Source organism: Ursus arctos, unplaced genomic scaffold (genome assembly GCF_023065955.2).
Source record: "Ursus arctos isolate Adak ecotype North America unplaced genomic scaffold, UrsArc2.0 scaffold_15, whole genome shotgun sequence".
NCBI lineage: Eukaryota > Metazoa > Chordata > Mammalia > Carnivora > Ursidae > Ursus > Ursus arctos.
In genome coordinates this window covers 33233847-33378025 of record NW_026622819.1, presented here as the reverse complement: position 1 = coordinate 33378025, position 144179 = coordinate 33233847, and the positions used below count along the sequence as shown (strand labels likewise).

General features: G+C 40.0%; 1 protein-coding gene across 4 annotated transcripts; it reads right to left on the bottom strand.

Annotated features, from left to right (window-relative positions):
* Positions 1 to 41526: 41526 nt before the first annotated feature.
* On the bottom strand, positions 41527 to 129870 carry NNT (nicotinamide nucleotide transhydrogenase). 4 transcript variants are annotated; one of them, XM_026506927.4, is made up of 22 exons: positions 129747 to 129870; positions 124731 to 124934; positions 119561 to 119790; positions 116675 to 116892; positions 112980 to 113067; positions 107810 to 107898; positions 102605 to 102792; positions 86434 to 86567; positions 85951 to 86142; positions 85117 to 85270; positions 82094 to 82255; positions 80997 to 81107; positions 79879 to 80024; positions 78442 to 78637; positions 75514 to 75747; positions 74250 to 74410; positions 71700 to 71879; positions 64335 to 64494; positions 62249 to 62330; positions 45334 to 45452; positions 43978 to 44093; positions 41527 to 42476 (listed from the first exon to the last, which is right to left on the bottom strand). In XM_026506927.4, the coding sequence occupies exons 2-22, from the start codon at positions 124885 to 124887 to the stop codon at positions 42327 to 42329; spliced, it is 3267 nt and encodes a 1088-aa protein (XP_026362712.3). In that variant the 5' UTR covers positions 124888 to 124934; positions 129747 to 129870; the 3' UTR covers positions 41527 to 42326. The 4 variants fall into 4 exon arrangements, with proteins under 4 accessions (XP_026362712.3, XP_026362714.3, XP_026362711.3 ...); XM_026506929.4 differs by having other exon boundaries at positions 129502 to 129825; XM_026506926.4 differs by lacking the exon at positions 129747 to 129870 and adding an exon at positions 129204 to 129339.
* Between the last annotated feature and the right edge of the window lie 14309 nt (positions 129871 to 144179).

Sequence of the window (144179 nt, the reverse complement as noted above, 5' to 3'; positions counted from 1 at the left end):
ATGACGAGAGGCCTAGAAATAGCTTCCATCCATTCCCACATCAAACAAAAAAAAAGTGGGGGGGGGGATCTCAGCTGATCATTTAAAATAAGAATTACAGTTAAAATGATTTGAGGAAAAAACTGAGAACTATATTTTTTGGCAAACAAATCTATCAATTTGTAAAGTCGGTTTTTTTTTTTTGTAATGATTCAAGGAAGATTCCCCAGCCTCATTTGTATGCGTGTGTGAGTCAGGTTTTAATTATTGCTGCATAATAAAGCAACACTTTCACAAGAAAAAAAAGTTCATTCTTTTAGGGAGCTGGCATTACATAACCATCACAGATTTCTCCCTCACAGATATTTTAAGACGGTTTTTCAATCTTGCTACATTCTTCCACACTTTTCTTCATTCCGATCTTAACATCAAAAGTGAAATTCCTGAATGTGTCATACTTAGGTCTTCACATCACGTTTTAGTAACCCCCTACACAACATCTCTAAATCATTTCTGCCTCAGGGTTCAACGCTGGTCATTTACTGTGTGAATAGTGAAACATGCAGTGTTTTTGCAAATGGTACAATATTCCAGTAGAAAACACAATGCCTGGGCCCCTCACTCTGTCTGCCTCTGGTTTGTGTCAGGCTGACACTCTGTAGGTCAGTTCACTCGTCCTTAATACATTGTTTAAATATACAGTAAAAGCAATATTCATAGAGTGGTATAAATATCATACCCCCAAATTACAACAGTTTTATTTAAATACTTCCATCTTCTACAGAACTCAAGAAGAGTTCAATGTTTCCACAGCTTGAGATTTAAACAGGTCAAAAGAAGGGCTCTGAGCTGGATGATACTGACGCAAAACCCAGTAAGCAATGTAGGGTTGTTGGAGTTGTTGTTGTTGTTGTTGTTGTTTTTAATCTCCTCTTCAAGCATCATTGCTTTGCAACTTTTGAGAAGAGTGCTAGGGAACATATGGATCGTGCCAACGGGTAAAGATCTGTTCTGTAAAAAGATTTATTTGCAAAAGCTTTTCTCCATCCCCATTGAGGGACTCGGGTGATAAAAAGAACAGATGCTGGTGTCAGCAACACCGGACTATATTCATCATTAAGGCGACAAGACTAAGAATTAAATCTCTCTATGTAGAATGAAACTCGTGACATCGTTCATTTGCTATACCCACTTTACACACAGGCGAGTCAGTATAACACACGACCAGAAAGGCGTCTATATCGTTCACCACCCGTCTTACTGATGACAAGGATTCCCTGTCTTGGTTCCCTACAGTCTGACTTTGCTGGTATTTAAACAGTATAAAGTTTACAGTGGGTCTAGACAGTGCCCTGAAAGGGGGAAAGATCTTCATCTTTTTCCAAAATAATTCCTTAATAAATGTGCGCCTTCACTCCAAAATTAGAGAGCAATGTAAGACTCTTCTTTTCAGTGTATCAAAAATCACCCCCCAAATCCAGAAAGAATAAAATATTTTCTTACACCATGAGAGTTGCTAAAGCCTAATATCTGTACTTCTGTTTCAAAAATTGTTACAACATTTATGAGTCTACATAAGAAAAGAGTAGAGTCACTTGGAGAGAAATATAAGAAAAACTAAAGGAAGTGTCTACCTCAGTATTTCATATATACCACATATACTACCCCGTCTCTTTATGATGTCTTCTAAGATGAATGTAAGTAAACACGTTTGGTTGAAGCAAGTCACATGAAAATAATTCTTTTCCTGAGAGGAATGCACGGCATATCGTAACAAATAGTTTCAGTCGATGAAGAGCTTCCTGACATGAAAGACAGCAACAGATAGTCAATAACATAAGGTAACACTGAGTCATAAACCAAAACTTTAGCTAAAAGCTTCAAAGACCCAAAGAATTACTAGTGAATAACATTTAAATCCATTGATATGAGAAGAATTTTAAGTATTTTTCAAATGCAGATGTCTTTAGAATAATGAATTCAGGGAAGACTTGACTTTTATTGAGAACTTTTTAAAAAGAAAACCCATCTCCTCATGTTGGTTCAATAGCAAAACTTCCTGAAATTCAATTGTTGTCAAGTGGGGCCCCCTTCCTCTGCTTTTTGTAATTGTGGGCAATCACTAGACACAACGTTTTCCTGAAGTGTGAGCCAAGCCCCAGATGCCTGCCCAGAGTCTATCCTTTCCAATTTACTTTGACATCCTCAGTTCCTTTCACAGGAAATGAACATTAGCCTCTTGTGCATCTTGCCTCCTCGGTGATGTCCCGTCCGAAAGACCATCGTCAGAAACCAGCCAGTTTTTACCTGACCCAGACACATAATTGAAACGCAATTCTACAGGTGTCTGGCAGATGAACTAAGAGAGAAGCCTCTGCAATTTCCATTTTCCTTCTACAACCCCAACCTCTGGTGCGTAAATCATTTTTTTTCCCCTTTCCTCTTCTTGAATTTAAGTGAATGTTAAAATAGTTAATAAAGTGAGACCACATTGTAATTTCTGCCATTTCCTGAAATCTGCCAAGTTAGTGTACTGTTTTCATCATTTTGCAACCCATTCCACATTCGGGCAACTGCCAGCTCCCAGCTTGACATGATGAGCTGTGGTATCATTCATGGAAGGATGGAGAACTTGTCCAACAGTCCGTTGCCTGAGCGATATAATACCTACTAAGGTTTGACCAAGTCCTCGGCCCGTAGGGCTTCAGAAAAGGTAGGAAAAGGGGGAAAAATACATTTTTGTTCCTTATATACAAGTTACCTCTGATATAATTTCCTTATAAACTTGCTGGCAATTCTAGAAGCAAATGGACTATTTGTTCCTCCATGGGAATTTTCAAAGCCACAGGATAATGGTTTCAAAGAAAGGAAGGGGGAATGATGAAATAAACAACAATGCTATTACCCTTTCAAGGAGAAAAACTACCAGCATATTTCAACTGGGTGGTCCAATTATTACAAATGAATATTTGTTTTTTATTTGTTTGTTGGTAGTGTGACTTATTCCAGAAAGGATTTAAAGCAGCTTCAGAAGAAACTTATAATAAAGCCAGATAAAATAACTTTAAAACACATATGGAAAAAAAATCAAAGAAAAACTAAGGGGATGGAAAATGAGAAGGAGAAAGGAGGTCAGTAAATAAAATTCATGTTGTGCCCTTTGTCTTGCTAGGGCCGTATCACAGATGATTACTATTACTATTAACTATAAATTAAGAAGTCCACAAGGAACAAAAGCACTGCTTGTAGAATAAGGATTTAAGTTTGGAGGGCTCTGACAGCTGTTCTTAAAATAAAGACTATAGACTTCTCTGAGGGGCAGGCTTCAGCGTCAATAACAGGTGGACTTCTTTCACACTGGAACAAACATACACATGCTTGACCAAGATGCTCTGTTGCGGTTTTCATCCCCAAGTTCCTAAATATTCAAGCTCACCTGAAAGAGTGGCTTAATTGGGAGTTTATATCTATCTGTTAGGGACCATGGCATGAAAATCTCCCCCACATTGAAATATTCAGGATTTGCCTCCTGGAAGCTGACATCCTCGTATTTCAGGACATTGACAGATGAGCAGTGGTACCACCGAATAACACTTATACTTTGGACCCAGCTCTCTGCTGGCTGGAGAGCAGTTTCTTACACACCTGTGGAAGAAAAATCACTGGATTAGGCCGGGGGGTGGGGGGATAGGGAGGAATTACTTCTTTTGCCAAAAGAACAGTCAATATTCCTCAACAGTTTGGATGATTTATTACTCTGCACTGTGAGGTTAGCACCTAGGATTCACTCTCCGTGGAAGTATTCTCTTCAAGAATCCTATGCATGGGGGGTGCCTGGGTGGCTCAGCGGGTTAAGCAGTTAAGCATCAGCCTCCTTTTTTTTTTAATGTTTTTTTATTATATTATGTTAGTCACCATACAGTACATCCCTGGTTTTTGATGTCAAGTTCGATGATTCATTAGTTGTGTATAACACCCAGTGCACCATGCAATACGTGCCCTCCTTACTACCCATCACCAGCCTATCCCATTCCCCTCCCCCCTCCCCTCTGAAGCCCTCAGTTTGTTTCTCAGAGTCCATAGTCTCTCATGCTTCATTCCCCTGCTCAGGTCAAGATCCCAGGGTCCTGGGATCGGGCTCCCTAATCAGTGGAGAGCCTGTTTCTCCCTCTGCCCCGCCCCCCTGCTCGTGCTCTCTCTTTCTCAAGTAAATAAATAGAATCTTAAAAAAAAAAAAAGAAAAAAGAATCCTATGCATGACACGTTCTGACACAGTAGTGTGATTTTCCAAAATCATGAGTGGCTGTCTTTCACTTTTCCCCTGAGTGGCAAAGAGTTGAGAATTGCACCGGCCCTTCCCCAATGGCTGCTTTCCCTATTACCAAACTGGACATTTAGAAAACTGGACCTGAAGAGAAGTTCAACAGCTTTACAATTCCTCTTGACATCTTTTATGCTCCTTTGTCTTTCAATGACATCATGGACCTTTCTACCCTGGCCAAAACACTGGCGACATTTTAGGCTAAAGTTCTCGTCCTGTGGCACAGGTGGTTTGCACCGGCCTTTTTCCTGGCCCCAGTGTGGTGCGGGGTGGTCGCGCTCCAGTGAACACCAGCATGTTGACTAGTGTTGTTGGAAACGTGATGCTTCATTTCACAGTGTGGAATCGAGATTTCCAAAACTTCCTCAAGATTGGTTCCAGCCCAAGCCAATATGTCACAGAAGATGGCCGAATTCTCCCCATTCTGAATAAAACCCTCTTTATGTTGGGAGGGTCAGAAGGGTTGAAGCACGCCTGCAGAACCCTCACTGCCATTTCCAGAGGCCTGCTTGGTGTACCGAGAACCAGAATAATAACCTACCTGCGTGCCCTTCGCTGGTAGAGATTCAGTCACCTGTCCCTGAATCCGCAGCAGCAGAAAGAACCCACGTCACCCTCACCAGACTGAATCCTAACAGCAATAATCATAGCAGCAGCTCTTACTTCCACAAGACCTGCTTGTGCGCCTGGCACCGTACTAGATGGTTTATGATCTAACTTCGTTTGGTCCTCGCAGTAGGTTGATGAAATTGGTTTTATAAACCCACATTTTACAGAGGAGGAAACCAAAAGTGACAGAAGTGAAGCAATTTGTCCAAGATCATGCAACGAGCAAGTGCCTAGGTTTCCAAAAATGTGAGTTATTGAAAATCTCTCACCCCCTTGAAGAAATACACCATATGAATTATAAATAATTTGAAACCTCAGAAAAATTTTTTCTTAGCCTACTTATAGACCAACCATGAAACTATTAAGAAATAAAATCAGTGGAGCATAGAAGGCCAAATGGACAGCACAGATCTCCAGTGCGGACAAGCCGAGTAGCCTGGTACCATGTTCATGAGTCTGTTGCAAGTTGCTGTTTGATAGGCTACACAAATTAAATAATGGCCAACAAAGTGTCAGTAAGCTCCATGTCCTCCCAAGAGGTGGGGCTCCAGGGGCACAGTCCACTGTCATTTTTTCACTCATGATTCACCCCGATATTAAAACTAGTTCAAGCTCCGTGAAAACATTCTATTTGTTTCAAGGAATCCAGCAAAACTCTATCCAACTGAGGGCTTAGCAAAATGCCTACAACTAATCCATGGCCTGTGGGTTCACTGGGAGCTAGTTCGGGAGGTCAAAGCTTACACACAAGGGAAAACAAAACATGCACAAATGTAGCTGAATCTTTCCTCCCAAAGCATGCTGGAAAACTCATGTAAATATATAAATATGCTGAGCTGTATTGTGAAAGGAGCCATTTGTTTTACTAAAACAAGTTGGTATGGTGCAAGATTTTTCTTGGCAAATAAACAGAACACAATGGAAAAATTTGTAAACAATGGGGTTTTCTGGCAATTTTTTAAAAAATGAATGAACAGCCTTTCCAAAAGGTAAAAAAAAAATCTCTTCCTTCTCCTCAATCTCCCATGAGATACTACTCACATATAATCATTTTAAAAGTCAAAGCAGATGAAGAAATACAGCTCAGTGATCAGCAACGCTTGTTACAAGGCCCATTTGGTTACTAGTGAACTAACCTGCCAAATGTTCAACTTGGGGAGCTATGTAGGCCAAGCCATACTAGCCAGAATGAGAAGTCTCTCCATGATGGTTACACACTAGAGTTCAGGAGGTGAAGAAATCACTCCTCTTCCCAGAATTCCTCTGAAGTGTAGTCATCGTCACAGTGACGGAGGTTCGAATAAAGGAATTGTTTTAATTACCAAATGTTACTACAGAGACCAAATGTTCTTGCTTAAACACAGGTTTCATTGGAAAAGTGTTGGTGGATGGTCAAAAATATAGAGGAGAAAAGTTCCCCACAGATAAGGTATAGGGTGTTTTGCTTTACGAAAACCCCGTCTAGTATGTTCACACCTCTTTCTTGAGCAGGTTCCAGACCAAGTGGAGGAAATCCGTCTTTAGCAACCTGTACATCTGTTTTTCTACTTGGCCGTTCAAGATGGTTGAACACAGACACACACACACACACACACACACACACACACACACACACACACCACTGTGAAGTCATTGACTCATTTCGTTAACATGCTCAGAAGTACATTTACATCGTGCATATACTAAAGATGCAAAGGACTGTGAATTCAATCTTTTCTTAGATTAATTTATGTCCAAAAAACTTTTTAAATGAGAATTTTATACACTTTACCATGCATAATTGTATAAAATTCCACATTAAAGATGTACATTGGGTTTTGCTATCTAATTTCAATTCCTTCTCCCGAAGGAACTGGTAATAACCCTTAATTATTGTGACTAAGGAACTCATGCAGGAACAATTCTAGATCCTCTACTCTGTACCCCAAGATAGGCTTATTCCATCTGGTTTGTACTCGGTTGTATCCTTACTTCAGGGTTTCCGCCATTAAAGTTCGTAGATGTTGCTTAAGTACTTAAAGCCTATCTGCTCTCAACCAAGTAACCACTGTTAACAATCTGTTAACAACCTGCATGTATATTTTATAATCTTCTGCATGCTCATATATTCGTATATAAACACATATATAAAATACATGTATGTATATATGTATGTATGTATATATGTATATATACATAATTTGATATAGATGTTGGGAATTCTCTTTGATTTTCAAGAATGAGGCTACATACATACGTATGTTTTTGTTTTTGTTTTCCTCACTTAAGAGTGTATCATGGAAGGGACAACCTGGGAGGCTCAGTTGGTTAAGCGTCTGCCTTTGGTTCAGGTCATGATCTCAGGGTCCTGGGATCGAACCCTATGTTGGGCTCTCTGCTCAGTGAGAAGTCTGCTTCTCCCTCTCCTTCTGTGTGCTCTCTCTCACTCTCGCTCTCTCACTTTCTCTCAAATAAAGAAAATCTTTAAAAAAAAAAAGAGTATATCATGGAAATCCCTCCAAATATCAATTTAGTTCATTCCTTTTAATGGTTGCTTAATAGGTCATAGTAAGTGTTTGCCAGAATTTAATCAACCATTTCTCTGTTGATGGGGATTCATTTTATTTTCTGGGGTTTTTTTCCCACTTAAAACAGTACTATCCAATTAAAAGGAAAGTACAATGGAGATATATAAAAACTTAATCCCTCCAAATATTAATTTAGCTCATGCCTTTTAAAGGTTGCTTAATAGTTTATAGTAAGTGTTTGCCAGAGTTTAATCAACCATTTCTCTGTTGATGGGGATTTATTTCATGTTCTGTCTTTGCCCAGTTACAACAATACTATCCAATTGGAAGGAAAGTACAAGTAAACTTTTAAACAAGTAAAAGTTTAATCTATAGAGCTAAGAGTACGCAAGGCCTACCCCACATAGGACACCAGTGAGGGATTATACACATGTGCTTCCTATTCCTTTGTTCCTCTCTTGATCCTTTGTCACCACCTATACCCGTGCAGTGGTCCCCAGCTGGTCTCTCTGCTTCCACTCCTGCCCTTTACATTCCACTTTTCACACAGCAGCCAATGAATTGTGAAAATAGTAAGTCATTTTATTTCATTCCCTTGTTCAGAACCTTCCATCAACTTCCATTCCTACAAAGAACGAAGTCCATGGCCAACCAAGTTCTACATAATCTGGTCCTTGGCCACCCTTCCAATCTCATTACCTGACACTCTCTATACACTCACCCCGCTAACCAAATTTTCTTTCTTGCTGTTCCTCAACTGTACCTAGAAGCCTCCAACTACGCGGTCCTTTGTTCTTAGTGTTCTTTATCCCTGAACCCTTCTCCAGAAGTCCTTGGTCCCCTCCTTTACTCTACTCAAGCCTCTGCTTAAACATCCTCTCTGTAGAGAAGCCTTCCTTAATTATCATACTTAAAATAGCCACCTACCTTCCTTTATTTCTCTTCAAATCCCTGATCGCTACCTGACATTACATAATTATATATTTTCCTCCCTTAGAATGTAAGCTTCATGCCTTGTCCTCCACAGTATCCCCAGGCCCTGGAAGAGTGCATAGTAAGTGCTAAATAAATATTTGTTGAATAGATGAATGAACAAATAAATAAAGAAAAAGGATTAAGAGGGGAACGCTATGAGACAGACACAATACATGTAGACTTCAAGTCTTTTAGGAGAGTCGTAGCAGGAGACATTTTGCTTGGATTGGCTTCAGCATTCACTTCATCTTATATTAGTACTTTATATTACTAAATCCTCTCCACAAGCATAGACAGTTAGAATTTTCTATGAAAGTAAACAGTTGTGTAATGGCCCTAAGGATTCATTATGCCACTTGTACTATTGCACACAGTTGCCTGAGTTTCCATTTAATTTCACTCTTTGTGGTCTCCCGAGCATGAACTGCAGAGCTATTAGTGGAGACCAAGGACTAGAGAGAAAAATATCTCTATATGTGAAGGGCGTTTTGTTTCTCTTTTGGGAGTTATATGAAAAGGAATAATGGAAAATGGATGCTGAGTTGTATTGTTTCTCATTTTCCTTTGAGTCCAATATAATTCAAAAGACAGACACTCCCATTATCTCCTATTTCCAAGTATTCATAGTTTGCATATGGATTTGAGTTTCAATAAAAAGAGCTAGTTAACTAGTATGGAACAAGCATTCTATGAAATGGGCAGTGGTTAAGGATTCCATTAAGCAGAGTATCAGAAGACAGGGTTAACTCTATTTTTAAAGGAACAGCCTATCTGCTGACTTGTCATGATTTTACTGTTGTTTTTGCTCCCAGGGCTTTCCTTTAGAGGCAGCAAGTTGAGTTGTCTCCACTGCAAGCTTTGCAAAATCCGATTTCTTATTACTGGGCAGACTCAGAAAACATCTCAGTGGATGGAAGGAGGTAGGTACACCAGATGGTGGGAAGACCTGGGATTCATATGAGAAAAATCAGCCTGTAAATCCCTTCACCATTACTATGGCAAGCATAGTAGATTGTGCGTTTCCTAGCTTGGGCTCTCTGCCTTCATCCCTACCCTTACCTGAAGACATCTTTTATGTTGATTTTGACTTAATTTCATCTGAACCAGGATGCCGAGAAAGACTGCAAAGTGAAGTACATAAACATCTTTTTTTATTTATCGAAGAGTTATATAGTTTACTATTTGTTAGACATTGCTCTAAGCATTTAAAAAGTTTTTTAATCTTTGTGTCAACCCCATTAAGTCAAAGCTATGATTAATTGGCTTATTGATTTGTCCAAGTCACGTAGCCAGAGACCAGCAGACTCAGGATTTGACCTTAGCAGCACGTCTCCAAGGTCCAAGCTTAAAATCATAACTGTGTTGCCCTACACCCCACTTCCTCTGACAATGTGGGGAGAGCAAAGTCATATTTGCAGTTTTTTCTTTTTAAAAAAGCTATTTGTAGAAATTGTCAGTGAAAAAATAAAATAGCAACAAAAAGCAACCATTATTTTCTGTTTTAAGGCATATCTACTGCTTTTGCAAAACCATCTTAAGGAGGAAGCTTTGTGTTTGCAGGGAAAAAAAATGGGTAAAATATTAATGCTTAATGTCCTGGATTCAGGTTACAACACAACTATTTGCCAGTGATAATTTCACTTGCATTGATAATTTTAAAACCTGCTCCAGAAATGGTTCTGTTTCACAGAAACACCCATTTATAAACCTTGTAATCTGTGGTTAATTCCTATAGGATTTCATTTACCCCAATTTTCACAAACAAAGTTAGGCTAGGTTTGTGCTCTTTATATACATTTGATTGTATGTAATTAAGAATATATGGTCTCAGTTTTCCTGTTATATCTCATATTATTTTCTAGCAATTTTTCAGAATGTTCTGTACTGTGGGGAATTTGTCTCATGCAATGTAATATGAGACAAGAATTGAAAAAGAGATTATGTGCTTTGAGAGAGGAAAATGTTAAGGAGAAACTGTTTATAAAATCTATAAACTAACAATGAGGAGCTGAAGAACAGCATCCCACTAGCTCACATTTTACAGTTCCTCTCATCCCTCAATCTGAAATCTCAAACAAAATCTGTTCTCTTTATTCCAAAAGGGAAAATTTGGTTACAGATTAATTGGTGGATAGTCTAGGGTGTTGTGGCCAGTTTGCAATAGAGTAAGGACTCAGATTTTCCACTAATTAAAAAGAATCAATAAGAAACTTTTCCTGCCTTTTCAAAATGGTAATAATCCAAGGCATTCTTTTATTTTATTTTATTTTATTTTATTTTATTTTATTTTATTTTATTTTATTTTCATTTCATTTCTTTTCGTTTCTTTTTTAAGGGTTGGGAGATATTTATTTTCTTTAAACAGGGTCATAAATAACAAAGAAACAAAATTAAGCCCCAGACTCTGGACCATGTAACAGGACAGGGATAGGAAGCTGTTGGGAGGCAAGGTGGAGGAAGCTACTTACCACCTCAGACAGTCACAGCAAAGATGGGCTGCAGGACACTGCCCCCTCCTGCCCTTGGAAATGGCGTGGCTGGGCAGCAGAGACGGGGCCACTGTGCTGCAACGAGGCTGCCAGAGAGGGCAAAGATTGATGATGCTGGGCTGTACTGTTTCTATGAACAGTGACATGGAAACCACAAATGGAGAAGATAAGCTATGGGTCTAAAAGAGGCAAGTGGGGACTCTGCCTACCTCTGGAGACCAATTATGAAAATGGTTAAATTTGATTGTTAAAAACAACTCCTCAGGCTTTAGCCTATGGCTTCGTAAATGGGCTGTCTTTTACCTGGGTTGCTCTGTGGCAGGTGAGGGCCCAGACATGTGGGAGAGGGACTGTGGGCTCTCCCCAGATGGGAGGCCATGATCTTGGCCTGGCTGGACCTGATTTCCAGGCTGCTTTCTTGTGATGCTATCTACCACCGATCCCTATTCCTAAGGATGGGATCCTGGCCTCTCTGGGTCTTCTAAGCCTGGAAGAGTAAGACTGGGATAAAAAGGTACCAGACTAGAGTTTTATTTTAAAGGGAAAAATAAGGACCACCCTGTGCATGGTCCATCCCATGAGGCAGGGCAAGACCATGTCCAAGGCATACTTTTAAAGCAGGTAAGAAGAAATGTTCAAAGCCTATATGACAAACTACCACAGCCACTCTGGAAAAAAGTATGGAGGTTCCTCAAAAAGTTAAAAATAGAGCTACCCTATGACCCAGTTATTACTCTACTAGGTGTTTATCTAAAAGATACAAACCTAATGCTTCATAGGGGCACCTGCACCCCAATATTTATAGCAGCAATGTCCACAATAGCCAAAATACAGAAAGAGCCCAGATGTTCTTCAACAGATGAATGGGTAAAGAAGATGAAATCAGAGAGGGAGACAAACCATAAGAGACTCTTACATAGGAAACAAACTGAGGGTTGCTGGAGGGGGGTTGGGAGGGGGTAACTGAGTGATGGGCATGAAGAAGGGCACCTGATGTGTTGAGCACTGGGTGTTACCGAGACAGAGAGAGAGAGAGAGAGAGAGAGAGAGAAGAAGGCATTGCATATATATATATTCATTGGAATATTATTCAGCCATAAAAAAGAATGAAATGTTGTCATTTGCGATGACATGGATGGAGCTCTTAGAGAGTATTATGCTAAGTGAAATAAGTCAGTCAGAGAAAGACAAATACCACATGATTTCACTCATATGTGGAATTTAAGAAACAAAACAAATGAACAAATGAAAAAGAGACAAACCAAAAAATAGACTCTTAACTATAGAAAACAAACTGATGGCTACCAGAGGGGAGGTGGGTGGGGGATGGGTTAGACAGGTAAAGGGTATTGAGGAAGGCACTTGTCATGATGAGCACTGGGTGTTGCATGGACGTGTCGAATCACTATATTGTACAACTGAAACTAATGTAATACTATATGTTAACTGTTGGAATTAAAATATAAAAAAATAAATAAAAATTAAAAAATAAATACAGCATCACAAATAATTGGAGGAAGTGAGTTTTTAATAAGTTGTTTAGAGACAACTGAAGAGTCATATGGGGAATGGGAATGTATCCAACTCTCACACCGAGTGAATTAGGGATCGAAATATAATAATAATAATAATAATAGCAATAATAATAACCATTACCAATAATAACCATAGCTATTATTATTATTATACCAGAAAAAAACATGACAACTTCTGAATAATCTGGGTTTGAGGAAAACGTCCTTAACCGTGCCTCAAAACCCAGACACAAGAAGGGAAAAGTTATATTTGACTACATTCCTTAGAAATTTAAAAATACCAAGTATTTAGGAGGCAAAAGACTCCATAAGCAAAGTAAAAACACACATGACAAACTGAGAAGAGTATTTGCAATTTGTATCACAAAAGGTTAATAATATCCTTAATACGAAATGATTATATCCACTAAAACAGATTAGATTTTGCTGTAGTAACAAACCACCTGAAAAATCTCGATGGCGTAAACCATTATTTCTCACGCACACTGCATGTCCGTTATTAGTCAGTGGGGAGCTCTGTAATCATCTTGCCTCAGAGACCCAGACTGATGGAGGCGCCAATTCCACCTATGCTTTCCCAGCCGCAGGAGCGAGGAAAAAAGGGCATGTCCAACCCTAGGCCAGTTCTTTAAAGCACCTAGTGGGAATGCGCCTCAGTTCCTGCCCTACTGACCAAAGCAAAGCCTCACGGGAGTGAGTTCAATAGGTGGGAGTATCAGTCTTTGTGAACAATGGCAACGAACCCCACAAAGCATTTCTAACAATGAGAAAAAAAACAAGAAATAAAATTTCCTCTGAGAAATAATCAATAGGTATGTTTACAATAGAGTTTTTCAACCTCGGCACTACTGAATTTTCAGGCAGATAATCCTTTGTCGTGAGAGGGCTGCCTTGTAAATTATAAGATCTATCTGTGATACCAGTAGTACTGCCCTCCAGTTGTGACAACAAAAAAATGTGTCTGGCTATTGCCAAATGTCCCCAGGGAGCAAAATCACCTGCAGTTGAGAACCAACGCTTTATACAAAATGAAATGCAAATGATCCTGTTTAAATGGATATCTGCTCCGTCTCACCCATAATGAGAGAAATGTAAATCAAAACTGCAACATAGCATTTACCACTCAGAACATGGGATAACATTTAAAAGCTGGTCAATGTAATCCCTTCTCAAGGCGATGAGAAAAGTCCAAAATATATTAAATGGGAAAACCAAGACACAGAAAAATTTTTAGAGTAGGGTACCCTTTATCCAGAATACACAAATGTATATTTGTATTTATTTGTATTTTTGGAAAGAAATAAACTAAAAAAAAAAAAAAAAGGTCATTTGGTGAGAGGAACAAACAGGAGGGAGCAGGGATGGAAGCCAGATTTACCTGAATATACCTTGTTTTAGAGGTTTGATTTTGGACATGTAAATGTTTCTCATAACCAGGAACAGAAATATTTTTTGAAAAGCAATTTCCGAATTTAAAAATAAATAAGCTTAAAAGTAAGTTAGAAATAAATAAAAGCCCGATCGAATATAAAGTTAATGGAATAACCGCAGAGAGAAGGATTGTTCAAATTATTTTAAAATATCGTATTTGTATTATACATCAAGAGTGGAATATGTCCTAAGGACACAAAGAAAAAAATTCTTAAACTACATTTAAATGTCTTAATGTTAGTAGTGATAATATCGTTGTTATTTTGAAACTGTTATATATAACTCCAATATTATATTTATTTGGATAAAGTAAATATGTAATATGTTAATGTGTTTAGAAATCAAGCTTCAGTAGAAAAGAGGTGTACTTGTAAAATCAAAGTGATTGGGGTACCTGGGTGGCTCAGGTGGTTAAGCGTCTGACTCTTGGTTTTGGCTCAGGTCTTAATCTCAGGGTCATGAGTTCAAGCCCCACACTGGGCTCATGCTGGACACGGACCCTACTTTAGAAAAAAAATTAATAATAATAATAATAATAATACAAAGTGATTAAATTAAAACCCTGTAATCTCACATTTGAATATGAAATACCACGATGAATTCATAATTTACTTTCTTTTTCTAAAAAACAAATATCTACTAAGTACCTCTGAAAGGGCCTGGGAAAAATGACAACTCAGTAGTAATGAGCATGCCTAACACCCAGGTCTCTAAACATCACTTTATAGGCTGGGCAAGTAATATATAAGATGAGCCTGGGAACTTGTCATGCCAGAGGGCAAGAAAGCTGTCAGAGGGCACGCCTGGGGGGCTCAAGCATCTGCCTTTGGCTCAGGTCATGATCCCAGGGTCCTGGGATCAAGTCCTGCCTCGGACTACCTGCCGTGCTTCTCCCTCTCCCACTACCCCTCCCCAGCACTTGTGTGCTCTCTCTCTTGCCTTCTCTCTCTCTCAAATAAACAAATAAATAAAATCTTGAATGAAAGAAAGCAAGTTGTCAGATAACACTGGGGTCATGCCATAAGGACATAGAAATGAACTCAAATGAACTGGCTGAAGAGGGCTCTCACAAAGCAAAGAAATTTTTAGCATCGAAAAAACAAAAACATAAGAAAAAACAAGTTGGGCAAGATGTGGAGAAAAAGGAACCCTCGTGCACTGTTGATGGGAATGCAAACTGGTGCGGCCACTGGGAAAAACAGTATGGAGGTTCCTCAAAAAATTAAAAATAGAATTATCATATAATTCAGTAATTCTACGACTGGCTATTTACCCAAAGAATACAAACAGGACTTCAAAAAGATATATGCATCCCTGCATTTATTATTGCCGCATTATTTACAATAGCCAAATTATAGAAGCAACTCAAGTATCCATCGATAGACGAATGGATAAAGAAGATGCGATGTACACACACACACACACACACACACACACACACACAGGAATATTACTCAGCCATAAAAAAAGAATGAAATCTTGTCATTTGTCACAACATGGATGGGGCTAGAGGGTATAACGGTAAGTGAAATAAGTCTGTCAGGGAAAGACAAATACATAGGATTTCACTCTTATGTGGATTGAAGAAACAAAACAGAGAAAAAAGGAGATTAAAAAAACCAGACTCAAATACAGAGAACAAACTGGTGGTTACCAGAGTGGAGGTGCGTGTAATAGGTGATGGGGATGAAGAGCACACTTATCATGATAAGCACTGAGTAATGTATAGAATTCTTGAATCACCTGGAACTAATTGTACACCTGAAACTAACATAACACTGTACCTTAATTATACTGTAATTTAAAAAAAACACATACACATCAAATATATACAAATCCATGAGAAAAAAAGAAAAAAAAAATCCGTGAGTTTATCAATACTGAAATCACAGTATTTCAGTACAACAATCACCTCTTCAGTCATCACTGAACTTCTAGGGCGCCAGCTCACTATTCTGGAATAATAAACCAATAATATAGGGAAATAATTAACTACTTTTCCAAACTCTACCTGAGGGCAATCAACTTGTTGATGAGGGCAAGAATACCAACTCTCTTGTAGAAGGAGTGACAGAACTCTGCAATCACTGATGGCTGCTAAGACCATTACGTAAAGGTCACTGGGAACCTCTAAGCCGGGGATCAGGCTAAAAATATCTGAACACACCCACCAGTGTTAGCATCGTTAAGAGTGAGGCAACTTGACATTATGGGCCTCCTCATGTGATGCAGTAAGTACACAGCACCCCCTATGAAGTCGTCTCAAAAATTTTTTAAATTTGAATATTATTGTCTCCCAATTTAACATGAAATGTACAGAAAGTGTGTGGGACGATGGAAGGAACTAAACAATGACATGAAGACACAGTCAGCGGAATCCAGAGTGAGGGCCACTCGATAGCACCCAGGACTTGTGTCTTCAACAAATTAATGGCATCGAGGAAAAAGGGGATGGAGAGGAAGAGAACCTGTTACAGATTGAAGAAAATTTAACAGACATTTCAACTAAATGTAAATTAGGCCTTATTTAAATGTTGCTTCTAATAAGCCAGCTAGAAAAGACATCTTTGAGAAAACTGGGAAATTTTTAAATGATTTTAGATTTTAGATTATATTAAGGAATTGATGTTATTTTTATTAGGTATGACAATAGTATTGTGATGATATTTTTAAGCCCTTATCTGTTAGCAATATATACTGAAGCATTTATAGATCAAATGATACGAAGTTTGGAATTTGCTCCCAGTCCTTGGTGGGAAAGGAAAGCAAGTCAAGGCATGGGGGCAGAAATAAAATAAAATTGGGAAATAGTTGACAATTGTTGAAGCTGAGTGATGGATATATTAGAGTTCAGTACTAATTATCTTTGCTTTTATGGATGTTTGAAAATTTCCCGAATAAAAAGAATTTTTAAAACTCTTGGTCAAGAGGCTCCCAGGTGACTCAGTCTGTTAAGGGCCGACCTTTGGTTTTGGCCCAGGTCATGATATCAGGATTGTGGGATGGAGCCCTACATGGATGGGCTCCACGCTCAGTGCAGAGTCTGCTTATCCCTCTCCCTCTGCTCCTCCCCCCGTTCATGTGCATTCTCTCCTTCTCTTTTTCTCTCTCTCAAATAAATAAAATCTTAAAAAAAAAAAAAAGAACTTTTGGTCAAGTTCAAGTGTGACACTGTCAATCCTCAACAGCTCTACCCAGAACCTGTCTACCTGATCTTCCCTGATATGTCTAAGAAGTATTTCTCTCCTGCACTTGACACACTCAAATGGTGCTCTGGTCATCTCCCATCCCTCTTACTCACTGAGTATCCCAATTCTACACTGCCTCCAGGCCGAGGAAATAAAGGATTGAATGCAGCCCTAAAAAGTAATAGGCAACGTGCGTCAGCTGGTTCCACAAGCTAGCAACATCATAAAAGCATTTGACTGAGCGCCAGCTTGGGGTAAGGTAATATTGAGTTAACTTATATCAGATTGAGAAGTGTGTTTGTCGGGACCCTTAATGAGGATGTTCCAGAACAATGACAATATTAGGTATCAAAACTGAATGAAAAATGAGACATTCCCAAGATTCGTAAACTGGATTTACAACCGCTCTCTGGCACCCCTGCTTTCTCTACGGACCACATCACAGAAGGATCTGATTAGAAATCGAATACACAGACAGTATGTGACGATTTTGCGATCCTCTGATGCTTCGGGGCTAGCAGGCTGGATGTGCAAACAACACCACTACCAAATGATCCCCAAACAATGTCTTAAATCCTGTTATGAAATGTTTGGTAATGGGGCGCCTGGGTGGCTCAGTCGTTAAGCGTCTGCCTTTGGCTCAGGGCGTGATCCCAGTGTTTTGGGATCGAGCACTGCATCAGGCTCCTCTGCTGGGAGCCTGCTTCTTCCTCTCCCACTCCCCCTGCCTGTGTTCCCTCTCTCACTGGCTGTCTCTCTCTCTGTCAAATAAATAAGTAAAATCTTTAAAAAAAAAAAAAAGAAAAGGAAGAAAGAAAGAAAGAAAAAAGAAAGAAAGAAAAATGTTTGGTACTACTGAGAAAGGAAAATGATGACACAAAGATCAGCTGGAAAGGTGCTGTTATGTCGTTTTAACTGATAAAAACTAACCTCGTGAAAAATGCTTCTGAGTCTTAGAATGCACACAGATCTTGGAGTCAGGCCAACATGTATTCAAATCCTGCTTTCATCCCGCCCCAGGTGTCCATCCCATGAGCAGGCAAGTGGATATGAAAATGCCCTTTTAACAAAGCTATCGTAAGGATTAAAGAAAACCTCACACACAAAAGCACACACATGCACACACACAAGTGCTTAGTAAAACACATAACGAGGACTAAATAAGTAATAACTATTACAGTTACAGGAGTTGGATTGATGAAATGTTCTAGCCATTTTAGAAGGGAGGCTCTAAAATGACTTTGCTACAATGCTAGGAAAAGAGAATTCAACAAGCCATGTTAAAGACTATTTCAGATGCATAACAAGACATGAACACTTTATGGATCATTTATCAATGCTGAGTACATGCCTCCTCTGATGTGGTGGAAACAGATCTCGAACTCAACTTACAAAAGCCGAAATTACATTACTGAAAATGCCTTGGGAGGAAAGAACAGTTGGTCAGTGGAAATTTCAGTTCTCTGTTTCCTACTATCACTCATGAAATTTCCATTGGTCCATTTGCCACATCATTTTGACTGCTTCTCAATTCCTGCCCAGCCTGTGTGCAGTTCCCATGGCTATGTCCACCTAGTGCTCATCTCTGATCTCACCCCGAAAATTTCTGTGTCATGCAAATATTTTTTATAATAGAGCTTCATAAACTTATTAGTAAGCTCATTTCTAATGCGTGATAATTTGAGTAGGCATATTGGTTTGCAAACCTACCATTTAAGGAATAAGCTCATTGGGTAACCATGCCTTCAGTTAGCTGCTGCTTCTTAGCCATTCACCAAACACTTTGCACACATTTGTAGTAATAATAACATAGTAGCTAATCTTTACTGAGCCCTCATCATGTGCTATTAACACTACTAAGTTTCTAAAATGCATTAAATAGCATAATCCTAGTAACACCTCTGTTATGCCCATTGTATAACACGGAACCTGAGACTTAGAAAAGTTCAATTCCTTTCTGGAGTTCACATAGCTACTACATACATGGAAGAACTGAAATAAGAGCTCAGTAAGTCAGATCTAGAATCCTTCCTATTATTCCTATCACCTCTTAGTATTTAGAATTCTGTCTTGCAGGTACTGTATAAACTCTGAATTTTATTTTTCAAATAAAAAAATACAAACCCCAAACCAGTAAAGATCATGTCTCATTCATCTGTGTGTCCCCAGTGCTTTAACATAGACCCTGGCACAGATACAGACAAACTCTGATGAAGGAATAAATCAATTGATTTCACACAAGACTGTAAAATTTTAGTAAAGTTGTTAGATTTTGCTTTGTTTTATTTTTACTGTAAGATCTAATCTCTCTCTTTTTTAAAAAAAATTTTATTTAAATTCCCGTTAACATACAGTGTAATATGAGTTTCACGTGTACAATATAGTGATTCAGCACTTCCATACATCACCCAGTGCTCATCACAAGTGCCCTCCTTCATCTCTGTCACCTATTTCACCCATCCCTCCACCCACCTCCTCCCTGGTAACCATCAGTTTGTTCTCTAGTTAAAAATCTGTTTACTGATTTGCCTCTCTCTCTCTTTCCCCCCCTTTGTTCATTTATTTTGGTTCTTAAACTCCACGTATGAGTGAAATCGTATGGTATTTGTCTCTCTCTGACTGGTCTATATATACAATGGAATATTACTCAGCTATTAAAAAACAACAAAATCTTGTCATTTGCAACAACACAGATAGAGCTAGAGAGTATTATGCTTTTAGCCAAATCTGAGAATGTTAGTATTTGCCAAAAGACTAACATGTTAATTTTAAAAAACATTCTGACCTATTAATTTAATACAAAACCCCTGGCTGTCTCAGTCAGAAGAGCATGTGACTCTTGATCTCGTGGTCATCAATTTGAGTCCCAAATTGGGTGTAGAGATTACTTAAATAAATAAAACTTTAAAAATTTTTTTTAAAAACCTGAGAACTTTACACGAGCAATATTCAGTAGCCTAGTATTTTTTAGGTTCTTCAAAGTCAACTCCCTTGCCCCTCTCACAGATCTCTATTCTACCAAAGTCCAACTCTCCACCTACTCTGTGCCTACGCTGAGTAACCCAACGTGGCTAGAGGAAAGCAAACCACCATACAATAGGTCTCACTTAGCACTTATTGCCGGTTACCTTCAAAGGTCCTCTGATACTGCCTGGAAATTCTCATTTCGCTGGTCCATTCACCGTTCTACCGTCCTAGAAATCTCTTTCACATGTCTCTCAGTGAACCGCAAACACCTCTACTGCCTCCTCTCTCGGTTCTGGGCCTTCACTCCAACTTCACTGAGAAAATAGAAGCCATCAGAAGAGTACCTTCCACATGTTCCCCCACCACTTCTACTACTCTCTCTCCCTTGTCTTCCTGCCTGTTGGAAACGGTGGACTGCCCATGGTCCTGTTGGGGGCCAACTCCTCCACTTGAACATGGTTCCCATCTGCTCTCATTTAAATCAAGGTCATGTCTTCTACCATTCTCCTACTCTCCTCTGAATCACCAGTTTTACTGTCTACTGGGTCAGCAGCATTGTTTTCTTCTTGAAACATTTTCTTCCCTTGGCTTATGAGACATCACTCCTTTTGGTTCTTTTCCTACTTTAGGGGCTGTTCTTATTTGGTCTCCTTTGGTGATTTTTTCCTTATCTCTCAAAACTTTAAATGTTGGAGTACTAAGTCCTCTTCTGTTCTCTAGCTGTACTCATTCCTAGGTGAGCTCAGGTCTATAAATTCCATATATTCCATCATGATCCCCAACCCCAATCTCTCCCCTGAACTCTTGTCTCTTATACATAATATTTCCACTTGGATGATTATAAGGATCTCAAATTTACTATGCCAAAATCTGAACTCTTGATTTCTAATCCCCAAACCTACTTCTAAGTAGTCCCCATTCTGATTAATTGTAACTTCATCTCTCTTCTTGTTTAGGACAAAAACCTTGGAGTGATCCTTGATTCTTTTCACCCCATGTCCACTCATTCTATCAACAAATCCTGTTGGCACTACATTGACAATAAATATAGAGTATGATGACTGCTCACCTCCACTACCCACATCCTAAGTAGAACAACTGACATTTTACCCAGAGATTATTAGCTTCCCACCTGGTATCCCTGCTTCAACCCTTGCTCAACTTTAGTCTGCTCTCAACAGAACAGAAGAGTGACCTCTTTAAAAATGTAAGTCATCACTTCTTCTTTCCTTTCTTTTTCCTTTCATTCCTTACCTCTCCTTCCCTAAAAACTGAGTTCTAAGACCATTAGGAGAAGCAGAGCAAGGTAGGCATCCCCCTGATCGGGGGAGTGGTGGTGGCCTAGAGGGCATCATAGCTCTGAGTGGACTAAGTAGAGTGTCCCCGTAAGAGGGCTTCCTGTCATAGGGAGTCAGAGTCTTCAGGGAGAGAAAAGTAGGGTGAGGAGGGCATCCATAGAGAATAGGGGCCCAGGATAGGGAGTCACAGCTCAAGCAGAGTACAGAGAGGACCAGCATGAAAGAAGAGTCCAGCAATGGATGTCAGAGCCCAAACGGGGTAATAAGGACATCTATGCAATTGGGTGGTCTGATGTGGGGTGTCCAACAGAGGGATATCCTGTGAAAAATGAAGGAGTCCACATGGGTGTGGGGAACCAACAGGTATGAGGCATTAAGCTCAAGAGCCCAAACAGGGAGAAGAGAACCTTCACACGGGCATGTGGCCGAGGAGTATCAGCATCCAAGTGAGGTAAGAAGGATATCCACACTACGATTACTGTCTGGACACTGGAGTGTGTCTGTACAAATAAGGGACCAGGTTGCAGAAGTCAAGACCTAAGAAAGACGAAGAGAACATCCACATATGGGGACAGCCCAGCAAGGGGAAGTAAGAATCTGAGCAGAAGTAGTTTCCAGGCAGAGAGACAGCTGGATGTGGGTGTCCAAGCCCAAGCAGAACGAGGATCTATGTGAGAGGGGCAGGCGGGCATGACATACTGGAGCTCCAGGGCAGTCATAAGAGCGACCACCAGGGAGGGCACGACAGCAGCATTAGGAATCTGGGTACCAACAGGGGGGCTGATCAAATAAGTAAATATATTTAGGGTAATGGGAACAAATGTTCTCACTTTTGAGTTACAAATATGGAAAGAGAAAAAATAGAATCAGATTGGAATTAATAAATATTTGTGTGAACTCATGGTTTACAATATAGACAGAGGAATACATCTAAATAGATATGTGTGTGGTTGTGTGTCTATGTGGGTATGTACGTAGCTAGGTTTTTAAAAATAAAATTAAACCACAAACTATTTACAAAGAACAGATCAAAAACATAAAGGTGTAGGAAAGTTGAAAGTGAAATTATCTAAAAAGATAAACCATGCAAAGCTAAACAAAGAGGAAATCAAGAGCCAAATTTCAAAGAACTTTATATGACACACTAAGGACTCCAGATGTAACCACCATCATGGATTGGGTAATAAGAGATACAATCTGGTTCACAAGTAAGACAGGTTTGCGGGTGAGAAATTCAGTACCACAGCAACTGGCTCACCCAAAGAGCACTACAGTTGCGGTAACTGTAACACTTCAACGAAAGGAGTAGAGCTCATCCAACGGTGAGGTAAGGGTGTATTTTTTGTCTGGGGGAGGCCAGTGGACTGTTCGTGCAATCTAGCACAAGGTGACATTTGCTTGGTAAATTCACCAGACGCAGAATCTATTTGTTTCTCAGAAACACTATTCCAACAGTATCCCAGAGTTCATCGGACTCAGGAAAAATTACTCTGACAAAGCTCACAAAAGTCTGGTTTATAAAACCGATATGCTGACTCATTAACATTTATTGAGAAAAAAAAAACCCAAAATACTTATGGGTCAGGCCAAGCAGCCCATTGTCTTCCTGTACCTATCTGACAAGCCATACCAGGAGATGATCTAATGAACTTGGACTTGTAGGTGGGTTTCCTCTGTTCCTTTCCTTCCCTCCCCCTTTGCAGCCCTTCTTTGCCTTGCCCGGGAGAGGCTGGCCCCAGGGGCCCGCATGCAGGCCCCTACCCTCCTTGCCCGAGGCTTCGGTTTGGGTTCAGCTGTTGAGAGGCACCAGCAGGAAATTAGAGGGTGGGAAAAGAGAAAAGTTGGGATGCTTCTTCCCTGGTCTCTCCTTGCTTGGTTCCACTTCTCTTGGCAGAACCCTCAACCCTCGAGACCCCTGAGAATCTCGTCATGTATGCTCCAGCTCTAGGGCCGGGGCCCTGAGCCTGGAGACACTACTTCCACCCCCTGGCATCTTCAGCCTCCAGATGAGTCATAGTTTCCAGCTGTTGCTAGTCTCTGCAGACTGCCTCAGTATCCAGTTTGTTCCCTCTACCTGCCCACGCCTCTGTACGTCTCTTCATTAGAATTATCTGGGCTGACTTGCTTTTCCCACAGTTTAAATGAGTAATACAGTGTGAAACACCAAACATTTTCATAATCTACTTAGGGTGACCAGCCATCTCAATTTCTGCACAGGACTGAAGTGAGATTCAGGACATTCTGTTTTCCTATCAGGAGTTGGTCACCCTAATCCCACCTGGCTTTGACATCTTCTTACCACAACTATCTGGCTATTTATTTCATTTTTTCTTGAAATTGATTCATTTCCCATTCAGTTTTCCCCCCTTCCCCTATGATCCTCTGCACTATATCTTATGTTCTACATATGAGTGAAACCACATGATAATTGTCTTTCTCCAATTGACTTATTTCACTTTGCATAATCCCCTCCAGTTCTATCTATGTCAATATAAATTGAATTTAAATTTTTAAAAAATGGATTTATTTCATTAACTTGTTACTTTTAAAAGAAACATTAAATCACTACTTTAAATGGAAAACTAATGACTTGCCTCTAATTGATTGAACAAAACATATTATAGAGGGGCGCCTGGGTGGCGCAGTCATTAAGCGTCTGCCTTCGGCTCAGGGCGTGATCCCGGCGCTATGGGATCGAGCCCCACATCAGGCTCCTCCGCTGTGAGCCTGCTTCTTCCTCTCCCACTCCCCCTGCTTGTGTTCTCTCTCTCTCTGGCTGTCTCTCTCTCTGTCAAATAAATAAATAAAATCTTTTTTTTAAAATGCAGGATATTTTTAAAAAACATATTATAGAAACAAGAATAAATGGAAACTAAGTAATAATATTAAATTTAAGTAGAAATTATTATTTGCAAAGGGACCTGAACACGAGTCCTGCTCTCTCTATGCTTAAAAGGGAGATTGGCATTAAAGGCATTCAAGACACACTGGCCCCAAAATGAAACTTTCTGCTTAATGTACCAGAATGTGATCGCATTTTCACCATATGAGTCTATGTTATCTAAGGACATGCATGTATTACCTCCATCATCTTGTCTATGCCCTAGGGTATGGGCTCCATCCTTCGGGAAACAATGGCGTAGTGGAGGGTCAAACACCTAACAACATCAGGCTCTACCACTCTGCTGTCCCAACATCCACAGTCAATGTAACCAGGAGACCGACTAGGTGCTTATGTTGGCTGACAGAACACACTTTACCCTGGACACTGGTGGGACAGACATCATCACCAGGTGCTTCTGACTTTATTTCTACGAGCCCAAGCCCTATTCTAATGGACAAACTTTTTCTTTGGATACAGCAATTCTTTTATCAAGATATAGCCAAAGCTTTTAAACCAGGGACAGTTTGGTCTCTTTAGAGTAACTTCATAAATCTCTAACCTGATAGAGTATGTGTTTATTACACATTTTAACTCTTAGAATACGATCTTATTTCTTTCCATTTTAAGTTTTTAGAAGGTCACTTAAAATTACATCCATGTTCTACCTGTAAATACAAAATACTCTGGCAATTTATTGGAGTGGGAGTGGGTAGGTCTATGTACAGTGGCCAGGTCTAGGGTCATACAAGAGATGACAGTAGAGCTCAGACTACAAGATGAATTTGCTTTCTTTAGATGGAGAGAGGAAGCAAAGTTAATCTAGGCAGAAGGAACAGCATGTGCAAAGGCACAGAGAAATGAAAAAATAAAATAGAGGCCGGGACTGAAAGTAGTTCAATATGATCTGGGAGTGGACTATCAGAGAACCCAAAATTCACATAATAGTAGTCAGCATGGCAGAGAGGTAAAAAACATCAGGATTTAAAGTCAGATTTGTGCTATTATCTCAGCTCCAGAAATTACTCTTTGTATGACACTCAGCAAATTCTTAACATTATAAGCCTCCATTTCCTGACCTATAAAATGGGAGATAATAATTCTACCTGTTTCATAGAATTATTACGAGGATTAAATTCAACACTATCCTTAGACCAGTGGTTCTCAACTACAGGCAACTATGCCCGCCTAGAGACATTTAATAGTGTCTGGAGATATTTTTGATTATCACGCTTGGGAGCGGAGGAGAGGCCGCTCCTGGCACGTAGTGGTTAAAGATCAGAGGTGCTGCCTCATATGCTACGATACATAGGACAGCCCCCCTCCCCAAAAAAAGGCTTACTCAGACTAATATACTAAAGATGCTGAGGTTGAGAAACCCCGGCTAATCTCATACCTAGCTTGCACTCTGCAGTCAGTAAATGTGGTCCAGAAAGAAGAGAAGGAGGAGGAGGAGAAGGGATGATATTGTGCAAAGGAGATGAGTTCACAGCCGCTGCCTTCTTGGCAGGTGAATGCCAAGCCATCCTGACCCACTGTCACCAAGGTCACCCCTAGTCCCAGCCACCAGCTGTCTTTCTACATGGACAGTTGGTCGTAGGGTGACTAGATAAGAATTATGGACTGGTGGGCCCTGCAAGAGGAGTCAAGCACCCGATCACACTGAAGTTTTCTAAAACACGGAGCGTGACCAAACCTCCCTTTAACTCTGACACATGGCCACCATCTCCTGTCCAATGAGCAAGTATCTCGGGCCTGAGAAAACAAACGGCAAGACTCAGTAACCAAGTTTGGCAGGTCATTCTGTCCATGAGCCTTGAAATAGTGAATCATCACAACTCAGGTCTAATGGACCACACATGTGTTTAAAAGGAACCTCAGTACACTATTTAAACAGGTTTGGCCTATAAAACCCAGGAAGCCAAAAGACGTCTGAGGATCCTTCAATCCAGACGACGGTGGGGCAAAGCCAGGAGTGGCCGGGGACCGGAACAGAGGATGCCCTGATGAGTATCTAGTTTCGGTGATAGCGAAGCCTTTTCAAACTAAGCTTCAGCTAACCACACTTTGGCAGAACAAAATCCAGAAGCAAGGCTCTGCCAACAGAGGCTTGAGCCACAAACCAGAGAGCAATCTGCATGTATACATGATGTGGAAAGAACTGCTTGTCAGATGTTGGTTTTTCTCAGCCACAACACACATGCAGCGGTATCATCTTCAAATTAGGAAGGACAGTTTAATACTTTGACTACCCAGGCATGCGGGGAACTAATGAAGGATAATGCCCTATGTTGACAAGTTAATGTCTCAGCAGGGAAGACCAATTAGGAAATGTGTCATTTAGGGTGCTGCCTATACTTCCAGAATCAATTCAAGCAATGTCTTTGTTTGAACTGACATCTCAGGATAATGGATAAAATCTGAAGCTCTGGAGTCCGACGGAATGGGGATTGAATACTAGCTCGCCACTCGCTGACTATGCAACCTAGGAAAAGTGACTGAATGTCTCCAAATACCCGTTTCCCTAATGGGAAGAATGGCAGTAACGGCAATGAGGACACTGGCACCTTAGTGGAGTCGTAGAAGGTGATGGCAGAGTAACTCCTTGGTGAATAGCAGCGGTCTTGTGGCCATCGTGGTCCGTCAAAGAAATCACTTACCTTTGCTTCACAGATCGTCTCATAGTTTCAGCACAAAGAACACAGATCCTATCAATCATATCACATGATGATAACCGTCAGTGGGGCACAGGGACCCACATACACTACACAGAAGTGTGAACAAAAACTGTGACTGATGTATTCGTTCTTGATTCTTCCTAGACGTGGACATAGCCTTTCTTCAGCTTTGGATGTATCCATTCAAATGTATGTCGTTTTCTTTTTCACATCTATCTTGTCCCCATTTGAGGAAGAATACATATTTCTTTTGAATAATTTCTTCCTCACACTCTTTTCTTTCTTTGCTGTGATACCTGCCATCTGCCGTAGCAACCTTCAGGGACTGTCAGCAACAGAAGCTCCTTGGAGAGAAGTTTGCTGTCAGTCACTGCGACATTCAATCTCAGGAACTGTAATGAGAAAACGAAACCATCTTTTCCTGAAGTTCAGAAGAAGCTAAGCTATCAGCCACCACACATTGGAACATAAATGCCTCGTGCTTGCTTCAACAGCATATATACTACAATTGGCACAACAGAAGATCAGCGTGGCCCCTGAGCAAGGACGTAAATGCCTCGACTGAGCTTGAAGGGACAGTTTGTCCCCTAAACAAATACTTGGTAAATATAAGTGAGTTTCATAGATAGAGGCAGAGTGGTGATAGGTTAGAATACTGGAATGAGAAAAAAGGGACAGAAATGCAAACTTAATTAAATTGACATTTTCACGATTGTTTTGTGACTCGGAATATACCAATCTTCATTGATAAGTGAAACATGATGAGAAATGTGAAGAATGTCAACATTTTTGAGGGCTTCCTATGTGCCAGACACCATTTTAAGTCTTCGATATGTATTGTCACAACAATTTGATAAGGTGGAAACGACGGCACCCTCATTTTCCAAGATGAGGGAAAGAAAGTTTAAAGAGGTGAGGTCCCAAGATTACACGCTAGGAAGGGGCAGATCTGGGGTAAAGTCAAGCAGTATGAATCCAGAGCCTTCTCTTTCAACTCCTATACTTTAATGCCTCTAAATGAAAACAAAGGAATATTGCCTATCACACCATTTAAAATCTAGACAATAACCCATTTCACAAAGTAACACTATGAAATAGAACGATTACTCTCCTCATATAACAATTTAAATGGTTTTGCTTCCAGCCAAAGATTAATGCTGCATTTTAAGGAGAAGGAGAATTTTTTAATTCACTAGGTTTGGATAGTTAGCCCGCAAAACATGCAAAATTTGGTGATTGTTCTTAATGAGTATTTTTTTTCTTTCAAGAGCTCAATATTTTTACCAAAAAGTAAGATGAGATTTTCTCCAAGTACTCTGACAACTCTAAAGGGCTGTCTTAAATTTTTCTAATTTTTCATAGCCGTATTCTATTTAATTCACAAATTTCCCCTTGGTTCCCTTTCAGTGAATAAACCGTAAACCCAGTCTTTTTCTAATTGGCTCACAAGCACCATCTAGTGAAGCAGCAGAATACTTACAGAATGGTTCCTGCTTAGAACCACGATTCCATCTGTACTAATTAAGCCTACATGAGCACCCTTCTGCTCTTCTAAAACAGAATGAGATTTGTGAAATGCAAACATTATGGCTAAGGTCAAAAACATGCATTTCAAGTTTTGTTGTTGTCTTGAATTTTTAGAAATTGAGAATCAGCTTGATTTCTATTTCCGATTCCCATAGGCCTTTCTACTACCAAAGACTATGGGTCCTCAGACAGCATAAAGCGGCACATTTCACTGTACCAAGATCCCATGGTAGTTTTGACATTTCATTTTCTATATCAGTCCATGCGCTGCTTTCTTCCTCCCCCTTTCGTTATCACACTAAAATGACTTTTTTAATATATTCACCTAATCATTTATCAAGGACAATCTTCTGCCCTCAAGAAGCTCACTGTCCAGCAGACGTAGACTTCAGGGAAATAAAGTATACAGGTGTTATGACAAAGGTAACGTGCTCATAAACTATGTTAATTACAGCGGTAGTATCCTAGAGAAGAGGCCGTTTCCATAGTGGTTGGTCAATGGTGTCAAATGTTACAGAGATGTCCAAGAAACGGAGTTCTGAGACTCACACTGGGTGATTAGGAGGTTGTTATTGACTTTCAAGAGGGTGATCTTAGCTAAGTAATTAGGGTAGGAGCCAACAGCACAGGTTTCTGAGGAGTGAAGAGGGTGTGGGCAAAAGTAAACTACCCATTGGAGGGCTTGGATTAGTAAAGAAAATAGCTTTTAAGTAGAGAAGATACACTAATGTCTGATTAATGTTAAGTTCTCTTGTTGTAGAAAACCTCGATAATGTTCCACAATTTAGTGCAAAAAACCAAAACTGTAATTAAAACTCAAGAGCTTATCGGTTAGTCTCCTAAGATTATTACACAGTTTCAGCTATGCTCTGCCTCTAATCATCAACACGTCTTCATCTTTCATCTTAATTTTACATTTATTATATAAACGAGTACAGAAAGACAGGTTTTGGGGGTAATATAGAGGAAGTAGATTGTGGTTTAGCAGAATTATTAGGCCAGTAAAGAAGAAGAAAAGAGTCTAAACTGCGAGCAACTGCTGAACGAAAGACAATCTTCTGCAAAAACTCCATCAGCTCTGCTCTAAAGAAGCAACCTCAGCAGGGAACATGGACCAGCAGAAGACACGGAAGATCTCAGATGACAGCAGAGAGGACCATAAATAGAGGCAGGATGGAGATAGTGTGTGGATATGGAGAGCCACACCATTAAAAAAGGAAAAAGGAAGAAAAGGAAAACTCAGGAGCAAGCTGCACGTAAAACCTAGTGGTCCCTCTGCTAGGAGCGAAGCACCGGAGCCGTCTGGTGGCATCACACCAGAGCACCGGATTCCGTATTTCAAAAAGGTGAAGACATCTTCTGGAACAATCAACTGCCAAACACGGGCAAGAAGTGAGCAACTGTCAAATTGGTACATGAAACTCTACTTCTTTGCTTCTTTGTTTAGCATCCCAAAGAGTTCACAAATTACAAGTAGTTCCCATCCTACTACTGTTCTCTAAAAGTTAGGTGGCAACTCAGTTCTATGACCGCATCATACTATGGTTCAGAGGAGAGCCAGCCTGCCCAGGCCCAAATCCCGACCCTGCCACCTACTAAATTCACTGGACTCTGAGCTTCTACAGCTGGAAATTGGGACACCTACTCAAAGGATTTCTCTGTTGTGATTAATGAGTTATCACATTGAAAGTTTTTACAGCCACGCCTGGCACATAGTATTCAACAAATGTTAGCTATTATCATAATTAGCATGCTGATAGGAATAGAAACACAGTAAGTAGTTTCTAGAACAGGAGGATCATAGAGCTGCGGTAAATATATAGACATACCTCTCTAAATGTACAAGGGAAGACTCCTCTCTGGGTGTTTAGCAGCTTCCAAAAAGCACATGAAGCAAAAAATAAATTAAAATGCTGAATTACATTTTAAAATTTAGTGACCCGATGACAGTGGGAAATGCTGTCGATTACATCCTTTCTTCCTGGAGCTTTACTATGAATGCTATCAGTCCCTGTAATTAAAAAAAGAAAAATCCCATTGAATTTTGTTTAATCCAACATTGCCTAAACCTTTGTGACCATAGAAACAATTTTTCTCTTACCTGTCATTAGCACCACATTTTGAGAAATGCTTCTTCAGGTCAATTACTTCCCAGATATTCTAAATTGAAGAATAAACAGCAGTTATCCCTAAGGAAATAAAAGTAGAAGCTTTTGATTTCGCAACCCTCAGAGGATTATAAAAACACTATTCATAAATTGAATATTGGCTAAATCATGATTGCCATTCTTGCTCAACCCATTCAAAGTCAGAATAGCAATGTTAAAATAAAACATACAGCTCCAACACTTCCTTTTTTCTGCTTATATTAGTAAACCCACTATAAATGATTTTCTGTTTAATTATTACATATTTTAATGAAGATAAATGTGAGAACTTGAAGTGCATTAAAGCATTATAGTTCTGACTTACTCTGGTGATTGTTTTGCAGTGTATACAAATATTAAATCCCTATGTTGTACACCTGAAAATAATATAATGTTATATGTCAGTTGTACCTCTTTTAAAATAAAGCATTACACTTCTTCCTTAATAATCCAAAATTGTTTAATTATAAAAGAAAGGGAAGCTTTTAACTCTTATTGCATGGAAAAACAGGAATATTCATGGCAGCCCAGTGACGTTTTTACAAGGCATGCTAGTACTCATGTGAACTCTTATTAGTTTTCCTACTTCTGAGAAGTAGGAAATTCAGGGTAAGAATCTAAACAGAGAAGGCATTGTAAGGGAGTCCAAAATGCTCTGGAAGACTTAGCTTCGCATAGCACTCTTAACCTTGACTTCCCCTCTTGAAACATCTCATAGAGCTTTTAGAATGCCATGGGACTGCTTTCTTGCCTGCAGGAGGACTCAAACACCCAGTCCAGGCACAAAAATGTCCGAAGTAAGAAGGTAAGAGAGAAGTCAATTGTTCAGAATATCAGTTCATCCATTCATTCATTCATTTCTCTAACACATATGTGTTGAGCACATTCCACGGGTCAGAGTATATTCTAAGTATTGAGAATACTCCAGTGAGCAAAAATCAACAGGATCTCTATCTCCTTGGAGCTTATGGTTCCAGGTGGTGTAAATACAATTACTTGTAAAAAAGGTTACATTGAAATTGCTCTGAAGAAGGCATTTGGCTCTATGAGCACCTCTAATAGGAGAATAGACTTAATCAGGGGCTTCTGGGACATTTCCCTACGAAGTATTAACGGAGCCAGGAACCGAAGGAAGAGAAGTAATTAACTGGATGACAAAATAAGGGGAAAGCCTTGCAGACGGACGTCAGTGTGTGTGCAAGGTCCTCCGGCAGGGCAGGGCCAGCTCCTCTCGGCCGCTTCCTAGGAGAGCAAACTAACAAACGAGCCCTGGCTCCACGCTGAATGACGGGGACTGAGGTTATGTGTCCACGGATAGCTGCGCATTCACCCCTGGAGATGGAAATTCTTAGCTTAGAAGAAAAAAAAATCGTTATTTAAATAATGTTGACATTTCAAGTACCAGGACAGACGGAGAAGGAAGATATTCTGGAGTAAACAGGGTTTCTAAGTGTCTCCCAACTCACGCCACCTGGAAAAATGACCACCCGTGCTCACACGAGGAAAGGGCAAGTGGAGACAATGAAACATAATAAGAAGGAATTTAAGGAAAGGGGAAAGCAGGCATAGTCAGAACTAAGTAAATGCATAGTTTTTTTTTTCTTGAAAAAAAAGAAGAAGGAACAAAGTCTGTTATTAAAACTTGGTTGTAGCTGTTTCAATCTTCCATTGCTGCGTAAAGAACCACCCCCAAACAACAAGCTGTTAGTGCACAGAATCCTGTTTATTAGGGATTCCGGCAGGGTTCAGCTGGTGATTCTCCTGTTACACGGACGTTGCTCACGCAGCTGCCTTCAGCTGCTAAGTCCAAGACAACCCCTCATCCTCCAAGACTCTCTCCAGATTGCCTCTTGTGATTCAGCCCAAGGTTCCTTACAGTATGACCACAAGCTCCCAAGAAGGACCCTTCCAAAAGGCCAAGCCCCAATGCACAAGCGCTTGTCCAGCCTCTCTCTGCATGCCACTTGTTAACGCCCGTTAGCCAAAACAAGTCATGTGGTGAAACCCACAGTCAAAGAAGGATTGATTCACATATGCAAAAACAAGAGCTCTTGGAATTTCTAAAAATGGTGTCCATCTTTCTCTGTATGCGTGCATATTCTAGAACCAAAACATTACTGAAATTTTTAGCCTCCTCCTTTTATCATACTTGCAAATGTTCTCTCCACACACCCTCACTCTATGCCAAAAAGAAGATAGATTTTACAAGTGTTTTAATCCCCCACGGCACTAGATTGTGTTCTTTGGGAAAAGCACTAATCTCTATGATAGAATCGTTCACTGAATTCAACATTCAATCCATTTGCAAAGGTGGTGAAATGTGAGACATTTGATTTTGATATTTGTTAGGAGAAATGGTTGAAATTATTAAATAAGACATTTGATCAACTGTAATTTCAATTACTTATGCCATCCCAATTCCTTCTCACCATTAATGATCACAGATCAGCTCCATTAGCATCATGACGTGTCGTGAGGGAACGGAACCAGTTAAGTTTCAGTCAGGGAAGCAGAACCACTACAAGTGATAGGAAAGAAGAGGTTTACTAGGAACGCAACTCGGCACAATTGTAGATGCTGGGGAAGAAGTGAAACCCTGTGAAATGCCATTGGCTCTGTTTCTGCTCAGGGGCCTAAAGAGACCATCAGTGAGCAGGGTTGACAACCCAACATGAGGTGGGAGAGAGTGAGGACAAACGAGCCCTTGTGTGTCTCACACTTGATAACACAGGTAGCCTGCAGAAGCTGGTGCCCTTCCCAAGTCCATGTGCATGGGCTTTGCCCTGAAAGGTGAGATGCTGAAGACAGGTATCCAACAGGAGTGAGAGGAGCTGGGGTCCCAACTTGCGCACAAGGTCAACACACGGGCCTGGAGGTGAGTCTCACAGAGCTGCAGCCGTACCCGGGGGCCCTGAACAAGCCTTCAGAGTGGTATGGCTACTGCTTTGCCTCATCTCCCACATTTCACACAATTTCTCTTGGGGATAACCTAGAATCAGACAAGGAAAGAAATTCCAGGAACCGTACTTGCAGATTAGCTAAATGGACACAAAACCACACTGACTACGGTCACCACCCATCAGAAACAGGCTTGCTTCTTGCCTGAGAGACTGATCTTTTGAGATCAACCCAGAAGTCAAAGAAAGTCCCAGACCCTCGGAAAAGGTAGAGAAACTAGTACTAGTGAGTTACCACGGTCCAGCCTCAAATGACTACTATTTCTTGATAATCTGAGCCTTCTGTAACACAAAGAATAGAGTCAGAGTCCCTCCTTCATGTGTGCTCTGACAAAGATGGGGTAAGGAACATATTGTGGAAAATACTAGCAATGTTATTTTTTATTTTACATTTGAGAGCAGTGTGAGCAAAGAGAGATTTATCAATACCAAGATTGATAAATGACTATTGAAAGGCAGTAGAAAAATAAAAAGTAATGGTGACTATTCCAAGAGTCATGACTCCGGGCCTCCTCCCCACAATAACCTGGAAAATGGCAGTCGTCTAGCACCAGAGTTTTAATTAAAACATTAATAACTATCAATTAAAACTCTGTGTTTTGTTACATATTTGAAGAGAATTATTTCCTTTGAAAAGTCTTGAATCAGTGTATTTTCACATGGTATCTCCTCCATTTAAAATGCTTGTTCCAGGGCACCTGGGTGGCTCAGTCGGTTAAGCGTCTGCCTTCAGCTCAGGTCATGGCCCCAGGGGTCCTGGGATCAAGCCCTGCATTGGTATCCCTGCTCAGTGGGGAGTCTGCTTCTCCCTCTGACTCTCCCCCCCGGGCTTGTGCTCTCTCTCTCACTTACTCTCTTTCTCTCAAATAAGATCTTTTAAAAAATAAAATAAATAAAATAAAATGCTTGTTCCTTATGTGCCTAATCATCTCTTACTTATCTTCCACAACACTTCTCTGCAAAAGCTCCCCAGAATTCCCTCCTCTTACCCAGGCAACAATAATCATTCCCTTCTATGAGCTACTTCCATAACTTGCAAATCATTTACTTTTCGCACTTCCACCAAATTATAATTTTGCATCCCATACTTCACTGCAAGGGAACATGCCGCATGTATCTGCTCCCCGGCACAGCACATGGCAAACAGTAAATAACAGCTAGGCTTGTCATTGCCTCTTGATCATGTATTTTACAGATAGGAGACCCAACTGAGTCAATGGTGGAGGGAACAGAATTCAAAACATTTCAAGAATAAGCAATTTCTTACATCACCTCATAGTCTAGAAAATGTCATTAGTGCTACCATTAACTCTTTCTATGGCTTCTTTCAGTTTAAATTGCAACTCCTTATTCCACATCCCTTCCAAAAATCTCATGCCAATGATCTCTGATTCTTCTTTCCTTTGTCATCCCCTCCCTCCACTTGGAATCTAGAAGAACTACCATAGTTTGGGTTTCACCCACCTCATGAATGCTCCCTTGGTCTCTCTTCTCCGGGGCTTTTCTTCCTCATCTCCCCCTGGCTGAGCAGTGGCCACTTCCCCTCTCACCCTCTGTTCCACCTGGACAAGCCCTCTAATCCCCCGGACTCTGGTACATTGGGAATACCTATTATGCTAAGCTTTCTACCTGATTGCCCCTTGTTGTCCCTTGCAGTCTAATTTCATACTCAAGTGGTGGCATGAAAATATTAAATCAGGGCACTTTTGAATATATCTATTATCTTCTTTGTTCTGTTTTGGCCAACTTCCTTTACTTCCAGTGGGCGGGGGGAGGAGAATATATTATTCCAGAGCAAAAAGCTTATGCATAAAATAGGAATCATGGTATTTACTGAAATGACCAACCACTTGTAATTTAAGAAGAAAAATATAGTTAATTGGCAGAAGATATAGTTCTTGCTGTTTCATCTGCCACAGGGTAATTAGGGGAACATTATGATGCTTTGTGCTCCAATTTCCCTAGTAAAAATTACAATTAATAACATACACAGAAATGATTTTTTTTTAATATTGCATCAGTACAAAAAAATTAGATGGGCTATAAATGCTAACTTGTGTTCTTAAAAAGACAATAATTATCAAAAAAGCTGTTTTTTGACCTCTTTGTCTTTGTTTCAGATGTGCTCCAACTCTGAATGAATGGTTCAACTTTGGCTATAGATTTAATACCAAAGTACTGCTGATAAGCTAATAGATTAGATGATAGAGCACTTGACCTGCCTCCCAGGGCAGAGGACCAAATGATAAACCTTCCCCCAAACAACTCAATGTCTAAATTTTTAAAAATAAAGGTCTCTGAAGCTCATATTCAGTTAGTCTCAGGAGAATAATTAAATGGCTCCTCAAAATTTCTTTTCTTGAACCATTCAAATCAATTCATTTATTAATTATTTAAACAGAGCACTTACGACTTTCTTTGTAGAAATAACATTAATATTCCGTTCTCATACAAAGGCTTTCCAAAGTTTCACCCCAAATATAAATCGTAGCAGAAATTTGCCAAAATACATTGAGACAATTATGTCTTCCACCTTGTATATTTCTTCCTTTTCTATATTGCTTTAAACAATCTTGTAACTTCTTTTATTTCATTTATTTTTATTTATTTCATTTAGACCAAAGAGGAAATTAGAGAATGTCAATGTATAAAGATATTAGTAACCAAGACTAGGTAAAAGGAATAACAACCTCAGAGGATCCCAGACTAGAAAGATGAAGACCAAGGACCCTCCCACTCCACTCAGACTTCGCTGTAACTCACCCTGCTCTCTACCCCACTTTGCCTCTGAATGAAGATGTGCCCCCAGGAGTAGGAGACAGAAACATCCTGAATTAAGGTCAAGTTTCCATCAATAGGAAAAATGGGAGTTAAAGAAAGGAATTCAGTTCTGTGATAGAAAATAAAGTCATATTTTGGTACATCTGAGTTTGTGGCCTGGGAGGGGACAATTCACAGCACAAAGCTGTGGCCTGACTGACTGGCTGTTGGGTGGGATGCTGTGAAAGGTCAAAGCAGGCATGGCGGTGCGGTAGGTAGGATTCCGGAAAGCTACAGTTTTGCAAAATCTGCTCCAAAGGCTCCTTGGTTTTGCTCCTAAGGAAGAAACCACCCCAGGATTTAAGCTATTGTGTATGAGGCAAATGGGGGAAAATGGGTGGAGAGACAAATCATGACGGGATAGGCAGCCACTTCTGTCGCGCTGTGTGTGGAAACAGCCATCACTTGTTTCCTCCCCAAAATTCACATTTCTTCATGTCATTTTGTAAGTAGTTGGCGTCTTCTGGCTGAAATTTCAACTGAGTTTTTTTTTTTTTAATATATTTAAATAGTTTAGTATGACATGGTTCCTCCCTTTCGTGCCATTTTTCCTTTAGCTATTTTTGCTTGACAAACATCAACAGAGTGGTGGAGCGGACCCTGCTGCCAGCCAGGTCCAGGGTGCCATTTTCTATCGTAGGAGGCCCTGAAAACTCACAAGATGTGGACAGGACGGGGCCTCGTGCAAAATGAGCACCCGTTAACTAGTAGCTACTGCTACTATTACCCACTGAGCTACTAAAATGAGTTAGAGGGCAGAGTCTATCTGGAATTAAAAAAAAAAAAAAAGAAAAAGGTTAAGATAAACTTTCAGATAATGAGTCCTAAACAGAAGTCCATATGGAATATACCAAAAAATGCACTTCCCTCCCTCCCTCCATGCCCATGGTAACATACTTATTTAAATGCCTTTAAGCTTAATTTAGCAAAACGTGAGACCCTCCAGAAATGTGTGCATTACCAAAAGAGATTATGTAGAAAACAGTAACACTTTTCATAGTGATGCCATCATCCAACTACTTGTCCTGTATTCATCATTAAAATCCACCCGTTTGTGATGCTTAGACAGACAGCATTCTGGGTGAGCTGCATGACAGCAAGGACCAAAGCAGTACGGGTACCCTGAAATTCTTACAAGTAGAATAAGATTTTCACAAGATTTTGTCATAGTCTTTGAATGTTCTATTGGTCTCATTTACAAAGATGATTCTAATCTTTATATGACCATGTTTCCAAGTTACCATAATTATACCCAACACTAATGAAGCAGTTATCCCCAATCAGACACAAGGGTGTGGACCTAAAGTATGTCTAAGCTTCCATGCTCATAGATACCCCAATGGGACAAAACCACAGAGCCAGCTGTAATTTGCAAGAATAAAATTTTCCATGAATCGGTAAAGCCCTGAAAGCTTTTAAAGGCCTTTCCTAGAAGGAGTGATTTCTGAAGCATAGTGTTCCAGTAAACTCAGAGAATAGTGACAAAGCATTCTAAGATAAAGCCATGGCATTCTGTCTCATCCCTCTGGGGAAGCAGTTATCTCCCTACTGACAAAACACAAGGCAGTTTCTCAGTCAGCCTTTCTCCCAGTTCTCTAGAGGTGTAGAGGTGACTTTTCAGTGTGAACCCAGCATCAGCGTGTGTGTGTGTGTGTGTGTGTGTAGTAGAGGACTAGAAGCACCAGCTCCGGATGCAGCTCACCAGGCACAGATCTGCGCCCTGGGGGTCAGCGTTGTACTCTTGCGGAAAGTGCGCTCCCTAAGCGGAACAAAGAAGAGGGAAAGCGAGGCTGGCTGACAGCGGTGCGCTGGCTTTTGGAAAATTGGCTCCAGAAAAGGGCTGATTTAGATAAAATTTCACGGGCTAAATCTGAAACTAAATCTAGTTCTACACCTTACTGGAGAAGTTTCCAAGCTTCGTTTTTCCTGTAGTAAGTCAAAAACTAAGTAGGTGGATGGGGGGGGAAATGGCCTTATTTGAATTTCTGAATGGTCCATTTCCTTGGGGCTTTACTCCTCCCTATACTTACACAAATCACATCGCTGCTGTGTTGTTCATCTTCCCAAATGCAACAGGAAGGAGGATGCGAAAGTTTAGATCTTCCTCTTCTGTCTTTATAATAAATAGGAACACCTCCAATCCCTTGCCCTAAGTTCTCAGTTCCTTTTTCACATCTCTCCATCGTTGGGGGAAGGAACTAGCTACCATCTTCCCATGTGTCATCTGCGTACCCCAAATCCACATCACCTCAATTCTTCTCAAAGTCTGTGACAAACACTTTTACTCCCCACCATTCTATCGCTGTCACGTGTACTTCCCCCAAACTCAGAGTCACCTGAGGTGAGCTGCATCCCTCTCTCCCCCTCTCCATCCAGTACCTTCATGCCGTTGTTATCCACAATGACTCACACAACACAGCCCAAGCACCCAGATCTCTCAAGGGCTGGTCTGGTCTCCGAGCAAAATTTGAAATACAGGGGCAAACTGGACTCCGTATCCTTTAGGCTATCTTTTCATTAGTATTAATCTTCAGAAATAGGCTTTTGGAAAGAATTGGAAAGCAGAGTTCAAAGTTGTGATCTTTGGCAAGAATATAAAGTACAAGTATTTTACATCGAATGAGGTAGTCATACGCTTTCACAATCACCATGACAGAGATACAGTATCTCCCTTTAGTTGAGGTCAAGGTTTTAAAGTTCTCCATAATCATAAACTGGCCTTTCTCTATCTATCTATCCAATACAGTTTTCCACTCTTCCCCCAAAAAATATCTACCAAGATCCAACTCTTTCTTTCTACCACTATCTGAATCATTATATGTCAGAGTTTCAAGTATTCACCATTCTAATTACTGCCTCGTCATCTACATCACTAGTTTATCCAAAAGGTTTCCTTCCAGAATTACAGTATACACCACGGTAAATGTCTGTATAACCACTTAAATAGTGAACAGTTCAATTCTTTAGCCCAATATATAACTTCTAAAAGTTTAAGAACAGCAATCTTAAGTGCTTCAAAATCCAAATGTTACCATTTCTGCTCCTTTACTAAACTAACACTTTAAGTTTCACTTAAAGTTTTTTTTTCCCCTCCTTGTTAATTAAACTAATCCTTCTTTCCTTTGAGAATCTAAAGAGCAGTGCGAATATACAAGTTGCTGCCACTGGAGTATAGAGTTTTGGTTGTTTTCTTTTTTTCTCTTACCATTCTGACCCAATAACATTTGTTGGCAAAGACTCTCAAAAACTGGCAAGAGCTATAAATTAGACATTTGAACTATTCTCCCCTCGCTATCCAAAAGAGCTGTCCAACTTTCCAGTACTAAAATGCTTTTACTCGTAAGACTTATGCCTTAAGGGACTTGAAAATTTGCCTCTCAGTCAGATGAACACATGGGTTATGAGTTATTAATTATACATAATAAGGCTTTGGGATAGGATAAATTGAACTAAACCTTAAAGCTGACTGATACGTAATACATCCCATATTTGTGTTGGATGACAAAACAGCAAAATCTCAAAGTTAAGGCCATGACTTGGATGGAATCAGAAAGGCCAAGGCCCACTATCCAGATTCATTACCAAATACCTAACTGTTATTCCCTGAGTCCATAAACGCCCGAAACGCCCACTGCAGAGAAAGATTAGTCCTCTTTCAGGCCTCTCTATTCCAATTCCTAGAAAAAAATGTAGAGAGAGAATGATAAAAAGATTTATATGCCAGAAAACTGTCCACAGTTAGACAGACAGAAACATACATATAATGTATTAAAATTTATACATTTACTTATATACATTCTTTACTTAGATGTGTAACTTTAAACACAAACTCTCAATTTAAGACAAACAAGAGAAAATAAACGGTTGTTAAAAAGGCATAAAAGACACATCAACATTAGCCTTTCACTGCCTATGTGGTTTTGTTTTTGTTTTTGTTTTGTTTTGTTTTTTTGGTAACAGACTACGGGGTACAATGGATTTTTTTTTAATTATTTCTAATTGAATATCAATATATACTGTGAGCAATACAAGAATAAAAAGAAATCAGATCTTCCAGTTGTATGACTTAGCAGAAAATAAAGAATTATAAAACAGGATGGATGAAGATTATTTTTGTTGATATTAGATTTTACCATAAATAACCCAAGGCCACCAACTTTTAGGAGTATTAATTTAAGAAATTATGTACCCAAAAATCATTTAAATACCCTCACCAATAAAGTAAAATAAAACCACCTGAACGTTCGTTCAATTCAGTTAACACAACTGGATGACCAAGGACTAATGGGCAGCAAAGAATGAAGTCCTATCTTTTAAAAATACAGAAAAGTGCTTACTATAAATAACAAAAATAAACAAATCCAAGTATAATTATTTTTAGTTTAAGCTGAATGCAGGAATTATCTCAAAAACAAAAACAAAAACAAAAAAACCACCACCAACAAAAACAATCCAAGTTGCTGTTTTCCAGACGTACCTACTACTTTGAGAAAGGGAAAAGGATATAAATAAAGATACTATTTATTTTCTAGTAGAATTTTCATGCTATAATTCAGACTTGAGGTTACTAATGACCTGAGATCCATTAGCAAATTGCATTTACCACTTAAAAATTAAAAAGGAGTCTTTCCTGCTTTAAAACATATGTACACACACACAAACACATACACACACGTAGATCTAATCTCAGGCACAGCAAAACGGAATTTGATTACCAAACCAACAGAGACTGTGAGTTGTAAACGGAATAAACACGAGCATTACAGTAAAAGAATTCACACCAGTTATTTCTGTTTCTGGTTTAGAGAGAGTTTTTATGTGTTTATAATTGTTTTGAGAAAAACTTAGTACCAAATTAGTTATATAGAGAGGAAGATATTGCAAGTATTCCTCACACATTCACCTATATAGAGCTTTTGGCATGATAGCAAAGTCACAAAGAAAATCTACACTTTTACTGCAAAATGACATGATCTTTACTGGTGCTTAAACAAAGAGGTAGCTAAAAAAAAAAAGTGCCACCATTTTTCTCATATGTCATCAATTACATAAGACCTCAAAACACACTCTGATTTGGGAGAAAAAAATAATTCTTGTCAACAGTTAAGAGACCGATTAATTTCATCTACTTCATAGTAGCAAGTCTTCCCCAAATGTTAGTAACAGGCAGAACTATTCACTTTAGCCCTTTGTTACCAGAGACAATTGCTACATCTCTACGCAATGATGAACTCATTTTATTAGTAAATACTTGAATTCCATTCAAGTGCACTTAAATACAGTAATACACTTTATAAATTGATTGAAATTTTAAAAAGAACTCTGATTGGAAATGGGATTTTTAAAAATACAATATTGATTACAAATTACATGTTTCATTGGTGTCCTGGTGAAAATACAAAGCAAATGATTTGTTTCCAGCATCTCTGAAAGCTTATCTAGTCCTTTAATGTATTAAAATAGAGGTCAGAAAATACATCCCTGAAACCTAGAATTGGAAGTACAGTTCCCAGAGTTGAAGCCAATTTGATATGGTTAATTCGGATTATGGTTAAATGGTAAGAGGATAGCTCAGGAGTTGACAAAAGTTTCAAATTAGTAACATTTGTCGAAAAAACATAAATGAAGGTTTACCGGGTCAGATTTTTCAGTACTAAGATCCTAAAGATTTAATTTCTTAAAACACTGCTGACTATTGAGGAAGAATAAAAAAAAAAAAAAAACCCAAATGGATTACAACTAAAATGAGGCTGTTTTTTCTCCCTTTATAAAATACTTTTGGAATTCATACCACAAAAAATATGCACAGAAAGACATGTGGAATTTTCAATCTTTTTTTTTAATCGAGGGATCACTGCTCCTGAAAAATCTCCCTGCTTGCTTTGCTTTCTTCAGTCTTCTTTTTCTTCCAAGAGCTTTGCTACAGATGTCTATCAGCTGGACATAGCGATACTTTATTTGCCGGTTCCCACAACGGAAGAGGTGGCTTTGTCAGACAACAGCTTGGTCTTCAAAAGTTACTTCTGGTAGGATTCTCTCACTTTTGCCTGCAGAGCGTCACACGTCTTCTTGGCATCGCCTAGAAGCATGGCCGTGTTGGGTTTGTAGAAGATGGGATTGTCCACTGCAGCGTAGCCAACACCCAAGGACCTCTTCATAACAATGACCTAAAGAGCAAAGATGAAGGGAGAGAGTGAGTGTATTGAACAGACTGGCCCAGGACGTGACAGACAGGCCAACAGCGCCCCGCCCCAGCTTTGAATGAAGCATGTCCCCCACTCCTGACTCCTGAGCACACAGACTTCTATGACACACAGGGAGCGTTTTCCAAATGCACGGTTACATTGTATTAACTTTCATCTGCCCGTGATAACAATCATGTTAACAATAGTTTATCTATGAATGATAAGATTACAAGAGATTTTCTTACTGCTTTTCTCCATAAAGACTATGTAACATTTTCTAGTCAAGAAAAATAAGCATCTTTCTGTGGTGGGCTTAAGAGAATGAATTTAGCACATAAACTTCTGCTACGAATCCTAAGATAAATGTAGCTGAGTGGGAAAATGGTATGATTCTTATTCTATCACTTTAAAGCACATCAGAAGTTTCCACGATGAAAGCCCAAAGAGCAATCCAGCCCATCGCAGGGCAGAGCTAATAACTAATATTATGCTCCTACAAAGCAAAATGGAAGAAGTAAGCCTATCTCTAATACTGATGTGTCACAGTCATTTACAATTACATGAATTATGGGCGATGCTATTCAGTTAAATATCAAGTCAGTTCTTAAGGAAATGGAAAGACCTTCTGTGGTAGTCTAGGACATGTAATCTATCTTGAAATAAGAGCAATATAAATTTACTCACACTTCACACAGCCTTGGTACAGTAATGCATTCTGCAAACTCTCAAATAGTGATGGCCAATGCAATAATTTTTCATCTCTACATGAGCAAGTGTGTATCTCACCCACCACAAATTTCAAGCTGACAAATTTTCCATAAAAAGAAACAAAATTAAACAGAAATGTACATTACATAATTATGACTGTTAAAATGCAGATCTGACCTGAGAGTGGGAAAGAGACCTGCCCTCCGCCGGGGCAGGGGAAACGTACAAGCCTTTGAGTTCTCTGTAACCCAGCAGCTAGCTTCCATAGAGGTGAGGTGCACAAGCAAGCCGCGCTTCCTCATGCCACGTTATAGTTTGGATTTCTAAATCACCTTTCTTCTGGACACTCCATAACAACAACAAATTCCCTTTCGAAAAAATTAAATGAAAAAATGTGCTCGTCTTCGTATATGAAGGCGATGATACTGACTCACTGTCCCAGAGGGAAGCCATCTGCTTCACTGGACTCTATCTGGAAGTCAGCCAGACTCATTCCAAAAGCTCACAGCTCTTTTTTCAGCCATGGTTACAGATTTTGTTAATCCATCCACATAATATCATCTAGTTCGAATGGTGACCAGGGCATTTATTTGGGTTCTCTGGTGACCACCGAATAGACAAAGCTGGATATAAAGAGCTGGGCCCTACACCCACCCTAGGTCCTGGGGCTCCCAGACGGTCTCAGCCCTCCTCACCAAGCAAACCAGGACAGCTCTGCGTGCGTGTTTCAGGAGACATTTGATTATTAGAATGAAACACAAGCCTGAAACCTTACCTGCTTGGATTTCCAGACCTCGAGGACTGGCATGCCTGCAATAATAGAGTTGGGGTCTTCTTGAGCTGCTGAATTCACAGTGTCATTAGCTCCAATCACAAGGACCAAATCGGTGTCTACATGATAAAGGAAAAAAAGAGAAAATAAAAACCTCAAATGGGTCGTTTTCATTTTTTTCAGGCAAATTACAGTGATCTGGACTTTACAATAACAATAACAGAAGCTACTATTTATAGGATGCACACTTGTGCCAGTCACTGTACAAAGAGTTTTATCAGAGAGGTTCAGTAAATTAGCCAATGTCACACAGCTAAAAAGCAGTAGGTCCTTCATCTCAACCTGAGCACCCTGACTGGAGCTTGCATTATTCTGCTTCCCCTCCCCCCAGTGGATCTACCTAATCTGACTTTTACAGTTTTTTTATTATCTCCCAATGATCTTGTCAGTTATATTATTTTATAAGATTTGCATCCCATTTTCATCTTTTAAAATGACCACATAAGATGCTATTTGATGCCCGAAAGAAAATGGTCTAAGGGTCTGTACCGTATTAAAGCTGTGTCCATAATTCCTGGAACTGGCAGGTTTCACACATAATTTAGCAACAGTGAAATCTGAAAGGGAGCATAAAATGGCCCAAATTCTCTCTTTAAGGACTATGATATAAATTACCTTAGAACTTTGCCAAAAATGCCATGTGAATGTAGATATACACACAACTTCATTATTTTTCTCTAATAAACAGTATTTTTTAAGTTTACAGTGGATACTTGCCAGAAGGAACCGGTTTAATTTTAACAAACATGATCTTGAGCCAAATGTCATTAACATTCAACATCTACCCAACGACAGCCATAAAGTACGGCACCTTATCTAGTGAAGTGCTCGTACTTTAAAAGAAAACGGAAGACTACTTTATTGATCATGAGTTGGCACAATTGGAAACCAGTAAAATCTCAGACGCTGACAAGAATTAGACATTAAATTATTAACAAGAGCAATTTCATAAATGAGGAACCTGGGGCTGAGTATCTAATTCCAGAAGTGAGAGTCAGAACCTAGATCCCAAAGCCAGGTCTCCGCAGAGTCCCTCTGCAATGAGGTCCACCGCCTCCCAAGATTTTCACCACCTTTCCGATCTCCTCATAGGCACCAAACTGCCCGTACCGCTCACAAGCCTGTCGTACCTTACTCAGTACCATCATTCATTTATTTCATTTCAACTGCACACCTACTAGGAGCAGGTTACTCTTCATCTGACTAGTAGGTCTTCAGTAATCCCACAGTGTCTGTCCTAAGACTGGCATCACTTTCTTCGGACTAAGAACAAGCTTCACCATCGCCCCCACCACTTACCTGGGAAATCATGGTTGATCTCGTCCATTTCCAGCACAATATCATATGGCACCCCAGCCTCAGCCAGCAGCACATTAAGCTGACCAGGCATCCGGCCTGCAACTGGGTGAATTCCAAACCTAGACATGAAACAAATGAACCGTTGGCCTTGCATGATGGGCCAAAATGTACAGAGACCCCAACATCACGTCCAAATCTGCACACTTTGTTCTCTATACCTCTGCTCTTCCAGGTACTATCTGATCTCTGCAAGAGGGGCTAGACCTAGTCCAGATACATGATCAATCTACAAATATTGAAGTTGGAAGTTTAATCTCTCAGTATACACACATGATAACTCCTCTCAAGAAATAAGTGTAACCTTAGAAACTGACTCTTCATATGTTTTAAGTACAATGAATTTCCAACAACATTAATAAATAATATCACCTTACATTTAATAACCATTATGTTCTCTCATGATACTTTCTGATAAATCTTGCATCTTTAAAAACTTACGTAAGTCAGCCTGGAATTAAACACTTGACACGCAAAATCAACATTATTCCATCAAAAGCTGACTCCACATTCAACTTTAACCTCTACGTTCAAAGCTGGAGAAATAAAATATTGTCATGTACAGGAGTTAAAGGCCTCCAATCTTTCCGAGAGTGATATGAAGCATAACTCTGCATCCCAGGAGAAATGGGATAGCAACATGCTGGAGTGTTTCAAAGAGAGAGTAAGACAAAAATCAGAGGTCCACACTTTTATTAGGGCAAAAGAAATCAAAGCATCAAGCAATTTCTTTCAACCACAACCATGATGGGATCTTTGGGGTTATTTAATCCAGCCTCTTGCCCACAGTACTGATCTCTGTCTCCTCAGCACTGGGCACCATGCTTGACACATAGGAGTGTCGATAAGGAGTGAGAGTGAGTGAGTGAGTGAGTGAGTGAATGAGTGAATGAATCCACGAAGAAATGCACTTTATAGTAGTTCTTGGCAGGGACCGATCCAACCTCAGCTTAAATACCTTCATTAACTAGAATCTTACTTCTTCCTGAGGTCTGTTCCATTACTAGACCATCCCAATAATTACATCACACACTTTCTCTCTCTCTCTCTCACACACACACACGTTCATATTCAGCCAGAGAACCCCCATCTCATTGCTTTCCAAGGTCTGTAGTTTTGCCAGCTGGAGCCTTAATGAGTCTACTCCCTCTTTCATGCGTGGACTCCTCTGAGCTATCCTAGGTGCCTACTAAGGCAAACATCCTCAGTTCCTTCAACTATTCACTGCCGACAGGACCCACTGCTGCCCTCGTCGCCTGTTTCTACATTGTCAGTATCCAGCTCAAACCTCAGGCCCCCAAAGTGAATACAGTATCCTGGATGTGACCTAGATGCAAACGGCACAGCAAGAAAATCACATCCTGAGACCTTTCACCGACAACGCCTGAGTCTGCACCGGCCTTTACCACGACGTGGTGCTGGCTCCTACAGAAGCTACGGTTGCTTAAGATGCCCTGTTACCTTTCATGGTGACTACTGCCAAGTAGTACTCCCCGCTTCTAACACAAGTCCTGCTAGGATCAGATTAAAGCAACAGAGGAATTAATGCCTCCCCCAAAAGTAGGCCTGAAAAGAGCTTTAAAATGGCCTTTTATATTGCCCAAATAGCTGATAAATGATACTCTACATCTTTAGAAGTGATAATGAAGAGCCTAAATTATCGGGGGTCTTGTAATTGGGGAGGAAAAAAGACATCAAGTGACAGGTATTCTTCTATCGAATTCACTTTTGTATCGTCTTCCTTCTGGGATCACTGAATGTTCCTTAAATAACAATTTATGTTAACAAAACAAAAACAAAACCAGAAACCCTGGGCTAAAAGGACACAAAACAGTTACCTCTAAGCAGTTATACAAGAGACAATCATTTTACTTCTCTTTTTTTAATATATGTTCCCAATTTTCTATGAGAATGTATACTTTTGTGGGGGGATCAAACCATGTCATTGAAGGTCTTCTGGGAAACTTTGAAGGGCTAGAAGGACAATGAGATCAATGTCCTTGGCCCAGCTGGTATCTTCCCAGTTTCACAGTTGCCAAAAGGAGGAAGATGTACAACTTTCTAGGGTGGAAAAAAATTACCTTCACTTAAAATAAGTTAACACTTCATGCTCTTCTATTGTAATACAATTTACAAATGATTTCTCATATATCGTTTCCTTCTATCCCTAATCATCTTTTAAAAATCTCCATCAAGAGTTAGAATGTAGAGCAAGTGATTCAAGCCCAGTCCTCAGTTAAACAAACAAGGCTGTAGAGCTGCGCTCCGCTAACAAAAAGAAGCAAGACCGTAGATCTGTTCTGGCCCAATGGCTAACGCTGCCTCTTCGTGAAGTGCTATGGAGTTTACACAACTTCCGCAGTATGTAGCTAGGCTGGGATTCAAACTCAGGTCCTTCTGCCTCAAGAGTCTGAACTTTTAACTACTACATAATATAGGAGAATAGTCAGGCAATTTGAGAGGGATTTCTGCTGAGTTAACAGCTCCGGTTTACTAGTTGTGTTGACGTTGGGCAGGTTCCTGAAGGACTCTCTCTGTCTCAGTTCTCCCACAGAGTAGTAACCAGCTGTTACTATAAGCCCACATCCTGCCAAGGGCTAGAGAAAACTCTGCATAGAACAGACTTGAGAAATACCTATTTATCTCTGCTTGAAGGAGTTCCAAATATCCAATTCACAGTGTTCTTTGAGAATAATTGAGAACCCAGAAAGTTTTCAACAACGCTATGAGCTACAAAACAAAATAAGTTAAATATTTGCATGAACAAAGAGACACAGGAGAAAAATATGTCTCAGTATATGAAGTAGCTACAACAACTTAAAACATTTACGAGCACCTGCTGAATGCTGGGGAAGTCGATTCCAAAAACAAGTACTCGGGGTGGGAGCTAGAAGTTACCTGGACAGAATGCACTATTTCAATCTCTTTCCACTACGTCATCATCTTTCCCTCAGTGGGCTAGCTGTAGTTTTATTCTAGTGAAAATAAAATTAAGGACAGTCATTAGTTCACTCCAGACCATGGTCACCCAAACTCATCACCTCGTAAGGTTTTAAAATCTTTAACCACAAAGTCTCCTGTCATTTTGGGGACTGTCACAGTTCGACGCTTGAGTATAATTTTAAAATGTTCTCTAAGGACAAGATTGCTTTCTTTTTAAACTGCACATTGCTATCCTAATGTCATAATCTATACCAAACCAGAGTTTTCAATCACTCCTGAAAACAAAAGAAGGCAAAATACTGACAATTGATGTTCCCATTCTTCATGTAGTAAACGCAAACTGTACTGTGGCTCTTTTCACGCTGTCTCAGAGCAAGCACTTCTGCAAAGTCAAACGGACTCTTAGGTTGGGGTACCTACTTTAAAATTTTAGTATTTTTTACAGTGGCAATAACAAAATATTTTTTAAAAAATTCTCCAGGAATCAAACCTGATGCTCAATAAATGGGGTTTATTATTACTAAACCTCAAATACGAATATAAATATCATTTTAATACTTTAATAATAATATAGTATTTTAGGGACTCCTGGCTGGCTCAGTTGGAAGAGCATGTAACTCTTGATCTCAGGGAACTGAGTTCGAGCCCCATGTTGGGTATGGAGCCTATTTTTAAAAATTTTTAAAAAGAAAGGAAGAAGGAAAAAATAATAGTATAGTACTTTAAGCATGAATATAAAAAAAAAAACAGACCTAGAGAAAGTGCATTATATTGAAATTACTAAAATTCACTCCAAAGCCTGCTGATTGCATGAATTTAGAAGAAGACAAGACATGATGAATGGAAGTTTCAAAGGTGCTTGATTTTGTGAACAACGGCAGGATGGTTCTCTCACATTCATGAAAAGGTACTCTTATTCTTATCATTGACTAGACTTAATGAAAAAAATAAACAACCAGATTTAGTTCTGGGAGCTATGGTTTAAAAGGATCAGAAGGTACTTGGCTAAGGTTCAAGAGAAACACAAAACATCTAATGACTTAGAAAACAACACACTCTAAGTGAAAAAAGATCAAATGGCTTGAAAAAAGGCAAAATGTCATTTTCGAGCAGACCAAATAAAACAGAAGTGGACCAAATCATCTCATTTTCATAAAACAGAAGAAAAGAAAATGGTCTTCAAATGCACAGGAAAGAATTGGAATAAAAAAATTTTAAAAAATTAAAAAAAAGAAAAAGAAAAAAAGACTTTCTGTTAACTATTTAAAAACAAATGCCCCAGTTAGGGAAAGTTTCCATCTTCTTTTCTGGGGTCAGGAAGAGAGAGGCTCAATGTCAGCTGATGTACCAACCACCAGTTCAGTGCAAAAAGGATTCAAGAGCATCTCCCATACAAAAACAAAGGATGGTTGGCTGGCAGTGGACATAATCAAGACAGGTGCGGCCCTGACACAGCCCTTCATTTAAGGGAGGATTGGGGAGGATTAAAAGCAATGGTCTTAACCACTAGTAAGAGACAGCAATGAAATTCAGGATTTCTAGAACTACAAGAACTCTTCTACCTCAATCCAATGGTACTATAATTGCCACGAATTACTCACTTGTGCTCTTTGGAAATGTGAATAACAAATCTTGAACACTGAAAATTTCTCCTAATCTCCCAGTCTTCCTGATCACCAATAAGCATTTCCCCCACCCCCCATGTCCAAACCTCTTCCCAAAACCTGATACATAACACTTAAGGAAGACTTTGAGTCACCGTATTACGTGCTATTTAAGGTCTGTATTAGTTTCCTATTGCTGCTGTAACAAATTACCACATATTTAGTAACTTAAAACAACACAAGTTGATTATCTTACAATTCTGAAGGTCAGCAGCAGAAAATCAGTTTCCCTGCACTAAAATCAAGATGTTGGCACAGCTGCATGTCTTCTAGAGGCTCTAGGGGAAAATCCATTCCCTGACTTCTCCTGCTTCTGGAGGCAGCCCCCATTCCTTAGCTTGTGGCTGCATCCCTCCGACTTCTGACGCCGCTGTCCTATCTCTTCCTCTGACTCTCTCTTACGACTTCTTCTAGGACTCTCTCCAACTCCTTCCTCTCTGAGGACCCTAGTCATGACACGGGCCTGCCTAAATAATCCAAGACAGTCTCCCCACCTCAAAATCCTCCCCTAAACTCTACAAAAGCCCCTTTTACCACATGAAGTAACATGTTCACAGGTTTGGGGGACTGTAGGTGGACTCTTCAGGGCCACTATTCAGCCTTCCACAAACTTCCTTTCCAGTCTTAAAATTCCATGAACTAGGGTTTCTATTTTAGCTGAAAAATCCAATATATACTATGCAAATTACTTATGGATTGCAATTCTGTATACCTCTTTTATTCCAGTAAGTTTTTCATCTTAATTAATTTATTTGTTTTTAATACTGCCCTTATCTTTAAATTAATCCATCTGGCCATCATCTTTATGCTTTAACTGACATTTCTTGAGCCAAATTAGAAATCAAAGACCTCTAAATGTACTTGTTGTTATTGTAATATTTGATCAGCTACAGACTACGTAAAGACATTATTTCTGCTGAGCTAGTTGTGAAGGGTAAATACTCACAATGCTCACCAATATGCTATGCTGAGCATCCCAAAGGACAGATCATTTTATATCTGTTGGCATAATAATTTATTATACTAAACCTTAAAACCCTAATGTTGGAGAAAAACACACACAAGGCTGTCACAAGAAAATGCCAGTGTTTTGAGAGAAATAACAGAACACACTGAATTTGTAGAAATATATATGTGTACGCTGATAAGTCAATGGGAGTTAATAACAATTTTGGCCCATGTAACTGGCTAATCTCCAAAGTATGTATTAAAGTTAATTATACCAGACATTGGTTTGGCCATGGCCAGCAATTTTCAGGCACTGATGGGCAAAGCTCATCAATGTTCCATCATCGTATGAAGAATATCCAGAATTTGAAAATGCAAAGCCTACTAGCCTTTTAGTTCTTCCCTCTGAGCCATGAAAATAATCTTTATTGTACACATGCTTAACAAAGAAGAATGAGCTGTCCCTGTCCACAAGATTCTGCAGAAGGAAAATAAATACTAAGATGAGATCACAGAAAGATCTTCAATGTTCCCAGAACTCTTTCCTGATGCCCCTCCTCCTTATGATGCCCTCGATCACAGTAACCGGCTGACAGGACTATGCTCTCCAAAATGGGAGCAATACGAATACAGGAACCGGGTCTTATTATCAGCTCGCACAGCACCTGGCACTCCTTCTAGGGACTCAATGGGAGGGAAGGAAGGAAAGCGTTTTAAGTAACACAGTGTGTCCAGTAAGGTACATTGACTCATAAACGTTCTACATCTCGTTTTAGAGAAAGGATTTAGAGAAGTAGTAAAGAGTAGCAGCGAACATTCTGGATACCACTGCCGGGATTCACAACATTTGGACAGTTTACTTCTGTATGCCTCCCTTTCCTCTGTGCGCAGTGGGACTGAGAATAAACCTCTTCAGAGGATTATTGCGAGATTTAAGTGAGACAGTTCATATAAAGAGGTTTTTATAACAAAGTGCTTTAGACCAATGCCGAGCATAATAAGCCTTTAATAAATTAACCTTCAATGATCATATTCTATTCAACTACATCTGTGTAATATAAATGCTCATGTGTATTTTTCAAGTAAATGCACCTTTTAATGATCATTTATATAAAAAGAAATACACATTTTTACATTAAAACAAATGTTGGTTTGATGTCAACATTTTCTGAGTTGGTTTTCTAATTTTTACCTTAAAATTCCAGTCAATATCAACATAGCCCAATAAAACCAGAAGTTCTTTGTATTCACAACTACATCAAAAGACTAAAGATATTATATAGTCAATATAGTCTGAGGCCAGTAACTGTGAATGCTGGACTCACTGGGACCTCGTTCATAATTAATATTCAGATACACACTTACGTGATAAAGTCAAATTTCAAAAGGCCATGTTTAACCGTTCCACAGATACTATTAGGCAAAGAAGTACTGTTTCCTCAACTGACAGATACAACAAATATCATCGTTAAGTCAGGATAATCTTTTCACTTATCTTGAAGCAAGAAAAATTTCAATACTTTTTGCTATTTTCCTCTCTCAAATATGAAAATGATAGTCTTTTGTGAAACATTATATAATAAAAACTAAGGCCTCAGTCCCTGATTAAAGATAGACCCAGGCATGGTTCAAAAAAAGTGGAATAATCTACTCCAATAAAACAACTGATCTTCAGAGCTTTTTAAATTACCCAAAAAGAACAAAACAAATAAGAGTGTATACAAGAGCTATTTGTAAATATCGCGTGAATTGGATAAAACTTGGTAAAGAGGCAATTCAAAAAACACATTTTCTAAGCCTCTTTTATAACACATGATGATATAAACCCCATTCTTACGCTTTTTCGCAACTTCACATTAGATTTCAGACACCACATGTTCTAAAGGGGACACAACAATGTGAGTTCCCATGATCGTGGACCATGGAGACAATATGTCCTGACCAGGGCGCGTTACAGCAGTTGTTCTAGGACATGTGGGACTAGTAGAGAGAATAAAACATTCACCACATGGATCCTACCACAACTGTTCAAATAAACTACATTTTCCTTCTTGCATTATGGAAATATCCAGATTTAGTTCAGTAATAAAAAATGAAGATGAGCCAAGTAACCCAATTCAACAATAAGACAGAGAAACTACAGAGACAACTGGGCCTCGTTCTACAGTATTTAGCATGTTTCCTCCATTTGCTGCCTCTTACTTTTATAAATACTGCAAAGGATCTTCAGATCCAAAAAAATATCTTTTTATAACCGTCAACCACTTGCTCATACGTTTTGCCAGTCACTGCACAAAATGTGTTTTGATACTAAAGATGTTCAAAGGGTTCATTTCCTTTCTTTTACTGTGTTTTATATTTTCAAATATACATTGACTACATTTGGGAATTCTGCCTTCCCAATACCATCATCCCACCATTTTCCTAAATATGTTATTTTAAGCTCCTAGGAAGTTGACAAATTAATGAGGAAAAAGACTTAACAAAGGGAAAATTTTTTAAAGTTTCACTTGTTGAAAGCCTATTTATTCTTCCTGTTTTTAACCATAAATATTTATAAACCAATAAAACCTTTGGAGGGCTGGGGTGCAGGATGTGGGTGGCTGGCACCGCTAGGCAGCTCGGGAGCCTGGCCTGGGGGACAGCTCTGGGCCTCCCCCAGCTGTCCTGGTGCTGCTGCTCCCTCTTGCGATTACACGCGAGGCAAGTCAGGCTCCCCCACTCAGAATGGGATTTTGGGAATCACTTCACCATTTCTCTCCTCATTCCCCTACCTCAGGATTTCTCAGGTTTTTGTCACTTACTATCCAAAGATCTCCAGGAAAAGAATTTTTTCAAGAGTGCTAATGACAATGATATTTCTTAGGGAGAATGACATTCAATTCCTCCAACAAGAACATCTTGGTCTGATCGGGCTGCTGAAACAGTGTATCATAAACTGGGTGGCTGAAACAACAAACGTGTCCATCTCAGAGTTCCGGAGGCTGGGAAATCTGAGATCAAGGCACTGAGAGATTTCTGCAGTGGTCTGGAACTGAACCTGTAATATCTCCAAGCAAGGGAAGCCAGAAGGCAGTGGAATAAAATCTTCAAAGAATGGCGAGAAAATAATTGTCATCATGGAATTGTAAGGTATATGAAAGAGAGGAAGAAAACTTATTATTAACTTCTCCCTAAAGAACCTTTGAAAGATATATTTCATATGGTATTTATTTGTCTTTCTTGGATTTATTTCGTTTAGCATAATACCTTCTAGATCCATCCATGTCATTGCAAATGGCAAGATCTCATTCTTTTTGATGGCTGAGTAATATTCCATTCCATATATACCACATTTTTTTATCCATTCATCAGTCAGTGGACACTTGGGCTGTTTCCGTAATCTGACTGTTGCCGATAATGCTGCTATGAACACCGGGGTGCATGTATCCCTTTGAATTAGTATTTTTGTGTTCTCTGGGTAACTGCCTAGTGGTGCAATTACTGGATCATAGGGTAGTTCTATTTTTAACTTTTTGTGGAGCCTCCATACTGTTCTCCAGAGTGGCTCCACCAGTTTGCATTCCCACCAACAGTGCAAGAGGGTTCTCCTTCTCTGCATCCTTGCCAACACCTGTTTTCTTGGGTTGCTTGATTTTAGCCATTCTGACAGGTGTGAGGTGGTATCTCATTGTACTTTTGATTTGCATTTCCCTGATGATGAGTGATGTTGAGCATCTTTTCATGTGTCTGCTAACCATCTGTATGTCTTCTTTGGAAAAATGTCTATTCATGTCTCTGCCCATTTCTTAACTGGATTATTTTTTGGATGCTGAATTTTATGAGTTCTTCATATATTTTGGATACTAACTGAAACAGACTCTTAACTATAGAGAACAAACTGATAGTTGCCAGAGGGGAGGTGAGTGGGGGGATGGGTGAAATAGGTGAGGGGGATGAAGGAGGGCACTTGTTGTAATGAGCACTGGGTGATGTATAGAATTGCTGAATCACTATATTGTACACCTGGAATTAATAACACACTGTAAGTTAACTAGAATTATACAGATAAAATACAGATAAAAACCTAAAAAATAAAAAATAAAGAGCTAAAATAGACCTTAAAGATTCTCCAACCCAACAACTTTCTAAGGCAGGACTCCTTTATATAGAATTACACCAAATATGTGTGCACTGTATTCCATCACAAAACAGGCTGGGAGCCCCACTGCAGATGCAATGAAGAGGCCCTGGTCTGCGCTACATACACCTGAAGGACTCCAGTATTCTATGTTTGCACATGGCAATGCTCCATTCCGAGGAGGGTCCATGAAGGTAATAAAAAGATCTGTTACTATATTCAATTATTTGTGCATTTCATCTGTGAAAAATATGGTGGGATTTGACAAGGCACGTTTCTTTGGTTTATCACGTTCTGATCAGAACTTCTGATTGACAGCAGCAAGTCATGGATTAAAAGCACAAGGAAGTTTTTTGTTTTTGTTTTTGTTTTTAATAAATAACTGTAGCAAATGCAGTTTAGAATAAAAACTTACAAAACACGAAGCAGGGCAAATGTTATGCAAATTATCCTTACTGATGGAAAGGCTGGGACCAGCTAGGTAGGGTTAGCTTAACCACCTGAAGAGAAACATGGTGATGCAGTAGGAAAAAACCCTCCTGACAAGGCCACTGCTGTCCACAAACACTGATTAACGAGAAAGGCTGTGGAATCAACTTTCTGGCGGGGATTTTTAGGCAAAAGAACAGACACCCACCTCTCTAAAATTGTGAACGTCCTTAGAAGCACAATTCTGAATAGGAAAAAAAAATGTTCATTTCATTTCCTAGAATGTTCCAATAGCCAGAATTAGAGAACATTATGTACCTTTCATTCTTTTTTTGAAGGCAAATCTGGGCTGACCTGCTACTCTGATCTGAAATCTGGTGTTTATCTATGGCCTCCCCTTCTTCAGGAAAAAAAAAAAAAAAACACTCTGAATGTGAAAGAGCTTACAAAAATGTCTCGGGCACAGTTTTTCTAATACAGAAGAAAAGAACCTGTTCTATGACTGTGAATGAGAAAATGTGTGACAAAAGGCTACAGTCCCATTTTCCCTTTGTGCATGTGGCCTGTGACACTGACGTCACCGGAAGAATGAGAAGTCATCTAAAGAGGACAGGCCAGACGACAGCACGAACACCGACGCAGCCCTCTGCAGAAGCACATCCCAGCACCGCCCGTTCCCTTCCGAGGACGTTTTTATAGATCGTGCCCAAATCTGGCTTTTCCACCACCGAACCAAATCCAGCAACCAAGCCCAGAATAGAAACTGTATGACGACTGACATGATTTTTATTTCAAAATAACCAACAAGACTATGAAGAATGATATCACAGGAAAAACTGAAATTCTATCTGCCACTCATTCTAAAATATTATATTCTGGAATACTGCAGAGACTTGGTAAAAAATTCTACAGAATTTCATCTTCCTGTCTGAATAACTTTCACGATGTGTTAGAAAGTAATGACCAGTGAGCACCAGAAGATGAAACTGTAAGCAAAGTATTGAAGAACTGGAACATGAAGTGAGAAACGGCTTTTATTTATTTATACTCCGCCATGTTTACATGCACCTCGTTGAAGAACCTCAGCTCAGGGTTTATTATGACTCAGGCTAGAACAAGATGCCAGAAAACACCCTGATGGTCAGAGCCACCAGTTTCACCTGTAGTGACAGTCTCTCCCTCAGACCGCCAGAACGCCTGTGACAAGACAGACCGAGAACGGAGTTCTAGAATGAACGGTAAGGCAGAGGCTGTAAAAGCATCTAAATCACAGGCTTTCTTTTCACCACACCAATATGCTGTGAATAGTATAAACAGAAAGCCAAAGGCAGTCTGGCCAACAGTCAGAACGTGGGAGCAGCAGGGTTGCTTTTAAGAGCACAAGAGACACCTTTGAACTAAGAAACTACTGGCAATTCTATACAATAGGCTGAACACAGATGTGAGTGAACGCACATACTTTCTTTGGTTTTCCTCTCTTCCACCGAAAGTTTCATTCATGTGACTAATTATACAAATAACTCCCGGGGCGCCTGGGTGGGTCAGTCGTTAAGCGTCTGCCTTCAGCTCAGGGCGTGATCCCGGGATCCTGGGATCGAGCCCCACATCAGGCTCCCTGCTCCGCTGGGAAGCCTGCTTCTTCCTCTCCCACTCCCCCTGCTGGTGTTCCCTCTCTCGCTGTGTCTCTCTCTGTCCAATAAATAAATAAAATCTTAAAAAAAAAAAACACTATGTAATGAGTTGTTCAGTGAAAGGTCATTAACATGAATAGTCACACCTAAAAAGAACATACTGCAAAGCTGTCATAAAAATGCTAAGGGCACCTGGGTGGCTCAGTCAGTTGGGTGTCTGCCTTCAGCTGGGGTCATGATCCCAGGGTCCTGGGATCGAGTCCCTCATCGGGCTCAAGCAGGAAGCCTGCTCCTCCCTCTGCCTCTGCCTCCCCCTTTCTCTGTCTCTCATGAATAAAGAAAGAAAATCTTTTTTTTTTTTAATGCTAAATAATGTCTTGTTTCTTTACTCAAACACAAAATATTTTATCTGGCCTAATATCTATTCTCTTCAGAAGCATGTGCCTTTATTACTTTACAAATTTGAATGTCCTATCTCTTCCTGCACCCCAATAAATAACAAATCCATGAAGACTGAACTCTATTTATTTGAATTACATTTAGCCCATGAAAAAAAAAATCCAGTTAGATGGACAAAATATCTCATCTTGAAATATCTTCAAAGAGTAGATTCCTTAGCAAAACTAACATATATTTAAACCTATAGCCGTGTCACACGAGACTGTAAAACACTATTAAACCACAAATGCCCCTGGTGGCTAGATGTGTTTAGACAGAAAATGAAAAAAAAAATTAAATGTTTCTAAAAACCTGCAAAGAGAAATTCATATTACAAGTGTCATAAAAGGTTTAAAATGTCCCCTGGACAACTAACTACTCTTCTTTGCATTCGGACCCCTCCTACCCTACTTTTCCTAGCATACTATCACATTAAATGGAATTCGTTCACTGATTCATTTGTTTATAGGTTTGTTTTCTTCATAACTATACACTGCTGAGAGTGGCAACTGGGCTTATTCCTCCTTTTTTTTTTAAGATTTTATTTATTTATTTGACAGAGAGAGACAGCCAGAGAGAGAGGGAACACAAGCAGGGGGAGTGGGAGAGGAAGAAGCAGGCTTCCAGCAGAGGAGCCTGTTGTGGGATTTGATCCCAGGACTCTGGGATCACGCCCTGAGCCGAAGGCAGACGCTTAACAGCGGAGCCACCCAGGCGCCCCTATTCCTACTTTTATCTCAACGCTTTTACCTCAATACCTGACAGCAATAAATTTCTATCAACAAATTATTAATAGAAAGATATAGTTGAACATTAACAGGAAAGCAACATATAACATCAGCTAGCCAATCAAAGAAATTGAAAGGTGGTGTCATAAATTCAAAAGACTTCTGTGATAATCCGAGCAATAATGCTTTCTGAAAAGAAAATCGAACTGTGATTAATTGCAAAAAGAAAAAAATTACACCTCTTTCTGAAAATTACTGGGAACACTATTTCTGCTTTATAATGAAAAGCCCATCATATGGACCCAAAGGTGGGGCAATAAAGAGAAAAAACATCTACACTCTTGTAGTGTAAGATTTTTGTAATAAAATGCTTTTAGAGATCAAGCATAAGTTAGGTAAGTTACAGAGGTGTTCTGGGCAACTGGGAAGCAACAATATACTGGCCACTAAAGAAAGTCTAGGTCAGTGAACACTCATGAGCTGCTGTCATGAAATGTCATGTGCTTCATTATGTAATCACAGCTCCCGGTGAGCATGTTATGACTATAGCCGAAGTGAAGGAAAACGAGTGTCTCTAGATCAATCATTGGCCATGAAGCCAGACAGACTGTATGACAGATGCAATTTTTCTTGGCACCACTTGGGCATAACTAATTGATGACAATCGTATGTCCACACTGGCACATTTCCACAGGGGATGTGTGTAAGTATGTCACCACATCTGGATGCTAGGCATGCTGGGTCCTGAGGCACAAAGATCTACTAAAACCAGAGCCCCAGCAGCTGTGCTCAATGAACACCGTGGGAGCTCCACAGGGTGATGAAAGGACTAAATTACTGCAAACTGTAAATACAGATTTATTTCATTAAAATACGAGGTAACACTGCAGCCATTGCTTGTGAAAACAGACATTTGTCTCCTAAAAAAAAAAAAAAAAAAAAAAGCTAGCATCTATGGATACACGTATTCCTAACTTCGTCAAGAAAATCTATACTTCTCCTAGAAGATGACAATGCATGTAAGACTAAATCGACAGTTTCTATGACTCCCTTTAAATTAAAAAAAACCCTACTCAGAAACTAGAAAGGAAAAATAGGATCATTTACTGTCACTGCGTTAGCAAGAATAGTTCCAGACTCTTCCATTTAATTCAAACATGAAATCTGCATAACTTGTTACAAAGCCCATGTTGAAAATTCAACAGATCACAGTAAAAAAACAAACGGATATATTAAAATTTAATTTCATCTTTATTATGAAATTGATCAATATAAGTGGCTAACTTTTCCTAACTCACAAATAGAGAAATTAGACTGAACAATTTTATTCTGATCCTACATAATAATTAAGTTTATTATTTAAAAAATTATTTGAACTACGACAATTACGTGAAATGACAGAACGCTCTCTCCCGTCAAGTCTGACATCCTGTTCACAAAATTATTTCAATAAAACACAAATTATAATTGAGATACTATTCATATATGTTTAATTAAATATCTCCCATATATCTTAAATAATTATTATTCCCACTCAGGGTGACAGAAATCATCCTGAAACAGCAATTTATCTTATGTCTTCAGGGATCAAAATCAAACTTTAATCAGCTCAGAAACTGAGATTTCATTTGTCTCATCCCTTTTCTTTCCAGATCATTTTCTCCATCCCTCTTATTCCTTTCCCCTCACATCCTGCTTTCGTCAAGCTACCCTACAGTCATGATGCTCCCCAACTTTGCATCCACCTCACCCTGGACTGATTTTCCAAGATGTCTGGCTAACATAGGCTGGTCAATGGGTAATAAGAGAGGGATGTCAGATCAATCATTCCCTTCCCAGAGGATAACTAAGATGGGAAAGCCATCTTTCTCTACTTCATTAAGACTGCCACTCATGTCCTAAATATGTGTGGTGATAGAAGGCATTACTAATACTTCAGACTTCTCACATGTGGACTGAAAAAAGAAAAACAACTTCTTTTTAGGAAAATCATAAAAGATTCTTTAACACATCCTTTCCTTATGTAGGTCTGCAATGCTTTAAGTGGCAAGCCTACGATTAAAAGGGCAGCCCCGTACAATACCGGGTAAGAAAATGGGCAATGGTGACCAAAATGAGACTTCATATGTGAATCAAAAAACAAAGTCAGGGGGGCACCTGGGTGGCTGTTGGTTAAGCATCTGCCTTCAGCTCAGCTCATGATCTCAGGGTCCTGGGATTGAGCCCCCCATCAGGCTCCCTGCTCAGCAGGGAGCCTGCTTCTCCCTCTCCCCCTGCTCATGCTCTCGCACTCTTTCTCATGCACTTGCTCTCTCTTAAATAAGTAAATAAAATCTTTAAAAAAAAAAAAAACAAGTCAGTGAAGTCGATGATTTTTCTCATCCTCTATCTTGTTTTCTAAGATTATACTAAACATGGAAACATCTACATCACAGAAAAGCTGGTCCTACCACAAAACAGTATTTTGACTTTCTATGAAAACCACTAACTATGGATCACAGGAAGGCAGAGTGGGGAAGGAGTGAGAGAGGGAAGGAAGGAAGAGAGAAAAGTGCAGCTGATACTAAAATGTTAAATCCACTTGAGGCACCTGGGCGGCTCAGTCAGTTAAGTGCCAGACTCCTGGTTTTGGCTCAGGTCATAATCTCAGGGCCCTGATCTCAGAGCCATGATCTCGGGGTCGTGAGATCGAGCCCCGTGTCAGGCTCTGCACTCAGTGGGGAGTCTGCTTGAGATTCTCTCTCCCTCCCCTCTGCCCCTCCCACTCGTGCTCTCTCTCTCTCAAATAAATAAAGAAGTAAATCTTTAAAAAATTAAATGTCAGATCCACTTATTTCATCATGTAAGTCTCTTCACCACTATTAATAGCTGGAACATTCAGGATTCTGCACCCAGTCTTGCACAGACACTCTGACTAGTTCTGGGCACATGGTTGAGCTTATTTTCTTATCATCTGCCCTAGAAAAAGTGTAAGATAGACGTCTAAAAGGAATTTTCATTAATAGACATTAACAGTTTTGTCAACATACATTAACATTCTGGTGAACAAACGAATTTTATTTAATAATAGAGTTATCCTGTCTCTCTGACTTATGGTACCCTGTCAGTGAAACTGCAAGAGAACCAGCTTTTCTGGCAAAGAGTCAGCAGGTATCTACTCCCAGGGACAACTCCAGATGGTCCCGTCACTGACTCCTGAAAGCAGAGTTCCAGAGCAGGGATCCAAAGGTGCATGGGACGGATGCAAGTACTGCAGGGGTCTGTCACCCACTGATGCCATCTTTACATCCCTCAAACCCTTTATCCAAGGTCAGGGGGAATAATCCGGAAATGCAGAGTCCTCCACTTCTCCGCTGTGCTCAAGGTCCTCCCAAGAGCAGAGTCTAGTGCCCCAACGCCAAGGAGCAGGCACAGCTACTGCCCTGATTCTTATTTCAAAAAGTGTACGGCGTTAGGAAAAGGACATCTGCACCCGTCTTTTCCATGGGAGAACAGGAGAGCCAACCCAGTCAGACGTTAACCAGGCCCCAGCGTCACCACCGGGCCTCATTCACTCTTCATCAGAGATCTCTCATTTGAGGTACTTTTCTTTAGTCAGTGTGAACACCAGAAACCAAAAAGCGACAACTTGATATGGTTCTAATGCTTTATCCGACCTCCTTCCCCAAATCCAACCAAAACAGGACTTCTGTTTTTCCCCATTAATAAAAATCCTGGAATTCAGGGTAATACAGTTTTCCTTTCTAAAATGAGCCTGTATTTAGGTTCTGTGATTATGAGAGACAGCGGAACAAGATAGCCAGACTAAGGCTAGAACAGGGTTTTTTACAACTCAGTTTCTTTACCTGTGATTACATAGGTAAAACTCCACTGCAGGAAAATCATCTAAACGCAAGTCATCGCTTTTCCTTTTCTGTCACACACACCACCCGCAAACCCTGCGCTGCACGCACTGACCTGACTTTCTTGCCCTGTTCCGAGAGCATCTTCACCAAGTCGGCGATGGGGTACTGCGCTTTGGCGGCACAGAGCCCGTAGCCTGCAAAGAACGCGAAGCACACAGAAGAGCATGATTTTTATTGTGAAATCTTATGAACAATAATTTCTCCCTTGATCAAAACAGATTTTTATGCCAAAACAAGGCAATCCGTTAACAGGACGAGAAATGAAAGCAAACTTCTGGACTTTCTAAAATATTGGCCTAAATTTCAAATTCAAAATCAAATGGTCCCTCCTCAATCTTCTGCATTGCCTGATACTGCTGGGCACTCCCTCCCCACACACCACACCACACACACACTTGTATATGCACACATGGCTTGTGTAAACGTTGCCAAACTGTCTTCATACTTGGTTTTGAGAAGACTGCAGTTCCCTGGTTCCCCTCCTCACTTTGTTACTATTCTTCCTTGATATCCTTGAATAGATCTCCTTCTGTTCCCCTTTAACAATGAAACTCCCCAGGGCCTTGGCTTTGCCCCTCACACTTTCCTTGGAAAGTCTCAGCCTGTCCCTATGGCTTCGACAACCATCTGATGACTCCCAATCTGTGTCCAGGCTCAGCCTGTCCTTTGACCTCCAGATGGCATGTCCATTGTACTATCTCCACCTCAAATCTAGCGTCTCCTAAAAAGAACTCAAAAATTTCCTCCCCTGCCAAAAAAACCCAAAAGTGCTCCCTATTTCTGATGTTATTACAGGTATGACCACAAATTGCAGTCCTCTTCCTTCTCCTTTGACCCTACATTCTGTCCACTAACGCTGTACAATCAATCACGCTGTCCCCGATTTTCTACCCCCAGATTTCTAAAAACCAAGTCTCTCTTCAGGCTGTTCCCTCTCCTTTCCCCACTCCCAACACCATCTATCCTCAAGGCCCAAAACAATCCCTCACTTCCTGACAATCCATCTTGGGTTCCTCATGATTAACAAGAAAGTGTTTCTACACAGTCCAGTTTAGCCCTTATCATAACCTACCTTGCATAATTTATTGATCTGACTTCTTCCCTAGATGGAAAATGTCTAAAGGGAAAAGAGTGTGTCCTTTACATCTTTCCACCTCTACATTCCAGGTGTGTTTCTCACCAGGTAACACTAATGCCACCTTGGGTGAGACCATTCATGATGCAGGAATGTCCCAAGCAATACAACATATTTAGTGTGTCTGCTCCCACACACGAGTGGACAGTGAGACAAAAACCCAAATCCACATGTTTCAAATGCCTCTAGAAAACGACACTGCCCCAACTGAGAAGGGTTGCACCTGAACATTCAATTCTGCTAGTGTTTGTTATTTTCATCTTAGCATATAACGAACCAGCAAACCACCCACATGTCAAATCAATAGATTTCCTTTATAGAAAACTCTTATGATAACATGATAGAGTTAAAATCTTAATCTGAACCCAATATATTACCTGTAATATCACAGCATTCTGTGGTATGATTAAAGAAAAATGGAGCTAACCCTCAGAAAATTAGGGAATTGAGTCTGGGAGATGAAATGACTTGATCAATGTCATGTCAATAGAGCAAAATTAAGAACAAAAGTGAGGTGGTGTCACTGCCAGACCATGTTAGTATTAGGCCATGTTACCTCATCTTATTGGAAACTACATGATTCTTATTGGTTTTTTAAATATTCTGAAAAGAAAGAGATTAACACTAGCATTCACTAAGTCTAGATACTTTCATATACTATATCTAATTTAATATTGACAATAATTCCAAAAACTATCAATGAGGAAAAAAATCACCAAAACTCAAAGATGACTAAAATATGTGTACAGAATCACAGAAAGACATGGTGAGAAGGTACCACATCAATTTGTAAAATCACTATGTTATCCCTGAAATAGTAACCTAAGCTGAGGATTCTCAACATTTTTGGTAATCATGGGATTGCTTCTATGTTTCGATTACATTTTCAAAAATGAGTACATTCCAATTCAATTTTTTCCTACTATAAGAAACTGTATTAACATAATCAATTCCAACAGCTATTATAGGTTGTTTGCTTTTTTCTTTCTTTTTTTTTTTTTACCTGGAGTAATAATAATGTTATTAGCTTCTCGAATCATGTCAATTGCATTGTCAAGGTTGATTTCTGTATGTGTGCCAGAAATTTCCATGGGTTTTCCACCAGCTGTTGAAGTGGTACCATAGCCTCCAAGAATCACGTTAGCCAGGGAACGATTCATTGCCTGGAGAGAAAAATTATAGCTGTGAGAGTTTAATCCACGTAACTTTTTGAAAGAGGTATGAATCCTGTGTTATATGATATTCATAATGATTTTAAGAGGTTTACTTGATCATCTAAAAAATCTACAGGATCTATGTCATCACACAGATCACATCTATAAAGTCAACTGTACATAGATTATTTTCAGTAAAAGTTAATTTTAAAAAAGAATTTAATGGAAAAATACCAATCACATTAAGAAATTAATGAAAAATTCAAGTCCGATTATTACTGTCCGTGTACTGATTAAGCAAGTTCTACTTCCATATTCACATGTATTTCACCAGAATAAAAGAGAATGGGATCTATGAGAGCTTACAAGGTGACTACAAATGTGTTAGGCGAATCCTGCAACCAGCTGCAAGCTGTCAAGAAGCAACAAGGAGAAATTAAAGGAGAGCAATCCACAGCATTTAGAAGTCTGCTGCCCTCTGTCTTCAAGAAAAAAAGAAATGTGGGAGTTGATACGGTCTCATTTTCCAAATCAACTGCACAGAGCTCCAGGAAGCTGTAACAGAAGTGACTGGATTCATCATTAGGCTCCTAAAATATTTACTTCCAAAAAGGCAGATGAGTAAGTTCATACACTGTTTCATTAAAACTTACACCTGCCCTTTTAACTGGAAAAATAATCTCGGGAAAAAAATCAGAGGAATTCATGCTCATTTAGAATCATCCAATAATGTGCCACACAAACTCGACAACTGAAACGTGACAGTGGCGTGTGTGGTTTCTAAAACAGTTCCTCTGTAGACCTCTGGAGCTGGGGTGGTAAAAGACAAGACAAGAAGCTAGATGATTTGGGTAACCAAATGCCTTTTAAGATTTCAAATCACTGTACGTGAAGAAAGCAGTCATTTTACAGGATCACAACTGGATTTCTCACTTCAGAAAAAATTACGAAAAATTATTAAACACAATTTTAAGGACTATAAAAAACATGTCATTGATCCATTGTTTATACCGTGTAAAAGCTATATACGTGTCAATCTATCACTTTAAAAATTAAAAAAGACAATACTTTATTACTAAAGAACAAAAAGCACCTGAAGATTTTCAGTGACAACACACTGGGAGAAGAAAAATCATGACCATCCATCCAAAGACAGCCCAGCCTGCTACCATCTTAGTGGAGACACGGACATACACTGCGGAAGTGGGACAGAGGTGGAGTCAGGGAGGGAAAAGGAGCAGAGAAGATGAACAAAGAGCCATACCTGATGAAAGGCAGCATATCAGTAACATAAAGATGATGGATCAAAATACTGTCAGAATTTAAGTTGTCCTTTCGGCTGAAGTTCATTTCTCAGACACAACATTCACACTCTACAGAGCCCAAACTCCAGTAAACTGGTCTAAGATTATTACATACAAAATTAATACCTTTAGAATACTTTTATGTATTTATGAACAGATAAGAGGATCAGAGAAAAATCAATAAGGCTTTTAATTAGGTATATAGTCCCAATCTGACATGAAGATTCAAATTCTTAACCCAACCTCCTATACTTAAATCCAAGTTCTACTACAAATCCAAATAGCCATACCTGAGACTTCCAAACATTCAACATTTGTTGATTCTGATAAATCCTTTCTAGTTTTGAATTAGGAGATTCTAAAATTAAATTACCAGAAATATGTTCTACCAAATGTTTGCCTTAAAAACTGATTCAAAGGACTATTTCAGACATTCACATATTTCTGTTATAGATAACTTCTTTTAAAAACCCACAATGTGGCTCCATCACCTGCATCACACAGTCCTGCAGAGGGACAGATGACAGAGGGACATGATGTAGAGGGACAGATGTACAAGGATATGACCACTTTATTCTAACTTGGCTTAAAAGGAACCATTCTATACAAGAAATACAGATTCGAAGGGACATTACCACCTCCAGCAGCAATGTCTACAATAGCCAAACTATGGAGAGAGCCCAAGTGTCCATCAACTGATGAATGGATAAAAAAGTTGTGGTACATATATACAATGGAATATTACTCAGCCATCAAAAAGAATGAAATCTTGTCATTTGCAACAACATGGATGGATCTACAGGGCATACTGCTAAACGAAATAAGTCAGAGAAAGACAAATATCATATAATTTCACTCATATGTGGAATTTAAGAAACAAAACAGATGAACATAGGGGAAGGAGAAAAAGAAAAAAAAGAGAGAAGGAAACAAGCCATAAAAGACTCTTAACGATAGAGAACAAATTGAGGGTTGATGGAGGGAGGTGGGTGGGAAATGGGCCAGATGGGTGATGGGGATTAAGGAGGGCACTTGTGATGAGCACTGGGTGTTGTCCATAAATAATGACTCACTGAATTCTACTCCCGAAACCAATATTGCACTGTATGTTAACTAACTAGGTTTTAAAAAAAGCTTTTAAATAAGTAAATAAATAAATAAAAATAAAAGGAACCATTCTTCTCTCCCTATAAAACTGAATGGAGAAGAAAAGAATTTCTGAGGACATTTAATTAATGTTTACCCACTATTCTAAAGGCATCTTTGGGAGAAAAAAAGGGAACCACACAGTAGTTTAACAATCAAAGTCAACTTGTTGAACACATATCCACAATTATATCAGCATTAAGCTGATTCCATGTGGTCTCTTAAAAACTAAATTATTTTTCATCTCTGAATTTACCATTGCAAAATCATATTTTCAACAAATGTTTAGGGTTTAGGACTTTGTTCTGGGTTTTTTTTTTTTTTTTTTTTTTTGCTTGCTTAAGTGATTAATGAGACTATCCTGTGACCACTGATCCACAGATTGAGGAGTTCCCAGCTTCCAAGACAAAGTACTCGCAACACTGTCCAAGACTGTTTCTTTTAAGTTAGTAAGCCCTATAATGAAAATTGTATGCTACATTAAAGAGACCCTTAATTCACATAATTCCAAGCAAACTCTAAGAAAAAAATCTTAAAACAAAGGAAAGGTCATAAAATAAGACAAAACCAAAGCAATAATAACATATACTCTATTTACTATCATCTCTCATCTCAATGCTTTGTGGGTGCTGAATAATTGACTGCAAAGCAAAAAAAAAAAAAATTATTATTGGTTTGGCTTTGATCCACTTCGTTCTGTTCTATTTTCATTTGGAAACAAGTAACAAAGTGCAAAAATCAGAAAATTCAGTTTGAGGGGTGCCTGGGCAGCGCAGTCGTTGGGCGTCTGCCTTCGGCTCAGGGTGTGATCCCAGCATTCCGGGATCGAGTCCCACATGGGGCTCCTCTGCTGGGAGACTGCTTCTTCCTCTCCCACTTCCCTGCTGTGTTCCCTCTCTTGCTGGCTGTCTCTCTGTCACATAAATAAATAAAATCTTTAAAAAAAAAAAGAAAAAGAAAAAAGAAAATTCAGTTTGAAAATGCTGTCCCACTTTTGCAAGCCCTCTATTTCCCAGGCAATTTGGACATTATCTCAAGTAAATGGACAGTAAAATCATGAAGAGGTTAATGTCTATATGACACCTAGGCATAAAGTAAATTATTCATTTGAGCTAGTTGTCTGGACACTATTGACATTTTTCAGTTTCATACTGGATATTGTATAACCACAGCATGCGGCTAAGAAGACACCCAAAAGAATTTTTTGTCAGAACAAAAATTCAATTTTAGGGATTACTGATTAGCCACTCGGGGAGCATTCCATTCCATCTCACATAATAAAACCACTCTGTTCTGGTTTGGACTTGCGTGTTTCTTCAATAAATAATAAAATAACGAAGCTAAACATACTAGTATTATCAACAGATACTGATATATGGCAGTACATCTGTTGTCATAACGTATCCAGAGAAGATTCCAAAATATGAAATGAGCAAACAAATAAGATATTCATCTAATGTTCGTGTAATAATTATTATACTCATATGAGTGTGCCAGGTGCTCGGTCAGCCTCCATAAACACAAAGGCAAATAATCGACGGCATCTTAAAATACCTTCCTTGTAAAATGAGAATAATATTTCCTACCTCCAGAATTAGTGTGGGGATCAAATGAGCTAATATTTGTAAAGCGCCCAGCATTAATGCCTACAGTATGTTAATGTCTACTTCTATGCCCAATTACACGTGGCTATTTCATTTTTATTATTATTATGAACCACTCTGAGCTGCTAAAGCAACAGCTATGAAGAAACAATTTCTTATAATAAAGAAGCACAAGCCAAGAATCAATGAAGATTAATGTGAAAAGTCAGAAATCAGGGCAACTTAGAAGGAAAGAAAATTTCTATCTTCAAAATTGAAAAATACAGCAGGCCAGAGTTTGCTGTTGCCTTGTTTGTTTTGTAATAAGATGAAGGAAGGGAGAGTGTGCAGGAAAACAAGCACCCCACGCATCACTGGTGAGAGCTCAGACTGGAGAGTCCTTTGTGGAAATCAATTCATCGATATCGAAAGCCAACCAAAAGCCCCTACTCCATTCCTACAAAAATAATCAAAATGCACAAACTAATTATTAGTGTGAGAATTAAACAACGCAGGATATGTTTGAACATATGCTTACGAAAAAAGACTGGAGTTAGAATATTAAATTTTAAGAGTTAAGTGGTAATGGCATTACAAATGATTTATTTATCCTCTTCCACTTTCTTCCAAATTTCCCCACATTAAACACCTTTTATGATTGAATAGCATTTTTTTAAAAAAATTAAAGCTTCAACTGTCTTTGAATCCAAATTAATACAAGTTGCTATTATAAACAGAACATCCATCTGATCCAGTGTGACACGTATGGTCACAGACAGCTACAAGAATCCTTTACTACAGAGTACAGGAATAAAAAATAGCCATGCTATGTTGCCAGTAAACAGCATGCCTGAAGCGGTAGAAATAGAAAAAAAAAGAAAAAGAAAAGAAAAGAAATACAGAAAACAGATCGAGAAATATGAAAGGAAAGAATAAGAGAAAGATGATATAATTATAGAGGTACACACAGAAAAAAGTATTTTCAACAAGTGCCTCTTACTACCTTATTCTAGTTACTGTCATAGAACTGCTACTGTAAGTTTCTGTAGTTACTATAACCAAGAATAATAAAAGAAACTAGATGAAGAGGAAGGCGGGAGGAACTAAAAAAGGCACACACGAATTTGGGATATACTATTGATATATCTGAGAACCTTAGTAAAACCAAGAAAAAAACACTACGGGCAAGAAGGCACCTGTGATGACACTCCAAGAACTAGACACCGGTCCTCACCTCTCCCCATATCAGGATGCCACTGGCTTTGTTAAAATTCAAATCCTCTCATTTAATTTTAAAATCAGAATTTTGACTAACCACAAATTTAAGTAATAATGAGACTCTGCTGCCCCCTGCTGGTCATTCAAATTCACCAACTGAAGAAAAGTCTAAGGGTCTAAAAGTTCATTTTTAGACGCTAAGTGAAATAAGTCAGAAAAAGACAAACACATACGATTCCATTCATATGTGGAATTTAAGTAACAAAACAAACGAACAAAGGAAGAAGGAGACACGAACCAAGAAACAGACTTACAAGGAGCTGATGGTTACCAGAGTGGAGATGCATTGGGGGGATGGGTGAAATAGGTGATGGGGATTAAAGAGAGCACTTACCATGATGAGCACTGAGTAATGTATAGAATTGTTGAATCACTATATTATACACCCAAACCTAATATAACACTGTATGTTAACTACACTGGAATTAAAACAAAAAACTTTTTTTTTTAAAGTCCATTTTTAGAGAAAACTATTTCTTTTTTTTTTTTAATAATTTTTATTTTGTTATATACAGCCACTCTGGAAAACAGTGTGGAGGTCCCTTAAAAAGTTAAAAATTGAGCTACCCTATGATCCAGCAATTGCACTAGGGAAAACGATTTCTAATGCAACTGAATAAATTTTTCCTTCTTTATAAACATTTATTTTTTAGAACCCCAAAGCCTGAAACTTTTCAAATAGGAGACACAAACCTGCTCCTTTCCAAATTCCCTGAACGACTTGGGAGATTTCATTTTAAAACCTTTCCTTGGGGCTATAAAATCCTTTGTTCTACAAAATGGCCAAAGAAAACTAATTTCTTATTATAAAAAGATAACAAAATGGCCAAAGAAAACTAATTTCTTATTCTAAAAAGATAACTTAAGCATTCAAATTACAAAGAGATTTTCAATTAAAACATATGAGGAACTCTGAGTTATAAAATAAGGGGCTTTTTAAATATTGTAATAAAGGAACGGAGGTGGAAGAAGTATCCTTTCTCCGCCTGAACGATTAATCCGCGTAGAGTCATGTTCTGAGGTGACTCCGTTGCACACTTGTCCTTCCACAGCCATGCAGAACTATTATTTAGAAAACAGTATCACTTGAAAAAGTTTCCTAGTCAAACCTTTAATTATTTGCAGGATATCTTTTTGCCATCCAGAAGAGAACTGGAAACAAATAGGAAGCTAGGAAGTATTTGTTTTTTTTTATTTTTTTTATTTTCTTTTTTAAAAAAGATCATGCTGACCACAGAACTTCAAGATAGGCACCCTCACTGATCACCAGTGGGAGTATAAATTGGAGCCAGCTCTCAGGAAACAACACGGTAATAAGTAGGAAGAGCCGAGAAAAATGTGCAAACCTTTTTCACTTCCAGGAATCAATCCAAAGACAAAAACCAGAAATGCCAAAGATGTATTTATGTACAAAGAAAAATTAAAAACTCAAACATAAAAGGTACAGCATTAGGGAAATCTTAAATGAATTTTATATATCCATATGATGGATTTGTATGAAGTCCCTTAAAATGGTATCTAAAAAGCATTTTAAACAAGAAAATGACGAGACTAAAGTAAGACGAAAAGAATAAAACATAAAACAGTATACAATATGATCAGACAAGTAAATACACAGATATGCGATAGAGAAACAGAATAGAAAGAAATAAACCAAAATCTTAAGTGCTTATCTCCAGATGGAGGGAGTCAGGTTTTTTATCTTGATACTTAATTTTCCTAATTACCTATACTTGGGGACTTTAAAAGCAGTCTTGCAAATTTATTCAAATGAAATACTCCGCTATTTCTACTGAAGAAAAATAAGAACTGACATAGTCGTTTTTTTACTGCAAATAAAATAACAAACAGATCCTTACTTTCAGAACACCATTTCCTTTACGTTCAAACACCTGCTTCTTACCACACACATGATGTAGGACAGGATGGCGCCGGAAGAGCCTATGAGCGCCCCCACGATGGTCAGCAAGTTGTTGTTCAGCAGGAAGCCCTCCGCACACAGGGCCCAGCCTGAGTAGCTGTTCAGCACAGTGATGACGACGGGCATATCTGCACCCCCGATGGCAGCTGTCAAAGTCACACCCTAGGATGAAATCCAAAGTGGAAATCAAAATTAATGAAATAGAAATAAAGCCTCTGACACTGGACATCCTGGTTCTTAATCATTCTGGTTTTTAAATTAATATATTTACCTTGAAGCTCCATGGCTGGTAATGACCAAGTGCCTCCCGTCTGATCAATTCTCCCACAGATATAACAAGTGTAAGCACTGAACCACCTCCCCCCCACCCCAGAAATATCCCTAAGTCCCTAAAAGGCAGTGATGAAAAGCAGGCAGAAACTAGAGAGGGGGTCTGCACTTGAACAAAAATCACAGCACTGAGTGAATTTCCCAGTTTTTGTGGCATTAACGTCAGGACAGGTTCCCCGTGGTGCCAAGAGAAACAGCTAAATCCAAAATACAAGCCCAGGGGGCGCCTGGGTGGCTCAGTCATTAAGCGTCTGCCTTCGGCTCAGGGCATGATCCTGGAGTTCTGGGATTGAGCCCCGCATCAGGCTCCTCTGCTTGGAGCCTGCTTCTTCCCCTCCCACTCCCCCTGCTTGTGTTCCCTCTCTCGCTGGCTGTCTCTCTGTCAAATAAATAAATAAAATCTTTAAAAAAAAAAAAAAATACAAGCCCACAGTCTTGCTAGTTTGAAGATCCAAGGATAGTACTTAGGGTGACTACAGCAGCTAGAAAGTGAGAAGGGAAACTGCAGGGGAGCAAGCTAAAGAGAAGGAGGCCCAAATTCTATGTATTAACTCTGCCCAAAACTAGGGCTGACTCTTTAACTATGCATATGTGGGCAGACTCCAAGCAAACCTGCTAAGAAAAAAAGTAATAACAGATTTCAGCTGCCCCCATCATAAGGAAGCCAGGTTTGAAATCTGAATGCAGCCAAGTTAGCTGCCTACAAAAACAAATGAATAAAAAATAATGATCAATACTCTTTGGAGGAATACAACAGAACCCTAAGTCTCTCTAGTGCAACCCCAAATCACTAAACACAGGAAAGGAAAAAGAATGATGGGAGAAAGAGTTTTGCTTTTCATTCCACAAACACCTACATATTTTGAGTTTAAGATGTGAATGTATTCATGCACTACTTAATTTAGTCAAAAGCAATTAAAACAGTCCACAAAATATTTTATCTTACTCATTCTCATGTAAGCATAAAGTACCTCTTAAATACCAAATTCGCCTATTCTCAAAAACAGTAATTCTTAATGTTTTGCGTTTCCATGCTATTGGTTTTATTTTGAGACATTCTGTTTTATTGGATAAAAAAAATATCAAAACCATTTTTCTTTTGTTTAAAATAAAACAAAAATCAGTGCTATATAAGCGGGGGGGAAAAAATGGGTTGTCAGTAGTCATAAAAAGAATTTTAAGTTAATTCTCAGACTTTTTTTTTAAGTAGGTTCCATGCCCAGTGTGGAGCCCAACATGGGGCTTAAACTCACAACCCTGAGATCATGACCTGAGCTGAGATCAAGAGTCAGACACTTAACCGACTGAGCCACCCAGGTGCCCCGTACTCTTCAGATTTCTAAAGTTTCTCTATCAAAATCAGGCCTCTTAGGATTACATAAGTATCATTTTTAACACTGTAAATCTTGAATCAAGCAGCCAGTATGTGTTTGACAAGTGATTACTGTATGTCTAGTTTTGTGCTAAGCACTACAAATTATTTTAAAAACCTAAAACATAAACCTTGTCTACAATGTAGACTCCAGACTAGACAAACATGAAGGAATCTGTGAGTAACAGCTGTTTGCAAAGCATCCTCACTGACTGACATAGTAAAATGCTACATGGCGTAGCCTATAGACAACTAGAGAATACTGTACGTATCAATATACTAACTGCGAAAATGAGAGAGGGCGAGGAGGACCATACCCATCATGAAAGGCTTCGCTCAGCTCCCCCACTGAACACACAGGGTTTATTAGGTGCGTCTCATTTTACATAATTCTTTAACTTGGTATCATAGCTTCCACTAAATGAGAGCGCAACTAACGGGCTGGGAGTATCTGACGCTTATCGCAGAAAACCCAAAGCACTGTTTTGTGGGCCTTGTCACAATAAGTAGGCCCCTGATGAAAAGAATTGAAACACTTGGCTTTTTAAAATTCCCATTCACCAACACATTGATCCAGTGACAAGAGCCCCAAGCAATAAAGACATCACCCGGCAACGTTGAAAGGAACCATTCAGTGGTGAGAAAGAGTGGTTGTCTTCTTACACTTTTCTGTATTTTCCAGATTCCAAAAAGAAGAACATGTCACATCATTCTAAAACATGTTTATTCCATCAAGGGTCTTGAAATGCTAGAAGTATGGTTAGACCGCGCTCTTAACAAAACACTGCCCGTTCCTCACTGACGATAGCTTCCACCCCCTCACTTCTTACCATGACAGCAGAGAGAGCCGACACGGAACCCAGACAGGTAATGCCGGTGGTGAAGCTAGGGTCCATCATGAATGGGATTATCCCACCCACACTAGCAGCCAGCAGGCCTGCATTAAGTAAGTGCCTTCCGGGGAGCAGGAGAGGGGCGGATTTCAGGATACCTAGGACCAAGCGCAAGTCAATCAGAAGCTAGCACGTGTCATTACCCTCTTCCCCCTCACACACACACTCTTAAGTGTGCATCATTTAATCCTAAACTACCAAAATTAAATATCAGAATAAGAAAAAAAATGGTCCTGAAACATAAAAGCAAATTAGGGTTCTTACACGTAACAAATGTTAACAAAAGTAGGAGAAGTATGGCTCGACTTAACTGTTCTTTACTTTGATCACATAACAATTTCTTTACTCTTTGTCCTAGCATCTTAAAAAATTACAGTTTTCCCGTATGACCAACACAGAAGTTGTTAAGTGTGGTTTCATTTATTTAAAACTTCAAAACAGAGTCCTAGCACATTAGCATTTCTGATTCTATCAACTGAGCCCAAGGGAGCAGAGCCCTGGTTTGCTAGTTGTTTTTGAAAACAAAGCATGAGACAAGAGCATTGGAGGCTTGAAGTTCTTTTGTGATTTTTAAGTTTCATGGAAGTTCTCTATTTAATTTTAATAGCTTGATTACTCAGAGGCAAAGACCAGATTTTTATATCACAAGCTAGTTTTCTCTATAGACTCACTTAGTCATGAAAACACTGAAAACAGCCTCTTGTGAAGTTTGGGGTTTTTTCCCCACTTCTAGTCTCATGGCTGACTTCGGCAGCAGCAAGAGATGGCAAGCTAGAGCTGTAAAACGTGTGTGTGTTCAAAACACACACACACCGTATGGTGAGCACACACCTTTATTCAATAAGCTTCTCTTTGTTCTGGAAAATGTATAAAGTTCATTTCTGTGAACAGGCATCTCTAACTAAGGATCAGGAAGATGTTGTTCTGTTCACATGTATTATCAATTGTCAACTAGTCCCACCACACAAAGTTCTGTGCACTTATTTCCTGCACCAGCTGCCTGCTGAAGAAACAGCTTCGAAGCTTTGTCGGATCTGTGAGGATCAATGAAGGAAAGCAATCCTGATGTGGAGGCAGGGGTCTGAGTGCTGTACAAATTCCTCACCTAAGGGTTCTCCGTGAAGCCATTTTCGGAAATGAAAACGGACCCTTAAGCCCCCTAAACAATACTGTTGACCTCTCTGTTATGCGAATCACTTACCCTGCAGTTTTCCATAAGCAACAAGAGAGCCACTAAACGTGACACCACCGATGTAAGTACCGAGGTAGGCCACGACCTTGGTGAGGTTCGCTGCTGCGTCCGTGGCAAAATGTGGATATTCTATGATGTACTCAGCTATGCAGGTAAGCACGGCTGCCAAGCCCACTAAGCTGTGGAAAGCAGCAACTAACTGAGGTAAATCAGAAATCTGGATGCGTTTGGCAATTGTCAATCCTGTTGGGAAATGAAGGTCAAAGAGAAATTAAAACTTAACAGACCTTGGAGAAGCAATTACAATCAAGCCAACACTTGAATATTATTCAGCCATAAAAAAAAGACAGAAATCTTGCCATTCGCAATAATATTGATGAACCTTGAGGGTATTATGCTAGGTGAAATAAGTCCGAGAAAGATAAATACCGTATGACCTCACTTATATATGAAGTCTAAAAGTAAAAAAAAACAACAAACAAGGGCACCTGGGTGGCTCAGTCGGTTAGGCGTCCAATTCTTGGTTTCAGCTCAGGCCACAATCTCGGGGTCGTGGGATCGAGCCCTGCATCAGCAGGGAGTCTGTTTGTCCCTCTCCCTCTGCTCCTCCCCCTGCTCACTCGCTTTCTCACTCTCTCTCAGATATATAAATAAAATCTTAAAAAAAAAAAAAAAACCAAGCTCATAGGTACAGAGAACAGATTGGTAGTTGCTAGAGACAGGGGATGAGAGGTGGGCAAAATAGGTGAGGATTCCATTTACAAAATAAGTCATAGAGATATAATGTACAGCATAGTGACTATAATTAATAATACTGTATCACATATTTGAAAGTTGCTAAGAGAAGAGATCTTAAAAGTTCTCATCACAAGAAAAAAATTCTGCAACTGTGTATGGTGACAGATGTTTACTAAACATTGTGATCATTTAGCAATATATACAAATAGGGAATCATTTTGTACATCTGAAGCTAATATAATGTCAATTATATTTATTTTATTTCATTTTTTTTAAATTTTATTTTAGTTTATTTTTAGAAAGAACATACACATATGGGAACGGGCAGAGGGAGAGGGAGAGAGAGAATCTCACCACCTTGAGATCGTGACCTGTGCTGAAATCAAGAATCAGACACTTAACTGACTGAGCCACCCAGACACCCCAATTATACCTCAACTTTAAAAAAAGACCACATTTAAGGGTTTCCATCCTTGTCCCTAATAAGTATTTATCTGCTTCCTAGTATGGGCTAAATATTCTCTTACAGGGACTATAGAGAAAGTAAGGCTATGCATACCCTTTCGAAAATAGTAGGTTTTCTCAACACGCCCAACTCCAAAACCCCAAACACACAACACTAACACATGCCTCTTCCATCACAACCTGCAAATACTCCCCTAACACTTCAGATTACTTGAGGCTCCAGGGGCGCCTGGGTGGCACAGCGGTTAAGCGTCTGCCTTCGGCTCAGGGCGTGATCCCGGCGTTATAGGATCGAGCCCCACATCAGGCTCTTCCGCTATGAGCCTGCTTCTTCCTCTCCCACTCCCCCTGCTTGTGTTCCCTCTCTCGCTGGCTGTCTCTATCTCTGTCAAATAAATAAATAAAATCTTAAAAAAAAAAAAAAAAGATTACTTGAGGCTCCAAGCAAACCCTAACATTCTCCCCACTGCATGAATAACCCAAGCTCTCTTCTCCACAAGCCAACACTTGTTCCTGAGCACACAAGAAACAGCTGGAATATGAGGAAGGCCTGGGTTTTCAACTGGGTGGGTGGAGACCAAGTCCAAAGGTAAAGAAATGCAAATACCTGGGTAACAAAAGTCCAAATGAGGAGACTCTGAGAGAGCTACATGGCTCTAGGTAGGTGATAGAGAAGGGGTGCACCTCAGAATATTCGCTAAGATCTTGTCTAAAGGTCTTCCTGCCATGAACCTACAGCACATTCTCCTTCGTTCCTTTCCAAGGACTATCAAGAAAGGACACAGAGCTTTCCTGGGGAAGTATAAAAGGAGGCCTAAAGCTACTGTTATACTGGTAAATATACAACCACCAGCTCCTCGGGATAAAAATATGTGCATATATAAATATGTACATGAGTTTTTAATGAGACAAAGTAGCACATAATTTTCAAATAATAAAATATACGATACTCTTTGTGGTAAACTCCATATTGCCAATTGACTTTCACAGAATGCATTCGTTGACTTTTGCCAAACTCATATCTGTCACCAACCTAGTGTTTGCAACTGAGGAAATGAGTGTAGTTCCCACAGGAATGCTGGCTGACATTTTTGTTTGCATTAACAAGGAAGACAAAAGTGAAATGAGATACATGTGAGAACTTCACTCATTGTCAACAATGTGAACAACAGCTTGACTCTGATAATAGTTTTCAAATATTGGAAGAATATTTGCTCGATTTTCTGTGAGATTCACAATGTAATGGCTGCAGACACAGCACACATTAAAGTTTAAACTGCGTTATTAATATTTTCTCCATCTCTTTCTTAGGTCTGGACAATGAATGAAACAATAAATGAAACCCAGATTTGTAGCATTTGTTGATTTCCATGATGTAAATGCAACCACTGTGGTCAATTTCAAGCTACCAATACATGTCATTAAATATGGAGTTGGGAAGAGATGGACAAAAGTCCCCCTTTACACAATATTTATAAAAACAGATATGAGTAATCTCAAGAGCACAGAAAATAAAATCTAACAAATTAATTAGAAAGTTATGAATAATAAAATTAACTTTGTGTCTAATATAATGTATTTATTTTGGTGAAGAGTCATAGTTGGTATCATTCTCATTAAAATACAAACATTTTAAAACATTTCACATTGAATAAGTAGATCAACAATGTCCAAAGAGTGAGCTAAAAAATGGGCATGTGTTCCCATAAAGGCAGAATTCCACCAAGTGCTTACCAATGGTACCGCCCAAAGCCATGGCTCCAGACATCTGAGCTAACAATTCTGGGGACGGTTTTAGGCCTCCGAGGGTGGCTGCCAGGCCACCAGCCACCCCAATCATGCCCAATGCATTGCCAAGACGAGCTGTTCCCTGGGTGGAAAGGCCGGCCAGGGCACCAACACAGCACAGACCTGAGCCCAGATACATGATCTTTTTAAACGAAAGGGAAGAGGAGAGAGAGAGAGAGAAAGACTATCAAAACTTCCAGTCTATTAGCATAGGGAGGACTTCTCTTGAGGAAACATGATTTCCTAAAAACATTTTAAATTCAGACAATATAGGGACCAGTTGGACTTCTTCTTTGAATATTTCAATATATTTTCCTATCCATTAGTAATATTAACAAATTAAATACCTTAAATTGTACTTGTTATTATACCATTTATGTAAATTGGTTTCTTTTTGGATTTGACAGCATGCACAAATGCATATGAAAGTATCTAAATGTAAACAGAGTTATGATGGGATCTAGACCTGACCAAACGCTGTAAAGGAGCCAAGCCCTGAGGCTGTAGATACCAGGGACCATAACATACACTTTCCTCACGTCGTAAGTCAGTCCCATGAGAGTCACACAAGTTGAAAGAATCATCATCCTCATTTTTTAAAAGAGCAAACCAAAGCTTAAAAAGCTTACATAATTCTTCCAAGGTCACATGATCAGAAAATAGCAAATCTGGGATTCAGACATGGGTCTCTCTGACATACCACTCCAACTCTTCTCAAAAAAGATTTTGTTCACTCAACAAGAAATGTTGGAAACGGCAGAAACCAAGGGAGACATGATTTTTTCTGCTGTCAGAGCAATTGCAATCTCGTGATAGGCATTGAAAAGTGATAAAAAAAAAATACTGAGTTCAGAACAAAGTTGAGTCTCTATGATTATATTGAGACATGGAACTTTGGAAGTTCAACTTGATTATTTCCGTTGTTCCATATAACATTCATTTTTACACTGTATTTTTTAAATGAACTGACATAACATCTCCTGGTTACAAGAGATGATGCACTAAATTTGTAGGGGAAGAAAGTAAGTAGGAAAAGGACTAACAGTATTTAACAGAAGAACTGCAAATTCTGTTACTGATTATTTCACTGTATCCCTACAACAATCCAGCCAGGTACATAATAACCTTCTTGATACTTTTTACACGTCGAAAAACTGAGGGACAAACAGGTAAACCCATGTTAGCACATTCAGGTAGCAGGCAAATCTGTTTCTAGAATCCAGGGTCCTATCCCCTACATAGAAATCCTCTATTTGACCAAGCTGTTTCTAGAGGTATTACTGTATTTGCTTGATAGAGCCTGAATTTTGGTAATGATAATGTTAAATCTAGTTGGAAAGAAAACACGGTGGCAAAATAAAAATTCTCAAAACAGCCTCTTACTTGTTCAATGTTATAACCACTGTAGAGAGCAGCTAGATATCCTCCAACGAAGGTACCCGCAGGGAGCAGATACACGTAATTGTATTCTGGGGGATCTGTGGGACGCTTGAACATGTCCAGCATTCTCTGGGTCACCAGAAAGCCGCCTTATCAAAGTAAACATGAAACAGAAAGAGGTATTTGAGCAACATGATTTTTAAACCAATACAATTTTTCTACTTTAAGTACATCTTTATCACCTAGGGATAAAAATATATTTAGAACTGCAAAATTAAAACTTATTCTATCACTCAAGCCAGTTTCATTGAAGGTGGGGAACCCTATATTCAGGAAGAAAACTTGCAGTTGGAGTACAGAACCAACTATTTCTGCATGACTACAAGCAAACAGGCATTCAAGCAGCTTGGGAATGCAAAAGATCAAAGGCTACTATTTTTTTCCAATAGGGTATACTGTTGGATAAACCTATAACTAGTGATAAAAGAAAAAAAATGCCACATCAACAGACACCAGATTCCTTAGCCGCATTAACTAATTTTTAGCTACAAAATAGCATCAAATGAGTTGACACAAGTGATGTGCTAGGCTTTCAGGTTTCGGAAACACAGGCTAGGACAAGGCAAAGGCTAGAATTTTATCTAAAAGCATACTCCTTTTCAGATGTGATGGTGATAGCTACAAGTCAACTTAATTCAAAACTATGCAATCAATAACCTCCAGCAAGACAATCATTTTGCTTGTTTATTTGGGGGGCACTGAGGGAGGGGGTGTTCTTTTATCAAATAGTTTCTAAAAATTACAGATGGGCAAAATAATTTTTCTTCACAGAGAGCATTTATGGTCTGAGTGAAACAATGTTTAAAGGCATAGTTAAATTCTTAAAATCCAAATGTCTAAAGAAGTCCCAATGTCTATTCTATATGGATTTATATTTGCTTCTCATGTCTCCATTAAAAATAGCACTCTAGGGGGGCGCCTGGCTGGCTCAGTCAGAAGAGCATGCGACTCTTGATCTCAGGGTTGGGAGTTCGAGCCCCACGCTGGGTGTAGAGCTTACTTAAATAATTCTTTTTTTTTTAATAACACTCTGGGCTCTCTCACCACCACTGCCATCGTACCTGCAATGTTGACTGAGGAAATAAACGTAGCAAGAGCGGCAAGGCCCTGAGAAGTTGTGGAAGGATACAAATGTCCTCCCATCAGTGCCAACCCACCAACTGCAGTCAACCCTAGGAAGAAAGAATCAAGATGGTGAATAGTTACAGAGACAAGGCCAAACAAAATGTCACAGCTGTAGGATCTCACATGGACAGACACAAAAGAGAAAGTTCTCACGCACCATTGTCACTGAAGTACTACTGTGGGCAAAGAGTTAACAAAACTTTTTCTCCTTCTGCAAAAAATTTGGCCTTCCTTTAACTTTCTAGCTCTGTTCCCCTGGTAAAGATCTAAATCAATAATGTTTTGGACAAGAGGTAAAAAGGGACCGTGGGTGGGTAAACTGTTTCTGAACTGGAAGGAACTATGCATGAACTATAAATATATGATGGCAAAGCCATGACTTTGAGCTTTCCAGAGTACGGGGCCCCTTGGAATTAGCCAGGTTCCCTGCAGAGCTGCTGGCAGCTGTGGCGAGAGCACCGGCAGCACGAGGCTTCCAAGCCAGGGCAGGCCCCACCCTTGGTCAATGTGGCTCTCACTCCTCGGATCTGAGCGTCACTGGGGGCCAAAGAGAAGAGCTCCTGGGCAGCTGTGTGGACGCTGCATGGACCACTGCGAAGACTCGCACCGGTCCGATGCTCGGCCGACGCTCGGCTGCCCTGGCTGGCCAGCTTGGTTTCCTGTTCCAAAGGCTTCACAGTGAATCTGATGACAGGCCTGGCCTACTTACCGCAGACTTGCTAGGCTGAATGTTTAGATGAATCTGTGATTTTAGAGGAAACCTTTCTCTAAAGGAAATTACAACTGAAAGAAAGAACAATGGTTCTGCACTGCTTGAAATGGGAGCAGCCCGAAGGCCTGACACGTTTGCTTGGCCCCTCACTTCTAGCCCCACCCTCGCCCCCTCTGGGAGCCCAAACCGCCAGAACCACCACCTCAGAGGCCAAGCCATACAATTTGTAAACAAAGACTTTGGAAACCTCACTGAAAGCAGTTGGAGAGCTGAATAAGCCCATGAAAACCTAAAATGAGGGAAAACAAGAGAGAAGCAAACCTGAGATTGCATTAGTCACAGACATCAGTGGTGAGTGGAGAGCAGGGGTCACTCCCCAGACGGTGTGGTAGCCCACGATGCCGGCCAAGCCAAAAGTGGTCACCATCTGGGAAAAGGCTAAATTGGGTGCCACGATGCCCAAACCCAGCATCCCAGTGAGACCTACAGAAAGAGAAGACTGTGAGCTGACATCCAAATATCTCAAGATTAAAAGCGCACAAAGCCATACACAAACATGTGAAACACTCAATGCTTTTAAATTCTGCACCCAATAATGAGTTTGCCAATAATGAGATTTTTTTTTTACACATTTCATGATGGGGGGTAGCAGGGGAGGTTAAAGGTATTATGAACGAAACTCAACTTCCTGACCACCACCTCCCAAAATAAAATAAGCTGTAAAGATCTAGTAAAATTTATGAGTCACCTTAATAACAATTTCCCCATTGTCCTCTTCGCTGTTTTGACTTTCATCGACAATGCCACATGTGTTTATACAAGCACTTTTGTTCCAGAATTACAGACCTACACAGGATCTACCAGAGCATTTTCTACTTGGGCAAGATGCGACCTTTACAAGACAGGACTTTTTTGAAGCCAATTTCATGTCACTCAGCTTTGGCTGAGGAAGAGGGATTTTAAAAGAGTAGGAAGGATTTCATTCACTCCAGCACCTCCCCAAAACATATGGCCTCTACCGCACCCCCACCCCCCGGGACAGAAGTTTTGCAATTGCTCCTGAAGCTGGCCTGGACTGCTGGCCAGGGCAGTCAGCTCCAGCCTCAACACCAAGTCAGCAAACAGGATTTTACAAAGAAGAGGAAAAAAAAAAAATACAAATTAAATTAAGAATGTGCAGAATACAAACAGTCAGCTCTGAACATGCATCTTTAATTATTGCCTTTCCTAATAGCAAACATGTGGATGGCTGTTCTGCACAGAAGGAAGGGTTACCTAGTGGTCAGTAAAAACAATGCAATTGGGGGACCAGGGAGCTGGAATTCAACTTTCTTGAGCAAGGTACGTTTTTACCCCCTTGATATGAAGTATTTCTTTATAAGTGGCACAGCTAGAACATCTAGGAATTGACGTTAACTTTACTTTAGATCATGTAGTAAGACTGCAGTTTTAATTTATATTTCCCTACCCACATATAAAATGCCCAGGGTTCCAATACATGGCCTGTTAACCATCTGGAGGGAGAATAGACAGAATATTGTTTTGTGTTCTAGTTAAACATCAGAGAAGCTGTACAGAGTTGTGGTTAAGAACATGTTTTCATAAGCCAGACTGCCTAGTTCAAACTGTGGGTCTACTGCTTGCTAGCTGTGTGATCTCAGGCAAGTTACTTAGCTTCTCTGTGCTACAGTATTATCATCTGTGAAATTATTAACCCTCTCTGTCCTCATCTGGAAAAAGAAAAGAATAATATGCCCACCTCACTGAGGTCTTGTAAAGAGTAAATAGGTTAAGGCATACGAGGCATTTAGCGCAATGCCTAGCATTCATTAAATGACCACATTAATCAAGCAGCACTAAATTATCATAATCTGGAGTCCATTTTTTGTTGGGCATCTAAGATAGAAATCACCTATCTAAAGGTTTTTTTAATCAACTCCTTAGTAAACTAATGTCTTTTCTATAGTATATTTAATAATGTCAAATGTGCTATTTTCACAGTCTTTCTAAAAAAGGAAAGAGAAAGGCAGAGAAAAAAAGAAAGGGAAAAGAAAGCAGATCATAGTCTTTGGAGAATGCTATTCAAATAGATTCCTAACGCACACATAAAAGAAAAATACTTGTTTTTATTATAAAGGAGGAAGTTTAAGGTAAAGAAAAACAAATATAAGGCCATTCTTTTATTCACTAAAATATGCTCTCATATCTATCAAAATGCAATAAACCTTAATGAATGAGAGAGAAACCTAGAAAAATAAACCATCATATGTGCCTCGCTATATTTCCTCACGAATCACAAAGAGAAATGGAAATTTACAATCCTTCCAAGAATCCTCTCCAGGTACAATATGATAATTTTTTTTTTTTTTTAACAAGTAAGAGCAAGTAGGGACACTGCCCCCATTTATTCACCATGTTCACAATGAGAGGCTTTTAGTCATTTTGCTGAGACTTGCTCTTTATTCAAGGAGAGTTACATATTTCTCTTTCGAACATCTGGGCTCGCATGGGAATTTGGAGAATGCTGAGGCTACAAGAATTGTGTGCCTTGTGCTGGTCCTTAATTCTTTATAGTTTGCTTTTGTTTTGTTTTTGCTTTGGCTCCAAGTAGATCTAAATATTTTTAATTTATTCGGTGAGAGAGAAACCAATTTAAAACCAAATGTCCATATTTCAGACTCTAACAATTCATAACCAGAATAACTATTTACCACTATTTTACAGTGATTGTTTAATGTTTTCATAAGATGAACTAAAAAGCAAAGAATTTGTGTTAAATTGTAAAGAAATGAAAATTTAAAAATTGAATTTTTTTACTAGGTGAAGAACTTAGGATGTCAGACAGTCAAGGGCCATCCCTGTCTCCTACTGTTCATTCTTCAACGCAAACATGTGGTTCCCCAGTCTTACCCAGCCTCCAGATGACCACAACTGGTGTTTTATGCTCGTAAAGATAAATAAATAACCACACGAATAGGCACTTAACACCAGCACGATCCGATACACACCACTGCTCGATATATTTGCTGTAAGATTAAACTCTTCACAGCTACATTTTAAATGTTTTCTATGAAAAGCATTGACAGCCCATCTATGCTTCCACACACATTCACTGCAGTACCCAGCGAGCGCCTCTTTTCTCTGCCGTCAGCCATCAGTGCAGCCTCCAAGGCCGCGGAGGTGAGACTAGTAACACGTTTACGAAAACTTGTTTCTAACAGGCCCACCTCCTCACGGAATCCAAAGGAAGGCAACAGGATCTCATTCACTAATTTTGACAATTAATGAATTTCTTAAAAAACCCAAACAATCAGGACTCAACCGTCATGAGTGGGGGTCCTCACCTGCTGTGTATGCAGAAGCTGTGGTCATCGTCTTCCTGAAGGGGGTGATGGTAGCTGCCTTCTCAGCTTCCAGCTCAGCCACTGTCTTCGGTTTTACTGGGGCACCTTGAGGAATATTTTTCGGGGTGGGAGCGGGGAAAATCACTTTGCCATCCTAATAGAAATTAGAAAAACAGAAATTTTTTTAACAGTCAATCCAGCATTTCAAAAACACAGAAGATAGTGATTGTGCTGGGGGGAAAAACAACTGTTCTTTTAAACATAATTTTTTAAAAGATTTATTTTTTTAAGCAATCGCTACACCCATCGTGGGGTTTGAACTTACAACCCCGAGATCAAGAGTGGCATGCTCTACTGACCGGGCCAGCAAGGTGCCCCTTAAATATAATCTTAAATAAATTCATGTCATTTATAACTTATTTTATATAAATATGTGTGTACATATACAATGTTTGTTACACATGCAGACATAGATACATAATTTCTATGTGCACAGAACACATATGGAAAAACATAGATCGATCTGCTAAAAGGAGATAGGTGGGGCAAGGGGAAAGTTTGATTTTTACTTTGTTCAGTTCTGGTTTTTTGTTTTGTTTGTTTTTGTTTTTCAAAAGCAATACATATTTTGGGTGAGTTCATATGTATCTAAGCCTTTGTGATATTTTTCTTTAAGTCATTGTGCATCTCTAAACACTTTTTGTTGGCATAAACCCAACACATCAACCCTTTATTAGTTTATATCTCAATTCCAAAATAGGTTCCTTCCATAAACAGAAATCCTAAAACACATTTCTAATGAAAACTCAGGAAGGAACAAGTCTCTTGACTTACCTTCATCACTACAGTTCCTCTAATGACATGACCTATTGTACCAAAGTCAAAGTCGTCTTTCACTTCAAAATAAAAATTATCTTTGTCAGGGCTGATGGCCTTCAGGAGCTTGGTGATGTTGTTGGAATACAGGGTGCTGGCCTGCGTGGCCATTCGGCTGGGAAGGTCTGTGTAGCCTATGTGAGTAACTCCCTACATGAACAAAAATACAGTCAGAAAGGTCTAATTCTATCTGTTCACATTCCTTCTAGGACACTTCCCAGTCATAGCCAAGGCTAAGTAGTGAAATTATATACCTTTATAAATATAGACACATCTCACAAACAAATATAGATTTCAAAAACAGCTTTCAATGTGGCTGTTTTCAATTTAAAAAATTTTCAGGCCTCAGTTCCTCTGAGTACTTAAAGGAATAAACAGTCCCCTACAAATCACTAAAGACACGGGAGCTGGTCCACAGATAGAAGCAGCTGCTTGCTATACCTTATGAACATAGAGTTCTCCCGGCTTAGTGGTTTCAAAGTTTCCGCCAGCCTCAGCCGCTAAATCCACAATGACCGAACCTTCCTTCATTGACTCAATCATCTCCTTACTAAATAAAACTGGAGCTTTTTTACCTAATAAAATCAAAGAGAACAGTACAAATTATATTATACTTTTTTAAACTCTATTTCCTAATTATTACAGTAGTCTCTGGATACTCAAAAATGCAACATCTGAAATTTTAACTCTTTCAAGATACCCCGAAAGTCCATCGCACAGGTGAGACTGGTCATCCTCCTAGGAAGAAACAGAAAGTATGAACTGCAGAGCCAATATGCAGGAGGCATCCTGCCGTTTACTCAGTCGGCGTGGAAATCTCAGCACTGCTCTCCCAAACTGGTTGACATCCCGGACCACTCGTGAAGACATAAACATTTTGCCTGTATTTTTTTTTTAATGTCTAATGGTAAGCTATTAAGGAAACTATGTGCACCTGAGCTGGACAAGTCACAAAGATCACAAATGTCAAGAGAATATGCGATAGTAATTTATGAATTACAAAATTGAATATTTCCAAACATCTTAACAAACTTCACCAGATTTTCCCACATGGTATATTAATCTACCTTCATTTAACACAGGATAACTTCAAGAAGAGATGGGGAAATGCCATGAAATGAAAACAGTAGGAAATCCCAGTTTGGACTTGGGATTAGGAATCACTCATACACTTTTATTCCCCCTCATCGGTATTTATTCTGCCTCTGAGGAGTCAAGCCCTATACCTGCTGCTCAGAATATACCGGCAGATAAGCAGAAGAGATCCCAGTTCTTCCGGAACACTTGTCAAGCTAACATATATAGTTACACTCAACGGGGCCCACACTGTCAGTATATTACCATGTTCAAGTTTCACAGAATAATACATACCTACGCCAAAAGACAAAGGAAATAAACTTGTGAGATCGGTAGTAGGAAAGCAGAGTTAATAGCCTAAGTATCTATCTCCTCTTTGAGAAAGTTTTCAACTCTGTGTTTACAGAATTTTAGTAAAAACACTATCAATTTTATAAATGGAAATTAATATAAACTAAAATTTGCACCATAATAATCTGTTTTTCAATCGACTTGATTAGAATACATGTGATTCAAAAAAGAAAAATAAAGATTTGCAGCACGTGGAAAAAAAACGTTATAAAGGTTAATGGAGAAGAGGCTGTAGACTAGAGAAGAGGAAGGGGATGATTGTAAACACCTATAAAGTAGACATTGGCACTTTAAATTTGCCAGTTTATGTGGATGAGACCATATGATCCATAGTTTGAAATGACTGCAGAGCTCAGCAACATGACCTTTTTTTGAGGGGGTGGCGAAAGTCCCCAGATCTATGTTGTTTGCATCCCCAAAATCTCAAGTTTGAGTAAAGTTTAAATATTCAAGATGGTTTTGTTGGACTGTAGTGGGGAGAGTACAGGAAAGGAATATTTCCAGAGAATTTTGAGAAGTGATGAAACCACTAGGACTTCAAAGTGTTGTCTTTGGGGGAAAGTATCTCCTCATTCTTGCTCTTCCATGGAGACTGAAAAGATGATCGAACAAACCACGGGGCAGCTCGCCCTGTGTGGCTGGAGCAGAATGCCCAGTGGGGGCAGTAATGAGAGAGAATGTGAGACAGAGGGCGTATACCCCGTGAGGAAGGCTTCAGTGATAGCAGGCTTGGGATTTAGACTTTATCTCGGAAATATAAGGTTTGCTTCGAGGAGGAGAGAGGTACTATATAAATACCCATGGCATTTCCCCATCTCTTCTTGAAGTTATCCTGTGTTGAATGAAGGTAGATTAATATAACATGTGGGAAAATCTGGTGAAGTTTGTTAAGATGTTTGGAAATATTCCATTTTGTAATTCACAAATTACTATCGAATATTCCCCTTTGACTCGTAACTGCACCAACTTTACAGCCATCAACTTCACAAATTTGATTTAGCATCTAACTAATTCCTCCTGCCATAAAAATTCTGGCTTCCTTCTTTCTTCTGACCCAGTGAGAGCTAAGGATCCATTCCTGGACTGTAACCCTACTGACTTTACAAGACGTCAAGTGGCCAAAACCATTTAGGCTAGAAAACATCTGATCTACCACCAATTTGTTTCTGATTTTACTCACTCAACCTTCACAAAGCAATTATGCAGTAGCGGACCCAACTTTAAATGCACAGACACACACACACATAAACACACTTGCACCTTAACAAAGATAGTAAGTGTTCTGTCCATATTGTCAGTCTGAAATTCAACTACTTTTGAAAGGATAAGATATTCTTTCACATCAAGTAATTTATTTAGTCAAAAAACTAGAGGGTGAGTTAAAATTTATTGAAGTCACGGAGAAATATTTAGACTACATCAAATTATTATAAGTAAAATGCACACAATGAAATAGTTTGTGTAGACTGCTACCATTAGGTAAAAAATTTTATATACACATATATGAATGTTTCATATATATTTATACCCATACATTAAATCCTACATATACCATATAGTTTCTAGTAAATTCTACATCGTGTAACATTTAACTATAGCAGGATATCTTTGAGTGGTAAGACTATTTTCTTTTTTGTGCTTTTCTTTATCTCCTCAATTTTCTATAAGAGCTAGTTTTAATTTTATAATTAAAAAAAATCAATTAAGGACTACAGGGAATACAATGGTGAATATAACAGTGCAGCTGGCTTTAAACATTCACATGTGGATTAATTTTTTGAAAATTCTAAAAGTGCAGAAATGAAAATTGAAAACAGAAGGGAAAAAATAGAGCCAAAAGAGGAGCAGGGTAATACATAAAAGTTCCAAATGAGCAAATCCCCAAAAGAACAGTTCAAGAGGAGGAAAGACGAAGAAGACAAATTCAAAATACTATCTTACCCTGATGGCCTACTAGGGTAAAAATGTAATATATGATAAATGTGGCATGACAAAAGGGAAGGAACAAAAGGATTAAGATGATCAGTTAGATATCGGGGGGGAAAAAAATCTACCCAAACTTAAAATCAGACTTCAAACTAAACTCTAAATTCTATATCAGAATGAATTATAAAAGAGAATCAACCTTCGGAGCACCTGGCTGGCTCGATCAGAAGAGCATGCGACTCTTGATCTTGGGGTCATGAGTTTGAGCCCCACGTTGGGTATACAGATTACTTACAATAAATAAAATCTTAAAAAAGAGAGAATCAACCCATAAAGATAAAGAAAAAAGGAAAACCTTGGTGAATATCTTTCTAGTCTTTGAATTAGAAAGTATTTCTTAAAGCAATGGAGAAAACATCAAGAGATTTAAATATGAAATACGTATATATTACAGTCCTCAAAAATCAATATGACAAAAAATTAACATACTAAAAGGCTCACAAAAATTTAAATAAAAACAAAACACTAAGATCCTAATACGTGAAAAACAAAAACAAATGGTCAATTCTAAGAGAAATGGTAACAACCAAATTAAAAAAAAAAAAAGTTCACCCTCAGTATGAATCAAAGTTACAAAAAGTGGGATACTTTTTTTGTCTCTCAAAATGAAAGAGTCAAAAAATCATAATAATGGGGCTGCCTGGCTGGGTCACTCAGTAGAGCATGCAACTCATGATCTTGGGGTTATAAGTTCAAGCCCCATATTGGGTGTAGAGATGACTTAAAAATAAAATGTTTTTAAAAATCATAATAATGTTGAAATGAAACAATTAGCTGGATGATCTATTTATGGGATTATGCACTGCACAAGTTTTAGGAAAGTAGAGTTTACCAACATGTATCAACTGGCCAAAACTGTTGATATCCACTCATCCAGTAATTCTACTTCTAAGATTTGATTAATCCTGGGGAAATAAATGAAAATACACACAATGGATTAACACAGAAAAAAAGGTTAGAGCGTTATTTTTAATTGACAAAAAGTGAAATTAAATGAAAAGCCCAACTTTGGGGAAACCATTAAATAAAATATGGTGCATTAAGAAAATTCTACAAAACCATTAAAATATATTTGCAAAGATTTCTTAATTACTCATTGTGTTACATGAAGGGGAAAACTTATGCTATAGTAGTAAATGGGGAAAATGAGAACGATTTTATATCCTGATCCACCATGATAAAAATGCATGGAAAAAAGGCTAAAAGGAAATGGTAAAATGTTAATAGTACTTTTCACTGAGTAGAGAGATCACGGATGGTCTTTATTTTCTACTTTGTACTTTACTGCATTTCTAAAAGTCACATACTATTTTTATAAAAAAAAAAAAAATAGTAACAAAGTACTCCTGCATAATCACAACCAGTTTCTTCTCTAGGTTGAAGACATAAATTAAGAGTTGTACTGGACTGTATGGTGACTAACATAATATAATAAAAAAATCATTGTAAAAAAAAAAAAAAAAAGAGTTGTACTGGAAGAGGGGCACCTGGGTGGCTCAGCTGCTTAAAGCATCTGACTCTTGGTTTTGGCTCAGGTCATGATCTCAGGGGCGTGGAATGGAGCCCCAAGTCGGGCTCTGCACTCAGCATGGAGTTTGCTTGTCCCTCTCCCTCTGCTCCTTACCCCATTCACGTGCGCTCTCTCTCTCTCTTTCTTGCTCTCTCAAATAAAATCTTAAAAAAAAATGAGCTGTACTAGAAAAGTTAAAACAACTTAAAAATGCCATTAGACCAAGCTATTTACTTATCAATTGACAATTGCTACAGTAAATGAAGATACACAGTTAGGACAGCCCTTCAAAGTGCTTCCGAAACACTTTCAGAGTGAGACAGAGACCTATCTAAGGCTGGATCACAAACAGGAAGATTTTTACAATTTAAACAAATAAAATATACCCAATGTTTAATTCAAATCCTTCAACTAGAAAGAGATTTGCCATATTCCCCAGAGACAGTCTGGTATAGATTCTAGTTATAAGAATAAAAGATCGAATGATCATATCAAGTATTTCAAGACACAACTGTAGAAGTCAGAAGAGTTAATTAAAGGGGCGCCTGGGTGGCTCAATTGGTTGAGCATTTGCCTTCAGCTCAGATCATGATCCTGGGGTCCTGGGATCGAGCCCCACATCCAGCTCCCCACTCAGCAGGGAATCTGCTTCTCCCTCTCCCTCTGCCCTCTACCCCCACTCCCTGCCCCCGTCCCCCGGCCCCTGCTTTCTCCTTTGACTGCTCATTTCTGGTAATTTTATAATTTTATCTGCAAAACATGAGATACACAAAAAGACCAAAACTGTTACATTTTATCAAACCACTTTCCCACAAAACAACAATGACAACAGAAAATATGATGGAAAAAAATCATCAAGGAGAGAAATTTTTTTTTTATGCACTTCCTGGCACAATGCAAAACTGTGGTAAGAGATCTGGCATGATGTCCAACTTCATGAAATATTTCTTGGTTCCTTCTGGTTCATGGACATTACATTCTCTGGTAAGATTATTCTGTTCCCTCCCAGTTGGGGGTGTTTAATTCCATATTTTAGCCAAGACAATGGTAGGACATCATGCAGTCACAGTCATCATTCAAATATTCATTTATCATTCAGTCAACTAATAGTTAGTGCCTATCACGTGCAGGCTGGATAGGGAAGGAAAATTTTCCCTATAGCTCTGAAGACTAGTATTTTAGGACTGAAAGAGGCTACATCCAAAGGTTAGTGAACAGTTTTATCATCCAAAATAGCTGAGGTATTTAAAGCAGTAGCAGTCATCTAAAAATTTGTATAGTTTCCTAATTGGTTGGCCATTATTTGGGGTGAGTAGGGATGCATAGATCAGGGTAGGTACCCTTGAATCTCTGTGAGCACCAGGAATTGACTGTAGGCTGAAACAATGCCTCACCTGGGCATTACTTCCAGGTGTAAGCATGTATGGCCGTGATCCATACAAATTCATTCCTCAATATGACTGAATTCACAGTTTAAGAATCCATAGAATTCTTTTCACACCCACGTATTTTCTCATTAAGTGAATGCTAAGATGGGGGCACCTGGGTGGCACAGCGGTTAAGCGTCTGCCTTCAGCTCAGGGCGTGATCCCGGTGTTATGGGATCAAGCCCCACATCAGGCTCCTCCGCTATGAGCCTGCTTCTTCCTCTCCCACTCCCCCTGCTTGTATTCCCTCTCTCACTGGCTCTCTCTATCTCTGTCGAATAAATAAATAAAATCTAAAAAAAAAAAAAAAGTGAATGCTAAGATGAAGTTTTAAAAGTATTAAAGGTAGAAACTTCTAGAGGCGCCTGGGTAGTGGAGTCGGTTAAGCGTCTGACTCTTGATTTCAGCTTGGGGCATGATCTCAGGGTTGTGAGATTGAGCCCCGAGTTCACGCCATGCTCAGGGAGGAGTCTGCTTGAGATTTTCTCTCTCCCTCTTCCTCTGCCCCTCCTCTTCATGCTCGCTCTCTCTCTCCCCCCAAAATAAATAAATAATTCTTTAAAAAAAAAAAACAAAAAGAAATTTCTAGAGAAATTACTCATTACTAAAAACAGCTTTAGGGACACCTGGCTGGCTCCGTTGGAAGGGCCTGTGAGTCTGTTTCTTGATCTCAGAGTCATGAGTTCAAGCCCTACTTTGGGTGTAGAGATTACTTAAAAAGAAAAAGAAAAAAATAAATAAAAATAGCTTCAACAACTATGGCTATATAGCAAAAGAATATATTATTGGCCTCTCTGCAAGACTAAACTCAAAAAGAGTGATTTAGCTTAAACTAAATACCAACAGGTAAAGATTTACCAGAATGTTTTACAATACATCATACCTCATTGAATGAATCAGGCCTAATATGATCATCTGAAATCAATAAATTCTCAGACTCTACGTTACTGAGAAAAGAATCAAGCCCTCACAGACAACTTTAATCACACCAAACAAACAAACAAATTAAGAGGAAACCACGAAAAATATTAAGAACAAGACATCAAGGGGCGCCTGGGTGGCTCAGTCTGCTAAGGCTAAGCGACTGCCTTTGGCTCTGGTCATGATCCCTGCTCAGCAGGGAGTCTGCTTCTCCCTTTCCCTCTGCCCTTCCCCTCCACTTGTGCTCTCTCCTGCTCTCTCACTCTCTCAAATAAAATCTTTAAAAAAAAAAAAAAAAAACAAGACAACCAAGATGAAATGGATTTACCACAAAATTTTACAATGATTCTAAAGAACATTTAGCATTATTTACTGGAATTATTCAATAGCATGTAATTGGATGGGGAAATTCTTAACTTCCTGGTCTGTAAGGCATCAAATTAGACAAGCTCGAAAAAAACCTTCTTCTTTAACAAGATCATAGTATATTTAACAATTCAGTAACAAAGAGATTAAAAATACAAATTACAGAATATATTTATCCTAACCAAACCAAAATAGACTTCTCATGAACAAGCACTAACAACAGAAGGAGAATTTTTAACGTAATGTAACACTATACATTGACTCAATAGAAAATACAGCACTTAAAGACATTGTGAACTACAACATTTATACATAAAGAAATGTCATTGTTAATACAACACAATTTTGCACTGAGCACTTTGTTTACCCAGCACCCACTTCATTCGTCCTCTTATCACTACTCTGATTTTCATTTTCTCCACGCAGTCCAGGAACTTCAGGAAAAATTACCTCAGAAACCACTCTAGATGTAGGCTTGGCTGGCCTAAGGGTAATCTCACTCCCTCATTAGTGACGGGTTCAGAAATCCAGATGTAAGCCTAGGGGCGTCTCATTGCCCTGCCTCCATGAATTGGCTCAGGGATGGGCACTAACCCAATAAAGGCCAATAAGAACAAGGGAAAGTTTGCTCAAGGCTTTTGAAAAAGAAGTTCCCTTGCTCTTCAAGAGGGAACCATCGGAACTGACCTGTCTTGTCCTCTGGATGTCGTGTTGGGCACACCCGAGGCCTCAAACCACTGCTTCCTTGTAGTACTGAGGTTGGGGCCAACTCACAGAGCAGGGCAAGGTAAGAGAATACAGGAGCATGGCTAAAGCCCCCGATGTCAGCACACCTACCCACACTTATGACTGGACTTTCTTCAGCTACATAACCCAAGAAATCTCCTTGCTTGTTTAAGGCTGAATGTGTTGGAATTTCTGCTTCGGGCAGCCAAAGTCATCCTAACTGGTACAGATCAAAGGCTCTTTTGGAATTTCAAAATCACAGATGGGATTAAAGCATTGGGTCTTAAGCTATAAAAATGCTACAGAGAAGGACAAAAGTGGTTTTTATACATATATGTATACCTATGAGAAAAACGGGTCATTGATTATGTAATAGACAGGGAGTGGTGAGAAACTGCTGAATATTTGATCCACGGATCTATCATCTACTGGGTCTGTGATTTAGCCAGCCTCCTGGTGCATAGAGCAACATACTGATTCAACCGCTCCATCTATGCTCTCACTGGCTAAGCTTTCGACAGCTACATTCACGAACAGAGATTCTGACCCAAGCTTAAAGAGTCAAGCAGAGTACTTTATATGTGAGTTTTATCCATGAAACTAGAGAAGATTTTTCTCTACGCAATTAATTATTTGTATAAGGAATCAGAGAGAAAGTCAGGACAGCAAAACCTTGGCTTTTACAAACTGAAAGCCGTGAGATATTTCCAAATGTAATACTTACGAAATATGATTAGTCAATAGCATATTTTAGAAAATTAGAGAAATCCCTAAAGATCTGTTTTAAGAAAAAACCTAAAAACAAGCTTTTACCTAATTATTAGAGGACACATTTATAAAAATTTTTAAGGATTATCTTAATAATTCACCTCTCATAGCTGCAAAATTCTGTATAAATAAAAATCAAAATTAGTCAAAATTGGCTCCATAGCAATGGGAATTCTTAAAAACTAAAACAGTCTACCATATTTAAATAGTAGCACAAAAATATAATATTCTTTTTTTTTTTAAGATTTTAGTGATTTATTTGACAGAGAGAGAGAGAGCACAAGCAGGGAGAGGGCAGGCAGAGGGAGAAGCAGGCTCCCTGCTCAGCAGGGACTCCACCCAGGATCCTGGGATCATGACCTGAGCCGAAGGCAGACACTTAACCAACAGAGCCACTGAGGCATCCTGGAAATGTATAACATGTATATTCTTAAATGTATAATGTATATTTTCTTATATAAATTAGAACATTCTTTGTGTTCCCTCCAACACTTGTTTAGATGGACCTTTGCTAAATGCCTTAAAAATTAAAGCAATGAATATTTATGACACATTTTGATTTTACTAGATTTATAAAACAATTAAAAGATTATTTTTAAAAACTGAAATAATACTGTTTATTTCCCATGTTATTCAACTAAGTCAGAATGAGATCAATTGACAAAAGAGCCTTAATGAAATGCGTATCTTTAGAAAATTCAGTTTTTCAGGACATCTTAGACATTCCATATAGTCCTTGAGAATGTCTGGACTTCCTATTAAAAAAGTCAAGGGATGCCTGGGTGGCTCAGTGGGGCAAGTATCTGACGATTTCAGCTCAGGTCATGATCTCAGGGTCGTGAGACTGAGCCCCAAGTTGGGCTCCGCACTCAGCAAGGAGTCTGCTTGAGATTCGCATTCCCTCTCCCTCTGCCCCTTCCCCCGTTTGTGTGCACATGTGCACACTCGTTCTCTCTATCTAAACTAAATAAATAAATAAAAATCTTAAAAAAAAAAAAAGTAAGTTTTCAGTCCTGAGTACCATCTGCAAGACCAGGCAACACCAATAGCAGAAAAGAGAATGTTGCTATGCTCTATACGCCAGGCCCACCACTGGATTTTTTCTTCATCTATTCAATGAAACAGCTCTGTGAGATAAAAATTTTACCCCATTTTCAGAGATGAGGAATCGGAGACGCAGAGAGACGCATCAGCTAGCTATTAGGCAGTGGAGCTAGAATCTGAATCTACCTGGCTCTAAATCCAAGGTTTGATCCCCAGTGAATGGATTAAACACAGACAGATAAGATTACAAAGGGAGAAAAAGGGAAAAGCTATTAGCTGCTCACCAAAATCCATGTTTGTTTTGGGCCTACTGTGTCCCCAGAAAATTCATATCTTGAAGCCCTAACCCCTAGTACCTTAAAATATGACTGTATTTGGAGAGATGGCCTTTAAAGAGGTGCTTAAGTTAAAATGAGGCAATTAGGCTAGGCCCTAATCCAGTCTGACCAATATCCTTAAAGTAAGAGAAAATGTGGGTACAAAAAGAGACCAAGACCACATAAGGACACAGCAAGAAGAGAACCATCTACAAGCCAAAGAGAGGACTCAGAAGAAACCAAACCTGCCCACACCTTGACCTGGGACCGCCAACCTCCAGACTGTGAGAAAATAAACTTCTGTTGTTTAAGCTGGGATTTCGTTATGGCCGCCCTAGCAAACTAATAGGGTGTTCTGTTATTCCCGGGAACATGGCGAGGCAACAATTCCCAGCTTCCCTAACAGTTAGGTTTGGCCATGTGACTAAATTTTAGCCAAAGATATGTGAGTGGGAGTGGTATGTGCCATTTCTAGGCATCCCATGCACATTCCTCTATTTCCCCATCCCTTCCGGCTGGCTGGAAGAGAGACCGTGCCTAGAGTACCCTTGAGAGCCTCATAATGACGACAGCGACATTGTCCTACCCGAATCCCAGATGACCACGTGAAGGAGAGTTGCCCACCAATGTGTCAACCACCCATTACTGTTAACTGAACAAGAAGTAGATTTCCATAATGCCTGAACTTTTGTGTTGCTTTCTTAGAGCAGCCAGACCACCCCAACACTGCGGCACAAGAAAGTATAGGGAGAGTGGAGAGAAGGAAATACAGAAACGCATGTGGCGGGCCGCACTGGCTGCTAGCAGTAACTCCGTCCGGGGCTGCTTCCCCAGAGATGGCCTCAGCCTCCCGATCCTTTTTGACTCAGGGACTGTCAGGGATGGGAACACAATGCTTCCAATCTTGCAACATACTTTTGGAGAAATAACAGACCAAACCAGAATATAATTCTGTGCCATAAATTTTCCTAGCAGAACATTTGTTAAATTTGGCCCAATAACTCACTAAGTGTGCTCAAACACTCAGAAGTCATGACTGATAAATGGTAATGGAACACTCCCCCATCTTGGCATCTTCCTCCTGATGACAAGTTGCCCTGTTTGTGCTGAAAGCTACCAAGAGGTGTGTAGACAGCCTGTGGTTACCAACCCTTGATGTTGCAACATTCAAGGGTTTCTCTGTCCTTCGAAACTCTCAAAACAAATGAAACTTCGTAGAAGTAATATTATAAAATTCCATACAACCATTCGATACATTTAAGGGAGGGGAGGATGACAGGAATTAAGTCAGTCAGTAAAACACAATAAATAATTTTTTAAAAAAGCTAGAAATGACTGATCTATATAGTTTTGTACTATAAGATCATCAAGCTTACAGAGAAGGAAAAGACCAACCTTCTCTGAACAGTAAACATTGACCTTAGGCAAAATCTCTGTAGAGGCATCAAAACAGAATTATCTTTGTAGGATTTCACAAGTGGAGAGTATATCAGGGTATCAGTTATTCTCTTGCTTGAAAGAACAAGTTTGAACATTATGGTGAAAAAGTATTCTTGTGTACCATATTTCTACTCTTTGGGATAGACAGATTTCAAAAAGACCAGTAATGTCAGATGGGGAACCAATGCTGATTTTCCAGGAGACGGCAAAATTTCTCCAGTTTGGTGTCATATGCGTAAAGCCTTTGCGTATCAGGGAAAACAGCCCCTCCCAATTCTCCAGAGTCGTGTAGAATTATCACAAGGGTCTTTTATATAAAGGGTATATTCTACAGACCTTATCTAGTACAGATAAAAAGTTTTATTACCATAATCGGGATTGTGCCTAAAAAGAGGTCCAAGTGTATATGGCCTCAGATATTATAATTTATAACCAAGCAATGAATCTCTTCCTTCCTGACTGATATACACTTTCTAACTCCTGGACAGACCTCCTATGACTTCCTAATTCTATCTCCTGAGAGGCCTAGCTAACCACCTGAAACTGCAAACTCGGCAGGTATCCTGGTTTTGGAAAATTTAAGAAAGCTAGGTTCCCAGTCTTAAGGTAGTGTCTGCAGTCTTCCTATCTAAAAGTGAGCCAACAGCGTGTTGCCTTCCCTGGACAGCACCGGAAAAATAAGAGACTATAACAACAAAGACCTCAGGAAGGCAGCCAGAATCATAGGAGGCCCTATGGTAAGGACCCACCATGACAGAAAAAAGCCCAACACTTGAGCTGCACACCCAGCAAGATGGCACCACTAGCAGGCAGCGAGACCAGGAACTATGGGAATCCCAGGCACAGGCGGTGCTGTGAATGCAGAAAGAAGAGTGTTCACGGCTGAGCAGGAGAGAGCAGAAACTATGGAGGAAGTGGTAACTGGGTTAAGCAGGATTTCAAAAGGCAAGGAAGGGCAGGGATAGCATTCCAAAGAGAAGGAACAATATGTGCAAAGGCCTGAAAGTCCTTGGCCTATTTGAAGAGACAATAGCAGCCAGCATGACTGAAAATCAGGCCCAGAGAGTAAGAAATTAGTTTAACAGGAGGCCCAAAGGCTAAATCAGAACCAGAAACTAAAAGGCAACCAATACCTCACCAAGGAGCATAAACTTTATGGCACGGCACGTGGGGACTGCGACCCAAGCCTGATTCCTTGAGGTGACTCTATCCCATGACGCTGGGAACCTGGGCTGCCCAAGTCACTGCCATCATTACCCAACAAAACCCCAGGCTTTCCAGGAGCTATGATTCAATTACAAAATAAGGGCAAGACCTGAGAAGGGGTTGGGGGGAGGAAAGCTGAAGGAGCCTATGAGGCTTACAAGGCTGTAGTGAGGCAGTCATCAGGAAGGTTTTAGATGGAGAAGGTAGCTTCTGTCAGACTAGATTTAGCATGTGCACCACAGTACTCCTGATTCTTCCCGGAATTTAGGTGAAATGTGCCTAACACAGAGGCAGGGCTACACCACTAGGATTCCTCTTCACCTGACCCACCCCTCCCTAACTTACCGATTCAGTCTGTTCCTGATTAAATATTCCAAGTCTATGTAAAGTCTCCCTAAAAAGGTTCCAGAACCACAGAGATGCTGAAAAATCTCTTGAGTCTCAAAAGTTTAGCAGAAAAGATTATGAGCACAGCCTGAACATGACCAGAGGGCGGGACTGCCTTACTTTTTGGTAGTAGCCCCAAAGGGCCAAGAGCCGGACAGGAAAGTTGGGGAGTTTTCCTGTGTGTGCACGACACCACAAAACAGGACTGTCAGCCCTACCCTGAAGCTACCTACATTAAGTGACGCTCTAGCCTTTAACCCTTCACCCAACCCAATCTAGGGATTCCAGATGACGGCACGAGTATGTGGTACAAAATACCAGCGTAATAATTAGCAAGCTCCAGGAATATTTCATTCCACATACAATCTACATTAATACAACGTTATTGTTCTTTCAAGCCCACAGACTGAATGCACCTTGGAGGAACAAAAATTTGCCAACTCTGTAAGGTTGCTACCTGAAGCCAGCTAACTGCCCGTGTCCCCCTCTTGGTGTCCTTATCCACATCCGGTCTTCCATGCAGCCCTCCAAGCACCTGTGTCCAAGCAAAGTCAGCTTGGATGACTTCTGACATTTGACTTAATCCCCTTTGGATCCACTCAAGGAAAACTTGAGAACAGCTTCTGTTCCAAGAGTCTTTCAGGAGCTCGACACAGCATCAGGTGACCCATGCAAAGGCTGAGGACAGAAACCAGTAAAGGTACAATGCCGAGGACAGTTTTTCAAAGGGCACCTGTGCCTTTATAGAATCTTTTCATCTTTTTGTTTAAATGCTCACCCTTTCGGGCCTTAGTCCCCCAGGGATATGAAAGATTTTTAGAAAGAACACCTTCTTCCTTATAATATTCTCATCAACTTTTCTTTTTTGGTTTTCAAAAAAAAGTAACAGAAAGACCAGCCCTCTGAGTGCCTGCTCTGGGCCAGTCCACTGGTCAAGGACTTCGTCTAACTTGAATGTGCTCTGAACAGATCACAGCTTCAGAAAAGACGAAAAACAGTAAAGGCTCAGTGGAACAGATTAACAAAATGTCTTTAATAAATCCTCTTTAAGACTATTACACAGTTTGACCTTTTACTAAAGTACACTGACGATGAAGTCCTTATTTAAAAAAAAAAAAAAAGATATTATTGGAGGGGGAGTAGGCCCTAAACGTCAGGGTGCTTTTTATATAAGAAGTTTTGAGTTGTATCGCTTACTTTAGGCTTTATTATCAATAATAATTCTATATACTATGTCCAAATTATCCTATGTCCAATAAGAGCATGAGTTGGCTAAAATTAGCTTTCTGGTCGCATCATTTATTCCGTGAGGAAATGTTTTAGCACCCTCTACTGGCCACTCGTTATATCTAGTCAGCTCAGAACCTCTCCACATCGTGCAGCTAACTTCCAAAGGTCAGATGGTGGCTACAGCAAAGGCCACCCCAACCCTCCTTCAAAGCCACCTGTGCAACAGCTGGGTCACAAGCCACTGCCACAAAACGAAAGGACAAAATCCTTAAGTGCTCTCCTGCCACTGCTTCTTCATAAGTCCTATTAGAGCTGGCAGATTTCACCAATACTGCCATGAGCCCCTGGCTTGCACCCACCTCCAGTAACTGACCCAGCCTCATTTCCACCCTCACAGATTCTTCTATGGGCTAAGCCTATATGACCAACCCGTCTCGTCTGCGTCATCTAGCCTGCTCTGGCAGGATGTGGGTGTCCGGAGAGACCAGCTCACCTATCCGGTATCACCTGGGTAAACAGAGGACAGAAAGAAGAGCCTGGAGGACATATTTTCCCCTACAATCTCATAGATGTGATGTCAATCAACTTCCTGCCCTTGCATGTAGATTATTCAGAGTGGGGGGTTGTGGGAAGACACCAGAAGAGAACTTCTCCTCTCCCGTGACCTCATGACAAAGCAACTTCTCATTTTTCACTGTCCCCTAGAGAAAGCAAGACTCCCTTAGCAGGATCTAACACAAGTAACCATTAACCCTATAAGCTCTCATTATCTGGCCCACTTCCTTTCAGAAAGGAAAATATTAGTCAGCATGGTATTCAGCATTCAATAACAGAAGGAAAGGAGAAGAGGAGGGGTAAGAATATAAAAGGTGGGGCATCTTCCCTCCCAAATCTTGCTAGATCGAGCTACTGTTTACTGATCAGTAAGTGCCAACCGGTTTGGCATCAATCATCTACTGAGCGAAAAATTTTCTTTAGAAGAGGATGTGGTAAAGGACTCCTGCCATCAAAGAGCCTGCAATTCGGTTCCAAAGACCAAACATGCCGAAGGACATAATTAAAAAGTGGTAAAGTGTCATATCCTTTAGTAAAAAACATATACCAGAAATTCCACAAATACACACACACACCTCAAGACCCTTTCTCTTTCTCTCTCATGTATGGAAAAATGATTAATATATCAATAATGGTCATCTCTGCTGGAATTTCAGGTCTGTACTTTTTTTTCTTCATATTTTTCAGTACTGTTTGAATGTCCTACAATAAGAATGGAGTATCTTAACAAAGAGAATAGAGGGGCGCCTGGGTGGCACAGCGGTTAGGCATCTGCCTTCGGCTCAGGGCGTGTTCCCAGCGTTCCGGGATCGAGCCCCACATCAGGCTCCTCCGCTGTGAGCCTGCTTCTTCCTCTCCCACTCCCCCTGCTTGTGTTCCCTCTCTCGCTGGCTGTCTCTCTCTCTGTCGAATAAATAAATAAAATCTTTAAAAAAATTTAAAAAAATTAAAAAAAAAAAAACAAAGAGAATAGAAACAAATTACAAACCAATTTATCAAGGGTATAAACAAAGGAAATTGCTTACGAATATAATATGGTATATGGAATATAATCTATGAACACAGTTACATAAAAATTTATGGAAAAAAGACTGGAAGAAAATAGATCTCACTATTAATGATCATTTTTATCTAGGGGCTACCATGCTTTTTGTTCTTTCTGCCTTTCATGTGCTTTCTCATTTTCTAGAAAGTAAATCAATCTTTACTTAAAGAAATTCAAATGTTAAATGACTTCCACTCTTATTTTAAAATATCATTAGTAAAGTACTTTACTGATAAGCGTGGGCTGAAGGAAGTACCTGGAATGAGCGCTGTGCTGATGAGGATATCCACCTCTTTGCACTGTTGAGCAAAAAGTTTCATTTCAGCTTCGATGAACTCTTTGGACATCTCTTTCGCATATCCTCCTTGGCCCTCACCAGATTCCTTCAAGTCCACTTCCAAGGGCTCAGCACCAAGAGACTTGAACTGCTCCAAAGCTGCAGCTCTGGTGATGATTGAAGGGAAAGCAGTGGTTATTTTAGGCCCTTAAGAGAAATCAAGATCATCTTTTACATATACATTTTTGGGGTTTTTTTTTCGGGTTTTTTTTAAGTTATTTAAATTCCAGTTAGTTAACACACAGTGTAATATTAGTTTCAGGTGTACAATATAGTGAGTCAGCACTTCCATACATCACCCAGTGCTCATCAGAACAGGTGCACTCCTTAATCCCCATCACCTCTTTCACCCATCCCCCCACCAGCCCCCCTCTGGTAACCAGTTTGTTCTCTGTAGTTAAGAGTCTGTTACTTGGTTGCCCTCTCTCTCTTTTTTTTTCCCTTTGCTTGTCTGTTTTGTCTCTTAAATTCCACATATGAGTGAAATCATATGGTATTTGTCTTTCTCTGAGTTATTTCACTTAGCATTAGACTCTCTAGCTCTATCCATGTCATTGCAATTGGCAAGATTTCATTCTTTTATATGGCTGAATAATATTCCACTCTGTATATATACACCACATCTTTTTTATCCATTCATTAGTCAATGGGCACTTGAGCTGCTTCCATAATTTGGCTGTTGTAGATAATTTTGCTATAAACATTGGGGTGCATGTATCCCTTTGAATTAGTACTTTTGAAAAAAAAAAAAGACTTAGTATTTTTATATTCTTTGGGTAAATACCTAGTAGTGCAATTGCCAGATTGCAGGGTAGTTCTATTTTCAACCTTTTGAGAAAACTCCATACTGTTTTCCAGAGTGGCTGTACCAGTTTGCATTCCCACCAACAGTGCAAGAGGGTTCCTTTTTCTCCACATCTTCACCAACACCTGTTGTTTCGTGTGTTGTTGATTTTAGCCATTCTGACAGGTGTGAGTTGATATCACATTGTGGTTTTGATTTAATGCATTTCCCTGATGATGAGTGATGTTGAGCATCTTTTCCTGTGTCTGTTGGCCATCTGTAGGTCTTCTTTGGAAAGGTGTCTATTCATGTCTTCTGCCCATTTTTTAATTGGGTTGTTTTTTGTGTGTTGAGTTTTAAGAAGAGCAAACTGTATATATACAAAATTGGAGATTTTCTTTTGATATCTCTGACTGGACTATTTCAGTTATTTCCAAAAGTATGTACCACTTCTATGAAAATTTTTTCTCTGGAAAAATAAAAACTATAGGGAATTCCGACTTTTACTTACTTCAGTTACAAAAGGAATTTCACTACTGATAACTCCAACAATCAATTCTGTTTCTTGGGGCCCCACTGTCAATGATGATGTGAACTCTGACCTAGATTAAGACTGGACTTCATTCAAATCACTCAGGTTGAGGTTTTCATTTCTAAATGTTCTGACTTATGGGGATGTCTCTCTCGTGAATGACCCTTAGAAGTATTTTAACAAAGTGATTTTTGTCCCTAGTCCTCATTAAATTGTGTTTGAAAAAAGCAACCTATAAAAGGTATAAATGTTAAAATGGGATGAGCCAACACATTTAAATTATGTAAAAATACATTCAGTTTAAAAAATAAACACTAGGGGTGCCTGGATGGTTAAGCGTCTGCCTTTGGCCCAGGTCACGATCCCAGGGTCCTGGGATTGAGCGCCGCATCGGGCTCCCTGCTCAGTGGGGAACCTGCTTCTCCCTCTGCCTCTGCCTCTCTCCCTGCTTGTGCGCTGTCTCTCCCTCTCTCTCTCTCAAATGAATAAATTAAAAATATAAATAAATAAATAAATAAATAAATAAATAAATAAATAAATAAATACTAAAAAATTAATGCTAGCCATGCACTGTGTACTGGTTGGAAAACTAGAGCCAACAAAGATCTCAGCTCTTTGGTGGATGGTGTGTTTAACTTGCCAACATTCATCCCACTACAGTGAGTCCCAAATTTCCCTGATGACAACGATCACTTCAGGTCCTTGTTAACGTTTCAAATTTGCAGGCCCCTTCCCAGACCCACTGAAGTACAAATCTCCCACAGAGAGGCCAGAAGCTTATTTTTAGCAAGAACTGCAGGTAATTCTGGCCATCACGGAGGTCTGGGAAACTGTCTGAGCCCACCAGTCCCGAGCAACCGTCATGGTCAGAGCGTGGACACAAAGCTTAGGACATGATTGAGCAAGAGGTCCTCACCCTTTCTGCTGGCTTGAACAAGGACAGTTCTAGCCCAGATTGCCTGTGGAGGCCAACTTGTGACTCAGGGAAATGAGCCAAAGCTGAAGACAACAGAAAGGACAGAAAGAACTGCTCCTGGAGGGCACCAATGGGCTGCTGACGCGAGTGTGAAAAGGGAGTCCTTCCCATGAATTCTCATTTAGGAGAACTGATACATTTTCTCAAGTTTAAGCCAGTTTGAGTTGTTTTCTATGCCTTACAGCCAAAGGGATACTGCTGTTTACAAAGTTTTAGAAATGTCTACTATTTTTAATGAAATAAGATAACTTTAAAATGACATAAAAAAATAAACAAAATGACATATATGTGTCAGTGATCACAATTTTGATCAAAAAGTATCTACATAAATACCTATAAGAAATGATGCCAAAAAATCATTAGCAATTATATCCAGCTGGGAGAATTATAAAAGGTATTTTTATTTTCTTCCTTAATGTTTCTCTGTATTTTTCAATAATGAACATGCATAATCAAAACCATAAATGTTATTTTGGAATCTTTTTTTTTTAAAGATATGTTTTTATTTATTTGTCAGAAAGAGAGAGAGCACAAGCAGGGAGAGTGGCAGGCAGAGGGAGAAGCAGGCTCCCTGCTGAGCAAGGAGCCCTGTGCGGGACTTGACCCAGGGGGAGATCGTGACCTGAGCCAAGGCAGACGCTGAACTGACTGAGTCACCCAGGCGTCCCCTGTTTTGGAATCTTTGCCTTCAAAATACTTATCATTTAAAACTATTATATTGTATCAAAATGTAAGACATGAATATTTTTGACCCCAAAATTCCACTTTTAGGAATTTATCTTAAGGAAATGATGAACGCTCTCCAAATACATATGTTCTTACATAGACAATATATGCGGTATTGTTTATATACAGTAAAAATGTCCATTTATAGAGGACTAATTAAGTAGGTCACTGAACTTCCACACAGCGGAATCCTATGCAGCCATTAAGTATGCTTGTAGGTAAATAAAGATCTTCACGATCTACTGTTAAGTTAAAAAAAGGCCAGTTAAATAGTACTATCAGGGAGTAAGCATTAGTACCGGCGTCAGAAAACTACAGCTCCTGACCTGCCAATTGTTTTTGTAAATAAAGCTTTACTGGAACACACACAAAGAAAGATTTTTAAAAAGTAAAGCTATTGTATTTCTAAACTTCTCAATACAGGCATTTGGTAGAATGCTCGCTACTGTTACAAGGAAATCTAGTTATTGTCTGAAAAAATTTAAAAATCACACTCTTTTACTATCACTGGGCAATGAGTTGTCCTTAAGTTTTTAGGATGTTTATCTGAAAATATATATTATTCAGTCTTCCAACAAGAATTTATAATCAAGTGTGTTTTCTGATACATTTGGATTTCATATTTATATATGATACCAATCCCTAGTCTCAAAATAGTGATTAATGAGCTATAATTCTTACAAAAGTACTATGTCAGTTCAGCCATATCTTTTTTTGTTGCGTACTTGAGCTATCCTAATAAATGGTAAATGGAGTTAAAGAAATAGCCATCCTCAAGCTATCAGCTCTGTACACAATCAAAACCAATGACATCAAAGTACCTAATAAATTCTCAGTAGTTGACCCAACACCAAGTTTCAAATCACCTCTAAGTCAAATATACACATTTCCACTTTAATGCTACTTACTGTCACTACAATGAAAACTTGTACTATACCTCCTCTCTCTGGGTTTGGCTCTCTTCAAAGACTTCACTTCAGCAAACATTAAAAATTAAAAATCAGCACTAATGACAAGCTTGACTCTGGCTATCTTTGTCTTGCATCCCGGTTACTTCAAAAATCCCTTTTCTCATGTCAGCAGGATAACCTTCTAACAGTATATCACTTCTCTAAACTCCAGGTAAGCCCTGGTAACCATGTTCTATGGAACATTCTTTACCCCAGAAATGCACACTCTTTCCAACTTTGAATATTGCAAATCTTTTGATCATTCTATATTCAAGATTAGCCATGGTATTATTCCTCTACTGATCTCAGCTGATAATAACTACATGTTTCAACCTCGAAACAGTATTCATACACATAAATGATAGCCATTCTCAATAAGCAATTAATAAAGCCCAGTATCTAATATCTTCTGAAATGAAGAACAATTTTAATCAAATGTTTCTTTAAAGAATTCTAGAAAAGGTTGATGTGCCTGCTTTAAAGTATTATACTATGAGCATAATTGACTACTTTCACCTAGGGGCTCTACTACTGTCCAATCAGCTTTATCTGCTTCCGACCATATGATGCAGAGTATACCCCTCACCTCTCTGCCCCCGGTCTGTTCTCCAAAATATCTCCAATGCTGACTTTTCTTAAAGTAAACTCTACGCCCAACGCTCAAACTCACAAGCCCAAGATCAAGAGTTGCACGCTCTACTGACTAAGCGAGCCAGGTGCCCCCAAAATATCTCCCATACTGCTTCCTTTCTTCAAACTCCCAGACATGTTGGTTCACATCCTGCCTGACTTGTAAATGCATCCTGAACAGAAATAGACATGGCAGCGCAACATACTACAAACTCAGGGTAGGATTAACTCTGGTCCCACTGCTAATCCACATAAAGATACTGAGTGCAAACTGTTCACTTTCAGTTCCTCTGCTTTTTAAATTATTTCTGCTCTACGGAGTCTGGGTCCTTAAATTTTTTTCCCCACTAGGTAACATTTTTCCACTTTGAGTTACCTGTGAAGAAGTAGAAACATTTTTAAGTGGAAAGAGCTTACAAAGTAGTTTTCAATGTGCAACTTCCATTTATAAATTCTAAAGAAAACATAATATCCACCTGAAACAAAATGTTTTTACCTTAAGAGCAATCAGTAGGAAAGCACGTACCTGGTGTCAAATCCTCGAACGATCGCGCCCATCGACTTTGCTGCACCTGCAGAAGCCAGCCCAGCAACACCACCGCCAACTATCAGAATCTAGGGGAAAAGGCAGAACAGTATGTTTTAAAGAAAGTTCATTAACAACTGATGGTGAAAAAGCATCAGCTAATAACTGTCAGTGGCTGGTACACAGGGCACTACACATTTAATGCAATAACACACCAGGTGTGCCAGTGGTGAGCAGCCCTCAGTTAATACACTGAGTGGAGAGACAACACTTTCATGGAACCACCACTGTTTTTACAAATTTATCAAAGGAAGACCTGCTGGCAAAGGCCCACAACCTTCACTAAAAACAGTCAGACAACCAGCATCTCCGTGTGGAAGCCACATACGGCACAATGAGCAGTATGTATATTAAAGATTACCAAGTCTCTCCTACTGTATAAAAGCTACATGTACCGAAATAAGTTCCCAGTGTAGCATTCCAGCTACCTCTCCCCTCTCAAATTTGAAGATTTCTCTATGTGCATAAAATATCAAAATAAGTTTCAAAGACGGGTACAACTTTGGTGAAATATCCACCCTACCCTGTATTTTGAGCTCAAATGCTTCTGAAAGAACAGCAACAGTGACCAACTATGTAATTTTGAACCAGTATGAATGAACTGCACCAAAGCAACATAATGAACTTCCCTAACCATGGAAGGGTAAGAGCCAAGAAAACCAAAGAATTCCTCAGAAACAAGAGTCTCCCCCGCCTTCTAAGAAACACAATAAGAGCAGTGTTGTCTCTAGTCTGGAATGGGCCTTCCAGAAAAAAGTTCTATTATACTTCCCAGTCAATTGAGGCAACTCCTTGTTGCTGTGTAAAAAGAAAGAAAGAAAAAAAAAAGCCACCCACAGAAAGAGTGAAGCTTATAAATTCCCACCTACCCATCATGTCCACATCTCCTTCTGCTTCTTTAAGAAACCTAGTCAAACCGTGCTCCGGTGACCCCTAAGCAGTGTTTTAGAGATCATGTGAATTCATCTTGATGGTGATGGTTTGGGGGTGGGGGGTTACTCCACAGAAAAGGGAACAAAGAGTGACCAAGGAGGCTCTGGGCTCCAAAGCACCCACCCCACTCCACACTATGAGAATGTGAAATAAGGGGCGCCTGGGTGGCTCAGTTGGTGAAGCGTCAGCCTTCAGCTCAGGCCGTGATCCCGGAGTCCTGGGATCAAGCCCCGAGTCTGCTCCCGGCTCAACGGGGAGTCTGCTTCTCCCTCTCCCTCTGCCCCTCTGCCCCTGCTCCTGCTCTCTCTCACATGCTCTCTCTCTCTCAAATAAATAAATATTTTTTAAAAAAAGAAAATGTGAAATAAAAATAAAAATCATTGGACTAGACCAAGTTATCCTGAATCAAGAAATAACAAAAAAAAAAAAAAAGAAAGAAAAAAGAAAAACATCATTTAAAAGACATAATTGCACAATAATAAAGCCATGTAGATCTTACAACAGGAATTTACTCTTTCTCTGCAGCTTCGGGTGAAGAAAAAGACACAGAGGTTAAGGGTCACAGTCAAATCCTGACACAACGACCAACTAGATCTGGGTGACATTGAGCAAGCCGCTTAGTATCCGCATAAATCAGTCAAAAAGCCTTCCCAGACGGCACTTATATTAAATGACGGACTCTACAGCATCGACTGCTAACTGGCACACCACAGACATACACTCAAGAAACGGGGAAAGGCCATGGGAAAGGAATGACCTTTAGGAATGTTCTTTATCTCCAGGGTGCCTGGGTGGTTCAGTCAGTTAAGTGTTTGACTCTTGGTTTTGGCTCAGGTCATGATCTCAGGGTCGTGAGATCGAGTCGTGTGTCGGGCTCCACACTCAGCATGGAGTCTGCTTGAGATTCTCTCTCCCTCTGCCCTTCCCCTCACTCACACTCTAAATAAATAAATAAAATCTTTAAAGAAAAAGAAAAAAGGAATGTTCTTAATTTCCAGTCATTTAACCTATTCCTCCGCTCAGCCTCCCCATCTCACTAATTGTGCACACAACTGTTCAAGCCAAAACAGGAAGGTCATCTTGAGGCTTCCCTATGCACACGTTTCCACCTCCAATCCACCAGCAAGTACTCTTGGTGTCAACCCCCAAAGATCTCCCAAACCATCTCCTTCTATACATCTCCATTGCCACTCCCTTCCCAGGGCACTACTTCTGCAATCAATTCCGAACAGATCCTGCCTTCACTCTTCCCCCTACTAACCATTCTCCCACAGAACTTCCAGACGATATTTTTAAATCATCATGAAATAATAATAAAAATATATGTTAGTCTCTGTCCCCAGTTCCTGACATAGAACTCCTAGAACCCTTGTAATTTCCTAAGTGAGAACATTTTCTGTTTTAATATCTGGTCTGTGACCCCAGCTCATGACACAGAGTTCCTAAATCCCTTGGAATTTCGAGGGCAATAACGGTATCTTTTGTTCTAAGGAGTTGACTCTTGGTGGGCGCCTGGATGACAGCTGATCGCCAGAAAGTCCATGGATAGCAGCTGAGAATTTTCAGCCCCACCTCCCATTCTCCAGAGAGAGGAGAAGGGCTGGAAAAGGAGTTAATGATCAGTGATGCCCACGTGATGAAGCCTCCTTTAAAAATCCCAGAAGTACAGGGTTTGAGGAACTTCCAGGCTAGTGGACCCAGGGAGGTGCAAGGAGAGAGGTGTGTCCAAGGAGGGCACGGCAGTTCCACACCCTTCCCACATACCTGGCCTCAGACATCTCTTCCACCTGGAAGCTCATCTGGATCCGTTATCATGTCCTGTTATAACAAACTAGTAAACGTAAGGGAACTATTATCCTGAGTTCTGTGAGCAGTTCTAGCAAATCACCTGAACCCAGGAGAGGTCATGAGAACCCGTGAATGACTTATAGTCAATCTGCTGGAAGCACAGGTAACAACCTGGACCTGCACCTGGCATGTGAAGGGGGGCGAGGGCAGTCTTGGGGGACTGAGCCCTAAACCTGTGGATCTCACACTACCTGCCGGGGGACGGTATCAGAATTAAGATGTAGGACACCCTGCTGGTGTGACAGAGTTGCTCGGTGTGGAGAAACCCCCACACATTTGATGACCAGAAGTGTCAGAAGCGAAGTGTTCTATGTGAAAGTAGAGACACAGAAACGAAAGTGAGTTTTTCCAAAACAATCCTGAATCAGACACTTCCCTCATCTGTACGAGAATCTGAGCAAGGCCTACAAGAGAAGCCCTATACCATACAGCCCCAACCTACCTTTCCACCAACTGAGATCGTTCTCCACCTTGTTCAACACACTCCAGACCAATAGCCTTCTTTATCCTTTTGTTTTTCATCTCAGGGCTTCATGGGTGCTGTGCCCTTTGCCTGAAATCCTAAATACCTCTCAATCCTTTAGATCTCAGCTCAAATGTCAAAGAGGACTTCCCATCGCCCTAGCGAAAGCAGCTGGCCCCCATGACTATCACGTCATCCTGTTCATATCTCTTATGTTTTAAACTATCTCATAGATTTATTTGATTTATTGCCTCGCTGTGGCCCCTGCTAGAGTGTAAGTTTCACATCGCAGGGATCTTGTTTCCCTTGTTCATTCCATAGCTCCCAGAACAGTGCCTGATATATCGTAAGCCATCAAATGATGGATTGTTAGCTCATGCTAGACAAGTAAGAACCCTCCATATTTACAGGAAACCCAAATAAAATATTATGCAATCTACCTTGATAAGCCACCCTAGTGTCTCTTTCTTCAATACCAGAAAACTGTTTATGACATGTGACCACAGTCTCTCAAGCTGCAATTTAAATTCTCAATAAAGACAGTCACAGTCTCTTTTTGACCTTCTAAAGGCTTATTGATTCTCCTTCTTCTAAGCCTCTCGTCTTTTGTTTCACTTTTTAATCTCTAATATATTCACAGCTTTATTCTCAGTTTCCACATACTTCAGGAAAGAGTCTAACCAAAACTGAGTCGAGGATTTGTGCATCAAAGCATTCAGCCAGTTTAAAAACAGCATTAAACTTCTGGCCCGCATGAGTGCCAGACCTATTCTTACGATCCTGACAAAGAAGTCAAACAGAATCACTTCAGGGATGCCTGGCTTCCTTAGTCGGAAGAGCATGTGACTCTTGGTCTCCGGGTCACGAGTTCAAGCCCCATGCTGGGTGTAGAGATGACTTAAATAAATAAATAAACTCCAAGAAAAATAGTAAGTAATCACTTCACATATCACATCCCTGTTGTTTTTGCCAAATTCCTTTATTATGTATTCCAGCCTTCACTTAAACCACTTGCCATTTTCCTCACCTGGCCTGTTCTTAAGGTGATATGTCACTAGATTCCTCAAAGCTTCCAGTATCTTTTTTTTTTCATTTTTTCTAGGAGATTTATTTCATACGCATTCTCAGTTTGTAGAATAAAGTACTTAAGAGCAGGAAGCACCAAGGAAACCTGTAACTACAGACATACTCTTCAGTCCTATTTCCTCTACCCAGACAATGGGCTTACATGGTCATTTAGTATCTGCAGTGCTTAAGGTTTACAATATAATCCATTCTTTCACCTAGCCATCCTCACGGCTTATCAACTGCTCCTCTCTGCTTTCTTTCACTCGAGATTAAAGAAACCGCACCCTTTCCCTCTGCCAAGGACCCAGATTATGCCACCTCCCTCCCTCCCTCCTCCTCTTAACCCATATTTTTAAAAAAGTGAAAAAACTAAGACAATCTTTTCTGTGAGTGAAATGTCACAATTGGGAAACTGAGAATTTGCTGAACTAAGTCTTTCCTATGAACCAAGTGTCACAACATTGGGATATCAAGAACTTACTGAATGGTATCTTGAAGCTTTTTTAAAAATTAGTAATAAACATGCTACACGGAATGAGTTATCCAAAACCCCTTTAAGAATTCAAGTTAGTAAGTCCAAAAAGGAAAAAAACTAGAACTTCCAGAAATGTCAAAATTCTTTTTGGTCAAGCAATCATAAGCAGCCTTCAGGCTCTACCATGTATTTGTACATGCACAGGGTTATCAGTGGGAAGTTAACACAGAACAAAACGCTTAAAATACCTGTATTTTAGTACTACACGTACCCTCACTTTTAATCAATTCATATTATGAGGAAACATTAAAAGTTTTACCTACCTTAGCTGGAGGAACCTTTCCAGCAGCTGTGATCTGACCGGTAAAAAACCGTCCGAAATGATTTGCTGCTAGTACAACAGCTTTATAACTGAAAAAATAAATGAATATTTCCATAAAATGAAAGATCTTAGACTCATTTATTATCCTAAGTCACCAAGTAAGCTTTCTTTAATAGTCAAAGAATAATCGCTAACATTTTACAGTACCCACAACGTGTCAAAAACCGCTCTCGGTGTCGCATGGATACGTACTCCTTTAACCTCCACAATGATCCTGTGGAAAGGTACAGTTATTACCTTCACTTTATAGATGAGTAAACAGAGACACAGAGATGCAGAGCCTTGCTAGTCACTCGGCTAGCAAACGGCAGAAGCAGAAGCCTAAACCTGGCATCCTGCCTCCAGAGGCACACGCCTACCCAGGATGCTCCTGGCCTCTTCGCAATGATTATTGCACAAGATCAGCTGGGGCGAAAAAATGTTAACAATGGTTTTCCTTGGGTGCTGGAATTACAGATACTTCAAACTTTCTGTTTTACTTCACTCTACTGTCCAAATTTGGGGGGATGATGATGTAGTATTTATATAACAGGGAAAAACTTCAACATGAAAAAGAAATTAGATTTAGCTATATGCTTGTATATAATAAAATTCCAAACTCAAGACAAAAAACACTTGCTTTGGGGGCACCTGGGGGGCTCAGTCGTTAAGCGTCTGCCTTCGGCTCAGGTCATGATCCCGGGGTCCTGGGATCGAGCCCCGCGTCAGGCTCCCTGCTTGGCGGGAAGCCTGCTTCTCCCTCTCCCACTCCCCCCGCTTGTGTTTCCTCTCTCGCTGTGTCTCCCTCTGTCAAATAAATAAAATCTTTAAAAACAACAACAACAACAAAAACACTTGCTTTGATTGCTAGTAGTTGAAAGCATGGGATTTTGAGAGAGTGCACTCAGCTCAGGTCCCAATTCTACCACTAACTAGCTTTGTGACCGCGGGTAAATTTCTGTAATTCTCTAACGCTTTGTTGCCTCATCTACTGAGTGGGGACAAAAAAAGCATCTGTCTCTTAGTGTTGTTTCAAGGACTAAATGAAATAATGAAGGTAAAGCACTTAGCGGAAAGTCTCCCATAATAAATGCTTGATAAATATTAGTGTTTCTGGCTAAAGAAACACTCTGTGGAACAAAAACTAGTAAAATATGCCATCTTTCCTTACTAGGATATTTTTAACATATTAGACTATGTTCATTTTCAGATCATTTTATACCTAAAAGGCACTTCTGCATATTCTCATTTGATAACATACATATAATTAAAATTATAATGCAACTATGTAATAAGATCTACCTCCCACCTGACAATAAAACCTTTCCCTGATCCTATTTTTTTTTTTTTTTAAAGATTTTATTCATTTGACAGAGAGAGAGACAGCCAGCGAGAGAGGGAACACAAGCAGGGGGAGTGGGAGAGGAAGAAGCAGGCTCACAGCGGAAGAGCCTGATGTGGGGCTCGATCCCACAACGCCAGGATCACGCCCTGAGCTGAAGGCAGACGCTTAACCTCTGTGCCACCCAGGCGCCCCATCCCTGATCCTATTTTTTATAAAATAATACTTGATACAATAATGGATGCAAAAGCAGAAAACGGTACCCACTATTACTTTAAGTTAAATCATATTACAGCAGGAAAACAATATTTTAGAGATTACATTGTTAGTCTTAACTTCTGAATCCAAGTGATAGAAATTTTCGAAAAGCAAACATAATAAAGATTCAAAGTCCACTGTAAGAAATTGGAATATTTTGAAAGATTCAGTTGCTATATTGAAAAAATAACAAAAATTAGAGGGATCACACAGGAAATGTACAAGAAAACGTTGATGGTGGGAAAAAATGATAACAGTTTGTCCTTCTTTGATGAGAGCAAAAAAGCTCAGAATGAATATCAATGAACTGGAAGGAGCATGTCTTCACTGTCATATAACTATGTGTGTGAGTTAGATAATGATTTATCACACACTGTGTGGATAAGTATACTTGAAGATTCACCTCAAACTTTGACCTTTGCATATATCAGCTCAGGACATAAGATAGTGATTCTTTAAAAATTGTGCCCATGGATCCCCAAAGATTCAAATTTCAGCCAGCTCTGGGGCCATTCCAGGGAGGGTAGAGAATAAACATGTTTCTAGACACCCCTCCATCCCTCAATTCAAGCAAGGCCATTCTGCTCTTACTGGATTTGTTTTTATTGCCTCATAGTATTTTATTTGCTCAAAAGATTCTGCAGTTAAAAACCACTGATCCAGAGCCAACGGCTTTGATAACCTTTCATATGTATGCATTTCACAAAACAAAATCAACAGCACTCTTAAAAGATTACATTGTACATTTTCTACAGAAAATTTTTAGTCCCACAATACACAATGTAACTTTTCTACAAACTAAATAATATGGCAAAAATTGTGTCCTTTGGTGTATAATTTATATCACAAAAAATATCTTCAAACCAACCATATGCCATATTATAGTAAGGATAACAAAATGTGTTTTTAACTTGTCCATTTTGTTTGCTGCTTTTCTATCAAAATGAACAGTTGAAACCCAAAGTAGAATCTACTTGCTCTATTGGCCTCTTTGATACACTACACCTAAGACATAAAACCTAAGAAAACCTTCAGTTCATGTGTCAGGCCGTAAAAGGCTTTATTCAAGTTAGTCTCTCTTTCAAGCACTGTTTATTTAACCATTTTCATCTGCTGGTGCCTCATTCATATTAGCAAATTTCCAATACCAATAGTTTTCATGCTTAAAATCTAATTCAACTAGTGTCTTAGAGGAGTTGATTTCATAAGCATCATCGATTTCCAGATTTTTCCCACAATGGCTGCTCCCATCCCTCCCCAGGGCAGGATCATGCAAAGCAGAATGCACCTTAGTCTCCTCTCAACCAGCACTCCAGCCAGTACCCTGGGAATGCGTGAGCGGCGGGCAAAGATAAGAGGACATAGTTAGCCCTCGGCCAGCAATACGGGTTTTGACACCAGATGAAACTCCCTCAAGTCCAGACATTTTCCCTATTTATTAAATATTTTATTAATTTACCTAAGCAAAACCTAATTAAAATGGTAAATGCTAATATGTATATGTTAGGTTGAACCATATGAAACTGCCAATATCCAACCATTTTTTACCCATAAAAACAGCAATTTATGTTAACTAAACTTACTGTGGTAATCATTTCACAACATACTGATATAGCAAAGCATTATGTTTATACTTTAAACTTATACAATGTTATAAGTCAATCATATCTCAATGAAACTTGAAAAATATAGCCATTTCAACCTAATATATACATGTATACACACATATCCACACATATATAGAAGACAGTCTATTCCTCATACTAATTTCACAATCATTTGCTCTGGTGGAAGGAAATACGGCTTCTACCCATGAAGACTAAAAAAAAGGTACTAAAGACAAAAGACTAAAAAAAAAATAGAGCAGACTGCAATATGAAGAGTCATTTCCTACAACTGTGAAATAATAAAATGAGCAAACTCTCAAAAAGCTGCAATCTCCAACAATTATTACAAGTAAAATCCCTTTAAGAGAGAAGAGCCACAATGAGCATGTTTCTAGAGTACCAATCAATGTGCTTCTTCTGTTCAACTGAAATGGCAAAGAATCAACATACCCAGCAATGTTGGCCATGGAGCTTAGCGCGTCATATCCCTGAGCAATTGTGACTCTTGGAACCTGGTCCATTGCCAAAACTGTAGTTTTTCTTTTAGAAAGTTGATTTAGCAAGTCTGGATTTTGGGCTGGGTAAATAAAGCTAATCAGTGTTCCCGATGTCTTTAAAAGGTCGGCTTCATGAACACCTAACGTTGGATTAACCATGGGGGCTCGCACCTGAGGGAAAAAAGTTGCACACCAATTAAAAATGTAAATAGCTTTATCATATTTTTAAGTAAACAGGACAATTTAAATAATATGCCATGATTGAAATAACACTCCAGAAGTAATCTTTCAGCAATAAATTTCTGACTAAATTCCTAAACAAGGTAAGGAACACAAAGATCTTTGCCATCTGTCCTCTGATTGATGACCTATGAACTGGTCTGAGTACAAAGCATGCTATTATTTTGGTAAGATTAAAAGTTATTAGAATATACAGGCAGGGAGTTTTTGTCATGTGTTCAAAGATCCAATTCTTGCAAATTTTGGCAAGCACAAACATTTGGAGTGGCAAGAAGTTAAGAACATTATAACCTAAACCTCCACTGTCATACATATAGATTTATGTCACCTTAAAATTCCAGGCAAATATTTATAGATGAACACAATGCAAATTAGTAGCTTTGCTGAACTGGGCTTAAGCAAAAAGCTATAATATATTGTTCCGTGAAGAAGTATCAAATAAGGGGCGCCTGGGTGGCACAGCGGTTAAGCGGCTGCCTTCAGCTCAGGGCGTGATCCCAGCGTTATGGGATCGAGCCCCACATCAGGCTCCTCTGCTATGAGCCTGCTTCTTCCTCTCCCACTCCCCCTGCTTGTGTTCCTTCTCTCGCTGGCTGTCTCTATCTCTGTCGAATAAATAAATAAAATCTTTAAAAAAAAAAAAGTATCAAATAAGTCAACGAACACACACACCATATGTTTGAAACTTTCAAATGTCCACGTTTTGCAGCCAATTTTTTTTTAATTCCACTTAAAAAGTATTTCAAAATGTGGCTTTTGTTTTTTTAATTTCTTACAGCTATTTTCAGGGACATGGCTTTCCTACCACCAGTTTTCCTAAGTTCCTGCAGGCATTCAGGTAAGCAGATTCATCGGCTGGCTTTTAAAATGTGTTTTACGTCCAAGTTTAAAAATCCATCTTGAGTTAACACGTATCCTTTCATTAGCTCATTTCGCAGTTGCGCTCTTAGGCAAGTAAGCCCAGAAAACATAAGTCAGGGACTTAAATTTTAAAAGGAAACAGAAACACAAACACTGGGTCAATACTTTCATTGCACAGCATTTCATCTCAATTTACCTATGAGACACCTTTATTTGTTACTCCCATGTCAGTTGCTGTTCTGGTGATGCATGTGATTTTAATTAAGGTTCGGGGCTTTAATTAAGACTCTCTGGCAAGGTCTATTTTTCCTCAGTGAGAATCTATAATATAGATTTAATAAAAATTAGAGAAAAACTTTGAATTAATTCTACTGGCCCCTATCAAATGCTCAGCTGAAACTGTTGGGATCTGAGTGATTTAAGTCAATAGAATGTTTCCCTGAATGGGCTTTTCAGTTCACTAGTTCCTCAAGTTATTAACAGGCTTGACTCAAAAAATAGGTCCCAAGGTCAAGTAGTTTATTAATGCAAGCATGAAGTTCCATAAGCTTCTATATTACAGAATTTCTCTATAATGCTTCTAACATGCTCATACACACTGTGATCTCTAATAGGAACACAAAGCATTTCCAAGACTTACGTGTACCCTACCAACCCTCTACTGTGGGACGTCTCAAAAGTTTTTGACCCCTAGAGCATATATTGGAATGGATTATACTTATTTTTCTATCTAGGCTCTTTTACTATATTAAGTTATATCACCAAGTATCTGTACATCTAAACACTAAAAACTTTAGCTGAATTACAACTTACCTACATACCATAAATTTTACTATTAACATCTATAGCAAAGTTTTGTGTCTTCTGCAAAAATACCCAAGTTATTCAGTAGAGTTTACGGGGGGAAAAATTATGTGATTGATTCACCTTAGAAATTAATAGATATACAAAAATAAAAAAGCTGGTGTTTCCTGAAGAAGTAAGGAGCTTCTTTTAGCCTAATGATCATGCTTCTACAATCCCTATTTCCCTCCTTGTCTTGGTTGCATGAAGGCTTACGATTTAAGTTAACGCTCCCCCCTAGTAATTATGTCTGCTACACCTGTGATGCAATCTCTTCCTTTCTCGGTGTGATTTTTTCACCTCATATTTTACATCTAAAGTTCTTAAGCACATAGATTTCTATTGTATATTAAGATCTTTTATTAAAGTAGGTAAGGCTACTCTCCACTCCGCCCCACGTTGCTTTCTCCAGGGCAGCCCTGCCCTCTCTAGAAATAGCATTTATGTCAGTTACATCACTGTTCCTTCTGTGTATCAGAAGATCACAGTTACATCACTGTTCCTTCTATGTATCAGAAGATCACTGTGCATTCAGTCCCAGGAGAAATTCCATGCCTTTTTTTCACTTCCAGTAGCAGTTACATACTCATCTGTAGGTATTTTAGATACATATGAACCAGGAAGTGAAAATTCTCCCAACCAATAAGAAGGGAATTTCCACATGACAAATACAAAAAGGAAGATCACTTTCTCCCCTCATGGTTAAACATGAATCACATTGCCTGATAAAAGTTCTATTGGAATATGAAGAACATTCACAACATGCAAGCATTTCTCTGAGAAAAGACATTGTTTGAAAATATGAAGAGACGAAACAATAGAGTAATTTAATCTTCCTATGAAAAGTTTTTTAAAAGTCAGCATGCCATAAATGAGGGGGGAAAGGAATAATTACTTTGACCACCAAATCAGAAGCCAGCACTTCCTTCACCCCTTGGATCTGGGCACCTGCTGCTCTGTAGTGATCATCGGAAAACTTGGAAGCTTCACCAGCACCTGATTCCACGACAACACTAAAACCCTGCTTGACCAAGGCCTGAACACCAGCAGGAGACAATGCCACCCGCTTCTCATTTTGGAAAATCTCCTTGGGGACACCAACAGTCAGTTGTTTATATGGAATTCCTACAAGCAAGAAAAAAAAAAAAGAAAAAGAAAAAAAGAAGAAGAAGAAGAAGAAATTTAGTAAAAAAACAACAACATAAAAAAATAGGCAGTCTGTTCAAAATACACTACACATTCAAGTTACTGCTCAAAATAATGTTCCTGCTTCATAATCAGAATTGAGTTTTTTGATCGATGATGGGAAATATTTATGCCCACTCTCTTGAAAATTACAAATATTTCATTTAACCAAATGGCTCTTTTCAAAGCACATGACTAGATTAGTTTATCCTTAGGGGGAAAAATGGGTTGTGAGAGATCAATCAACATGCAAATTCCACCCTTCAAACTAACCCTCTACGATTTATGGTCTCTTTGTCCTTACCTTTAAGGAAGACAGAAGTAATTTGCTGGTTTGAAGAACAACCCTATCCTAGACACTTTGGTGGACTGCCACATTCAAAGTTTCCTTCCTGGCAATTTTTTTTTTTTTAAGATTTATTTATTTGACAGAGAGAAAGAGAGACCACAAGCAAGGGGAGCAGGCAGAGAGAGAGGGAGAAGCAGACTCCCCATTGAGCAGGGAGCCCGATGTGGGACTCGATCCCAGGATCCCGGGACCGTGACCTGAGCCAAAAGCAGACACTTAACCGATTGAGCCAACCAGGTGCTTCCCCTTCCTGGCAATTTGACCACAAGCAATTCCTCATAGATTTCCAAGGTTGTATCCTGAGACCCTACATTCTTGGCCACAGCCAAGATTAGACCAGACATCAACAGCTGGGTCAAAGATAATAGTCTATAGGCCAGACAGCCTCTGACACAGGAACTGCCCAAGGACAGTCTATGTTGGCCAATGATGACCCAACCCATTCAGGTTCTTTCTGAGGGAGCTGAGACCCACAGAAAAAGACAAGGGAGTCAACGGTACAGAAGCTATCTGTAAGCAGCCATGATGTAATCAAAAGAAGATGTATGGGGGTGCCTGGGTAGCGCAGTCGTTAAGTGTCTGCCTTTGGCTCAGGGCGTGATCCCGGCATTATGGGATCGAGCCCCACATCAGGCTCCTCCGCTGGGAGCCTGCTTCTTCCTCTCCCACTCCCCCTGCGTGTGTTCCCTCTCTCGCTGGCTGTCTCTCTGTCAAATAAATAAATAAAATCTTTAAAAAAAAAAAAAAAAGATGTATGGCAAAAGTAGTAGAAACATCAGGACTGGAGATACAAAGAGGGAAGATGAGCCATAGCTATGAAATCCAGGAGAACATTCCACTCTTCCAAGAAGTAGATGAAGGGTTTCCTGCACTTCTGTACTTCCCAAGAAGACATACAATAAACCCTCGTCACAAAATACAACCTGGTGTGATCCCGTTCCTTGCAACCCAAAAGAGTCTATATGATATGCAAAAAGTATTTATATATGGTTCTGAACGGCTTTAGCTAAAGTACATTAGTTTCTTCTGTTGTTTTACTCAACATGTGGGCATAGATTTTTTTAAAAAATTAAGATCTGCTTCTATATATTTTACTAAAGCTTAGGAAATCACTCTAACAACCTAAACTCTAAAAATACGTAATAAAAAAATTAACTTATCTTCACAGAATAACAATAATCATTAAGTGAGACCTTAGAGAAATGAAGTCAACCTAAAAATACCGTCACCTGATCACAGTCTTAAACCCCATACTCCATAAGGAGTAATAACTGATAGTAAGCCAAACATACAGTGAATCTTAGCCTCTACCTGAAGGAGAGGGAAGAAAATAATAGAAAGCTGGAAAATATTTTGGATTGATGTGCAAAGTTAAATTGCATTTGGAGCTTACTTCTCTGACAACCTCAGATTACATAGGCCCTGTTATATACTATCCGTCAAGGAAGCTACCAAAGACTAATGAGGTCCCATCAAACAGATTTAGGCGCCAACCTGAAAGGGCATCCACTCGGCCAAATATGAAACAATCTGAGCATGAAAGAGAATAAGTAATTGCAATGTAATAAAACACATCCAAGTGAGGTCGTTATGATACCCAAAAAATAAACATTTTTTTAAAAGTTTCACCTGTCAACGTTAGCAGATGTGTAGTAAGCAGACTAACAGTCTCCCAAAGATACCCGCATTCTAATCCTCAGAACCTATGAACATGTTAGGATACACAGCAAAGGAGAATTAGGGAAGCAGATGGAATTAAGTTTGCTAATCAAATGACCCTGAAATAAGGAGATTATCCTGGATTACCTGGGTGGGTCCAATGTACTCACAAGGGTCCTTAACTGTGGAAAAGTTAGAGTCAAGAGTCAAAAGAGTCAAGAGTCAAAAGAGTAATCTCAAGTGCTACACTGCTGGCTTTGAAGACAGAAGGAGGGGCCAAGAGCCAAAGAATACAAGCAGTTTCCAAAAGCTGGACAAGGTAAGGAAAAAGACTCCCCTAAAGGCTCCAGAAGGATACAGCCCTGCCAATACCTTGATATAAACCTACTGAGAGTCGTTCCAGACTTCGGCCTGCAGGAGTGCAAGACAATAAATTTGTATTGTATGAAGCCAGTATATTTGTGATCACTTGTTACAGCAGAAATAGAAAACTAAGACTTAAGGGAATGAAGCCGTTATTACCAAAACTAGTAAATAAAGGGACAGAATCAAACATTTATCCCACCTTGCCACCACAACGTCAGGGTAATTAATAATAGAGGGAAAGTTTTTCTTTACAGAAAAATTCTAGCTAATAAATGAAGATAAAATGATAAGAGTATCACCATTTTAAAACCCCCCATAAAATCACGGATTTAGTTAATGACATTAAACGGCCATATAGCCTTTGAGTGAAACACTGATGGGAACTTCCTAATAGATGGATACCAACAACATTTGAACTCACTGATCAATCTTCTCGATGTAATGCAATAGATCGTACATAGCATCACCAATGAAATATTCTTGCCCAAAAAAGCAACCTTGAGTCTAATCAAGCCTTTAGATCTAGCTAAATGGTACAGAAAATCCAAGGGACAGAGAAACTGGGTAAATAAGACCAAGGGAATTCAGTCAGCCAAACCCAGAACATTGCTGCAGGGCAGCAATGACATTCTTCAACAAATAAATTTAATAAAGGGAAATATAGAGATCGAAAGAAGAGATGTAGCAAGCAAATACAACATGTGGACCCTGTTTGGATCATTATTTGGATAAGGCAACCGTAAAAAAAAAAAAGTTGAAAAAATATGAATACTGGGGCGCCTGGGTGGCGCAGTCGTTGGGCGTCTGCTTTCGGCTCAGGGCGTGATCCCAGCATTGTGGGATCGAGCCCCACGTCGGGCTCTTCCGCTGGGAGCCTGCTTCTTCCTCTCCCACTCCCCCTGCTTGTGTTCCCTCTCTCGCTGGCTGTCTCTCTCTGTCAAATAAATAAATAAAATCTTAAAAAGAAAAAAATATGAATACTAACTGGATTACTTTTCATGCTTCTCAATGTGGTAATGAAATTGTGATGTTATATATTTTAAATAGACTTCTTATCTTTTAGATATAAAAAGCAAGTATCTAGGAAATAGTCAAGAGCCAGAAATTGAATAAACAAAAGTCTCCTGCATAGTCACTATAGAGATCTTGATGTCCAGCCTTTACTCACAAGGACAAATCTCACGTCCTCAATGCAGTTATTTACTTTTATCTTATACACGATTTTATCACACTTGGATAATCTGGCTTTCTAGAACACCTAAAATAAAAATCTGAAGATAAAGTTGAGGACTCTCAGGGGCAGGTACCCGGCTAACAGTCACTTGCCATGTGAGAACAAGAAAAGAGGCTTTGAATTATATGAAAGCAGACACAAGAACTCAAAAAGCATTGGGATGTCAGGACCCTGAATGCACAGAGTCCTACGAACTTAAAAAGAAGGGCATTATTCTATGTGTCAAAGACTTTAAGTTGCCCCCCCAAATATCCATCCTGTTCTTCTACCTTAGTTACAGAATGCCAATTTTAATGGAGTATGTCACCATCTAGAACAAAGGACCTCTTTTATGTCCAAGTGTCCCTTACAACCACATAATGGCCACCTATCTGAGTTTTGGCCAATGAGGCATAGGCAGAGTCCTAGGACAGTCTTTGTGCAAAGTGCATAAAGGGAACTCATTCAGCTTAGAAAGCCCTTATTTCACTTCTCCTTTTGACATACACACTAGAACAGAAGCGTGGGGATCCTAGCAGGGAAGGCCTTGTAGGCTACTGAAAGACCTCAGCCCTTTACTCTGCATGGGCTAGGACATTGTGGCAAATTTTGAATAGAAAAGTACAAGATCTTTCATTTTTAAAAGACGATGCTGTTGGGTATAGAACAGACTGTAGTGGGAGCAGAGGCAGAAAGCACAGAGCACATTTAGAAGACTAGCACAACAGTCCCAGTGACAGATGATGGTGGGGTGGAACAGGACAATAATAGCGGTGATGGTGAGAAGAACAGACTCCGGACACAAGGTAGAGCTGACCCATACCTACTGTGAAGACTGAGGATGACTCCAAGGTTTCTGACCTGAGCAACTGAGATGAAGTTGCCATTCACTAAATTAGGAAGCACTGCTTTGGATTAATTCATATACTTAGTTGCTAATTCTTGAGCAGAGATGAGCCATATATGGTACAATTCCTCAATGCTGACAAGGAAAGAGGAAGAGCTGCTGGGAGAAATGGTTACTCTGAGCAATAGTTTCCCGGGTACAACTCAACTGGTTTATCATTTCTCTTTTTCTATTTTCTTTTCTTCTCTATTAGCACTGACAATCAGGAACTTCTATACATGGAAAATATAAAAAAGCACTCCTTAGGGGTTTTTTTTTAATGCAAAATGATGATACAAACACCAGACTGTACCACTGCATGGCTCTTCCCCTTATCAATCATCAGGAGATCTATTAGCTCCTACGACTGGAAGGTTTGATTTCCATACACTGACGTGAGACTTTACCTGGTTTTACAGGAGATTTACACCACAGCGCCCGATGAGTATGAAATGTTCGTAAAAAATCCTTCTTCCCAGGTATAACCTTACAGGACCCCAAATTGCTAAGTAAAGGACATGAACAGCCAGTCACCACGGTTTTCAGTAGATTCGCCATGTTCATACGAGCTCCCAACTTTCTGAAGCCCAAATTTCCTTGAGGGTAAATCACTAAATGGAAAGAAAATAAAGTATTTACGTGCTAAGAAAAACATACTTTGTCATTTGAACATCAAAAACATTTTTAAAAATATACTAATTCAAAGAGTTTGGAATATAACAGTTGGATGTGGGCATCTACAATGAATTTATTCGCCAAGTCCTTTACTTACAGAAGATGTTTCAAAAGTTTATTTCCAACTCAGATATTTAAAACTTGGAATCCATTTTCCCACTTAAATTGTGGTTCTAAACCCACTTTTCAATTCTAAGCCTCGATCACCTAAGTCTAATTGATCCTTAATGTAGCTGGAAAGCTAAAAAAGAAAATTGCTATACAGTTCAATCACATCTTACATGAACGTTATCTTCTAAGTCAGCACGTACAGTAAAAATTGCATAGTTACCCTTGAATTTCCCTTAAATTGTCTATAATAGTGTATTTTAGCAAGCTATTTAGCCACCATGTTGTAGAGAAAACACTGGCAAACTATTCAGTGCAGCAAGATGCTTATCCTGTAAGACGCCCTAAATTGAGACTGAGTGAACATGAGAAGCATGTTTGCCAAGTGTACATCTCAAGAAAATTAAACATGTGTGGGCTATGACTCCAATTTTAAAAAAGAAAGAAAAATGCTATTATCACATAAGTTTGTACTTGTAGGTGTGGGTGTAACTAGCAACTCTTCCATCAGTGGTTCTCACAAGTGGCTACTTTTTACCAGCTCTAACTGGGCTGGATGAAGTGTCATTGACCTTTGCTATTACTGACCTAAGCTTCAGTGGTTACCTCCACTGCTCTCCATGGCAGATTCCCAGGGGGCATGGAAGGCACTCCCACCATTCCCTCGATTCCCAACGTTCCCCCATCCTTCTTTTCTCTCCTTCAAAATCAGGAAGAAGCAGAAGATCTGGAACTTTATCAGTCAAGCTCAGCTAACTCCACCAACTACTTTAAGCTCCGCCCAGCACCCAATCCCAGCAGACTCCATAAACATTCTTCCAGCGTCCAGAGGAAGAAAGGTCTAGCTCACTCAGAACTGCGGCTACAACTCCCTGAAGCAACGGCTTACAAATACCAGAAAGCCACACTGGGAATGGAAATCCTTAATCCAGATGGTGCTTGTTCTTAAAATGCCCTTTAATTCAAAAAACACGTAATAGAGGGGCTGAGTCAGAGGCACAGCCTTTAGAAACATCTGTAGAATCAAACTGGAAAAGGTCACACACTTTGAGATAAGAAAAGTCAACAAGTAATAACACTACAAAGCAGAGTAAGGCAAGTCCAAAGTTCTTTGAGGGATCAAAGAAGGAGATTATGTATTCCTACAGGGCTCGGAAAAAAGAAAAGAAACACATTTGAGATGGAGAGAGTAATATGAAAAAAAGCTAAGGAAGAGGAAGCATGCAAGATGGGTTCAGGCATGCAATCAGAAATGTATAAGGACAGGGGCGCCTGGGTGGCACAGCGGTTAAGCGTCTGCCTTCGGCTCAGGGCGTGATCCCGCCGTTGTGGGATCGAGCCCCACATCAGGCTCCTCTGCTGTGAGCCTGCTTCTTCCTCCCCCACTTCCCCTGCTTGTGTTCCCTCTCTCGCTGGCTGTCTCTATCTCTGTCAAATAAATAAATAAAATCTTTAAAAAAAAAAAAAAAAAAGAAATGTATAAGGACAATGCTTTGCGCTTGAACGGGTTTTCTGTTTTCAGTGTTTCCACATGTCATGTCATTTCATTTCCATCCCAAGCGTTCCTGAGTCTCATAAATATTCTCATTTATTCATGGGTCACTTCTAGGGTTAGTCATGGCTGAGAATGGAGAGCAAGAGTTTGAAATCCAGCCCCGTATTCAAAACATTCACTGAAGCTATGTCAAAACCAAGGGAGATACAAAGATATATAAAAGACACAAAGACGTATAAAAGATACAAAGAAAAAATTCTTGCCTTGAGAGAGATTTGTCCTACCATTACCAATGACCTAGTCTTATCCTAACCTCCCCACTTACCCTAGTTTCTTTTCTTGGATCATCCCACCTCCCCAACAACCACCATTCTCCTGGGGCTGATGAGGTTTACCCAGACCTCATCAGGGAAAGAACAAAGCTAGCTAGCTATAAGAGAGCCCGTGCATTGTCTAAGTCGGCCACTCACTCCCTGCTTGACCTGAATCTCTCCGCACCTCAGTCTACTCATCTGTAAAAGCATATGGAAGCTCACTTGTAAGACCCCATCAGGTTCTAAAGCTTTTAGGATGAGATTTTACAATGCTTTAAAGCTGAAGTCCTATTTTATGGAATCTGGAAAAACTGCCCTGACTACTTGGCAAATGGGAATTTGATGTTGAACAGATTCCTGGCATCAGACATCAGTTGAGGCCAAGGGCTTCAGAGGCCGATCTCGCCAAAAAATTCCACTTACTTCAAGTTATGAACATACAGAACAGTGATCAGAAAGTAGTTTATTGGCAAGAACAGTCCCTACCACTAAGCCTAAATCAAATACAAATGATCCTGGAAGATATTCAGAGAATATCTGAAACCGTGTTATCACAGACAGGTACTTGTTTACATCGAACATAGAATACTAGCTTAATTGTCATATTTGCCCCTCTCTTCACTTAAAAAGCCCTCTGCTATTTTATTATCCATGTGCTTCTATGGCTTTAAAGCAATGGGGGAAAGCTTTACAATTCAAAATTGGAAAAAAAATTTAGCATATCATTCATACAGAAGTGTAATGTAAGTTATTTGGACAACTATCTCCCCTAATAGGTACTAAAATTCTTGAGGGCAGAGAGAGAAGGCGGCCTAGAGGCCAGCAAGGTGACCTGTGGGTTGTAAGCCCCCATTCTGTAATTTATCAGCTGTGTCCTTGGCAAGTCATTCACTTAACTCCTCTGAACCTGATTTCCTCACATTTAAAATGAGGATAATAACAGCACCTGTCTTACTGGGTTGTTGTGAGGATTAAAAGGACACAGTATCAATTGCTATTATTATTCACTTTGGTGTTACATATAGCCCAGTGATTTGCACAAAATAGGAAAACAGCAAGTGTGTTTTGACTGAATGAATGAATAACTAGGGCTAGGTAACCTGAAACCTAGGTATCTAGGGAACACATTTTCCAGAGTTTCAAGAAATTTTCTTTGAAAATGAAATGCTGTGTATCCTTGCGGAAAACTGATTCCATCAGCAAAGGTAAACAGCCTCAGCACATTTGCTGGTAAGAAAGTAATCCTAAACTGTACATTTAATAAAATTTTTACAAAACAGCCAGGTTTGCAAACAAAAGGGGAGCGATGGAGAAGAGGGGAGCATTTTAAATAAAAGCATGCAAGCCCCATTCAAACGGAGTCTGTCCTACAAGACTCCTTACAAGGCGATCCCTTTAGGACTGCCCTGCACTGCAGGGCGAATAAAGGACGCCTGCAACCGTAAACAAGTCACGCTTTTAAAGTGAAACACACCAACCAAGGACACAATACCCTACAGAAGCTTAGACTGGCAGGCAGTGTGACCTCGCCCAAACCCACCGGTACCGCCCCTCCGGCCACTAAACTGCAGCGCGGCTGGCAACTGCGCGGGACTTCTATTTATAACCTTCCCCTAAAGCCGATTGGCCGAGGCCAAATAATAGACATTCCGCCTCCGGGGTTCGAATCAGCTCTGCCCCCACCACTGTCTCCTCCCGGTCGCCAACCCCGGGCCCCACACTGCCTGGTTGAAGTTTGCCCGGACCACCACCAGCCCGCACAGACAGACACACAACTTACCACCTCCTAGGTCTTCAGCCGATCGCCAACCCCGAATTCCCTCAAAGTTCAAGCACAATGTCGGGGCGTCCAGCTGCCACTTCTCCAGGTGCACCCTCTATCAAAAGTCCTCTATGACCTCCCCTCCTCCTCCCATCTGGCGGGCCGAAATGACCCCCTACGACTCCCGCTGCCCCCCAAAGCTCCAAGATCTGCACCTGCACAGCTGCCTGTTCCCTGACCCCTGCGAGTGCCCAGTTCCCCAACCACCCGCCCACTCCGTTCCACGTCGCCCCAGCAAGAGACAGGAAAGAGGGCCCTTGAGGCGCGGTTCTCCTTCCGGACCCAAGCCTCTGGTCCCCGGGAGCCCGGGTGCACTCCGCACCCAGGTCACTGCCGACCCCGCCCCCTTCTGCTCCTTGACAGTTCTCCTCCACGGCGAGGGCCCGGGCCATCCCCGCGAGCCCCGCGCCCCCTCCCCAGCTGCGCCCCAATCGCGCGCCCGGGCTGCCCGCGCCGCGCCGCTCACCTTGGCGGGGAAGCCAGCAGGCCGTGGGCGGCGCGCGGCGGGGGAACGCCGCGCTGGCAGACCCGGTTCGGGCCCCACGGCTCTGCGCCTCCAACCCGGAAGAACAGCCCCAACCCCACCGCGGCGGAGGCCACGTGACGGCGGCGCACCCCCCCCCCCGCCCCCCTTGCGCCCCCTCCCCCGCCCCGCGCCCCCTCCCCACCCGGCCCTTCAGCCGGCTGGGCCCCGGCGCCTGCCGCCCTCTCTCCCAAGAACACGACCCCACCAAACGCCCCCTTAGAACGCAAAGGCTAGTTACCTCAAGGGGCCCTTCCCGCCTCAGTGGTAGCCAAAACCTCTTTGTCTCGGGCTCGACCCGCGGCCCCCCGCCCCGCCTCCGCGCTTTCCCTCGGCGCGTCCTTGTCAATCAAACCTGGAGCCCTAGGCGGGCGCTGAAGTTTTCAGGGCTACATTTATAACTGGGGAACCAGTTGCAAAGTGTGATTTCCTCTCTAGTGTCCCACCAGAGCAAATAAAAGGATAATATAACTCCACGTTTGGTACCTTTCGTCTAGCTGTCTAGGAAAAATCAGAACTTCTGTAACAGAAGAGGACCAAAAGGAAAGTGGGAGGAGGCCAAGGGGTGGTGAAGGGCGGGAACGAGGGCGCTGTTTTTCCATTCTGCCCGAAGAGGTGGAGTTAAATTCCTCGGAAACGATGTCAAGGCCCGAAAATTAACACACATCTACGTATTGGTCTTCCCACGGCGGGCCCAGAGAAAGCCGTGGGCTGCTGGTAGTATTAATATCCAGCAGCTGGAGAGCGCCCTTGGTGGACATGAAGTGGCCTGACATGGCCTGGGTTGATGGCAGCAAAATTATTAAAGGACCCCAAAACATAAGGACATGCTTGTCCCCTGCACATAGTTCTGTTAGTCTGCAGGTGTCTTCTGATTAAAAGTGGGAAGAATCAAATACAGAATATAAAATGGTTCACTTACCCAAAGCTCAATCATCGTGAAGTGTCAGCATGATCACTGCTTTTTTAATTTACCTGAAATATTTAAGATAGGCGAAACAGATATTCCTAAAAAAGAAACTTCAGAGAAACCCTTCCTTTAAGAACTCTCTTGTGCTGGAACTCTTGGCTCAGTCGGTTAAGTGTCTGCCTTAGGCTCAGGTCATGATCCCGGGGTCCTGAGATCCAGTCCCTCATGGGGCTCCTTACTCAGCAGGGAGCCTGCTTCTCCATCTGCCTGCTGCTCCCCCTGCTTGTGCTCACTCCCTCTCTCCGACAAATAAATAAATTAAAAAAAAAAAAAAAAAGAACATCCATCTCTTGTGTTTAACCAGCAAAAAAGGTCATTCAACTAATGAACTTCCGGTGACATCCAGAGGATGTCAAGGGAAAACACTGCCCTTCTCCTGAAAGAGTTCCCAGACAGGAAAGTCCGCAACCCCCATATTTTAGAAAATATACTGGGGGGAGGTACCTGGGTGGCTCAGTCAGTTAAGCATAGGACTCTTGATCTGGGCTCAAGTCATGATCTCATGGGTCATGATATGGCAGTTTCAATGAGGCAGAAGTGACTGATAAGGATTAAGACTAAGCCGCTTTCATGGTATTTTTAAGTCAGATCATTATGCTGTACACCTCAACATATACAGCACTACATGTTAATTATATTTCAGTAAAACTGGGAAAAGCCAATACTTGTTGTAAAACACTGGGGCCAAGTGTTTGCTGCTCTTCTCTTTCAAGGCTTAAAAATCAGTGGTTCCCAGCTGGGAACAATTTTGTCCCACCATGTCTGGAGACATTTTGGTCGTCACACTGCAAAGGGAAGGCATCTAATGGGTAGAGACCTCGGAAGTTGCTAACCACTCAACATTACACAGGACAGCTCCCTACAACAAAGAATTATCTGGTCCCAAACATCAACAGTGCGAAGACTGAGAAACCCTGGCTTACATGAACGCTCAAAGGGTTATTTAATTTCACCTTCTTATTTTGCTTCCGAACAAATCCAAAGATGACTTTTTTCACTTTTTCTGTTAAACAGTAAGTATATGATAATTTTTAAAATTCATTCTTCTCATTTGTCCAACATAACTTGGTGCCATTGCTCCAGATGAAACCATTTGTCATTTGGAAGGTTCTGTTTTAGGCCCTAATCTCCTACATAGTACTTATAAAATACTCATAGGAGTCCCCAAAGAAAATTGGATTAAGTTCCAAAAGTTTGTAAGTTAGTTGTTCTGAATCTTAGAAAATACCTTGCATAAAATTTTTGCAAAAATCTTATATTCCCTCTTAGGTTTTGTGAGTGTTTTATCCACTTTGATACTTGCTTCTTCTTCCTCGGCTTTCTCTGCCCCCAATCCCCATTTAGAAAAGTACCTCTCCTCTCCAGATGCTCAGGTGGTTCAGTCGGTTAAGTGGCCAACTCTTGGTTTTGGCTCAGGTCATGATCTCAGAGTCTTGGGACTGAGCCTCATGTCGGGCTCCCTGCTCAGAGGGGAGTCTGCTTCTCTCCCTCCCGCCTGCTCTTCCCCACTCTGCTCTCTCTCTCTCTCAAATAAATAAATCTTTAAAAAAAAGACAGAAAAGTACCTTTCACGCACACACAAATTTTCATTACAGATTGGTCTATGATTTGGATACTTTAATAATTACTTAAGTTAATAAATAAAACCTAAATAAATATTTAATAAATAATTTAAATTTGGACAATCCAATTTTATTTTTTTAAGATTTTATTTTTAAGTAATCTCTACACTCAACATGGGGCTCAAACCTAACCCCAAGATCAAGAGTCCCACACTCTACCAACTCAGCCAGCCAGGAGCCCCTGGAGGTATCCAATTTTAAACACATCCAAATTTAAACCCTCTGAAATTCAGGAGACTTTGTACCCGCAAATGCTTAAAAACAGTATTTACTATTTAGAGTCCTAATCTACCAAAAGCAAAAAAGATTAAATCTTTAGAAGAGTATAACACACCATTAGGGCCTGCTTGGAGCCTCAACCCAGAGAGGTGCTCAATAGCCAAAAATCAGAATACAGACTGAGCCCAAGAAGATACTTGATCAACAACAGAATCCTAGGGGTGCCATGTTTGGCTCAGTCAGTTAGGCATCTGCCTTTGGCTCAGGTCATTGGGGTGGAGCCACACTTCAGGCTCTCTCCTCAGCAGGGAGCCTGCTTCTACCTCACCCTTTCCCTCTCCCTATCCCTGCTGCTCCCCCTGCTTGTGCTCTCTCTCTCTCTCTCTCTCAAACAAATAAATAAAATCTTAAAAAAAAAAACAAAACTGAATCCTAAAGAGGACAAGTTACCAAAACCCTGCATCCAGTTAAAACCAGGTCAGAAACAGGTCAATTAGATGTGTTTTCATACTGATTATTATATTGAACAGTTATCAGTAGTTTACGGTTTCAAGCCTCCCTCTTACAAGTAAATATTAGCAAAGTGAACAACACCAATGAGAAAGTATTCTTAGACTCCAGGGATTTTGAATAATGCAGGCACTCGACTGGTTTTAAGGCAATCATCACTAGCCCCAATCTCAGCCCTTTTTTCCCAACAGACCAATCAAGACTCTGTTGATTTTAGGAAACAGATATTAACCGACTAAATGAACTTACACTGTTCAACATTAATTGGAAGAGGGTTGAGGAAAACACATTAAATAGCCAGCACAAAGCTAAATAATTGGAAGTTTGTTTCAATTAAACCAGTTTTCAGGGCGCCTGGGTGGCTCAGTCGGTTAAGTATCTGCCTTTGGCTCAGGTCATGATTCTGAGATCCTGGGATAGAGTCCCATGTAGGGCTCCCTGCTCAGTGGGGATTCTGCTTCTCCCTCTCCCTCTGCCCCTCCCCCCATTCATTTTCTCTCTCTCTCTCACACACATAAATAAATAAATAAATAAATAAATAAATAAATAAAATCTTTAAAAACAACAACACCAGTTTGCATTTAGAATTGCTTAGAACTAACTCAGCAAAACTTTGTGGATATTGTTCTCCCCTTATAGTAAGTGCCAGTGATTTAAAAAAAAATCTATTTATTTTTCTTTTAGAACATAAAAAATGATTTATCTAATGATACCTTTGGGGGCCTGGGAAGATGGTGAGAAATAGGGGCTCTCTTAGTACTTGAGGGAGGCTACAACAAACTGCTACAAACTGGGTGACTTAAAGCAATAAAAATGCATTCACCAGAAGTCTGATATCAAGGTGCCAGTAGAGTTGATTCCTCTGGAAGTTCTGAGAGAGAAACTGCCCCCATCCCTCTCCTACCTCCTGGAGAAATTGCTGGTTGTCAGCAATCCTTTGGTGTTCCTTGGCTTACAGCCCAAGACTCCCGATCTCTGTCTCTGTGTCTCTGTGTATCTCTCTGTGCCCAAATTTCTGTGTTCTTTCTCTTATAAAGACACCAGTCAGTGGAATTAAGGTCCACCCTAAATCCAAGATGATTTCATCTCAAGATCCTTAGCTAGTTACAACTGCTAAGGCTGTGTTTGCAAATAAGGGTGGTGAAGAGTTTGGGGCAGGGGATCTATTCAACCCAGGGGCATCCTGTGTTTGTAAGTGCACTACGATGTAAAGAGGAGTTTTTTGTTTTTTAAAAACACATGTGGATTTACCAGTTCTTGAGTTTAAAACAAAAAATCCAAATTATTTGGGGGAAATTCACGTGAAAGTCATTTTGTATTAATAATTAGAAGAATTTCCTGGGGCGCCTGGGTGGCACAGCGGTTGAGCGTCTGCCTTCGGCTCAGGGCGTGATCCCGGCGTTATGGGATCGAGCCCCACATCAGGCTCTTCTGCTATGAGCCTGCTTCTTCCTCTCCCACTCCCCCTGCTTGTGTTCCCTCTCTCGCTGGCTGTCTCTATGTCTGTCGAATAAATAAATTAAATCTTAAAAAAATAAATAAATAAATAATTAGAAGAATTTCCTAATATACTTGTTTTGCTTTTTTTTTTTTCATTTATTTATTTATTTATTTTTTTTTTGGTAATCTCTACAACCAGTTTGGGACTCCAACCCACAACCCCAAGATCAAGAGTCTTACACTCCTCTGAAGGAGCCAGCCAGGCAGCCCTTATTTTGCTTTTTTTTTTTTTTTTTAAGATTTTATCTATCCAGGGGCGCCTGGGTGGCTCAGTCATTAGGCGTCTGCCTTTGGCTCAGGGCGTGATCCCGGAGTTCTGGGATCGAGCCCCATGTCAGGCTCTTCTGCTGGGAGCCTGCTTCTTCCTCTCCCACTCCCCCTGCTTGTGTTCCCTCTCTCGCTGGCTATGTCTTTCTCTCTCAAATAAATAAATAAACAAAATCTTTAAAAAAAAAATTTTTATCTATCCATTTGAGAGAGCACTAGCAGGATGAGGGGCAGAGGGAGAAGCAGACTCCCTGCTGAGCAGGGAGCCCGATGTGGGGCTTGATCTCAGAACTCCGGAATCATGACATGAGCCAAAGGCAGACACTTAACTGACTGAGCCACCCAGGAACCCCCTTATTTTGCTTTCTTAATAAAGACTCGACCTAATTTAGTTTTTCCTTCAATTTTTAAAAATACGTAACCATATATTACATAGTTACCACTCTCAAGCTACTTGATTATAAAGCCCCATAATAGCAGTTAACATGTTTATACTTAACTTTTTAGATATTGCATTTTGATGAAAACTCTAGTTTAAGTACATAGTTTTTATAAACAGTCTTGTGAAACACGATCTCTTTGTAGATTTTTTTTTTTAATGCTAGATGTTACCCATAACAGAAAAGCAAAAACCAGAATTTCTCACCTTTGCTGGTTGTGGACATACCACTCTAGTATAACGTCCTACTTCTTTAACCATTCATTCTCAGTTCTTTTGCCACTTAAATGTGCAAATGTTTTAAATCTTCCATTGGCCCTCTTTCCTTTTAACTCTAATACTTTTTTCCCCGGGGCAATCCAACGTCAGATGTGCTATGAAATTTCCAAAGCTTAGTGTCCAGGGACGCCTGGGTGGCTCAGTCGGTTAAGTGTCTGCCTTTGGCTCAGGTCATGATCCCAGAGTCCTGGAATCAGTCCCGCATCAGGCTCCTTGCTCAGCACGGAGCCTGCTTCTCCCTCTGCCTGCCACTCCCCCTGCTTGTGCTCTCTCTGTCTCTCTCTCTCTGACAAATAAATAAAAATCTTAAACAACAACAACAAACAAAGCTTAGCATCCAGCCTGAATCTCTCTCTTGAGCTCCAGACCCATGTAGCCAACTGCCTGCTGGTCATTTCCACTGAGATATCCCCAGGTATTTTAAACTTAACATGAGAAAATGCTCTCTTGTTCCTCTCCTTTTAGCTGTAATATCCTTGCTGCTTCCTAAATGTACAAAGCTGTTCTACACCCCCTAGCCGTTTGATGTGCTTTTTCTTCAGTCTGGAAAGCTCTCCCTGTTCTCCCTATTCTTTGCAGACTGTGCTCATGCTTGTCTCTTCCTCTGTGAAGCCTTCCAGGCAGCCTCGTTCGTGCCTTCTCCAAGCTAGCACAGTGCTTGCACAGAACAGGTGCTAAATAACGATTTTGCAGGTTGTTGAAAGAGGAGAAAAGACTACTGTAAAGAAGATAGCCCAGAGTCTGGCCCATAACAGGTTTCCAGAAGTGTGTCCAGTTTGGTTTTGGCCGAGATGCAAGAATAATTCAATGGAGGAAAGACAGCCTTTTCAAGAAATGGTTGAAGTAACGAGCATCCACAGGCGACAAACAAACACGCCACCTAGACCTAAATCTCACAGTTTATACAATAATCAAATCCGAATGGAATACAGACTTTAATATAAAACTGTCACGAGCTGGACCCCAAGACCCGACCTTCACTGCCCACCTGTTTGTACCCACTAACTTTGGTCTTACATTTGCCTGTAGACTCCGGCACATGAAATCTGAAACCACTCCCGGGTGATGGCAACTGCACTGCCAAAACCTCCCCGCTGACCACCAAGACCCTTTGAGCTAAACCTGGCTCGCACCTGTGCAGATGGACCGGGGTCTGACCTACGGAATGACCTACAACTACCTTGACCTAATTATAGTACTACAGACTCTGCCCCCGGAGGAGCCTCAGCCTCATTTACATAACATACAATGTTCGGATAGGCATGTTTCCTTAAGACGCAGGAATGACCTTATGCCCTCGTCTACACACAATGACAAGGCTTCTCTATCTAAATATTTATCCTAACCCTGACCCAAAGGAACCCACTCACCCTCTCAGGGAGTCACAGCTTGGCAGCCATTCCCTATGATTTCATTTGCTACAAATGAAAGTTCTCTTTGTGCAACAACTCAACCTGGTGCAACTTCTTTTTTTTTTTTTTTAAGATTTTATTTATTTATTTGACAGAGATAGAGACAGCCAGCGAGAGGGAGCACAAGCAGGGGGAGTGGGAGAGGAAGAAGCAGGCTCATAGCGGAGGAGCCTGATGTGGGGCTCGATCCCATAACGCCGGGACCATGCCCTGAGCCGAAGGCAGACGCTTAACCGCTGTGCCACCCAGGCGCCCCAACCTGGTGCAACTTCTGACTCATCAAGGAGCAAACTCATGTTGGTTCGTCTATAAAACCACAAAACCTTTAAAAAAAAAAAAGAAGGAAAGAGAGAGAAAAATCTTCAGGATCTCGGGCACGGCTTGACACCAATAGTATGATTTATAAAAGGAAAAACTGATAAATTGTATCTCATCAAAATGAGAAAACCTACGAAAGACCAGGTTAAGAGACTAAAAAGACAAGCTACAGAATGGGAGAAAATATTTGCAGAACACTTATCTACAAAGGACGTGTAGGTAGAATAGATAAAGAACCCTCAAAACTCAACAGTTTTCGAAATATCCAAATAGAGAATGGGCGGGGGTCCCTGGCTGGCTCAGTTGGAGAAGGATGCAACTCTCTCTCTCTTTTTTTTTTTTTTTAAATTTCAGACAGAGAGAGAGAGAGGAGAGAGAGAGAGCGTGCGCATGGGGGGAGGTGAGGGGAGGGGAGGGAGAAGTAGGCTCCCCGCTGAGCAGGGAGGCCAGACTGGGAACTCAATCCCAGAACCCCAGGATCATGTCCTGAGCCAAAGGCAGACACTTAACCAGCTGAGCCACCCAGGCACACAGGAGGTTACAACTCTTGTTCTCGGGTTCATGAAGCTGTCTGGCTTCATTAGGCAGTCAACACCTATTTGTTAAGAGGGGAAAAAAAACATTGTGAATGCCCTATAAGAATTGAAACAGAAAGAAGATTCCATTGACCCTTGAAAAATGTAAGAGTTAAGAGCACTGACTGTCTCTCATCTCCCATAATTGAAAATCTGCATATCACTTTGACTCCCCCAAAACTTAACTAAGAGCCTACTGTTGCCCTGAAGCCTTACCAAGAACATAACAATTAACATATGTTTTGTATATTATATACTGTATTCTTATAATAAAGTAAGCTAGAGAAAAGGAAATGTTAGGAAAATCATAAGGAGGTATGCCTGGGTGGCTCAGTCGGTTAAGCGTCTGTCTTCGGCTCAGGTCGTGATCCCAGGGTCCTGGGTTCGAGTCCTACATTGGGCTCCCTGCTCAGCGGGAGCCTGCTTCTCCCTCTGCCTGCCACTCCCCCTGCTTGTGTTCTCTCTCTCTCTGACAAATAAATAAATAAAATATTTTTTAAAAATCATAAGGAAAATATGTTTACAGTGCCGTAATATATTTATTGAAAAAAATCTGCATATGAGTGAGCCCGTATAGTTCAAGCCCATGTTGTTCAAATATCGAGTGTACAGGCTTTTGGCCTTGTGCCAACAAAAAGAGCAGTACATAGACTGTGCCAGAGAGATAGGGAAATAGAACACATCAGTAGCAAAAGGCCTCTTATTTGATATTTATACATTAAACATTGATGTTCCTAATTGTCTTTTGAATGCCATATTTGGACCCTGAAAATAGCATTTCTAGCAATTACATTACCTTGTTGCTAGCCAGCGAGCACTTCAGTTCAATTAGTTGAATTGCACAATCAGTAGAATGCTGCCTATTGTAATTATTTACCTAGAACTTCCTCTAAAATTTTCAACTCAGATCTCACGCTCTGACCACCACTTTCTTTCTTTCCAACTCCCTTCTTTCTGACTCTTAATTGCCTTTTTCTTCCAATCTATCATTTATCTTTCATTTTCAATCCTTTCTCTATTTAGCTTAAGCCATGAGCAGCCCCTCAGCCCCTTCTGACTTTACTCTCCTGCCTTAACTGCATAATGAAATTTCACTCCACCAACAGGCTTCTCAATTCCTCCATTGGGTTGTCAAGAGTTGCTAGAGGAAAATCACAAAACTGTTCAGAGGATTGCCCCTGCAAATCCCTGGTCTCCAACCTCAGCGGGACTTTTTGCCGCCCCCAGCATTCTCCTGTGAACTGGTCCATTTTGGAAGCAGCTTCCTCTCCCAGAGCAGCATTTGCAACCGTTGCCACTTTCCTCAAACTCCCTCTTTGTATGTCTCCCACCCTCACAGTAAGGACATTCCCTCCCTTTTTACTGAGAACATGGAGATCATCCTAAGTTTCCAGCACCCTCCCTCTCCTGCAATTTCTCTGCATCTGCTTCCATTTCTTAGTGAAAAAGCTTTCCCCCATCAAAAGTCAATTCTGTCACTTATACTCTGAATTTGTGACCTGCCTCTTCCTCTGGTCTATTATTCCCTCAGTTTCCCCCTTTTCCCATGATGTTTTTCTCTCCCCCCTCATTGTCTTTAGCTAACAAACGCATCTTTCTCCTGTCTTTAAAAGAAAAAGAAACTACAACAGCGACAAAACATCTTTAATACATTTGCCTTACAAACTTCCCATATCTCTCTCATTTATTTTACTGGCAGGTTTAGAGCTGTCAGTACTTCCTAATACTGACAACTGCTTGTGCCCAAATCAATCGCAAATCTGTATTATTCCGTTTGTGAATTTCAGGAGCCTGCCTATTTATTAATTTACAGTGAGAAATATAACTCGAATAGAATATTTGCATCTCTGTGACCCACTTATTCTGGAGATAAAGTGTAGCTTGTGGACTCTGGACTTAACAGAACTGGGTTGCTCACTATTTATGTGATCTTAGGCAAGTGAATGAAGCTCTCTCAATCTCAGTGTTTCCATCTATAACACGACGTAAATAATAGTACCCACCTCACAGCGTTGTTTGGAAGATTAAATGAGGTCATTAAATGAGATAACTCATGTAAAATGTTTACTTAGAACACAGTAAGTGCTGAATATTAGCTATTATTGTTGCGATTGTTCTTCTCAAAGAGAAAATTTAGAGAGATAATTGGGTGATCACTTGGTGAAGGTGAACTTGGTTCCTAGAGACAGTCGTTAGCTGGTTAGTGGCCCCGGCAGCACGTACCTGCCAAGGTGAATGGAATGCTCAAGCTCTTTTTCGGATTCTTCATAACCCTGCTTTTATTTGGTCTCTCTGTAGCATACAACACCTATGTAAACAGAGTGCACAGATGCCTCTTCCTCAACCCAGCCATTGAATGTATGCTTCTCTTTCCTCTTCTGCCTCTATCCGCTTTCCCTAAGTTATCTCATTTCTCCTGTGCTTCAGCTCTCAAATATCTAACTCTAGGCAATGGTCCTCTGAACTCTAACTCCATAATTTACCTATCTCCTGAACAACTCCACTTGGGTGCTCCAAGTGCCAAATGAAATGTCCAAAATGGAGCTAGTGAGAGTCCCCTTTTGCGCTGAACCTGCCCTCCTCTGGTATGCCCACTTTTGGAGACTGAAGGATCAAAGCCAGAATCCTGGGGGTCATCCTTATTTCTGGCTTCTCAGTAAGCCTTGCATACATCTATCAACTTCTTCAGAAACATTTCTTGAATTTGGCCCTTCTCTCCAACCCCACTACCACCGCCTTAATCACCATCATCATTTCCCTCTGGAATTTCTGCTACCACCATCTCAGGTCTTCCTGCTTCTAGTCTCAGACACCTCACAGCTACTAATCTCACACCTGTCCTTATCCTCAGCACTAGAACAGTAGACATGCAGTATATATTTACTGATTGAGGGGTTTCTGGGTGGCTCAACCAGTTAAGCATCTGACTCTTGATCTCAGTGTAGGTCTTGACCTCAGGGTCATGAGTTCAAGCCCTATGTTGGGCTCCACTTTGGACATGGAACCTACTTAAATTTTTTTTTACCGAATGAATGAATAAGTGAATGAATGAATTCCTGTCTTCATGGAATTGTAGTCCAGCAAAGAGATCGACATTAAACAAGTAAGCATAGCCGATGTTGGGGAGACCCCAAGTAGCATTCCTGGCTATCTCAGACTCAAAGATGGATTGGAGCCTTGATCCAGATGGGAGTCAAGTGCTGACTGGCTGGGACTACATTTCATAGCAGGCCCAAGAGACTAGGAGTGGAAGATAATTTACACAAATGAGACCCAAGAGAACAAATGTGCCAGCTAATTCTTCTCTCTCTTAATGATGCCCCCACTAATTCATTATATATATGTAGCCATGATAATTTGGGTGGGGAGGAGTGAACTAAACTAGCCAGGAAAGCATAGGGAGTGATGAAATAAGATGGAACAAGGTTTATTTATATGTGTTCAGTTTTTAAAACTTTTTATTTAGAGATAATTTAGATTTACAAGCAGTTATAAGAAATAATATGGAGAGGGCCCCACAGGTGGCACAGTTGGTTAAGCATCCGACTCTTGGTTTCAGCTCAGGTCGTGATCTCAGGGTCTGAGATGGAGCCTCACATTGGGCTCCACACAGAGTCTGCTTAAGATTCTCTCTCCCTCTCCCTCTTCCCTCCCGCTTGTACTTGCTTGCTCTCTCTCGGATAAATAAATAAATCTTAAAAAAAAAAAAAAAAAGAATGTAGCGAGATCTTACTCTTCTTACTCTTCACCCAGTTTCCCCCAATGGTAATATCTTACATAACCATGCATAACTACAATACAATAGCACATTCAGGAAATTGACAATATGCCTACCTTAGTTTTCCATGCACTCATTCGTGTGTGTGTACACACATGCACATGTATTTAGTTCTGTGCAATTTTTTCGTATGTGTAGATTCATGTGAGCACCACCACAGTCAAGAACAAAACAGTTCCATTACAAAGATTCTTCATAGTATCTACCCTTTTAGTAGTCACACCACTTCCCTCTGAACCCCAGCCCCTCCTTAATCCCTGGCAACCACTAAACTATTGTCCATCTTTATAATTTTGTCATTTCAAGGTTGTATAAATGGAATCACACAATAACTGTTTGAGATTGGCTCCCCCCCCCCCCACTCAGTGTAATTCCTGTGAGGGCTGTCAAAGTTGTGTGTCTCAGGAGTTGTCCTTCTTCTTGCTGAGTAGTATTCTATGCACCACAGTTTAACCATTTACCCATTAAAGAACATGTAGGTTGTTTCCAGTTTGGGAATAGCATGAATGAAGCTGTGATTAAAATTTGGGTACAGGATTTTGTGTAAACATAAATCTTCATTTCTTTGGGGGTAAATGCTTAGTTGGAGCTGTTTTAAAGTAACACCACAGACTGGGTGGATTAAAGAACAAATTTATTTCTCACAGTTTTGGAGGCTGGGAAGTCCAAGATCAGGTGCCAGCATGGTCAGGTTTAGGTGAGAGCCCTCTTCCTGGTTTGCAGATGACCATCTTCTTCCTCACATAGTGCAAAGAGAAAAGTCTCTGGTCTCTTCGTTTTTCTTATAGGCATAAGAGGCCCATTATGGAGGCTCTATCCTCATGACCTCATCTAAACCTAATTACTTCCAAATATCATCATAATGGGGATTACAGCTTTCACATATAAAGTTGGAGGAGACACAAACATTCATAGCATTCTGCCCTTCTTAAAAAATTCAAGCCCTTCCGACATGCAAGATATATTCATTCCATTCCAAGAACCCCCAAAATCTTAACTCATTCCAGCACTATGTCTAAAATCTAAAGTCCAAAATTTCATCTAAATATCATCTAGGGACCCCTGGGTGACTCAGTTGGTTGAGTGTACAACTCTTGATCTCAGCTCAGGTCTTGAGTTCAAGTCATGAGTTCAAGCCCCACATTGGGCTCTGCACTGGGTGTAGAACCTAATAAACAAACAAATAAATAAATATTAAATCAGATATGGTAGAGATTCAAGGTACCACTCATCCTGAGGCAAAATTCCTCTCCAGCTGTGAAGCTATGAAACCAGTTTTGTGCTTCCAAAATTCAATGGTGGGACAGGCATAAGACAGATATTCCCATTCCAAGAGGGAAATAGAAAAGAAAGGGTGACAGACCTCAAGCAAATCTAAAACCTACTAGCAGGTAAATTCCATGATATGGTAATATTCAAAACCAATCCTCAGATTTGTCTCACATGATTATGAAGACTGAAACGACCCATGATTTGCTGTTAGCAAGCTGGGGACCTAGGAAAGCTAGTGGTAGAGTTCCAATCCAAGTCTGAAGGCCTGAAAACCAGAGCACCAATGGTGTAAGTCTCAGTCCAAGGCCAGAAGACCAATGTCCTAGCCCAAGCAATCAGAGGGGGAGATGGAATTCTCCCTTCCTTCTCCTTTTTGCTCTCCTTAAGCCTTCAATGGATAAGATGACACTTTGGGGAGAGCCATCTGATTTACTCATTCTACTGATTTGAATGCTAATCTCTTTCAGGAGCACCCTTACAGACATGCCCAGAAATAATGTTTAACCAGATATCTGGGCATCCCATGGACCAGTCAAATTGACACATAAAGTTAACCATCACAAATGCCCAGGAGTGCAATTTCTGGGTTGTATAGTAGTTATACATATAATTTTTAAGGAAACTGCCAGAAAATAGTTTCTAGAATGCTTATACCATTTTACATGCCCGCCAGCAGTGTATGAGTGACTCAGTTTCTAGTTTCTCTACATTCTTGCAAGCATTTGGTGTTGTCACTATTTTCCACTTTAACCATTGTGATAAGTAGGTAGTGGAATCTCATTGGGGTTTTTTCATTTACATGATAGCTAATGATATCAAACATTTTTCCCCCATGGGCTTAAATGCCATCTGTACATTCTCTTCAGTGAAATGTTTATTCATATATTTTGCCCATTTCCAAACTGGATTATTTTTTGACAGTTGGATTTTGAGAGTTCTTCATATATTCTAGATACAAGTCTTTTTTTTTCTTTTTTTTAAGATTTTGTTTATTTGAGAGAGCATGAGCAGGGTGGGGGGAGGGGCAGAGGGAGAAGCAGACTCCCCGCCGAGGCTCAGTTCCCAGGATCCCTGAAAACATGACCTGAGCTGAAAGCAGATGCCCAACCAATTGAGACACCCAGGGGCCCCTAGATACAAGTCTTTTGTCAGTGTATGGCTTGTAAATATTTTCTCCCCCATATTTATGACAACTTTCTCCTATTAGCTGCATTTGAAAGGCTGGTCCAATGATGATCTTGAAACCATTAAGTTCTGCTAGGTTTATGAAAACCAATCTTCTTCTTTTTTTAAATAATCTTCTTTTAATTTAAATCTTTCAAAAACTATAAAAGAAAACCAGTCTTTTTTTATCATCACTATACTAGTGACCCAAGGAAAAGCACTTTTGCAGGTGATTCCTATCACCCTTAAAAGCCTATTGTGTACCAAGTACTGGGCTAAGATCTAAGGGTGTAGAGATGAAAAGGGGTCCTCTGGTTGGGGTGCCTGGCTGGCTCAGTGAGTAGGGCATGCAAGTCTTGATCTTGGGGTTGTGATTTCAAGACCCACTACGGGTGTACAGGTTACTTAAAAAAAAAAAAAAAAAAGTTGTCCTCTGACTTCAGAAGTAGTTTAATGAAGAGGATAGAGAATAGACCAAGTATGAAATAGACCAAACACTCTAGCATGCTTAGTGCCAAGACACAGTTTTTCCAAGGTACAACTATCATAAGGGAGGCATCTAAGACTAGACAGCTTGGATAAGTCTTCCTGGAA

What these genes read in the sequence shown, in the direction of transcription:
- NNT (XM_026506927.4), bottom strand. Translation starts at nt 124,887, where the DNA reads ATGAACATGGCGAATCTACTGAAAACCGTGGTGACTGGCTGTTCATGT. An exon ending in TTCCTCAGTCAACATTGCAG is followed by an intron (nt 80,025 to 80,996) that starts GTACGATGGCAG and finishes TACTTTGATAAG; the next exon opens with GCGGCTTTCTGGTGACCCAG. An exon ending in TGCTTATGGAAAACTGCAGG is followed by an intron (nt 74,411 to 75,513) that starts GTAAGTGATTCG and finishes GCTTGGTCCTAG; the next exon opens with GTATCCTGAAATCCGCCCCT.